Source organism: Larus michahellis, chromosome 2, assembly GCF_964199755.1.
Source record: "Larus michahellis chromosome 2, bLarMic1.1, whole genome shotgun sequence".
In the NCBI taxonomy this organism is placed as follows: domain Eukaryota; kingdom Metazoa; phylum Chordata; class Aves; order Charadriiformes; family Laridae; genus Larus; species Larus michahellis.
This window is the reverse complement of record NC_133897.1, coordinates 102,608,409-102,752,587: the sequence shown is the minus strand read 5'-3', so window position 1 is coordinate 102,752,587 and position 144,179 is coordinate 102,608,409. Positions and strand designations below refer to the sequence as shown.

Sequence of the window (144,179 nt, the reverse complement as noted above, 5' to 3'; positions counted from 1 at the left end):
TCAATCAATATGAAAGCACTGGCTAAAACTATTAAGTGAAATGCACTACATCTTACATAGAGAGAAATTATATGACTATTGTGCAGCCCCAAGAGATGCAATGAAATGTTATTTATATTTGATTATTTCCTCTCTCCCTGAAAGACATGATGTTGTGGATACCGATGTGAGTCATACTTAACTTTCAGAATATCATTAATCCCTTTGTTCTTCATCAGGTCACACAGGCTATTGATGCTTCAGATGATGAAAGGAGTTTCACTTCACGAGCCCCTGAACTTGCTACACTCCTTGCTTTGACAAAGGGAGAAATGGAATTGCATCAGAGTCACAAAAACTGCAGATTGCTCTAAAAAGACATATTTTACCAAAGCATTTTCTATGCCTAGTAGCATAATAGGTAGTGGACTTATTGTTGACACAGCTCTGGATATTTATATTCCTTCTGGAATAGCACATGATTCTGAATGTCGTGTGGAGCTTGACAATAGGATTGCTACTGAAGGAAAGAGAACTGGTTCTGAACTGTGTTCTGAATTTCAATCTGCACACAACGAACTTTAGCATGAAGGCTGAGGGGGAAAGAGAGAAATCTTGCTTTTATTAGTGGAGTTAAATTTTATGGAGCATTTTTTTAAATCATTGATCAGTGACCAGTATCACCGAGATAACTAATTTTTAAAAGAATGTATAAATGAATTTGTAGTAATGATAGTAGCATGTAATCCACTTTTAAAGCTCCATTCTTGGACTAAGAAATGTTTCTGTTTATTCAGCATAATGTTTTAAATTGAGCAAGAGGATGTATCACAGTTTTTTAATTCTATTTTTATCTCTGTCACTTGAAGTGTTTGAAATGTGCAACATCTATATTACTTACGTACGTTACTTTGAAATACATTTCAGTATGCAGGAAAGTATGTTTTCCATATAGATGTATCAGACGCATTCGTTCCAGTACGCCCAGATACGCTTGCACTGCTGTGGATAAGGAAGTGATTGCTTGAAATAGCTTCCTGTGCATAGCGTTTTTTCAAATTATACCCGCTTTTAGCAAGAATCCATCCCTGGGAACAAGCGGTGGAAGGGCTGCTAAAACCTCCGTATGCTGTACAATATCACAGTTCCTCCGGCGTAACTGCTGCTGGGATGAGCTCAGAGCCAAAGACGGTCAGTGTAACTGAGGAGAAAACGTTTAAGCTGTTCTCACACTAAGAAACACGGAGCTTTTAATTTGACCTCCGGTGTGCATATGCTCTCTTTCATAGCCTCATCATGCACGAGGCTCCCACCCCACCAGGATGTTTTCCCTTTTCTTACCCCAGTCTCCATTTCCTCTTCCAGGACCAGCCCCATGTGCGGTGGTTGTGCTGCTCACACACTCGGGAATGTGAAGAGGACAGGCTCGCTACCAAGAGAACCAAAAAGGACAAATCAATGACTTTGTCTCAGAGGTGGATTTGGTGTCCGTCTCCTTTCCATACACACCTCTAGGCAGCATCAAAATACAGCTTCTACGTGCCTTCTGGGAACCTGCAGTAGCCAGAGCTGTCAAAACCACATCCTCTGATGCCTCTCTGAAAACTCTTTCTGCAAGGCAGATGGTGGGCCAGGAAGGAAAAGGAAACCTCATCTGCCATGCAGGCCTTTGTTTTTGGAGTTGGGAAGAGCCTTAAAGCTCCTTGATGGGTAGCTTGACAGACCTCCCCGCTTGGCTGAGACGCTGGCCACAGCAAGGGTGGCACGGCAAGAAGAACCGCAGCTGGAGCTTACCAGCGCTGCCGGTTCTGGCAAATCAGGAGAGAAATGGATTTGTCACATCCCTGATTTATTTCAGTTTAAGATTGAAATGAAAGACGCTGAACTGTGAGGAACACTGTAGTCATAGTGATGATGAACAGCAGAAGTACACGTGAGCGTGTATTTTATTAGAAAACTATTGCTGTACATGTTCGTTATTTGCTGACTGACTCCTGTAGGCAATAACCGCCCTTCTAAAATATCACTGTCTTGGTGGCAGGTTTTTTCTACATTATTTTAAGATGAAAAAGTTTCAATTTTCAGAATCTCCCCCCAACCAACACTTATGTGGACTTAGCTTTCTGTTTTTCTAAAAGATGATATAACTACCCACTTGAAAAAACACCTGTTTCCCTTAAGTATTTAGGTGCTGCGTTGAAAAGCAGCTTACAAATACCTATGATACACAGCTAACAAACCCACATAATTCTATCATATGCACTTGGACTCGTAAGGAGAAAACAATGCCGCTGATTTGCTTCCATTGTTCTAAAGGCTACTGTGAGAGAAACAGAAAAAGTTTCCTGTCTTATTAACAGTCTCCTGTTAATTTACGATATCTGGGAGGAATGATGTGCAAGATCTCTTCACAAGAAAGGATTAGAGCAGAGATAAATTTTTAATAAACTAATTTTTATTTTTGGTTCAACAAATTCTTATTTTTATGGCTAGACAAATGAACATAAATTACTGATGTTGAAAAAGCATTTTTCCACTAGGGGAGAGAAATAAAATAATCCAGCACTACAATAGCATGATGTTGCTGTTTCAAATGTCTTATAATCAGTTTGAGCTATCTGGCTAATAAGATACAGCAAGAGTTTTGTTAGGGAATAGATAATCTCTTTAATGTTACAAAAAATGTAATAAGACAAGGAAATTTAATACGAAATTAAGAGAAATGTAATATGAAGATGTAAAAATTGGTACTTGTTATGCGTAGGCTCTAAGACCACATTTATAAATGTGTTGACGCATAAGATACAAAAGGCCAGCCTCATCTAGAAAAATCCTGCTGCATTGATTCGGAGATCCTGTGCTGCTCCCGTCAATGTCCTGGCAAGATCCAGACCAGGATCTACTAACTACTGCTTATGCACGCAACTGCTGTATACATTGTGCATAATAATACGCAAACTACTTCAGAAAAGCTGGTCTTAAAAGAGTAGATACAAGGAAATATAGGAATGACATCTGGAAGTTTAGTCCTCAGACTAGAATATGTTTGGCAATATTTTGCTAACACTTCCAAAAGCCCAGAAACCTAGTGGACCCTCATGCTCCAAAGAGCCCAGCATCCAGCAGTTTCCAGATCTGCACTCTCTGGAAAACCTGTCTGCCTATTTTGATGTCTAAATGTTGATAGCTTGCTGAACTTGCCGAAAAATCCAGTGCTTAAGAGTCTGCTTCATTTATTGTCCATTTAAAATAAAAGCTGTGACAAAGACGATTCTAACCAGCAGAGAAATGCAACTTCTGTTGCAGCATCTTCCCACCACCTTTCAATTGCTCCCAACTAGTGTACTAATTTATTCTGGATTGTAATGTTCCAATTATGCTTTCAGCACAGCAGCATTTTCTTTTGAAGTGAATCAACAAGCTCTGTTGTATTATTTTAAACTCTGCACGGTAAGGCAAGAAGTGGTGAGACCTTTATTTAAGAAAACAAGCATTTTTCCATTATAAAATGTCTTGCAGCAGTATTTGAGGAACTGTGTTTTCTCGATGATTTACAGTTTAGCACCAGCGTTGGCCTTGAGTCAAAAAGCCAGGATCCTTTTTGTTGGCTTTATAAAAAACAGAAAAGGGCAAGCTGCCGACTTCTAGGCCCTGGCATTTTCCACACATTATTTGTTTTGTCCTACCTGAAACACTGGCAAAACCCCATAAAATGCCATAAAACCTATTCCTAGGCTGTTCCAAAATTTCAATATATCATTGCACATGGAAGAGGAAGACATGCTGATCATCCAGCCGCTCTTCTGTCCCCTCAGTTCACCAAAATACTCCTTGGTCAACGGGACATGTGTCCTGAACTGAATGATTGACAGGACAAGAGGTAATGGGCACAAACTTGAACATAGGAAGTTCCATCTCAACATGAGGAGGAACTTCTTTACTTTGAGGGTGACAGAGCACTGGAACGGGCTGCCCAGAGAGGTGGTAGAGTCTCCATCTCTGGAGACATTTAAAACCTTTCTGGACATGTTCCTGTGCAACTTGCTCTGGGAGAACCTGCTCTGGCAGGGGGGGTTGGACTAGATGATCTCCAGAGGCCCCTTCCAACCCCTACCATTCTGTGATTCTGTGATTCTGTGATTCTGTGATTCTGTGACTGTGCATGACGTAACCTGCTCAGTTCAGAGAGCACGTGGCAGTGCCCACAATTTCTCAAAGCCACATCTGTAGTTGGACAGATGAAAACTTGGTGGTGAATTGCTGAGCTCAAGGCAGGTCACCACAAAGGCTATGTTTCCATTAGCAGGTATTGAAGACCAGCGAGAGCAGATCTGTAAAGCAGCTGGTTCTGAGGACCTTCCGTCCTTGCAGTACACATTTGAGGATGTCTTCCTTCAGCCAGGTTGAAGTTGGTCCCATGAGCTGCACACCTATTGGAACCTGGACTGGACCTTCCAGTTTAGTTTCATGCCAAAGGAATCAAATCCGTGTGTTCAGGGAGCCCTCCATAATGTGAATCAAAGCATGATCATTAAGGAGGACTGGGAAATGCACTCCGGGGCTGCACTACTGATCCAAACTCACGTAACAAGGTAGATGCACTCAAAAGAGAGCAAATGGCTGCATTTTCTTTGTCTGAAAGGTGTAATTTCTCTCCAGGGAGGTTTGCTGTGTTCTGCTCCACAGGGAGCTGAACTTCCAGGAGGAAGATGATGAAAATCCAATGCCGGATGAGGAGCTGTGTCTCTGGTGCATTGCTGTTGTTCCCCAGCTGAACTGAAGTGCCGGAGAGGTGTGGAGAAGTCAAGAGAAGAGAAGGCTAACCTGCTGATGTTTAGAAATAAACGTTACATCTTAAATGATACCAGTCTGAACATCTGCTTTACTTATTGAGTATTTATTAGTAACACAGTGTATGAACCCACAGAAATCGAATGGTGTAACTTCTGAACTTTGCTCTCTGTTTCTTAGGAAATAGCAGGAAAAGGACGGTGTACTACTATGTGTGTACAGAACCCTGTCAACTTCTGCACCCTGATTGATCGCCTTATAATGTAGAATTATGTAGCATGGTTGTATCGATTTATCTCTTAAAAAGTTATTCTATTAGGTGTAATCACCATTTCCATTTCATTTTCCATTGAAACAAAAGCCCAGCTGATGGAAGTGAGACTACGTGGCAGCTGTGGCCAAAACTTTCTTTGAATCTAAACTAACTATTCCAACCGCCCTCACCCTGAGCTCTGGCCCCAGGAAGGTCACACAGGCTCATCCCTGGCAGAAACAAATGCTGCCTAGGGAATTAGCATTTATCAGTCACCATGAAAAGTGTACCTGAAGTGGAAGTTCCCCTTCACTTGAAGCAAAAGGTTCCACAGTCCAATGCAACACCTCACTAATGACTCTGGCTAATATCGTTGAGATGCTAATTATGAAAATGCCTATAGGATGTGCTTGTAATTAGTCAGACTGCATAAAATAAGTAGATATATTCTTGAACGATCTGCTAGTACAGAGCCTGGATGACAGAAAACCAACCACACACCCATACATAAACATTTATTTTCCCACTTGCTTGTAAAGTATCTTCCTGGATCACCAGTTCCTTTCTTTAACTTTCACTCTCTCTGCCCTTAAACTTTTTCAGTTGCTGGGCTCAAACGCTGAAGTCTATTTATTATTTATCTTACCTTGGCACTTTGGAAGAGAAGCACAGCCTTTCATTTGAGAGCTTGAAAAATGACACGAAAACATTTCAAGCAGAAATTGATCCCTTGTTTTTACTGCTTTTGGGGTGTTTTGGCCTTTCAGGGTTTTAGCAGAGCACTGCGTGCAGTTGTCGCCATAGTTGAGCAATTCTTCCTTCATGGTTGTAGTACCACATCCGAGTCAGTTTTTTCCCTGTGCTTAATTTTTCAGGTAGTACGTTAACACAACAGACAAAAAAACCTTCTGATCTCGGTTTTGATAAAAATACCTATGGGATGACAAAATCCTGCAGCCGTGCAGGACGATCCATCTTTTTCCCCACAAATTAACTCTCTTCTCAGACATCTTTATTGACGATCTTGATAAGGACATGGAGTGTATCATCAGCAAGTTTGCAGATGACACCAAGTTAAGCGGGAGTGTTGATCTGCATGAGGATAGGGAGGTTCTACAGAGACACTTGGATAGGTTGGACTGATGGGCCAACGCTAATGGAATGTGCTTCAACAAGGCCAAGTGCCGGGTCCCGCACTTGGGCCACAACAACCCCATGCATCGCTACAGGCCTGGGGAAGTGTGGCTGGAGAGCTGCCTGGCAGAAAAGGGCCTGGGGGTTCTAACTGACAAGCGGCTGAACATGAGCCAGCAGCGTGCCCAGGTGGCCAAGAAAGCCAATGCCATCCTGGCTTGTATTAGAAATAGTGTGACCAGCAGAAGGAGGGAGGTGATTGTCCCCCTGTACTCAGCACTGGTGAGGCCACACCTTGAGTGTTGTGTCCAGTTCTGGGCACCTCAATATGAGAGAGATATTGAGGTGCTGGAGCGAGTGCAGAGGAGGGCAACAAAGCTGGTGAAGGGCCTGGAGAATAAATCTTATGAAGAGTGATTGAAGGAGCTGGGACTGTTTAGTTTGAGGCAGAGGAGGCTGAGGGGAGACCTCATCACACTCTACAACTACTTGAAAGGACATTGTAGAGAGGTTGGTTCTGGTTTCTTCTCACAGGTAATTAGTGATAGAACAAGAGGGAACGGGTTCAAGCTGCAGCAGGGTGGGTTTAGGCTGGACATTAGGAAAAAATTCTTCACAGAAAGAGTGGTCAGACACTGGAATAGGTTGCCCAGGGAGGTGGTGGAGTCACCACCCCTGAATGTGTTTAAGACTCATTTAGATGTGGTGTTGGGGGATATGGTGTAAGGGAGAACTTTGTAGAGTGAGGTTGATGGCTGGACTCGATGATCCCAAGGGTCTTTTCCAACTTAAATGATTCCATGATTCTATGTGCCAGGCTATTACAGAAACGGAAGCATTTCTCTGGTACCAGTTTCTGCAAAAGCTTTTTTTTTGAGGTTTGACTTTTCCAAGCAGATCCGAATTTTATTAGGATCTTATACAGGAGCTGTATCAGTCATTTAATACCTATATAAACGTAACCTGCTTATCTCGAATTTTGCTTGTCAACGTCAGGTAGTTCTGAATTTTACTCACTGATCGTAGGATACTTGGGCTATAACGCGCCAGCTAAAAATAAAGCAAGACCAGAGAACTGGAAGGAAACTGAAAATGCCGTGTGGGGTGCGGGTGCCCAGGCGCTGGCAGTGGGGGGCTGCAGGGGTGGCCCCTGTGAGGAGGGACCGGACACAGCCGGTTCCAACAGCCCCCCCCCAGGGCACAGCACGGCCCTGCAGCCAAGATGGCGGCACCTTTGGGAAACCAAAACCCTGTCCAACAGCGAGGGGTGAGGAAAAAACTGAGAGAAACAGCCCTGTGATCCCCAAAGGGCGAGTGGCAGGAGGGGAGGAGGTGCTCTGGAGAAGACCATGGGGTGGAGCAGGTGTGTCCTTGCAGCCCCTGGAGGACCCCATGCCACAGCAGGTGGATGTTTCCTGAAGGAACTGCAGCCCATGAAGAGCCCACACTGGAGCAGGTCTGTCCTGAAGGACTGCAGCCCCTGGGACAGACCCAGACTGGAGCAGGGAGCAGCGCGAGGAGGGAGGAGCGGCAGAGAGGAGCTGTTATGGACCAACCGCAGCCCCCATTCCCCACCCCCTGTGCTGCTCGGGGGAGACGGGGTAGAGGAGTTGGGGATGAAGGAGTGAAGTTGAGCCTGGGAAGAAGGGGGAATAAGGGGAAGGTGTTTTAACTTTTGTCTTTGTTTCTTACTATCAACTCTATTTTAATTGTCAATAAATTAGATTAATCCTCCCAAGCTGAGTCTGTTTTGCCCATGATGGTAACTCGTGCGTGATCTCCCTGTCCATATCTCGGCCCATGAGCTATTTCAACCAATTTCCTCCACCTGTCCTGCTTGAGGAGACGGAGTGAGAGAACAGCTGGGTGGGCATCTGGCAGCCTACCAAGGTCAACCTACCACAACAAGAAAGCATCCCTGTCTGACTAGAAGGGGGCAGTCAGAAAATTTTAGGAAGCTGAGAAGTGAATCGTATGCTATCATGAGATCTGATGACATCTGAGTTGAAATTTGAGGTTGCCTTGAGCCTATGACTGGATATACAGGTGCTTTGTATAATCCAAACTCTGGTAGCTGCAGAACACCTGATGTATTCTAAGGTGAAATAAAGAATATTTTAAAGTTTACCAACTGAATTTCAGTTGAAAGGTTCAGTGGTCGTTATACAAAACATTCTGAAAAGTCTTAGAAAACTTAGGGGGAAAAGCTTGCAAAAGCTTTTGGTGGGACCAGTCAGTTTCCAGCTGAACTGAACTTCAGGCAGGCTATTCCATTCCTCTGTGACAGAAGGGCTCAGTAGTGGTTGACGAGCTGTTTGTGACTTTACGGAAAACTGAAGAGCAATCCCTGTGCCAGGACTGCGTGGACGTGACTGGCAGCTGGGCAGAGCTAGAGCAGAGGTTGCTCAGTAAATCCTCAGCAGTATGAGGAAGCAAGACAGTAAGCTCCAGATCCCTAAAGGATCCAGCTGCACACCAAACCCACCACTATTCCTCAACAGATCATCTGGGAAGCCACCTGTTGCCTTTCGTTTGTGAACTACACCTGGAATTTCTGCATCTCACCGTCCCCAAGTAAGCAGTATATATCCTGTCATTGCTACCCTTGTTCCAAGGCCTCAGAAGATTCAGACTCAGGTTTTAATTACCGCACACACAAAATGTGTTCGCATTTGTTTGCTTATACTTGGCAGTGTTGCAGCTAAGCTGGAAACCTAACTTTTATATCAGTCGGATACTTCTGAATCCTCAGTGCTGAGTCAGAAAAATTACAGTTCTTATGTATGAGTCATCATCAATTTTACTATTTTAGATCAAAGAAAGCAAAACCATCTGGATTTTGTGGCTTCTGTGACTTACAAAATTACAATAAATTTGAAGTAATTTCATGCATATACTTTAAGAAAGTTATATAAGTTTCTGAGGGTTCTAGGTCATACAAAATGTAATTTTCTTTAGCTGTTTCTATCTTCATATTTCAGAAACTGATATTTGTGTATAATTCCACTTAGATTGGTATGCCTTTTTTCCACTTATATATGAAATGTCAATAATCTCTGCTTTCACTGGAGGTAAAGTTACGAAATTTTCTGTGGACTGACACATAGGACATTGTATGAAGGATCTCTTTCTTGGTTTGTCTAAAACAAGCCATTTATTCTGAAAATATAGGTATATATCACACTTTTTGCGAACTCTGACATAACAATACAAACATATTCTAGATTCAGGGAGATAATTAAGTACTCCTAGCCACATGCAACTTGTACACATTTTGCAGCTACTGCTTACAGACTAATACCCTACTCAACAAATGAGAATATAGTCCAAAACCAATAAAAAGTGTGAGAAGATTATTGATATCTGAGGTTAAATTTTGACTGCAACCAATTGCTCCACAATAATAGCGGCCTTTTCACATTCTTCCTAAATGAAATCCAGCTAAGCAGGGGAGAACTAGTAAAGAAAATAAAACCCCCTCATATTTCTATTCTGGATCAGAGTATTACATCTCTGGACAAAAATGGAGCAATGCAGATCTGCCCCGGTATCTGGAACACCGCCCTGGGGTCTGGGTCCTCCATGCGCTCTCCCACACAGTGTAGCTGTGCAATCTTGCTACAAACTGCTCTAGGATGGGACCTTTTTACTTCTTTTTTTTCTATCTTTCTTGCTGTTTAGAACAATGAAATACCTGCTGGGCCAAGGAGAACATTCTTTTTGTGGAAAAGATGAGTTACGTGCTGTCAGCCAGAACAGGACACTGGATGCTGGTCTTCCAGCTCTCTTGTGCAGACTATAACATTCATGATGTTCCCCCAGGTTTTGAATAACAAAGAATGCACAACGCCCTCCTTTGACAGCCCTCTGAAATAAAAGCCTGTTCTACACTTTTTTGTTTATTACAGAAAGGGCTTAGACACTTAAGGTTAAAATGTTTCAGGTCAATGAAACCCTAAGCCCCTGCAGTCCAGTGTTAGGTGGCTAACCTTAGCTGAGGATGGTGCTACTTAAGAGACTTGTGTCTCCTGCTAGCTAGATGAAGTACCTCCCAGTTAGAGTGCAGGCTTCTGAGCATCCTGATCTTAGATACCAGTATCTCCTCAAGGAAACAAAACACACTATGTGGAAGTGAGGATCTTACAAACTTTTCTAGCCAAGAATTAGGTTAGGTACCTAACGAACATCAGCAAGTAATGTTCAATGGGTGGATGTCCTTAAAATGATAGCCGATGTTGATGCCTCAACACTGAGTCCTCGCCTCCAGCATGTCGGAGTCTTCTAGGTAAGACTGGCTCTTCTGCAGTCCGTGCGCCTTTCAGTCTCTGTAACCGCTGTTGTATGAAAAATAGCACCAAATATTTCAGATTTATAGAGAATAATATTAGTACTTTAAAGAAGGAGAGCCTTTGCGATAAAAATGTCGCCATTTAGACTTTAAAAGAAAAAAATTATACACTTGAGAAAACCGAGTAGCCAGTTGTAATGGCTTTATTAAAACTCACAGCATGCTGAACTCACAGTTTAAGAAATGAGATCTCTGCTACTGTTTACAGACATTAGGTATTTTTTATGAATATAAAGAATATTTTTGTCTCCCTACTAAATCATTAAAAAGAAAACAGGGCAGCTAGAGTAATGAAACTGCTAAAACAACAAAACACTTCAAGGAACAAATGTAGCCACTCTTTTCACTGCTTCATTCTTCTAGTGATGGAAATTCGGAAATTTCAAAGATCCTTAAACAAAAGGAATACCTTTTTTTTTTTTTTACCTTAACTTATATGCAAATCCACGGCCTTATGTAGTGAAACAGACTTCAGTTTGAGATCTAACACCGAATGTCTCATTTAGGACAAGATTGAATCTATTCTCTGAAAAGATGCCAGTTAAACAGCACGCATATTTCCACATGCTTCCCATGCTTTCTTACTCACAGCCCTTTTTAAGCATCCTTTTGTCTTTAAAAGTATAGCCAGACCTTACGCATTTCCTGCTCAAGAATATCCTACACGAACATTTAAAAGTGCTGCATCTTGCATTTCATTCCATACAATATGACTATAAATGTAATAACCTTTTCTGGATGCAACGGGAAGGTGCATGTCTGTGCAGCGGCGAGAACTTTTTAACAGCATTGCTGAGCTCTCATTTGCAACTAGTTTTACACAATTCTCATTTCTCTAAGACGTATGTGCATAGCATAGCAGTAGAATAAATCTAACATAGGCAAGCAAGAAAGTACAATGTGTTTTCTCTAACTATACTATTAATCATTAGACGGTCTCTGCTACATTGGCAACTGCAGCATAAAGTTCATTTCTTGAAGAAACTCTTTGGTATACCAGGTCATTATCACCAGCTAGCATATTCTTACAGATTTTTCTTTGATAAATCTGGTATACTTACTGGCTACATGTTTTAAAACAGCGCCAAGGACCATTCATTGGCCACGTGAGGTGAAATGACACAGCACGCTTCGTCTCCAGATGGCTCTCTCTCCCCTCCCCAAAGTGGCTTTGTCTGCACCACCTTAGGAGGACTGTCCCCTTGCACCTCTACCCCTCAGTGCCCAGGCACCACCTGGTAGGGAGCTGGCTGGCAGAGGTCAAAAATGTGCAAGGAGCATGTAACAAACAGTACAGATCATCTTAGGTCAGTGCTCAAGCCCGTGCTCTGGCATTGTTTCATTAACGACTGTAGATGTGGCAGCAGTAACTTCTGGAAGGAAAGTCCTTCCAACACTTCGTCTTGAATATTTAGCATATATCTATGCAATGCTTTTTCCCCTAAGTTTTGAATGGGAACTTGGATCAGACTAGGATGAAATGGTGTATTTCCGTGTTTCTTTCAGTACTTTAGTCATCCTAAAGCAGACTTGCCTATCTAACATCGGTCTCGTGATGGTGCTGCAAGGTATTATGGGTTATATGGTAAGGAGTTTGGGTTGAACACACTCTTCCCACTTCATCTGCAGTCCATTCATACTCCAAAAATGCCAGTAACAAGAAATCATGTAGGAGATTGAACTTCACACTCTGCACATTGCCCAATGCTTGAGTCTGGGCCCAAGTGTGTTTTCTCAGAGTTAAGTATTAGCCAAGTAGGGGCGCAAATGCTGGCTTCATCTTGGGTTTTACATATGTCCTTACAATGGCATGGTCTGAGGCCAATGGTATGAGGTTCAACAAGGCCAAGTGTCCAGTCCTGCACTTGGGTCACAACCCCATGCAGCGCTATGGGCCTGGGAAAGAGTGGCTGGAGAGCTGCCCAATAGAAAAGGACCTGGGGGTGTTGGTCGACTGCCAGCTGAATGTGAGCCTGCAGTGTGCCCAGGTGGCCAAGGCGGCCAACAGCATCCTGGCCTGTATCAGGAATAGTGTGATGAATAGGACTAGGGAAGTGATGGTCCTCCTGCACTCGGCACTGGTGAGGCCCCACCTCGGGCACTGATTTGGGCCCCACACTACAGGAAAGACATTGAGATTCTGAAGCGAGTCAAGAGAAGGGCAACGGAGCTGGTGAGGGGTCTAGAGAAGAAGTCTTATGAGGAGCAGCTGAGGGAACTGGGATTGTTTACCCTGGAGAAAAGGAAGCTGAGGGGAGACCTTACTGCTGTCTACAACTACCTGAAAGGAGGTTGTAGAGAGGTGGGGGCTGGTCTCTTCTCCCAAGTAACAAGCGATAGGACCAGAAGAAATGGCCTCAAGTTGCACGAGGGGAGGTTTAGATTGGGTATTAGGAAAAGCTTCTGCATTGAAAGGGTTACCAAACATTGGAAGAGGCTGCCCAGGGAAGCGGTGGAATTGCCATCCCTGAAGGTATTTAAAAGATGGGTAGACGTGGTGCTTAGGGACATGGTTTAGTGGTGGTTTTGGCAGTGTGAGGTTGATGGTTGGACCTGATGATCTGAAAGGTCCCTTCCAACTGAGACAATTCTATGATTCAATTCTATGACATGTGAGGACATGAAGAAGAATTCATTTGAACGTGCTCAGAGATTGTGACAATTGGTTCACAGGTACTTCAGTGGTAGCTAAGAGCTAACCGCTTTTTACTCTCTCAGCAGCAACACAGCATTTTGTCAGGGTCTGCGTAAACCCAGACTGGCATTTCCACAGCATGCAGCATTTTGGTTATCGTTGGGCTGCTGCAACGACCTCTAAGAGGTCTTTGCAACCAAGCGTTAATTAGATAAGCTATTAGGGGCAGGAGTAGCATAAGCCATTCCCTTATTTCAGTACTAAGTGATCGCAAGCATATTGAAGTCACTGAAGGTCTTTTTATTGATATTCAGTGAACTTTGGATCAGACCTTGGGTATAGCTCAGTTATGGCAGACAGTAATGACATTATGCTCTTGTGATGTTGTAATATTATGCATTAAGTATTGTAGACATGGTGTATTAGTAATGGATACTGTTCTGCACTTTCCTTTCAATCTAACTACATATATAGCAAACACTGCATCTGGTTTGCCCTGCTTTTTCTCATTTCCATAATATTCCCATGTCATAATAGTAAAAATTTGCAATTCCCTTCAGAAAGCCTGCTGGACTTTCTGACTCCATGACATTTATCAGTAACAAAGTGTTTGTGTGGGCTGCAGTATATCTTTTGTCAATTTTAAATATTCTGCTTTCACTTTATGTTTTCTGCTTTGTTACTTTCTTAATATTCACAAAGTCTGCTTACTTTACAGTATTCGATATATGGATCTTCCACAATATTCCTCTTTTAAAATTCTTATTATATACAGATTTCTCTCCTCTCCCACACATACTCTCTTAATTTTCATCACTGCTGTCAAGCTTGTCAAGAAAAATAATCAAATCTGAACCAAGCATTCAGGCTGCAGATAACGCTGTAGCAATGCAGCAAGTCACACTTCACATACATTTTCTTAGGTAGAGTCATGCCTGCTGCTTACCCTCTAAAGGGATTTTGATCTGCTTAATCACTACGGGGCATGATAATACGTATTGTACTGCATAGTTATGGCAGAGCACTGCTATATGCCCCTGCCATAGTAAGGTAGATCACAGATTACTGTTGAAAAGGTAAGCATGCTATGTAACCTAAAATCTTCACACTTACTCAGATTGCTCACCAGCCCCACTAAAGGACGTGCAGGAGATGCTTTCCTTCCACTGCCTCAACTAGGAAGACCTAAAATTCTCTTACCTATGCTGCTGCTCGCAGCAGAAGAGAAAAAAAATAGCAGATTGCCCCTTCATGTTGACACTGCAGCCGCTTTCAGAGGGAGAAGGCTGTGCAAAGCAATGCAGGAAAAAGTAGGTAGGAAAGAAGGCAGAGAATGCTGTGCTGTGGAAGATGGAGGATGACTTCATCTTTGGTTTAAACCTGTAATATCTTCTGTTCTTCTTTGAACATGTTGCAGCTGACTCCACGAGTCCACTCCTGCACTGAACTTCCTCACTCTCTGCTCAGCCCCACAGTACGCCGCATCCTTGAAGAAAAGAGGGCTAGAATGGGCAGATGTAGAAGACAATCCTTCCAGAATCTAAAATGCATCTATAATCCAGCTTCTGGTAACGGAAAATATAAGGTATCACTGCCCATGCAACGCAACCGTCTCCTGACCGCATGAAGATGCTAGGGCAAGTCAAAATTGGGCACTGGTCTTTTTGCTTGCCTGTTAAGCAGAGCATGGGGAAAGGAGCAGGTTAAGTCTAAGTGCTCGTTCAGTGAAGGCACAGTTCAGGCGCTGGTCACAATCCACAGGTTTCTGCTCAGTGTTCCTTGATGATGCTGTGGCACCGAGTCTGCTCCAGGTAAAGGAGACTCTATTTCTAAAAGTTACCCCTGTTAATCTCTTCTTAGAAGAGTTCATGAAAACATGACTTTCTTTAATCTTTTAATGAACTCCTTTGGACTTTTTCAAATAGAACATGTATCTTCTTCAGGTCAGGGTCAATTAATACAACTCAGTTTTCTTTCACCCTAAAAATGTTATGCTCCACTTTCCTTACTCTCTTTATTCTGACACATTATGATTTGATTTTTGATATGTAGTTTTAAAGAACAGAAATAACAGCTATATAATGCAGACACTTTCAAACTACATTGGTTTGTTTGTCTTTTGGGGTCCCCTATAATTTTAGTAAGTTTGGGGGTAAAAAATATACTCCTCAAATTTCATTGTAAGTATTAGGTTGCAGAAAATATTAGAGAACAATAAACTCATCTCCGTAAAATGGCTTAATTCAAGTTACTTTTCAAGTTATTTTTCTTGAAACCGTGTTTTCAAGAGCTGTGTTTCGAGGGCACAATTAGATAAATACATTTCTTCTGCTGTGCTACAAAAACTTGAGATTATTCAATTTTTGTTCAACTGAAATGCAAAACCCTTTTCAGTGACAACCCAGGAATTAGATGGCACTTTTTTCTTACCCTGCCTGCATCTGCAATTCCTTTCTTCAGATAATTGATGGAACAGATGGGGTAAAATCAGCTGTTCTTCAGCAACGCTATTTTTCTTGCTTAGAAGCAGAGAATATGGGTAACTTGTAACTGTTCTTATTTTTTCCTCAGTATACTATCTTGGGGCCATGTATTTAAGCCAAATGCATACCCATTGTAACAGCAGCCCATTGGTAGATGCTAACAGGCAGCACATTAACTTACGCAGGGATAATTACGTTTAACTGATATTAATAGGTAAGGAATAATTAATATGAAGGTCAATGTAGCATGTATAAGCTTTTAGTAGAGCCAATCCTTAGCCTGTTAGGAAAAAAAAAAAAAAACCAAAACCAAACAACTATAGTGCTGGAGTGCTTCCCTGAGAAAGCCTTAAAAAAAAATACTCCAGGAGGGAAAACAAGAAGACTGGGCCTTCGAAAAGCTCAAGGAAAGAAAACAAACCACTTCACCCAGAGGTGGAAACATCATGCTCTGCAGTAATGTTCTCCCATGGAGTCAGAGGTGACAGAGATTTGTTGCAAATGATCCCTGGTCAAGTGTCCAAGTGTGCTGGGGAAACATTCTGCTTATCCATGGCCATCAGTCAATCTGTCTTCAGCTGACAGGTGTATTAACCTCATAACTAGAGAAAATAAAGGTGCTCACGTAAAGAGACAGTGAATACTTCCACTTAAGATATACGAGCTTTTTCATGAAAATGAGAAAAATTACCATATTCTCATCTGAAAAGTCACTTGTCAATTCTCAGAAGTATAATGGGCTTGTTTACTTGGATATTACAGATTATTTTACTGCTGGTTTGTTCTACATGGGTCTATTTTTTAAAAAATACAAATATATACATAAATATATGTATGTGTGTTATTAATATGGGCAGCATTCCAGGTGAAGTTAAAGATGTTTTCTACAGAACAAATGAAGGAACAAAGATCCATTTGATATATTCTGAGATTTCTTTGAAATAAAAAAAGAGAAGGAGATTCTGACACTGAGTCAGGTCAGGTTAAAGGCCTTATTTATGAAGCAACTTTCCAAACGTTTTATAAATTACATGTGCCGAGAGGTTTTTTATTATTACTATGACTAACATTTTTCAACAGCTCAGTTTTTTAACACATACCACAACTGTGATATGACTTACTTAATAACTGTTGTTATTAGTGTAATGTGATCGCTTTTCTGAGCAACGTTTGTGAAGCCATGGTTGCATTTGTGACATTGTAGCTTCTAAACTTTTTGTAATATTACTTACACTTACATACTTTAATTAAGCTTATATACTTTCAGTGGATATTTATGAACCGAATGCCCAACCTTATCCTAAATCACCAGTGGTTTGGTGGATAAACATGACCAACATACTAAAGTTCTCAAAGTGATGCTGATTTGACTGTGATTTGTGAATTTATGCTTCAATTTATCCTACTTGGTTCAGCAATCACTGACATAGGCCAAGACCAAACTTAGTCCAGTCCTTGCAAGAAAATTAATTTGTAATCTAGGGACATAAGGGATTATATTAAATAGAGCTTAGAAAAATAAATAGATGTTAAAGAAAACCTGTGACTGTTAAACTGTACCACAGCAAATAACGAAACATGTTTTAACACCAAAAATATTCAGTGGTATACTCACACAGAAAAAGAGGCAAAGAAAGAGAGTGTTTATTTGACTTAAATCCATTTTTATCTAGATATTTCCAATACCTGGCCAAATAAGTAGTCTAGCTAAGATGCCAGACACTAAAAAAAACCCAAACAAGGTACAAATGAGTAACCCTTTGGAGAGACAATGTCCACTTTCATTTCACACCTTCCTTAGCCCAGATAAATATTCAAAGCGCTCAAACACATCTTTTTAGATTGTATCTGGACATTAACCTGAAATGTACCATTTAGTTTCTATTTCATTTGGTCACACACTTCATATGTGAAAGAATAATCATTGTGACTGTTACTAAACAGGAATAGTCTAAGAATGCTTTGCTTCCTTCTCAAGTATTTCACAAAAGGCTTTACTTTTCTTGGTATGGAATTACAAATATTGAGTTTACGGCTGAATCCATTCTATTTAATGAGTTGATATGACCCATTACTACTTATTCAAGTCCTGGAAAATGTAGTGTTCTAGAACAAAGTGATCCACATTGCAATGAAAAAAAAATGCATACCTCAGAGTTGTATTATTACTGAGTAGAATCTGCTATCAGGATGCTACAATGCATTTATAAATAATGCATGAAATTGCCTCATTTGAACTACTTCCAGGCCTCTCATTGTGTCAGAGTCCAACAGTCTCTCACCGAGTTCTTTTAGATATTCCACACAAGGAGGGTTTAATGCGTTAAGATCGAGTTTACTTATCTGATACATTTGGTGTTACATGCCATTTTGATGTAGAAGCGTGAGACAGCAATATGCTGAAATCACAACACAAGCATAATATAGCAATGGCAACGAACAGCTAAACCTCAAGACAAATGGCATGCCCATCGCTGGTCCCCATGTGCTCAACGTCACAAAGCGCATCTACTCCTTTGAAGCATTCAGTGGCCTTTGCCATGGGACCTCTTGACCTTTCCTTGCAGGTCATGGTAGACTAGGACTCAGGAAGCTGCATACTGCTCTGGCTCTGCAGGGTTACATTGGTACATTGAGACTTAAAAGCATGCATTTGGGATTTTTCTAATTTTTCAGTATTTGACTTTTCAATCCAATGGTCTTTTCACATAGTTATCTCAATACAATTCAAAATTTGCATTGCAGTAGTACTCGGAGGAATCAAGTACCTTTGTAATTTCATTGTACTAGGCACTGTCTGAAAGGTTATGAATATACACTTCAGGTCTGTAATTTTGGAAAAGAAGTGACTAGGATATAGATTACATGAAGACCATATTATGCTAAATGTATGCATTCGCTTCCTAGGCACTTTCTTGTTTTCTCTTTTGTAGAACCTTATTTCTCAGCACAGCGTTTCAGTCCAGTATTTTGCAGAATTTCTATTTTTCTAGTTTGCTGGGCTATCAAGACTCATTATTTCTGGAAAATTACCCATACTTTTCAAAGGAAAAGTTAAAAACTAGGAAACCTTTTTATTTTCTAAGGACTTAGCATTTTTAAGCAATTCATACTGCAAACTCTATCCTTCAGAAAGATATATTCCTTAATATCCTTCTCGATCTGGGTCAATTTTCCTCATACTGTAATGGCTAGTCAGGACTCTATGATTTCAAGAACGAGTTCTTGGATCAAAGTTCAGTGACTCCAATCAACACTAACTGCGCTTCAACATCACCCACCACCCAGTTAAGACAAGTGATGCCACCACCTGTGACCTCCAAACCAGCCTATATTCCTCAATTTGTGGTATTCTCTAATCTAGACTTATTTTCACGTAAACAGAACAGAAAATAAACCTAACAAGCAAAGGTCCTGCTACTGCATTTGTCCAAGGGAACAGAAGTTAAACCTAGGAACTCAATTTCCTCTGCATGCGCAGTCCTCTCTAGCGCACCTTTTACTTTGTGCACCTCAATGATGACTGTTTTCAGCATCTTATCTTCTGGTTTGTGGTACACCATTCTCATCCACAGGTTTCCTTTCTTGGCCCCCATTTCAATTACACTGTCACCGATTTTTCTTCTCTAACAATAGTTTTGTCTTCTCCCAAGTTCCACATCTTTAACTTTTAAATTCAACATGAACAAAAGCTGAACTCGGCATCTTTCCCCTAAAACTCTTCTCCCCGCTTCCTACTCTGTGTATCTAATGACAGGGTCACATTTTTGCTTTGAACATCATGCTGGTGAAACTCATTCAGGGTCAAAACCAGCAAATGGAAACGCTATTGAATTGTAGAGAATTATCCGTTCCAAATGAGAAGCATAGCAGGTATGGGCTGAGGGCAAAGATTTAGGAGTCAAACTTCTGCCCATTTCACTGACTTACAGAGCCCAGGGAGGGCTGAGAAGGGAGAGCTGGGAAGCTGCCCCATAGCTACAGCTCTCTTGGGCTGCCTTCAAGACACAGGGGATGTGCTCAGCCCTGGTTTACAAACTCCTGGCCTCTGGGAGGTGACAGATGACCTCCTGATGCCTGCCAGCCCACTTCTGGTCTACTGGATTGCTACATGATAATAGAATAATTTGCATTACAAGGGGCCTCAGGAGGTCATCTAATCCAACATCCTGCTACCAGCTGAGTCAACTATGAAGTATGGCTGGCAGAGATGTGCTTCGCATCCCTTTCCTTTGCCCACCTGAAAGGCAGGGGGCACTCTGGTCTTTTTATCCAGGCCTCAGAAACTGCCCCTGCTCCACTAATCTCCTCCTGTTGCCCCAAGACCTTGCAATGATGCTTGAGAGTGTCCCTGCAGTGCTGGGAGCCAGCCCCAAAAGCAGTCTTGGAGGTCTCCCTGCCATCCTGTGCACTGGTGGTATCGTCCAAGTTGCTAAAGGCGACCTGAACTCCAGCTTTTTCATTTGTGCACATCATCATGCATCATAGTAGACCAGCATCTTAGGCGACCAGCCAAGTCAAGTATTATGAGGTCAGACCAGGCTGCTCGCGGCTTCATCCACTTGGGTTTCAAAAGCTTACAAGGATGAAGACTCTCACAGCAACATATCCCAATGCACAACTCTCTTCATGGGGAAAATGGTTCCCCTTACAACAGCTCTGAACCTCCTAGTTTCAGTTTATGCCTGTTGTCTCCCATTATCCTGCCATGCACCACTGAGTCCAGCTGAACTCCATCTTCTTCATGACCTCCTCGTACCTATGGGAACAGTGCCCCCAAAGCCCTCTCCTCCTCAGGCAGAACAAGGCCTGTTCACCCTTTCCCCTCACATGTTCCAGGTCCTGACCACCCCGGTGGCCCTCCACTGGCCCTCCCTCCTTCAGTATATCCATGCCTTTCTTGTAATAAGTGGCTCAAGACCGGACACAATACTCTGGAGAGGGTCTAATGAGTGCTAAGTCAAGACACATAATTACTTCCCTCCATCTAATGCCCATACTGCTGACAGTACAGCTGGCGATGCTGCAGGCCTTCTTTGCTGCCAGGCCACGCTGCTGCCTTACGTCCAGCCTGCTGTCCACCAGGATTTCCACGTCCTTCTCTGCAGAGCTGCTCCCCCACCATTCAGACCTCAGTCAGCATTCTCACGAAGGCTTCTCTCCTTGCAGGTGCAGCACCTGGCATTTGTCTTTGCCGAATTTCACAATGTACCTGCTGACCTATCTCTCCCATCTGCCTGGGTTGCTCCGGATAACAGCCCTGCCTGTGAGCGCAACCATTGGTCCCCGCTGTTTGGTGTCATCATTTTTGAGCAACCTGGTCTAGTGGGAGGTGCACCTGCCCATGGCAGGGGTTTGGAACTAGATGATCTTTAAAGTCCCTTCCAACCTAAACCATTCTATGATTCTTCTATGATCTCCAAACTAGAGGATAAGGCACTCCGCTGCCTTCTCCAGATGTTTCACAGCACAGCTCCCATAACCAATCTCGGGGATACTGGGCTCCAGGGGAAGTACCATCCCTTCACCACTCTCCTTGGAGCCTCATCGGCTGGGCTGGTGTCTTTCTCCTGGTGGGGAGCCCCAAGTATGGAGCCAGCCCCTCAGTTGTGGTGTCACAAATGGCTGAGGAGAGGGAAGAAGTCAATTCTCTTGCCCCGCTAGCTCCCACCTTGCTCACAGACCAGGGTCTGCTGGCCACTGCCTTTGCCGCAAGGCACCTGGGGACACCAGCTGAGCCTGATTCCATTGGGCTGCGCACCAGCCTCCCCTTCTGTGCAACATCTTGTGTTCTCAGCTAGATGTAAGTGTTAAAAATCTCTGAAAATTGAAAGAATAAACATAAGTAACATAAAATGTAGGGCAAAACCCACACTAGATAAATAGGACAGACAGCAATTATTTCAATGATGAGGCTTTAGGAGAGCACATAGTCCTGACTTACTAGCCTGAGGGCTCACATGCATCCTGCTAGGCTGAGGGAAAAATCCAACACACCAGACTGCATCAGTTTTGTACAGAGATGCAAACTGATGTCTGGTTTTCCAGGAAATTTCACTCTTTCCTTCCACGCAAGCACCTAACCACATTAGTCTAGGCTGCTGTCTCCTCTGTCTCCCCAGTGCTGGTGGGGTTTACCAATTCAGGGTCTGAACCTGGATATGGAAAAGAAATGCAGAAACAAAAATAACCAGAGTCTGACTCAGAAAAGATCAAGGACTTGAACTTTTTTCCATCGTGTCAGAAATTCCATGCAACACCTATATAATCTTGCTTAGCAAAATTTGTCCAAATCTTAAACATTTCCATGAAAAATTTTGGCTTTGATAAATAGAAATTTCTAATGAAAATAACCTATTGCTGTAAATGCAGCCCGGCCCTTCTTCACTGATTGCTGATCAGATTCTAAGGCTTGCAATGTTTTCATCTTAATGGTCAATTAAATTAATGGGTCAGTCCCCAGCTCTTTTACAGATTGAAATAGCTGGACTCCTATGGCACTAAGCAGGTCACAAAGCCAAGAACAAAACTGTATGACATCCAGAAACAAGGCAATTGCTCTTCCATAAATCCACTAAAGACATAGCTAATACTATTGATTTTACATTGAAGATGACTCCCGTACTCAGTAGCAGTAAAGAACTCTTAAATGAAAAAAAACACAACTTTTGGCTTGTATCCTTGTAGGGACAGTGCTGCAGGTGCTGTCACTGGGTTGATACCAGAAAAAAGGGGAGCTCCCAAAGGGAGTTTATTTAGGGTGCCCTGTAGGAATTTATACATATCCCTCCACTTGAGCCGACTTCTCTGGGGCAAGTTTTGGAGACTGTTTTTGTTCTGGCCGAATTCACAGTATAGCAGGTGTGGTGCAAAGACAAAGCAGCATGCAACATCTGCCTCAAAGAGTTTACACTCTGGTCTTCAGAAATTTAAATAACCCTTCATAAATTCAAAGGAAGTCTGAATCACTTAGACTGCTGTGAGAATAATGTAAGGCATCACTCCTTTTTAGTAACAGAGACAGAAACATATCACATACTTAGCCTTAAAGCAGTCTCCATGAGCGTGATCTAGTGGTTCCTACACTGATCACAGGATGTGAAGAGGACGCTGCTTACAGCCCTCTTCTCTGACCTGCGAGTTTCTTCCTTGAAATGTTTAGTTAAAGGAAACTGAAGGGCAGGTATATTCTTCAAACTAATATTATTTAAAAACTAATTGGAGATGTTAGTGCTGTTTTCCCCCTCTAATTAACAATGTATAATGCAACTTTAACTACAATTTAATTACATTATGAAGGCAGAAGGTATTTTCTGAAAGCCTTCTTTTGCTCTTAGGGAATTAATCCCATTAGTATTAATAGTTTATCTGCTTAAATTCCTCATATATTGTTATGAGAACTGAGCTCAAAGTTTAACTATTCTACAAAAAAAAAAAAAAGTAATGCTTGTAAATGAAACATGTTCTACAGACATTAAAATGGAAAGAGATGTATGGAATTTCAATGTGATTTTGGCTAAACATGTTAGAGAAACTGGACTTTCAGTCACCTTAAGAAACGCTGCATTAATGTAGATGATCAAACTTCTCGAATTCAAAATAGTTAGTATGCTACTCTCAGGAAAGATTTTGACATTGACAGAGGACACCTCTTTCCTGCTCAGAAAGGAAGGTGTGAAAGCATTCCTATTTACACTTCTCAAGAGAACAAGCTGATTCTTCTCCCCTTGGCTGCAACAGGAAAGACTCCTTTTCTCCTTAGCTCCTTGGTAGTTAGGTTTAGATGGCCACATGCACAGCATTCTTTCGAAGGGGGGCTTCAGAGAAGTGGCTTTTGGTTTTGGTAACTCCTTGACATGAATGATGCAATTCACATCTCAAAGGAGCTGTTTCAGGCTATTTGTCAGCTAAGGTAGATAAATTTCTTTGGTTATACGTAGGTCATGGTTCCAATTAGCCTGTGCACTAGAGATCCACCGGTACAGAAAAAAAGAGAAAAACGTCCGCCCCCAAAATCATGACATTCTGATGCAAATATCTAACTTTCAAAAACAGTGCAAAAGATAAGAAACAAGAGATCCTAAAATTCATTTTGACCTAACCTGCAGAGGAAACTCAGACATCCACAACAGGGTATAAGCAGGCCACAAGAAAATCCATTACATCCCCTCAGAGGAGAAATTTTAGATTAACCACCAGAGGGAAAAGACCGGCAACACGCTGACATCTTTTTAAATTTTCAATGTGCAACTGGCTGTTTTGAGTGTGAGTATATGTGCTTTCTGAGCGCAAAGTTGAAACACAAAGGTTGAGTTGTAGAAGCAGAAGAGTAAAGAAACAAATACTGGAACTCTCTCGGACAACCACTGTGAAGTAAACCTCCCTCAGATTCCCTAGTTGAGACCAGCTAATGTTAAGAGGAAACTGACTGACTGGTGGGACACACTCTTGCTTTGACTACTGGAACGAGAAGATCCTAATGCGTTTTGTTGAGGAGATTGATGCAAATGAGTGCTTCCTACCAGGGTTTCTCAAAAGCAAGTCCTACGAAAGAAGCTGAAAGAGCTCCATTCTTTCTTTGTATATGCAGAGGGAAAAGTACTATTACAGAGACATTTATCTAGATAAACAAATTTCCCCTCAATTTCTTTAGACACACTTGAAGAGTAATTGCAACAAGTATGGATTTGTATTTGATGGAACAGTAGGCTCTATCAGAGGTTCAAAAATGAGGACAGGGCTTTTTTCACGTAGTCAGGATTCCCTCCAAATTTCTGATTCTACTTCTGAGGAGCTTCTGTGATAAACAATGCTGGAAGCTGGAGCAAGAGATCTGAGTAAGCTCTGATGATGCCCTGCCTACTGAGCACCTCGGTAAAACTGACTGGCTATGGATGAGGTGGGAAGTCTCCTCCACAGGAGAGGGGAAAGGCCTGCAAAAAGACATGAAGGCAGCTACGACTTTCTACGTCTTGGTGGAGTTTCAGTCTCCCTGTAGGGTGGGAAGTTCTTACAAACCTCACCTAACGTAGTGGCATCCACTATCCCCACATTTCTGGGTGCAGAATCATCTTAGTTATTTTTAAACTTACTGACCCCTGGTGAACGCGTAACTGTGACACACAGACTATGGTTAACAGTGGGATTTCTGGCATTGTCGGACAAACAGCTCATAGGGTAGATCCTCAGGAGAATTGACCTTTCTCCCTATAATTTCTTTGAGACCTCTGGGGAGACCCCAGAAGGTAATCTGCAATTCTCCTGCTGCCAAGAAAGGCTTTGGAAATGCTGCAGTACATACACATCCAGGCAGCCCCGGTGGTTTAGAATAACTCCGGATTTGGTGATGCATTTTTGTTTAAAATTTCTTGAGCCGATTCAACTTTGTCAGCTTTGAATGTTTCTAATTTAACACCTACATCACTATCCTGTGAGTAATTAGATGGAAAATGAAAAGTAGATGGAATTTACAAATTCTCAGGTAGTATAATAGTTCCCATCAATAAATAGTGGAAAAACCTTTACTGGGTGTATTCAAAACTATATGGAAGGAAAAAGGTTAAGGATTACATGTGCAGACATACAGAGTTGATCTTTCCTATTTTCAATTTTTGTGTAATTTGATTGATACGTATTTCCTGGGTTTATCTTATATATTGTACATGATTTTTCTATACTTGTAATTCTGCCTGTGTCTATAGTAATCAAGGTCATAACTATCCACAAGGGGTCTCTAAATAATTAGGGTGGATAGTTAAAGCTTCAGTGAATCCGATACAATTGAAACCTAGAGGAAGTGATCTACAATTTGATTGCCTTAAAAACTATAGAGCATGTATACAAATGAGGTAATTTACCAAATGAATTAACTTCTTATAAATCATGGGAGCGATAAAATAAAATCTTGACTCTGTAAACTTAACGCTACCGATTTATATATAGGTGTGATGCAAAGACAAAATAAGAAGCTAAATAAAGTACCAGCTGAGTATGTTTAATACTTACAGATGACACTGCAATCATAGTAATTACACAAACATTTTCTCTGGTGGTGGCAAAGTCCAGAATAAAAGAAATTCTAGAATCGTAAGTGCAAATTAAGATTATTTTCCTTTTTTTAAATATCAGGCATATCACCTTAGATTCAAATCATAAAACATGAAAAGCAAAAGGCATAAAAAACCTATGACATGTTTAAAAACAAAAGCAGAATATCATTGAAAACCATCAAGAAGACTTTATTTTTAATTAAATACCAACAGAAAAAATAATGACGTTTCTGTTCATTTGCAAATGGCTCACATATTCATGTAATCTTTCTGGCTTCTATGAACAACCTTGTTGAGCAAAATTCAGGAAAAAAAAAGCAATTAAATAAATATGTGCTTGGACAAACTGTCAGTGGCAATGCTGGATTCAAGCGAGAAATGTAGCAAATGACTCATCTACACTGCCGAGCTGCAAGAAATAATTACTAAATCAGCACTGGTTGTTATTTGACTTTTCTGAATACAACTTCTTGGTAGTTCTATTCCGGTAGCCCATTTATCACTTGCCTTCCCCACACTGCTTATAAACTCTTACTTCTACATTTATTTCTGTTCTCCCCAAGCTAGGTTCCAATCTACTAGTAAGGTTATTTGGAGATACCACTTCTAGTCTTTAATCTCGGAGAAATTCCTTCACCGGATCATCACCATTCCACAACAGGGACTCATAATCATTGTACCTTATTGAAATGAGATAAACCCAAGGCAGACAATATTCATTTTACAGATATTTGAATACAGAAGGAAGTAGAGAACCAGACTCACAAGAGTTCTAAGGCTTTGCATTTATATTTAGAAGCTTTACTTCCTGTGAATCCCGGGAGTGGCTGGTGTTAAACTAGTGTCAGGTATGTAAACATCCACGAGCACTAAAGGCTACAAAGAATGTAGATTATATGATCTGGGCCACCTCCTCAGACCTTCTTCTACTTGTACTGATTTTGCCCATGTAATGAAATAAATTACTCTAACTTTGGTCTTAAAATTGCTTCATGTACAATTGCAGTATTATTATGTCCTGTCTCCACTGTCACTTTACAAAAGCCATGATTACTTAAATCTTTTCACCTTTGCAATCCAGGTTTAATCAAAGCAACAAGTTTTTGAATACTTAACGTTTTCTTAATGAAAGCACTACAAAACTTAAAATGTGTATTGACTAAAAGCAACATTCCTACTTCAGCCCTTGTCAGACACAGGCGCAGTTTTCTTTCCAATTTAACCTTTTGAGAATGTCAAAAGAGAGAATAATTTATACGTCTCCTTGAGTTACATTTCAGAAACCAGCTTTTGAAAACTGTTCACTGAAGCAACTAGTCCTTACGTTTCAGAGAGAAATAACACATCCTTTTCTGTTACCTGGGAAGTTCAGACTTCAATGCCCTAAGGGCTCCCTGGGTCTCTTATTTTTTTAGCCTCAGTCAAAGCTAAACAGTCAATCAAATGCCTGGTTAACTTTTACAATAAAGGCAAAAATAAAAGATGAACGGTCCTTAGTACTTCAAGCTCTGGAAGCTGAAACAACAAAAGAACTAGGAAAAAGTCAACTGGATTTTGAATTTAGTGAGTGAGATAAAGTTGGTCAAATTATGATAAACGCTGGATATCAAGAGACATTTCCAAATAATAAGATCTATTAAAATGTACATTAAAGATAATGACAATGTGTAGGAAGAAAAATGTTCACCACTGTAATTAAACCTGGACTAATATGGAGAGAATGATGTCTGTAGATGTAGAAGGATAACATCACTTCCTTATTTTCCTATGTGAACTATTTTCTATATTTTAAGAATGCTCTAAAAATACAAATACATACAGCCTGCAAACCCCTGCATAAATCAGTAAGTGTGAGGACAAACACCATGAATGCAATTAGGAGTTTATATTTGTCTGGCTGTATCTTAATTATCAAAACAGCTACAAAGTCTGTGCTGACACCCTACTGGTAAAGAGAAATTGATGGCTATTTAAGCAAATTTTCTGGAAAATAAACTTAATTATTGCAATATCTTCCATAATTCTTTGAAAAGACGAAGTGGGTGAAGAATAAGCCTTCAAAAATGTCCAAGGAAATTCTGATTTTGTTTTTAGAAAAATCCGTTACAAAATACAAAAGTATTCACAGGAAAGATCATAAAAGTTAAGAACAAACAGAGTACACACTTTTAAATGAGAATTATAAGGTTTAATTAAATGAAACTTAAATTTATTTGGTTACCTCAAATGGGATATTACGAAGAAGAAAAATGTGTTAAATATGTCAGACAATAATGCACCAGTGTAGAAGACCAGCTACATCTTTTAAAGTCTGCCTTTATAAATAACAAACTTAATTGGTAGGAGCAAGAAAGGATTTCTCAACTGGTGGGGTTTTGGCCAAGGTTAAGAATTCTTATACCAGTCAACAGCAAACTGGTTTTAGCTCATTCATTAGCTTCTAAAAACTTGTGCAGCTTTTCTAACATGATGAATCTACTTAAGTAAGGGTTTAGGCTAGTTTAAAATTGCTTTGGTTTGAAAATATTGTGTTGATTTAGATATGAACAATGTTCTAAACATTCCACACATACCATTAACAATATAATCTGTGACAAAAGGGTTTTTTATCTGCTTACATTTCACATAACTTTTTGTGAAAATTTGCTGCTCTTTAATGTACTTGTTGCTTCTGGGACTCAAAATGCTACACAAATTCATCTTACATGTTAAATGATCTTAGTTATATTTTTAATGCTCCTGTTTCCCAGAACTACATTTACTACATTTATGGTGTTCATTTCTATATTATATTATTTCATAAGTACTAGACAGGTAAGTAGCAGCTAGACATTTGATTGCCTTGCTATTGCAGTCTAAATACTAATACTTTCTTCCTAACTTTTCCAGGAATCGCTGAATTAACATACAAATTATAAAGAAATACTGCATGCATCATGTATTGTTATGTAAAACAGCCCAGTGACTCTCTAGAGGATATGTCAGGTACAAAAGTGTTTGCCTGAAGAATGTTTGCCTCCTCATGACAGTAAACTGGCTGTGGTCCTGCTGAAAACAGGCAGTGGGATCTGCCTACAAGTGATTTTATCACTTCTTACAAGCCTGGGCTGTTGTATTCACATCAGTTACGTCTGCAGAGCTCCCCTGCCTTACTTCTTGCCAGGCAGCTTCCATTACTTTATAGTGATCTGTAAACTAACAGTGTTAAACATATCAGTGTACGCCATAAGCCCCTACTGCCACAGCAGCTCTACAGTTTCTTAGAATCATAGAATGTGTTGGTTTGGAAGGGACCTTTAAAGGTCATCTAGTCCAACCCCCCTGCAGTAAGCAGGGACATCTTCAACTAGATCAGGTTGCTCAGAGCCTCATCAAGCCTGGCCTTGAACGTCTTCTTGACACCTTCACAACCATTATGAAAATCAAATCCTGTCACCCAGGAAATCCACCCTGTATTCAAGTTACTATTATTGCAAATTTATTGGCCAAAATTGTGTAATGCTACCAGATAGAAATTGTTTGCTGTGTGGCATGCACTGAGCAGCGTAGCTCAGATTTGTCTAAATGTCAGATTGATTTATAACAGCCTGCTCTCCTTCTAATCTTTTCCTATCAGTAAACTTAGCATGTTGGTATCAGAGGAATAAATATTAGCGGAATATAAACTGGGACAGCTGCAGAGGTTTCTGATGCCATTACTGTAAGGTGGGAGATTCAATTGTTAGATGTTCTGATGGAGTCCTACAATGATGAGTTATTATAATGACAAAGAGGTTTCCAAAACACGACAGATTTACTTTGTTTTTTCTTTTTAAAGGGTTCATACCTGGCAAGGCCTGCCTTAATGGGCTAAACAACAAAGAATCTCTAAGTAGTGCTTTCCATGTGTAACTTATTGGGTGGCACGTTTATCTATCCTAGATGTCTTCTCACTCAAGCTTGTGCATATTCTTTGCAAAGTAACAGACATCTTTATTAATAGCGAGAGTAAAGGGTACAGATTATAGCGAAGACAAGAAGTAAGGTACAGAATTAATTTATTACTTAATCGGTTTCTACTCCCCATAGACTTTCTAAAGAGAAGATCAATTTTGCCCATGATCCATTCAGGCTTTGAATTCTGCATGGAATGAAGATCCAGGGTATCTTCTTAATATGCCCACGGTGATATCAGATGTCAAGGGTTTTGGCAGGAAGTGAAAACCCCTGATCTGTACAATATACAGTACATGGAAAAAAATATGATTCCTGACAGTTTCTAATTCTGCCAATGCTATACAAATTTTTGTGGTGGCAGTAAAAGGCACCTCTCTAACCCAAAGACCGTCTCCTGCCAAGCTTCCAAAATGTGCAGCTAATCATGATGGAATTGGAGCTGTTCAAGTTATAACCATTTTTTTTTATTATGGAAAGCAATAGACAAACTGAGTCAGAGGCTGCTATTCCTTCTATCCCAATGCCTATATAGTAATGAAATAATTACTTCAAGCAATAACTTTTCAAATAAAAATATCCTTACAATTTTTGAATATATGGTTCTAAAAAACTATCCATATTGAAGGACTGGAAATGCAGCACTTAAATTTAGTTTGATCAGGCACCAAGGACTTAAACGCTTCTGACTTGCTTCTAAACCAAGGCAGGAATGTTTCAACAAATTCTTTTTCTGAAAAAAAGGGCACTTTCTTTGCAGCCACCCTTTAAGTACTGGAATACTGTGATGAGGCCCCTCCAAGCCCTCTCCACTCCAGGGAGAGACTAACCCCATCAGTCTTTCCTCACAGGGCAGGTTCTCCAGCCCTTCAATCATCTTTGTGGCTCTTTTAGACCGTCTCCTGTCAATCCACATCTTTCTTGAATTGTGGGGACCAGAACTGAACAGAGTACTCCAGGGGTGGCCTGACAAGCACTGCGTAATTGATCTTGTGAATTTTACAGTTTGGAATGATCTCTAATAATGAAGACCCTTTTTGCTGTGGCTTCTAATCCTATTTTTAATGACACAAAATTAAGGAAAATATAAAAAATTGCTCATTTAAATCAGTGGATTTTAGGCTTGAGAAAAGAGCTTTGGAAAGACAGGATATGCTTCAAAGGAAACACTAAACAGTGCCATTTATATGACACAAACTCCACGATTTATATAAAAACATACAAAGAGAAAATGAGAACAGAATTGAGAATTGCAGATTTGCATCAACACACACTGTATGACAGCGAAACTGTCTTGGGAGCAAAAAAGTTGAAAGGAAAAGAACACTACTTCGTCCCTTTTAGAGTATGAAGTGTTAAAACCATCAGACTTTCTACATAGCGACATCATAAATCATGTAGTGTAACAGAAGCAAAGGGAATGATGTCTTTATGAGAAAGAGTTGTTAGCTATAATTTTTCTGTGATTGTAGAGAAGAAACTTTCAGTCAAAATAACTATTGCAAATGTGGTCAAAGACACCACAGATGAACTGCTTTTAGAAGATTTATTTGTAAGAAACAAAGAAAATGGAATTTTAGACCTTTAACAATGGAAAGCTACTAAGGCTCCTGCAAGAATACAGTATCCAAAATATTAAAGATTGGCAGCAGCTTTTTTTTTTTTTCTCTTAGGTAGCTAATATGTCTTTTTCTTCCTTCTTCAGAAACATACGTTCAGGTCTGAAGAATTAATTCTCCTTTCGCCATTTTTAAAGCTTTCAAACCTAGCAACTTTTTAAAGTTGCTCTTCTGCTTTTGCTCGCTATTTATGTATTTTCAAGGAAGATGGTAGACTTGTTTAAAGTCTCTGCCTGTCAGTTCCTAATTATAAGCTTTTGCCTTATAATGTTTGCATACATGTTCTTATAAGCATTTACTTAATTCAAAAATTATTATTTTTTTCCACAAAAAGGCCCTGAATATAAAAATATTGTGTCCAGAGTTTGTTAAATTTAGTTTTTGACAATAATGTTCAAAACATCTGTGGAGAGACACAGGAATACAGAGAGTTTAAAATACTGTATTCTAAAAATTAAAAGACCTTGCCAGTAATGAATACTAACAATATACTGAATGATATGATGATTTTGCAGCTGCATTCTCAGCTGCCCATAATTAGAATGAATAGTACATATATATAGAACAATAACTATTGAGAATCTGTCCCAACATTGTGCCTCAGCTTCAAATGAACAATATCCTAGGTGGACTTAGTAGAGTATGAATTCAGGCACAAAATTATCATCAGAGAAAAGTGAAAATTAACATCTTAAAGTATGAGTTACTTCATGATTAACAATGTCATTTACAGCAAAATTTGGACAGCCAAGGTATCCCATAAATACTATATTTGCAATTTGGTTGTCATTATTCTATTAGTAACAGTTTTCTCCCTCCTCCACTTGGTAACACTGTTATATATTACTTTATTTCAGTTAAGTATGAGAAAGACTGATGTCCACAACCTGCTGTTAAGTGAATAGGCAACCAAAGACCGCAGGTAACAGAGTGGCTGCCATGGAGAAAAAGTTAAGAAAACGTACGCCTGTTTAGAAAAGGTTTGATCAAAAGCCTGCAGAACAAAGCTGTGTAGGGCCCAGGAATACTATCAGTAGTCAGGTTAATCTCAGTTTATCCTCTTATTTATTATACGCTTTCTAAGTAAATGGTCTGATCCACCTCTATGGCTACTTCGCAAGCAACAAGTTTTTGACAAGTTTTGTGACATTATCACCATCACCCTTCCCTACCCCTCAGTTTGCTTTCTGACTAAGGCACAAGATGAATTTCTGTTGCCAGGAAGCACAAAATCAAACACTAGGGCTTCCATTATTCTGGTGTTTGAACAAATTTCTGGTCATAATGACTCAGTGGTTAACCCCTTTCTCTTGCAGCTCACGTAGCTGACAGGAAGATCTTGCCTATAGTCAAGAGGATATCACCAACTTAACTCACATCTTTACATGTTCAACCAAATCATCCTACTTACATATTCCACTGTTCAAATTGCTTCAGCTTGCAAACCTACTAAGCATACTTCATAGTATGTGAAGCGGATTGCCCATAAAGAAGAATTTCTTTTTTATCTTTGTATCACTTTGTGGGCAAATACACCCTGTTTTTGTTGACAGATGTGCATTAATACGGCACCAAACCTGAACAAGTAAGTTCTTTGAGAAGACCAGGGAAGCTCCGTCTCAGTGACTTGCTAATGTGGTCTCCAGCTTTTGGACTAGAGCAGACTCACGCGCTGTTTACTCAAAATGTAGCAAGCTTGTTTGTACCTGCCATCCATACAACACTGTAGCTGTGCTTTACAAAGCTGCCTATAAACTAATTAAGCATTACTAACTTGACTCTTCTTCAGTATTACATCTTATGTTCCTGGACCTCTCCTTTATCTTTCCCTTCTCCCTTGCCCAAAGGAAAAAATGTGGCTGCATGTGCAATGGAATATTTTGGTTGTTTTCAAGTACGTAAAGCTTCATCCTTCCTTCTCTGCTCCTGAAGGGAAAAACAGCAGTTACACGTGCAAGGAAAGTTTGGTTTTGTAAAAAGACTCAGATAAAAAAATGCCTTCGTATAAGGAACAGAAGGCAGTCAGAAAAGAAAACCAGCATACACAGGTCACAAGACAAAGTCATGAGGGAAGCATTTGCAGGAAACAATATAGCAATCATTGCTCTAAATGCAGTATTAGACCTTTCTGCATTTTGCATCTTCCTACTGGAGACTGCTCTGGCTGATGACTGCAGCACTAGTAATTGTGGAGGCTTCATCACGAGTCCAGAAAGATGTGATCAAGTGTGAAATATGGTCCAGAAATACCTGGTGTTCAGCTTTTTGAGTTATTTGAGAAAGTCTGTTTTGAATTTCTGGGCTCATGGTTACAAAAAACCTGAAAACAAAGATTGCTGAACCTCTTGACATCAGAAGGTAACTTATTATTATTATTTTAATCTTAAAAGAGTAGAGAGTTTAAGTCACTCAGGCTTGCTTTCAGCATTTGGCTCACTTTTTTTTAATACTTTTGATTACTAGATTAGTGATCCACGGCCTTTTCTTTTCCTTGCCCATTTCTGAAATACTAAGGTGCATGTGGATTAAATTTTCATTTTTTTCCTGGAAAAAATAACTAGAAGTGTACTTTAAAGACATGAATAGTTATATTCCGTTCTAAAGACATGATTAAATAAGGAATACTTTAGGGCTTTAAAATAAACATTAGAAAACAAAATTCAGTATGGAATCATGAATTCACAACCAGTAAGTATGAAGTCCTCTACATCACATAGATCTCATGCAAATTCTTACATCGCTTCATTGATCCAAGCAGTACCTGCTTAGGAGACAGAGCACAGAGAATATCTGAAGGCTTTTCTGAATCCCCCAAATTTGAGTTGAGGGTATGAGACGCAAGACGATGAAAAAATACCTTTCTCCTTTTCCCACAACTACATTGTTAGTTAAAACATTCTCCCTGGAGGAGAGGACTTCTCTCACTTCAGGACCCATTTTTGCTCCATCCTTTCACCAACTTGCAATAGTTAGTCGCAGTTAATCCTTGGGCAATGGGTCAATGGCTTCAAGTAAAGCTTTTAGGATACACCTCAGTGAAAAATCAGGCTTACTATAGCTGCGCTGCACTGTATTAGCACATGTTCCCACTTCATCAAGACAAGACACCTTTCTGTGTTGGAGATGGAGCAGACAGTACAGCCAATGGTTTTCATGTATCTGTAGGTCTCTAACCCAAACCTCTGATCTCTGCCCTCGGTGAATTAAGCAGACCAGAGGCACCATCCTTCCTCAGGGCATCACTTATTATCAGGAGGCTTGGAGACTACAACTGACTTGTGTAACATCTACATTATTTTCTTTTTCCCTGTTAAAAACATTCTGGTGACACTTCGAAGGAAACAAACACTCCTCAGCTGTGGAGGTGGGGAAAGAGATACGGTCATCTGGTCAATGATGCTCATGGTAATGCTCATTTTTTGGATGCTTACTTGCAACTTGATTGCGAATAGCACCTTCCAATTATACAGCAGTAACTGGATGACTCTGGAATTTTGCAAAGGACTTTGATCTCCAGCTGAAGAAAGGAAGCCAGGTAATTGTCTTATGAGAAGAAAGTTCAAAACCGACTAGGTTGAGAAATACGGGAAAGTTAGAATCTGGAAATTCTCTGATGTCCCAAACAGAGGAAAGCATTGAACTAGTCATGGTTCACAGCAGAATGAGAAGTCAAAGACTTAAGAGAATCTGGCTGACTGAACCCAGACAAACATCTTAAGTAATTTACCAGCACTCATTTTCACAGGGTTGGAGAACAATCATTCAGGGTACTAAACGACAGGCTGCTGTTTCTTCTGGAAGGGACTCTTAAGAACTAAAACTGCAAGCAACAGCTGAAAGCAAAGGAAAAGCTACAGAATTTGACAGCTGTGACATTAAAAGTACCCATGTACTTGTATGTCTGAAGCAAATAGTACTGCATCTTAAAAGGTTAAGTTAGGAGAGCATGTTTTAGCTATAGCTCTCAAGCCATCAGATCACCTGAAACAAGTCAGAATGAAAACGCGAGTGCAGCACAGCATTTAGTGTGCTGTCAGTGCCCAGTAACAGATACACTACTTACTGAGCTGTGGTTTTGTTGTCATTGTCTGGCGGCAAGATCATTTGTTTTAATGACCTTCTGCCATCATGTGAAAGCAATAGCTCTTTTGATTGGACTTGTGGTAAAATTAAAGGCTAATTGGTATTCCACTGACAATATACAGTAGGTGCCTCATTGTGCTGCTGACAAGATCTGATGGATGCTGCCTCAAGAACATACAGGTTTAAAGGAAATTAGTTCAATAGGAAAAAAAATTGCAGCGCCGCAGTTTCAAGATATCTACTAGTGTTCTATTTCACAGGAGATATTATACCATCCAAATTTAATACATACCAGGCAGAAGAAACTAGAATGACAATAATCCTAAACATTTTGTGGCATCTGTCATGTGCTGTATAAGGTTATTTTTATATCACTGCTTTGAAACAAGTGCACCTGAAAACAGCAATAATTTAACCTGAGTGAAGACATCAGAGTACCAGTTTATCAAAACAGCCAAGTCTTTAGGCCACCAAGAGGTCTCCTACTTGCATCTCCTTTTTCCTACTAGAAATATTACAGGAAGTCCTGAACACCAGTGCATCCATAAACCCTGCATATGCTATTCTATTCTGTAGAGCGTAAATGAGCAGTTTGTGCATGCCCCAAGACCTGATGCTATATCTTTCCAGAAAGCTCCACAGAGAAATATTGCAATAATTTTAATGTGTAGAATATACAGTAAACATCTGCATCTCCGATCTAGTCCTTGTGTCAAAACAAGTTTGCTTTGGGTATTATCTTAATGGCAGTCATAACAGCTTAACTGATCAGAATTTAAGCTTACATTATTCATTAAAGACAACCTTTTAAAATGGCATGGGAACTCTAGATCCAGACTGAAGAATGTAAATATGTGGCTTTAGATTCTGAGATGCTCAGCATCCCTTAGCTTCAGTGATTTCAAAGGCATTTAGGTTTGAAAACTTTGATTTTAAACTTGAGATTAGAAAGTCAGCTTCCTGAATGCATGACTTCCAATTATCTTACGTATCCAGCAGAGAGCCTAAAATATAGCAAAACCTGCTCATATACGCTTTTTGAATCCAGCTGTTAATTCTCCTAGCTTTGCAGAGTAACATGAACAGTAAAAATTTATTCCAACAGTACACTAAGAAGCTAAGACTTCCATTATTACAATCTATTTTCAAAATACACAAACTAAGTTGGCATCATTGTTCTCTTATGACAAAGCAAAGCAGGATGCAAAAAAGGAGCAGACTATGTCAAAAGGAAAAGTGGCCAGACATAAATCCAATACTGTGTTCAGCCCAAACAACGGTGCCACAACAGAGGTCACCCTAGTGCAACATCCCTTTTACAGGACACTGCACCTAAAACTGGAGAGAATATGCTGCTACCACGAACATCATTCTTCACCGTGATTTTTCTCATTGCAAGTGAATGTTGCATTGTTACCTCAGGTAAAGAAATGAAGGCAATGTGTGTCAAAAAGCCCAGTGCTATCCCATTAAGATTTGCAGCCCACATTCACTGACTGAGCCAGGGTATTTGAGGTTTGGGCTTACGCAATCAAATGAGGAAAAAAAGAACAAAGAAGGAAGCTATCGCTGCTGCGTTTGTCAAATATAACTTTTTATGATTAAGTTTTCTGATTCCAGAAATTTGTTGATGAAAGAATTGCTACCCCTGTGTTTCAGACACACATGAAGTGTGCATGTTCTATGATGCAGAATCTCTTCGGCAACTTTTAGAAGTAAATAAAAGCTATAAGGTCCAGATGATAAACTGCACTTGGACACTTTAACTATTACATTCCTATGGCACAAAACAAACAGAATCTCCATCCTGGGATACCTTGTAATTATGTTGTAGATTCTCCTGTGAAGATACGTAATAATTTATGCTACTTAAAAGCATGCCATGCATGAATAAATGCTCTTACTCTCTTCCTTCAGCATATTCTAGTCCATAGCATTTACAATAATGTATAAAATTATTGTATATTGCATATTGTTGTATTGTGTATATTGTATATCTATAACGTTGCTATATAACAAAGTCCATTGTTCTACAATTCTGAATATGTCTCTCTGGAGTCTTTCTTTTTTTTTTTCCTTTACTCATTTTCTGCATATTCGTTTCTAGTATCCTTTGCTGCTGCTTATACTCTTTCCCTCCTGAAAACTCAGCCTTTCTGTGTCTAGATCTAACACCACCACAATAACCCAAACAACAGTAATTACCAGAGGTTACCTAATCTTGTTGCCCAGTAGAGCCAGGCTGCCGCTGCTCTGGGTCCAGCCAGTAGCAAGGCTGAGCATGTCTTCTCAACAGGTGGAGATGCACACAGCACACACAGACAAATGCAGCCAGACACACAGATACAGAGGCAGAAATTGCAGCCCTCGCACTATCACCAACAGCACCACCAGCCACATCCTGTTCCTCTGCTCGGCTAATTAGGATGAAAACCTGTTAGCAGAAACACATACATGGATACAATACAGATCCCCCCACCAACTGCTCTTAGACACTCCTCCTGTCCAGTAAGTGCCCTCTGGATCCTCTGGTGTCTCCAGTTGCTGGCATAAACCCCTGAGGCCCGTAGCCCCACACGGGTTGTTCGCACACACACGCACACTGACACATGCACTATGACTCTCTCTTGTAACCCCCTCAGACGGGCTATCTATCTAGTACTTGGCCCCTGAATCCCCTGGTCTTCCACTCGCCTCAGGCACAAAGGCACGTGCAAACGGGCTCTCTTGTAGGTGGTCCCCTGATCCCATGGGTCCTTCCAGCAGCTGGCTTAGACCTCCTGGTCCCTCCCATAGCCAACACTCAGGGTGCTCTGGTCTCTCCAGTATGCAGCGCAGGCTTATGGCTGCTTCAGTACTTGACTCCCAAGCCTCTTTTCCTATTAGCCTCCTAGTCCAGCTTAACGTTCATTAGCAATCACACACGCTGGCATACACACCCACACAATATGCATACACTCCAGTCTCTCCCTCTCCAGATACCCGGACACACTCGGTCTAGTTGCTGGCCCTCAGACCTCCACGTGCTCTGGTCTTTCTAGCTGCTGGTATCATAGAAGCATGGGTCTCTGTGACCACCGGCCCCCTCTCCAGATGCTGGCACTTAGATGTCCACACAGAATAGACAGACCCTCACCCAGGCAAACAGACAGAAATGGAGTCCAGTAACAAGACTGAACAGGCAGCAGTGACCACATATAGGGCATGGCCAGATAAGTGTACTGACCAGTTGCAGCCTTGCAACTGGCTCCTTTTGTAACCTCTTCCCCGTCTCCTCACACTTCTTCCTCCTCAAATCACCTTGATCCTCCCTTTCCCCACCTTAGACCCTCCCCTAAACATTTTATAGTAAGTCTTGCATAATCCCAAGAGCCTCTATCCCTGCCCCCCATAATGACTTCAGTGTCCCTCTCAGTCTGACAAGGGTGTCTGTAGTGACCCAGACAGCCTTGTCCATTGTCTCGTCTGGCAAATTTCCCACTTGGACATGAGGTCCAAGTCAGAGTGTCTTCCCTGACTAGATCACTGGAGTTTCACCGCCTGTACTGCTCCTCTGTGCTCATGGCAATGAGCTGCTGATCACGTCACGTACAGCTTACACTAAGATACTTTTCTGTGTTATTGTTATATTATCAAGCAAAGCTTAACAATTTACAAATTATTTTCAATATTGATTATTTTGGAATCAAATAGAACAGAACATTTCAGTTAGAAGGGACCTACAACGATCATCTCGTCCACCTGACTGACCAGTTCAGGGCTGACCAAAAGTTAAAGCATGTTATTAAGGGTGTTGTCCAAACTTTAAGACATCCTGTCCATGTCTTAAACACTGACAGGCTTGCGGAATCAACCACCTCTCTCTCTAGGAAGCCTGTTCCAGTGTTTGACCACCCTCTCAGTAAAGAAATGCTTCCTTCTACGTAGTCTGAACCTCCCCTAGTGCAGCTCTGAACCATTCCCACGAGCCCTGTCACTGGATCCCACAGAGAAGAATTCAGCACCTCCCTCTCCAACTCCCCTCCTCAGGAAGCCGTAGAGAGCAATGAGGTCACCCTCCAGCCTCCTTTTCTTCAGACTAGACAAACCCAGAGTCCTTAGCCATTTCTCATAGCACATTCCTTCTAGCCCTTTCACCAGCTTTGTTGTCCTCCTCTGGATGCCTTCAAGCACCTTCACGTCCTTCTTAAATTCTGTCTCCCAGAACTGCACACAGTACTCAAGGTGAGGCTGCACCAACATTGAATACAGCAGGATAATCACCTCTTTTGACCAGCTGGTGATGCTGTGTTTGATGCACCCCAGGATGTGGTTTGCCCTCGTGGCTGCCAGGGCACACTGTGACTCATATTGAGTCCAGTGCTGTTGACCAGCACTCTCAGATCCCTTTCTGCAGGGCTGCTCTCCAGCCACTCCTCTCCCAGTTTATACTTGTGCCTGGTGTTACTCCGTCGTAGATGCAGAATTTGGAATTGTTAAATTTCATCCCATTAATCATTACTCAATGCTCCAGTATATCTACAGCCCTCTGCAAGGCCTCTTGTTCCTCAAGAGAGTCAACATCAATGGTGTGATGATACCATATCATTCCCAGTATGGTATCATCAGCAAACGTCCTAATGGTGCATTCAGCTCCTGCATCCAGATTGTTGATAAATACACTGAACGGAACTGGCCCTAGAATTGAACCCTGAGGAACACCGCTGGTGATCAGTCACCAGCCAGATGTAGCCCCAAAATATTCCAGATACATCGTAAGCATTGAAGAACACAAAATACAATCAAAATTACTGTAAACAAGAACTGCAACAGAACCAAACTGTAAAGTTCTTGATTTATAAATACCTGGTAACCACATGCTCAAATGACTAGGAGCTTTTGCACTGACTTCTATAACTGACGGATCAGGATAAAGGTAAAAGATGTTCTGTGGGGAAAAAAATAGCATAACTTTAATATTTTATTTACATTCTTTACTATTTTAATCATTTCAGGGATTATTCTTTAGAAATTATTTGTAAACAGGTCTAAACTGAAATGCCATGACTATAACCAAGACTTGTATGAAAATCATAAAAGTCAAAGCCCTACCCTGGCAGTTAGTGCTTCCCCAGGCATTTGTGCCGCTAAGCACAGCACAAAAGGACCTAATGCTCTTGCTGTGCAGCTTCCAAATAATTGCTTCTTTTGTTAAAACCTCTCTTTCTCCGAGATGGAAAATAATTTGTTGACATGAGAATGAGCTACTAAAGAGAGAGGGGAGCACAGCAGAAAGTCCTGGAGATTCTTACATAAGGACTCGCATGCTGCTTGTTAGCATCGCTGTTGAAGGATGTACGTTTATAAATGTTTTGTTACTTAAGAAATGACTGCTCTGTACACATGCTAATAAGAAAACCCCAAAGCTCAACTTGCAGCTTGCCGAAAATCTGCAGCCATTCAGCAGAGGTAACTAGCAATACTGTTTTCCCCCCAATATAATTCTAAGTATTTTGAAAACCAATATAGAACACATTAATAAAACTAAGGACATTGCTACATTAAAATATATCTTTACGACTTAAAATATAGTACCATCAAATATGCAATTGCTAACTAGTTGTTCAGATGGTGTTGGAGAGAGGCATCTATTGGAACAGTAACAGAAAGAACTGCCGCTTTGGGGATTTCTTTACAATTGTGAAATGCTGTTAACAGAACAAAAGGATTACTGGAGATTTTTAGGAAATAACATCGGATTTTTGCATGGGTTTATACCTGTCCAGAAATTCTGTGGTAGCAGCTCTGTATTTTAAAACAAGTATTTTTGTAACTTTCAGAGTTTTTGTTTATTTTATACAACATTTAATATTTCTAATCACGTAGCTTTTCTCAATGAGAAGTTAAAAGGCAAGGGAATATAAAACTTTTCAAAGTTTAAGAAACTTTCAGAAGCAGAAGCTCGGAGAGACCACAGCAGGGGAGGTGTCAGCATCATCCTCAGGGCCACTTCCCTGCCCACTTACTCATCATCGCCTCTGTTCAGCGTGCAATGCTGGGCTCATACGACACGTTTGTGATGAAGCCTTGCAATAGCTGGCAATTGCAAACAAAGAGACTAGAACTGCATGAACAGACAGCCGGCTCCTTACTGGTCCCAAACTGGTAGGTTTTAAGGCAGTTGCCCTGACACATACCCACTAAAGCAATCAAGAAATTTCTAGGCAATACTAGTCGCAACAGTTAAAGCAGGTGGTGTAATTTCATAAACTTTTCCACTTCCATCATATTCTTCCTCATTCATCTCTTTTCCAAGCTGAAAAGGCTGTGAACTCTTGAAAGCCCTTCTGAACAGAAAAAAACCCAACAAAAAATCCCAGCAAGGATGATCTTTTCAATTCGCAACATACCCTTTTTGAACTAGAGGCCTGGAGCTACAGGCTGTAGTTAAGATGCAGTCTCATGATGGACTGAGACAGCAGTCAAACCGCTTCCCAGTTTGCTCTCTGTTGACTCTCTAAATAATGCTTCCTGTTTATCCACAGGTTGAGATTTTTATACATTCATTAAACCATGGACAAGGGATAATGAAACCCTTGTTTTACATGATCACAGCTACTCCAGAGCTCATGGCTGGACACGTATTCACACTAAGTCACTGGGTAACAGAAACAGCAAAAACAACTAGAGTGCTTTAATTTTACTATGAGATAAACTTACTGAGATCAATTCAGGTACCATAAAACAGATCTGACCTCAAGTTTTACTGCAAATAATATTTTTAGATGGATTGGTTTTACCAGCATTTTTTTTTGCCTAGCTGATGTGTGTTAACTACTAAAATTAAAATGAAAAAAGAAGATAGCATTTTAGCACTGAAGACCTGTTCTGTGTGACCTAAGTTCTGACACTTAGATCTGTAAATGACCTTGACAAGATGTGAGAGGAAACTGCAGATTTGATACAATGAAACAGCCGGAGACAGTGGGTATATTCAAGAGGCTAGAAAAACTGGCTCCATCATTTAGCAGCTGTAACTTGAAAAGATTTAAAAAAAAAATAAAGTGTTTACAACAATCAAATGCCTAACATTAGCATCTTAGGCATAAATGTTGTGTTGCTGAAATATTACAAAGGCATCTGGTAAACAGTATTCACACAAAATGAATTAGCATTAAAGAAAAAAACCCACCACCCACTCACACAATTTATAGCCTCCCTCTCTTCCTCCAGGAAAAAAAAAAAAAAGAGTAAGGCTGAGGGACACAGTATTTTTTCAATATTTCAAAAGCTATTATATCAAATAAATCCATAATTTTGTGACGTGTTGCTCTCTGTTTATGGAGTTGTTCAGAACACACACTTCCTTTCTATCCTCCAGTCAGCTGAACTCACGAACAGGTTTAAATCAGTCAGCTAGTTGGCGGTATTAAGCATAAAGAATAGATCTCTCACCTCCTGACTGGCAAGCAAGGTGGTACTGTCAAGAGCAGCAGACAGCAGGAGAAAGATGGCTGAGAATGTTCTGGGTGTTAAGTTTAAGTTGTTGGCATAACATTCAGGAGCCATGAGTAAAGCCAGACCCTAGGGCAGGATGCAGCGCTGCCCTCACACTCCAGCAAGCTGAAAAACCCTGGCAAACGATCACACAAGAGAGAGCCATTCCAAAGCCAGCTGGGACGGGCAAGCAGAACTGCACCCACTGTACTAGCAGTATTAATCGACATGATGGTAGAAAGTAAAACTCTGGAATTGGTGAAGGAAGAAAGAGGAAACACAAGAGAGCCTATGTGTGGGACACATAGCAGTCACGGGGTCATGGCCAGTTCAGAAAAGTGGCACAGCAAAGCAACACTTGAAGAATACAGAACGGCTAGTCAGAAGAAGGTAACAAGTTTTCAGCAAGTTTCAAGCCTTTCTCCAAGGTCTCAGTCCTTTCTTATTGTCTCTTTGTTCACTCATGCATGAAGTGCAGTTTTCTTCTGCCAGATCCTTAATTACAATGACAGGTTCACCCAAACAGCGCTCACTGCAATACCCTAGCAGAGGTCATCAAAAAATGACATCGCTTTCCATTTACCTGCACCTCTTATTTACAACTGGTCAGTTCACTTGCTGTCCTTGCATGCCCACACCCCACCTGCGCACTCTTTTCAAGACTGGCAGTCCTCATGCCACCTCCTTTCCAAGGCTCTAAGGGATGCCTAGAGTGTGTTCACCTCAACCACAGCTCCAAACCCAGCACGGCCTGTGTTTTGAGAAAGTATTGCTCTGACTCTCATCTACTTAAAATCAGTAACTCTCTCGGGAGCATTTAACACCTCCCACTGAAATGCCACCTTCCGAAGGACGTTAAAGCCAAATCTCAGTGTTTTCGGAAACAAGGACCCGCTCGGGATGCAGCTCTCTTCCCGGGCCACCTCCTCCCTGTCGCTGACTCTCACCCGCTTTGCCCTTCCCCGGCTGACACGGTTCCTCCTGGGCCCCTCCGGGCAAAGGCCAATCCCCGCCTGGGGCGGGCTGGGCTGGGCGGCCCCTACAGACCCCCGGAGCAGCGCCCACCGCCCCCTCCCGCGGGGCACCGGCGCTGCGAGGGGCGGCGGCAGACGGAGAGGGGAGCGGCGGGGCCTTCCCGCCGCGCCGCCTCCACAGGCGCCTGGGCCGCCGTCGAAGCCGCCACGCGCGCCGCCGTCCCCACGTGACACCCGCGCCGCCTCCCCGTTGGTCGCCGGAGAGACGCGTGGCGGCCATCGTACCCGGAAGAGGAAAGGGAAGGGGGCGGGGAGCCGTTAGACCGCGTGGGCGGCGGGAGAAGGAGAAGTGGAAGTGTCCGGCCAGTGGCGGCAGGGCCCGTCCCAGCGGCGGGCCAGGTAATCTCCTCCCGCCGCGGCGGGCGTGTGCGCCTCGCGGGTGGGCTGGGGCCGCTGGAGCCGCCGCCGAGTGAGGCGGGGCCTGGTAAGGGCTGGGGCCGCCCCTCCCTCCTGGTGCTGGCTGGTGGCCGGGCCCGGCGGCAGCCTCGGCGCTGTGGGGAGCGCGGGTCTTTGGGGAGGCCGCCTCCCGCCGATGGGGTTTGCGACGGGGGCGCCATCACTCGTGCCGCCGTGGGTGCCGGGGAGGTGCCGGGGTTTTAAGGCTGGCTTTAATCTTTTCGGAAACTATGGCGTTCTCTGCGATCTGTTCTCTGTGCCTCCCTGGAAAAAGGGCTGAGGCAGCCCTCTGGCAGAGTCCTGCATGCAGCCGAAGTATTGGTTAATTCATAGCCCTGCTAGAGTGCTTATGGAATAAAATGCAAAAACTTCACGCTTGTGAGCACTTGGCCCGCACCAGTGGTCTGCCTACCTCGTTAAAACACAGACGGAACCTAACAGCATAAAAAACATTTTTTGTGGAGCTGCACAAAGAGCTCTGGAAAATCCAGTGATGGAAGACTTGGAACTTTGATTTTTCAAGGGGAACACGTAATTTATAGTACTTACTGCTTGCTAAGAGTGAAATTATAAGGCTTCTTTTAAACACAAGAAAAGCATAACCTAGAACTCAGTTTTTGCACCCTTGAGGATGCTCTCATTGTTTAGATTGTGTTAGAAAACTGATTCAGGCCAAGCTAAACAAAGGTAAGCTTACCCCTTTACACCTGGAGGGGTGTTTACAGGCAGTGACCTCACTGTGGTATGCAGCTTCATCTCCTGGTGCATCTAGGAAAAATGCTGAATGTGTAAAGAAGCTTAAATGGCTCTTCTCTTACTGCATTGATACTTTGAGCAGGGATTTTTTTGGTCGTTGGTTTTCTTTTTTGTTTAAGCTAATTATGAATATTTACTATAGAGGAAAGGTGATGAGTTTTATGCAAACTTAAGTGTCCTTTTTTTTTTTCCCTACATCTTCTTGCTGCTAAAGAAGCCACAATGGAGAGTACAGTATCGGTCACTTTCCTTGTATCATTTTCCATACTACTGTGTGAAAGTTACCATCATGGAGTGGAGACGGCTACTGTTGCACATACGTTAGAGAGAACTTTTCCAAAAAAGGCAGCTGGCATTAATACTGACTTGGCAGGATTAATACAGAAGTTACACCTTCAAGAACTTTTTCATCGTTATGGAGAAAATAACTCTCTGTCGATGGAAGGATTTAGAAAACTGCTCCAGAACATAGGTATAGATAAAATGAAACGGATTAAAATAGACCATGATCATGACCATGATCATCACCATCATAATCATGTTTCGTTGAGTAAAAACTCTGAGAAGACTGTTTGTCCAAACCATGAATCTGACACTAACAAAGACCACAGGAACAGTCACTCAAAGGAACCTCATAAAGTAGAAAATGTAGAACGTCAGCAGAACTTTGTACGCAGCAAGAACGCTGTTAATGAAATAACGACATCTATCATCACCGCCCCTGCAGGTGGCCGCTCTGAATTACAGAATACGCAACCTGGAGAAGTCAAGCCGGTTGGTCGTTTAGGTCTGACCAGCTCTAATGCTGCTAATGTCACAGGTGGCAGCAATGCAAGCTGGCTTGCTAATAGCAAAGCAAATGAATCTCATACTTCTCCAAAGGAATCAGAAAGAGGAAGTTACCTGTATTCTAAACTGAAACACCAAAATACCCAAGAGGTGAGACTGATTCTGTTGTATTCTTGGGAGTCAGGATCCACTGGGAATGTTGTTATGGCTTATTTGTCAGATGCTTATCATATAAGTTGGTACAAGCTTTGTGGTATAACGGTACTCACAGCAAAACACACACAAACAACTTTCTTTGAAACGTAACATTTTGAAGGAATGTTGTGTTATGTTCACAAGTTCCAGAGAAAATATATATACAATCTAGTTTTAATTTTTCCTAAAAAGAAATATGTACTTTCATTAAATATAAACATACACTTGGGTTTATATAGATATTATTTATATATTGTTTTTAAATATTACTAAAAACGAAAACCACTTCAAATTAAAAACTTGCTGTTCTGCCTTAAAGCCAGAATCTGTCTTGTCTTCGTAATAATGTGGTGAAAGTGAGGGGAAAAAAAAATCTAGTTAAAATACCATCATTCTTATCAAAGCTGCCTCACAAGTGTTAGGTAATTCCGTGGCAGATAGTGTAGAACTACAGGGAAATACCTGGCTCCTTCTTCTTCAACCCTCTCCCTCCCCATCTTCTTTAAGATTGTATGTAAAGACCAACTGTAAAAAAGATTGATGCAAAATGTTATTTGTTACTTTAAACTAGTAAAAAATAGTGCTGATGAAGTCTATAGTTGTGTTGTAGACAGTTTTCTTACCCAGTCAGATCCTTCTCCATTAAAAGCTTTAAAACGCAAGTGTCCCTCTGGGGTCTTAACGTATGTAGCCATGCCAGGTAATTCAGAGTGGGTGCTGGGTAGTGTGTGAACATTGGTGCTGAATTTACAAGTTGTTACTGTGTTCTGCACAGTCAAAGCAGAAGTAGTACTGGTATTTAAACCCAGCAAGTCTGTATGTTGTACAGTGGGGAACTCTTTACTGGAGGAAGGGCATGCACAACACGTTCTGTACAAGACTTCCCATAGTAATCACTTCTATAAAAAGGTATTCAACTTTGCTACTACTTCCTTATATGGCCTTTAAAACTGAGTGCCTCTAAAACTTTGCACAGCAAAGCATCTGACCCCCTTGTGCTCAGAATGAGTGATAATTATGCATCATTCTGCCAGGACTCCCAAACTAGCTTTCTGGGCCAGAAGCACGATGGAGGTACAGTTCTTAATTGTTTTACTGACAGTTTTTGATTACCATTGATATACCTGTTTTCATGTGGCGCCACTGCAATTCAATTAAAATGGGATGTGCAGGCCTCTTGAGATATATCATGCTATTTTGGTTCTGGTTAATCTTTAACACGTGTGTCTTTCCACAGTGCTCCAGTGCGTCAAAACTGATGCAGTCGCATGGGATAAGCACTCAGGTATTGTTGACTGCTACAGAATTTAGTTACCTCTGTCCAGCTCTTATTAATCAGATCGATGGCAAATACTGCATAGTCCATGCAACTAGTGAAAAAGCTGAAACTCCTCCAAAAGGTTACTCTCTGCAAATAGGTAGGTTGGTTTTCTAACATGGAATAAAAGCTTACTGGAACCTGAGTTATGTTGGTTGCAAATTTGAGAAACATGTTAACATATTTCAAATTGAAAGAAGTTTATAATAGTCTTTTGGCACTTGACCACATCTAGAGAGAAATCTTTGTGGCATACTAATTGTTAACATCCAATTAATTTAATGATCAGGAGCGTTTGATAACAGGAATGTTAAGCAAACAAAATCTCATAGAGCTGTTATTTATTCTTGTTACTTTTTTCTTTTTTGTTTTTTTTTTTTTTCCCCCAGCTTGGATTGGTGGCTTTATATCCATCTCCGTCATTAGTTTTCTTTCCTTATTGGGTGTTATATTGGTACCACTGATGAATCGCGTATTTTTCAAATTTCTTCTAAGTTTCCTTGTGGCATTGGCTGTGGGGACTTTGAGTGGAGATGCTTTCTTACATCTCCTTCCACATGTAAGTATTAATTACTGTTTTATTCATTATCTCAAAGCAGAGAATTTGACATCTGTCTGTACTTCTTAGTGATAATTTTAATCCCTATTAATTAATATCTATTTGGTGAGTCATTTTTCAACCCTGTAAGGTAGATCATTTGATGGAAAGGTTTCCCATTTGGAACTGCTTGTATTATTCATTTTACAGTCCTTACAGTGTAAGAACTTGACACCATTATCGCTCAATCTATTTCTTGTTCTTAGTCATATATGCTGCTAAATCACTCATTGTTCCTTGCATGCAATAATTTTTTATAAATGTTTCTAGTCACTTATTGCAATGTTGCCTCTTTATTTTCTTTTTCCACTTCAATGAACTTTATAGATAGCAGAAATTGTACACTTTAAATGTGGAATAGATATTCCACTATTTTCTGTTATCGGCCACTTATGTTGATTGCTTATCCATTGTAATTTCTTGATCAGAATCAAGCATTTCTGAAGTCCTGTGAAAACATTACTTGATAGACTTTGGGGTTACATATTGCTATTATGTAACATGGACAATGAAACTGGACTATGATTACTAAATTTCTATCTTTCCTGAAGCTCTTAAACAGACATTCCCACTGCCCTGCTCCCCACACCCCCCTGCAAAGGTAACTTGTTCCAGCTTTCAGATAAGATGGATAAAAAGGACTGCAGATTCTGTGGTGGTTTCTGAGCCCTGCCTGTAATTTATCAGGTTCTTCTCTTTCCTTTCAGTTAATTTTGTATTTGCTATGTGAGGGTTATGTAAATGTAAATGTGAGAGTGAGGTGTCCCAGAAGCTTTTTTGATTCTGAACGCATCAGTAGCCAGTGAGGAGGGGAAGAATGTCAGACTTCCTTTAAAAAAGGAAATTACTGCTACGTTCCTTGTAGAAAAAGGTATTTGAAGTCTCTGAGCTGTCTTAGATGGGAAAGTAATCAATGTGCTGGCTGTGGCTACTGCTTACAATGTAGTTTCCTTGATGGTGTTAGGAGTTTTTGTGGGGGCAGTTGTACATCTTGTATTAAGCAGTATGCACGTAGCTGCAGTGGGAGGATGAATACCAGGTCTACTCTCAGTCCTTACAATGTTTCTTCCTGTCAGCAGATTTCTTCGTAATTTTTTGAGTTTGTATCCAGAGCATTTACCCTATGAAAATTGCTAAGTCTGGACTCCAGGCTTAGAATGTGAAGAATACGTTCTAAGTTTCTTACGTTGTCAGTTCTTTTGAATATAATGACTTTCCCCATTTGTTTCTCCCTCTCAGTCTCATGGAAACCATCACCATCACCACGAAAAACCTCTGCTTGAACAAAACAAAGGCTCTATGTACACACATCTTGTTTTTCAAAGTACAGAGGAGAGTGCTTACCTCGATTCTACATGGAAGGGACTTACAGCACTTGGAGGCTTGTATTTTATGTTTCTAGTGGAGCATTTGATCACTTTAATAAAGCAGTTTAAAGACAAGAAGAAAAAGGTAGAGAAACTATTATTTTGAAGCTATATGGTATTGCATGATCATTTCTGAATACACTTTTGTGATACTCAGAAAAGTTTTTTTTTTTTATATCTGTCTGGATTTAATAGTGATTTCTGAGTTCATTACTGTTATAATTTCACTTATATTAGTGACACGTATACTTTTAAACTACGTGATAACTTTTTTTCTGTGATCCTGTTATGGAGGAGCTCTGAGCTATTACCTTAACCAGACATGTAGTATAGGCTTGACACCACAGTCAATTGTTTAATAAGTAAACATCCAATTGCACCCTTTGTTTTAACAGTAATTTAAGAAGTTACTGTTCATTATTGACTTCCTGACATCTCAAGGCAATTATGTAACTGACTATCTGAACTGGTTTTATTATTATTTTAATTCTTGTACTGGATGAAATAAGCTAGCCTCATACAGTTATTGTACCCCTGTTGAGGGGGCACTTGCACAAAATGGGTAAGAGTGGAAATAAGTGCTTGCATAAATAAGCATCCAGCTACACTGTAGAAAGTGACTTCGTTAGATAGCGCTCCATTTGGAAATACAGTCTGCCAAGCCCCTCTCTTCTTTCCCTTCTCTGCCCCTAAAAAGAAGAGCAATACAGCTTTCAGATTACTGTGCTGTTTTTTATGTGGAAGGTAAATAGTAACTGAATTTGGCAGGTTGTAAATGTTGGTAACTTGCCAATTATCAGTAACTGAGTTCTTTAAAGACTTCTGTAGCCAGGAATAAACATTGATGTAGAAGTTGACTCAGTAAAAAAATATGGTAAAAGCTGGCGATATCTTAAGCTTTGCTTGAAGAAAGTTAGTAAACTACTAATTACTTAGCTTAAAAATAGTTAATTTCTAGGCAACCACAATGACTGACAATCTCTGTTTAGTTTTATGATTAAATTGGTCATTAAGGCAGCGGTCTCAGAGCAGATGCCATCTAAGCTTTTTGACTTTGGTCACAGGAGGTTGTGTTGGTGGGGTTTATACTGAAGCTATGCTAACTGTGAGCAACAGGATCGCTTTCCGTATCTCTAGTCTAGTTAAATTTATTGGCCAGGAGAGGACATGAAGAGTTCTAAGCAAAGCACGTTTCTTCTGTGTCCTTATCTCAGCCACTGGGAATAAATTTCCTGTTAGACTAATTATGCTCTTCTAGATACTGAGTCACTGATTGTAAATTGTTGTGATACAGACATTAATTAGTGAGCAACGACTGGAGATTTTACTTGGTTTTCCTTCAGTACCCTAGAAAAAAAAATAATCAGATCATACTGACACATTAAAATGGAAAAGAATTAGTGGAATAACTTCTACTCAGTATTTGATGCACCTTGCTTCTCAGAGGAAACCCCTCTGCTAATTCCTCATGCAAAAATGTGGGGTATTTATGTGTAGGGGTTTGTTTTCTTTTGGGGTTTTCTTCCTCCTATGAAGCGTGAGGGATCTTTGTTGTCATGTTGTATTTAGCTAAGTTTCTAATATTCCTCTTCTGCGCTCTTTGTATGGCTTCCATGTTGTTACCCTCTTTCTGTGCAGGCTAGATAAATGTTGTTAATATAACGTTGCTCATGTATATGCTGAAAAGTAAGTAAAATATTCATAACTACAGTATTTTCTTTTGAAATAAGAAAAAAAATGAAGATGATGGAGAAAGTAAGAAGTTTTCAGCAAATGAAGAAAAGTTAGACGCAGATGATCGTAAGTCTCAGTAATGTTGCACAGCTGTTACTTTGTGGTAACACAGTTTAAAAAAAAAAAAACCCATCTGAGTGATGGCAGCTCATAGATCTCCTTCTTACTGTAGGTTGGATCACTACCTACTTGAATTCTTTTTGAAACAAAACCTGTCTGTGCATTGATGCATAGAGGACTATCTCTATTTGCTGCTTTCCTTTAAAAAGAATCGATAGGATGGAAGTAGTGAGTTCAGTTTTGAAACCTTAAGCCTTTTAGTTCTGGACTTAGCAGGAGTTGAAGTCATTCTGTGAAGCGCTTCTGACTGTGCCTGTTGCAAATACAGCTGTACCTACTGGCTCTTCTGCTGGCACTTCTCTTTAGAATGTTAGATGTTATACGAGTGATTCATTATTTAGATTTCTGTGTATTTTAAGTCTGAATTTTGTTAGTTTGAGTATTTATTTATTTATAAGGCTGATAATCTAAAATTCTAGAGGTTAGTTGAGGTATTTGGACTGTAAATGATCATGTGGTCATTACTGTAAGCCAAAACACACCTCTCTAGATACTTATTAGCTCTTGTAGCTAAAAAGCATTCAGTTTTTCAGAATAATTTTATAACTCATGAAAGAGTTGTCAGTAATGCAGAAAAAAGAAGTATATTTGTTCATTTAATTGCAGGGGAAGAATTTATCAAGTTTTAGGACTTAAAATAACTAACCTTAGTATGTGACTAATGTTTATATGAGGACGTTTCATGGTCTGTGATGACTTTAATTTTGTGTGTTTATCTTTCAGTTCAAACTTAAGCTCCTGTATTTATATGAAATACAGGAGTTTCCAAAACTATCTGTAAAGTAATCCTCTTCTGCATTCTTAATCTTCAGCCCTAAGATGGCTAAATGGCATATGCTTTCCAGACACTTTGTCTTTCTGAAGCAATTGAACTAACAGCATTTGTGCTGTGAAATTGGGACATAGAGCCTTACGATGTTGTGTTTAAATTGTACTGGTCTTAGTTTAAAAGCTTTTTTACCTTTTAGGAGGCATTTGTGCCCATAACTTGGGGGCTGCTTCAGTTGTAAGGGACAGAAACTAAAAGCTTTTAGTATTTTGAAATATTGGGAATTACCTCAGAATCTGATTAAAGAAAAAAGTTGTGGAAACCCCTGGGAAAAAAAACTTCTGGTATAAGATGCTGGGGTATCAGTCTCAGCTTCTAGACTTACTTGTTTCTTCTTTACTGCATCACTTGTTCAACTTATTAATTCTGTTTTTGCTTCCTAGGTGATTTTAAAAATATATAATATTATACTCTGGGTTTTTGTAACAGGTCCTGAGGGCTATCTAGGGACAGACTCGCAAGATCCATCGCCCTTCATTTCTCAGCAGCCAACTGTACAAGAAGAAGAAGAAGTGATGATAGCTCATTCTCATCAAGAAGAGGTCGACAATGAATATGTATCCAGGGGCTGTAGAAACAAATGTCATTCTCACTTACACGATACTCTAGGGCAGACAGATCATCTTAGTCATCATCATCATGACTACCATCATATTCTGCATCACCACCATCATCAGAACCATCATCCCCACAGTCACAGTCAGCGCTACTCGCGTGAAGAACTGAAGGATGCAGGGATAGCAACTCTGGCATGGATGGTGATTATGGGAGATGGACTGCACAATTTTAGTGACGGCCTAGCAATCGGTAAGTGTTAGCTTGGACGCGGCAGCTTTGTTATATGTGAGGACAGCGAAGTCTTTTTGCTGTCGCTTCTCTCTTTATCTCTTATCTCACTTATCTCTTCGTTAGGAATGTAACTAATTAGTGGTGGATCATTGAAGCCTAAACTTTTATCTGATAGCAGCTCTAAATGAATGAGAAAAGTCTCCAGTTTAACAACCTGAAGATTAGTGACAAATGAACCAGAAATTATGTACTTGGAGCTATGTTTCTTTAGGAAATCTATAAACTTTGATTATTTTTCTACTTTCAACGATGTTAAAGCTAACATTTTTCAAAACTAAAGCTAGGCTTATAAAACAATATTTAGGGCTTTGATCTGACTTCGTATTTCAATGCCTGCAAGTGGTCTTTTTTTTTTTTTTTTTTATTTTTCAAGATAAGCCTGTCATTTTGGTCACATACAAAATAACTGTGCGTTTTCCACTCCAGTCAGGCCATTGGTATCATTGGCTTCTTTATTTCTTTTTCTTTCTGCCTTTGCTTGTTAATGCAGCAAGGTCAGGTTATACACTTTGCACATCCGGCTTTGCGTATACTGGGCCCTGGGCTACACATCATGTATAAGTTTCCTCAGAGCATTGGTGAGTAGGAAGATGGCACCCTGGTTTCAGTCTGCTTTAGCCTGAAGATTATACAAATGGATTGGCCAATATATACATGTGGGGTTTTTTTTTTTTTGTGCTGTGGGAGGTAGGCATGCATTCATTTTTACTGTAAAATGAATTTGGTACAAGACGTTGTGTTCCCTAAGGTGCTTTTATGCTTTTGCGTAGCAGTCACGTCACATCCAGATTCTCAGATCTTACCGTCCACTAAAGATCAGCATTCCAGTTCTTCCTAGTGCTTGCACTAACCTTCCAGAGAAGGTCTGTGCTGCTTTTTGTATCCTAGGAATGTGCAAATAGGGCATTAATTAATAGGACATAAGTTAGCTATTAACTCTCAGAAATATGAGTCACAGAGAAGATACCAATAAAGTCACTATATGTTGCCTTTATTCAGATTTTTGGATTAAGAGTGTCTACATCAATTAAAGGAGTGTAGCATAAGTAGATTCCTTCAGATACTCGGTGTGCTGTACTCAATCTCAAAACAGGCTCAGTGACTCTTCTTGGAAAAGTATTTAAAAAAACTTAGTTTCTTAAACACCAATCATACTCTACTCAAAATCTTATTCTTAAAATTGAGTATAATAGTCCATTTTTTTTTGTGGTGTAGTTGTTTGTTTTGTTTTGTTTTTTAATTTAAACCAGTATAAACAGTTATTTTACATGTAATCAGAACACTTAGCTTTTTGTTCCTTTTTTGTTCGTGTCCCTGTTTGTTACATGTTGCAGTTGTTCAGTCTTTTTGGACAATGCTTCAGTGAAAATATTTCTTTATCACAAAGATAACAGATTGAATATTATGTTTTGGACTTCTGGCTTGGAGGTCAGGTTTGGGAACTCCCCTCTTTTTTTTTCTAGAAGAGCTAGACTATGGGTGTCTTAAATTTAAAAGGTTAAAGTAAGTTACAGAAAGCGAAGTCAAATCAGTAATCCTCAGTTTTTGTGCTCGTCCTTTGTAATCTTGACTTTAAGACTAATTTTCACAGGTATTGGATTCATTTCTAGATTGTATAGCATACTGAGGTCAGTTCAGCAGTAAGTCTTTCTGTAAGTCTTATTGTAGAAACAAGTTCATTCTTGTTTGAGGAGAAAACCCAGTAATAACTATTTTTTTTTTTCTCACAGCAGTACTTAGAGTTGTTCAGATTCAGTCAATTCAAAGTATAATGTGAAAAGAGACCTTCTGATTTAATCTCATTTTTGATGAAAGTTGGAGCACAGAATGTAAATTTCCAAGCAGATCAGTAGTGAAAATGTGATAGAAGGAGGAGGATTTGCATACAAATGACATGCAGAATCAATTACCTCTTAGCATTAGGGAGATTTTGGAAGGAGCTATGACTTTATAGTTATGAAGGGAAAAGTATAAGGAAGGCTAATAAAGGCGCATTGAACAAATGAGAGCAATAGCTTTTAGAAGTCCTGCTGTGTAGCTTGTTCAGGCTAATGGAAATGTGTGGTTCCTTCAGTTCTGGATGTGCTCAAAAGTATTATGGAAAAACATCAATTTGATGATGTACTTGTATAGTAATTTACCTGTATTTAAATGAAGTTGTGAATGCTTCTGTGAAAATAGCTTTAGCCAGAGTAACCCTTCACTGAAGTTCATTTCATGTGATCTGTTATTCATAATTTTCCTCAAATCTGTTGTGCTAGTTATGTAGGAATAAGATTTAAAACTGCTTATTTTTTTTTTTATTAAAGCATGGAACAGTTGCAGCTGACTAATTTGTACAAAATGCTCTTTTGTGATTTGAACTTTTCTGTGTAGCTTCAACTAAAGTGCAGAACCCTTATTTTTACGCTTATCTTGTGTATGTATTTTTTCTTTAGCTCTTTTTTTGATAAATGATGTCTTAAAAGTATATTTTAAGATACCATGACACCATTAAATCTTCTTCTTGAGAGGGGATAATACCAGACACATTAATGTAGTCTTCAATTTGTTAATGTTTCAAGACATCTTTTTAGCAGTGAAAAGTAAAAATAGATATTCCTGTTATTTAAGCCTGTACTTTGCTTGCTGTGTATCTGTACGGTATACAGCCATATCAGCCACCCAGGTACTTTGCAAAGCAGTCAGGTTTTATGGTCGCAAAATTAGATCTACCATGTGTGATTAAGCTGAATTCTTGTATTTTTAGTTTTCCTCTAAGTGGTAAGACTGGGAAAACATTTCATAGAGACAGTAATACAGAGGAACTCGTAGATTATTGAGGCATGAGAGAAGGTAATTACCTTCTGCCTTCCTCTACTTATCTGGTCTCCTCAGAAACTGAAGCTCGATTGAATGCTGATGAATTCTCCTGCCTTAGTAGGCAATAACTGTCGCTATCCTGTCTGTCTCAAAATCTGACTTCAAAACTATAAAGCAGTGTTTGGATGTAGGGGAAGCAGACTGATGCCTAGAAAAGATTGATAGTGTTCACTGATAACCTCTTTTGCTACTCAAGTCGCAAATCACTCCTGTGATTTACCTGTTAATTACTGCCTAGGCTCCTTGACTGAATGTTTTGGAGTGCAGTGGAAAACACTCCTGCTGAGGGCTTAAGTCAAAACAGCTTTCGTCTTGTGTGCTGTGCATCTCTGAATTGGACTTCGCAAATAGAATCATAGAAACGAGGACCTCTAGAGGTCATCTAGCTGAACCCTCTGCTTGAAACAGCTCTTGGGAACGCTAGATTGGATCAGTCATGGCTTTGTATGGCCAAGCCTTGGAAATCCCCGCAGGTGGGGAAATTACCCCACATCTGTGTCTGGCCTCTTCTAGTGTTGCACTACTGTCTCTTAATAAGGAAAGTTTTATTTTATGTCCATCCCAAAGCTCCCAAGTTGTGATTTGCAGTCTCTCCCTCTGTTGTGTCATCTGTCACTACTTTGAAGAGTTAGGCTTCTTTGTATTTGTGACTGCACTAAAGGTACTTATAAGCTGCTGTTAGACCACCTCTTAGTCTGGTGGAGAGGGAGGTTAAATATACCTGGCTTCCTCAAGCTTTTGGGCCTTATGCTGTAGACCTCTGTTGGACACTATTCATATCCACCTTGAACTGGGACACCTCGAAGTTGACAGAGAATCCCAGGAACAGTCCCACCAGCGTTGCCAGGGTCATGACCACGTTCTTTAGATTAGCAGCTGCAAGTGGGGACGGAGGGTTCTTTCTGTTGCTGGGCTTCACTATTTTCAAATTTTATCCATCTGGGAGTTCACGTTTCCTGTTAAGTGCTGCTTTGGTCCTGCCTTCCTTTTTAGTTCTGAAGGGGCTTGGGCTCTTTTTTATGTAGAACCTTCCCTGAAGACCCTCTTAATCCCCTGTTCACTATCTCTCATCCAAAGATGCCTGCTGGCTGCTGCTACTTGCATCTTCTTCACGGGGTGCTGCAGCCTGTGCCCCAGAGGTAAGGTTGCTGTTGCTGTCACTTCAGGGAGGAGCATCCGTGGCTTCTTTCAGATGACCTGGACAGCCATGTCCACCCTCAAGAGTTACATCTGGGTAGGGGCTGCTGGAGTAGTGGGGCTGGTGACACCAGCAGAGAGAAGGGCTTGTCTCCTGTGGTCTCATCACCATTGTAGCTTTTCCTCTGTGACCAGTACTCCTGGGTTTCTTGCGTGCCAACTACTATGACATGGCCTCGTGCCTCTTTGGCTGCTTATTGTCAGCATCTTGTTTGCCGGCATGCTCCTGGTAGCAGCTGAAGAAGAAGCTGGATGTGGTTCTGCTGCACCCCTTGGTGAGTCTCTCCATGCAGGTGGGGACCTCCCATACTGTGTATGAGCTGTGGTTCAGCTCCTCAGCCCTGCTGCGCGCTGCTTCTTCCCGAGCTGCTGTCAAATGAGAAAAATAGCAAGCAACAGAAGCAGTGGAGAAAACAAGAAAGACGAGGACTGTTGGAGTAGTTTAAGGGGGTTTTGTGTTGGTTTTTTCTGCTCCGCTTAAAAGTATGATAGTTCTCTTACGTGCAAGCTGTCTAGAACTCAGTCTTTCACTTCTGACTTCACGTGACTAAAGCCTCTCTTACTGTTGAACTGGCTTCCCTTTTTCCAGTGCCTGACTCTCGGAGGCAGTTGAGCTGCCTTCTTCCCTTTGTATCTTAAAAAAAAAAAAAAAAAAGTCTTTTCTGACAGTGTATTTCTACTTATTGCATTTTTTTGGGACGGTTGTGTTGCTGAAAGGGATTGGGCCTAATTCAGAAATAAGATAGTGAAATCTCGTTTGCTTTAATTGGGGGATTCTGTGTTGCTTCTGATTTTGGTACTTATGAATCATAAACAAAAAATGTCCAGTTAAAGTGTAAATGTTTCCAGAAGCATAAGAAAAAATTTGAGTGAAACTAGAGTATGTCCTAATCTGGTACAAGCATGTGCAACAATGCTTCTGCACTTGATGTCTGAATATGCAGTAATGTTGGTTTTGGTTTTTTTTTCTCTTCCCCTGTCTCTTCATAGGAGCAGCCTTCACTGAAGGGTTATCTAGTGGTTTAAGCACTTCCGTGGCTGTATTTTGCCATGAATTACCTCATGAGCTAGGTAAGATCCCAATATTTCCATATGCTGCAGGTACTTACAGGTGCGCTTTGGAGAAATTATAAGTGATTTTATTCAGTGGCACAATAAAACTTGATCAGAAAACTTCATCTGTGCGAGATTGTCTACTCAAGAATACTTTTAACTTATTTAAAGACTGTTTTATTTATTAATTTAATTAATATTCCTTTAAAAAAATCCAAACATTTCAGATACTTTGTTTAAAACTTAGTGCTCTTGCAGTTACTTACAACTTGTTCTGTATAGTTCGGTTGTAGTTTTTATTCTCCTTAGGAATATAAATTGTGAATTGCAGGAGGGTGCGTGTTGGAATTTGCTCCTCTCACATCGCTGTTTAATTTTATTCTTGTGTTAGTGCTGTTAAAAGGAAGGTCACGATTAGTTGAACTCTTTTCCGCGTAACATTTGCTGCATTTTCATTAAGTCTTGCAAAGAACTGCTGTAGCTCTAAATTTAAACTTGGAACTGCTTAGAAAGCTTTCCTAGAAATAGTTTGTCTTCCAAACTCAAGGGATTTAAGTTCATGGCAATAATTTCTCATGGGAATGCACATCTTACATCGTAGTATTTTGCCCTTTTCCAGGGCAGCTTGTGAGAACAGGACGTAGCTGCTTAGTTTAACGTGGAATGGAGCTGATCTTTCCAATTGTCGCATCATTTTGAATGTGCAACTGGTATTTCTTTTTTTTGTAGCTGTCGTGACCACAGTCATACCTGGCATATAGAATAAGGAAAGAACAGTTTGCTTGCACTTTTTAAGGTTTAATTCCCTAGAAAGTAGAATGTTCAATTTCATTAAATGGAGCTTGTAAACCAGTATGTGTATGCATCAAACCATTTATTAAACAGTTTGATATATTTGTCTGTCCGTACAAATAATGTTATACGGAAATACATTACTCTGGAGAAAAGCTACCTGGTTTTATGACATGGGAGGGAACTGAGTCTTGTTCACCTTAATATTAATTCCACGGAAACCGTTGAACTTTCGTTAATTACATGTACTAAATGTTGTTAGTACAAATATACTAAATTCATGTTATGAATCTGATAATTTTAGACTCAAATATTCCATTGGTTTTGGAAGCAAGAATAACCTCTTAAGATTTAAATCATGCTTTTTTAATCAGCACAGAAAACTTGATAGAAATGCTTTCTTTAACAGAGGACATGAAGTGGCATAGAAATACTGAAATAAATGGGAGTAGCTGGAGTTATCTGGGAATAAAATTGGATCATTCTGTTGTTAATGCTCAACAATGTTTGTAACATGCCAGTTCATCTTAATTGCGGTATCTTGTGGGAAAAGCTGTTGTAACAAATTATTCCACTCAGCTTTGAAGATTGCTTTTGTTTACTTTAATTGGAGATAACCTACATTTTTATGTAGAATCCATTTTATTTCCAAATAATAAGCTTATATTATTTTACTCTGGTTTAGATCTAGTTTATCTAAACAACAAAAAATCTATTCTGAATGATGGAAAACCTGTTTCTGTGTGATAGTCTATCATTCCTTCAAGTGACAATAAGATGTTAAGGATCATTTACAGAAATTAATAAAGAAATCATTTCTAAATTTATGAAACAGCTAAAGTACAAAGAGCAGTTACAGGATAATAAATGGACTCATCGCCATTGCTTTATGCAATTAAGTGGGAATATTTTACTTGAGAAACTTGTTTAGAATGCTCATGCATGTTGGGTACTGCAGGATTTTACCATGTTGGCTTAAATGCAAACTACACTAAAAGCTGCTTCTTCCAAAAGTCCTAAGACTTTAAGCATAGAAACTTGCAATGTTTGCTGATGTGTTGTTCTTCATGTGCACTTTTTAATTTTTCTGCTCCCTGGTGATTTCTGATTTTATAAAGGAAAAAAATAAGGCAGACGACAGCATAAAAATAGCTCAGTAATCCTGTAAGTAAGAGGAGAACTCATGAATACTGCAATAGTTACCTGAGGATGAAAACTTTGTTTTGTTTTCTTCCCTGTTGTAGGAGATTTCGCTGTACTTCTAAAAGCCGGTATGACTGTCAAGCAAGCTGTGCTTTACAATGCTCTGTCCGCTATGCTGGCCTACCTTGGAATGGCGACCGGGATTCTTATCGGTCATTATGCAGACAATGTTTCCATGTGGATATTTGCACTTACTGCTGGCTTGTTCATGTACGTGGCGCTTGTGGATATGGTAAGTGGCTAGACCTACTTGAATTTATTTAACATAGTTTAACAATTAATGCTAATTTTATGTTGATCTCAAAATAAATTCTTCCATCTTTTCTGCCTCAGTTAACTTTTTCTGTGCTTGAAGGGGCTGATGAGTACGCGGTGGAAGATGGCTTTTATTTCGATTCGTGTAGGAACAGAGATTGTTTCTCCCTTAGTTGTTAAACAGAGGCAGAAGACTTTGTACAGAAGTACAAAGCAGTGAAAGCTTAACCATCTTAAGAATAAAATTCCTGGTGTGGTTTGATTAAACCAGTTGGTAAATAAGACAGCAGTTTACTCAGGATATGATTAAGACATCAGCATAATTATCATGAAAACAGTAATTAGAACATTACAGATTCCCTCTGTTTCTAAATATGGAAGTAGGCTCTGATAATGTTGTTCATGTTGAGTGATACCTAATTAGTGCAGTCACCAGGAAAGAGCAGAGGAGTAGGACTCTGCTACTTCATGCCTCCTGGTTGAAGGACTTGGTTTTGAAGTAACTGTTTATTTTGAAGGCATTTAATGCTTTCTTGTTTGTTTAGGTGCCTGAAATGCTCCACAATGATGCCAGTGATCATGGATGTAGCCGCTGGGGATACTTCCTGTTACAGAACGCTGGGATTCTGTTGGGTTTTGGGATAATGCTGCTTATCTCTGTATTTGAACATAAGATTGTATTCAGCATAAACCTGTAATCCTGGTTGCCAGAAAGACAGCTTGGTGTTAAATTATAAGTGGTAGGTTTTTTTCTATTCAATTCCCTAGTGGAGAGGTACGTTTGATATAGACTAGATATTTTTATTGGTGTGCTTTGTTGTGTCCCTCCATCCCTTCTTCCCAGTAGAACTGGACACTGTAAGGTTTTTTTGCATTTAGGATTTAGCATTGCGTATGGTACTGTGGAAAGTTGTACTTAGTTAAACATGGTGAAAGTGCCAAATCTATTAAAGGAGTATTGTCTGGGGGGTTGGGGGTTTTTTGTAGTAAATTTATGTACTGTATGTAATTATATGTAACTCTTTTTTACTTCAGTGGTTTTGTTGGTTTAAAGAAATAAAACTACAGTGTTGTTTTTTTTTATTTTAGCGCAATTAAAATCAGTGGATACAAAGCACAGTGAGCGGTGTAAAACAAGAAAAAGATGTGTGATGCGTAGCACGTGTTTATATTGGTAGGAACTACTCTTCTGCATCCATCTAGTTTACACGGAGTGGCAGATGAGTCCACTCCATCCATTTTGCGGTGGTTCTTCTCTCAGTAGCTTGTGCTTTCTTTGTGTCTTATTCCAGTTGGTTTCTACTTCAAACAAATTCTTGTGAAATTCTGTTTTAAGTGTTTGCACCAAATGTTTTTACTTGTTTCACCCTTTCTGATGTGAGTTGCTCTTCACCGATTTCTCAAAATCAGCAACAGAAGTACAGCTGTTAGATTGTAAAAGCATAGCTCGAGCTCTAATATACGTAAATTCCATCAAAAAGACTTTTAAAGTAGTCCTATATCCCACTTATGCTGCCTGAAATGGCAAAGGTATATTAAAGGCTGTTTGGTATCAAGGCGAGGCGTGTTACAGGCTGAGACAAACAGTCACTTGCTACAACAATTTCCTTAAGTAAAGTGTTGATTTAATTTGGGAAATGAGCTGAGTGGGAGAGCTGACTACTTCTAGTTCAGTCTGATTTGCACACAAACCTGTGCTTGCAAAACAGTTGCACTCTTTGCAACAACGAAAGCTGAGAAATCCGAAATAGCAAAATTTCTTTGACAGCATTCTTAGGGAAGCAGCATGTTGAGGCTAACTGTAAGTGTGTATGTAAGTATGTACTTCGAGCTTACAGTCTTAATAATTTAACCACTGTGAAAGTAACTGAAGGAAGGAGAAGGATGAAAAAGACAATGGCAAAATAAATAAATTCTGCATTTTCAGGAATGGTGAACATTAAACAACTTCTATATAATGAGTAAGTAACAGAATTATGCTACCTTAACTACCTAGCTTTAAAAAAAAATCCCAGAAATAAACTAATCAGATCTTATTTCTGACTCAACTTTACCACTGCTTCGTGTCAGCAGCTGAATAAAAAGCTTGAGCAAAGAGGGAGTGTTTGATAATACCATGTCTGACAGGTTAAAACAGTCTGTCAGAAAGGCAAAACTACTGTATCACCTCAGAAACAGAAGTTTGGAATGAATTGAGGTTTGTGGGTTTTGGGTTTTTTTTACTAGTTAAATGTAGATGGCAGGAGTTTTTGCAGCTGCTGGAATACTAGCTTTTCTTCCTCCTTCAGTCTTTCCTCAGGTTAACAAGATTGAGCTTTGATCTGCTTTCCACAGTGACGAAATCCTGTTCCTTGCCTCCTCTGAAGTCCAGTAGAGAAAGGCGTATGTCCTTCAGCTCTGCGAATGCATCCTGAGGGGAGCATAGAGCTGTGGTGGGGTCTTACCAGCTCCCCCAGATCTGCATGTGTAGGAACCTGTATCTCTCTTCGCTTGGTGAGCAGTTGTTTGGAGAGAACAGCAGCATTCTCTCTTGTGAGCACTCATTTTCCTCTCCCTGATTTACTTTCCATCACTAGAAACTACTCCAGTGCTGGGATTTCATCTCTAACAAGAACACTGACAAAATGTTGGTGGGTGCATTCCTTCCCTTCATCGAGCACTTTACACTTAGTGTTTCCTTTGTTATATGCTATTGCATTTTGATGAAGCATCTGGACTCGTGTTAGAAGCACGCCTCTGAACAAAGAGCAGATGCAGTCTGCTGGAGGAGTTCTTCAGCTTGAGGTGCAGAAGAGTCACGCCACGGTACAACAGCCATCTGCGGAATTTTCATACCATCTCCTTGATCATCCATCCTGTGCTTTTTTTTTTTTTTACTTTATTACAGCAGTTGTATTCCAGTGTTCCCAAACTTGAATTTGTAGTATCTGTGAGTATGATGATTTTCATATATATCTACCCATTGCTTCTATGTCTCTGAAGAGGTGATAACTTCTATTTATTTTTTTAATTATCTAAATTCCTATGACACTTCTGCCCTTACCTGTGTTGTGACTGTTTCCTGGTTCTTGTAGCTAAAACATGGCTAACACCCAGCTGCTGATCTTCTGGCAGGGGGGTTGGAACTAGATGATCTTTAAGGTCCCTTCCAACCCGAACCATTCTGTGATTCATCTTTCCTTTGCTTTAATACCAGAATCTTTGGCTCATCGAAAGCTATTCTGTTTCTGCTGTGTGCTTGTCACTGCTTTCTTTAGAAAAATAGGAAGTTCAGCTCCACCCCAACACAAACACATGCACTAAACCTGTCAAAACTGAATTTTTCATGCCTTGACCACTGCCTTTTCCTGTACTGACCTCCCATCTTGGCCATCCCATCTCATTCCAGATCTCTCAAAAACGTGGCTGCTTTTCCTCTGGAGATCTCTTCCTGATGTTTCTCTGTTGCAGCTGAATGTGTTGCCCTTTGGAGGGGTCTGACTTGCCCTGTCCTCTTTAAATGAGTCTTGCCTTTGCTGGGCGTAACGATGCTGGTCACCGCTGGAGCCCATGTGCCTCAGTTCGTGCTCCTGAACTGCTCCTCATGGCGAAGATGAGTTCCTGGGCAAAAAAACGTCAGTAGGGCTTTATCCCCTCCTTCCCTCCAAACCTCTCATCATAGCTCTGTCCTGCTGAAATCCAATGTCTGAGATGCGACCTCACTGAATCCTAGTGGGTTTTGTAGGGCTTGGGCACTGTGTATACCTGGGGGCTGGTAAACCACCATAAATTCCATGGGCTTTAGCCTGTGGGTCTCTTCACCTTCTGTCCTGCACCCTCAGCCCTTCCACAAGTTGGGTGTGCTCCATCTCTTTGGTCATGGGGGATTTTGGACTTGGATGGGTCCCAGCTCACTTCATTTTGAGTTTTTTACTAGTTTTTAATAGCTGCTTGTTCAGCTGGGCTTTCCTTGTCCAGGTGGCAGATGTGAAATAGGCAGCAGGCGTGTTTGCCAAAGAGGTTTTTAAGATAGGTCTACAAGTTTCAGTCAGTTCTTGGCTAGCTTTTGATGTAATCAACTGACATTAAAATAATGTGCATATCAAAACACGTTGCTAATGTAACAACCTGAAAAATAACTTGCCTTTAGAGCATGTGGGCAGAAATGGGTGGATAAGGTAGACACAAGCGTATCCCACCCATTCACTGCTCTTTAATCTTTGATGGAGAGTTGTCTGTGATGGACAGCTGCCCAAACTAGTGACTGAGAAAACCTGCTGTAGGTTTGTAGCAGCAAGATGACAACGCCTTGGGTTTTTTTGTTCGGTTTGTTTTCTTAATTTGTCAGCCTTATAAAGTAGAATCCGCATCTGTTGTGATGCGGAATACTCCTGATTTGGCAAACTGATGGGGCAGAGCCTCTGAGCAGCCCTTTCTTTTTATGTGTATGTTTTTCTGCAGCCGTTTGTAAGATGCCTGGCTATTCCAGCTGATAAATGGAAGTGTGTCTGTTTCTTGTATCCATCTGTACCTTAATTAAGGTACAGACCTTAATTTTATATGCTGTTACAGCTGCCTTATTTAATGCCTGTGCTAGATGCAGGTAAGCAGAGTAGGCAAACAATGCTGGAATCAAAGTTATTTTCTTTGTAAGGTGTTCTTCTAAAGGTTCGGGCCTGAATTTGTACGGAGAAGGTGGTGCGTGAAGTTGCTGTGTGCAGCAAGACTCAAAACAAAGGTGTGGAAGTTCTCGGGGGAGGGTTCAGGTGCCGGTACCGGGAGGGTTTCCCTGCCCTGTTGTGGCCAGGGCACCTCAGGGTGATGCCCAAGCTCTTGTGGGGTCCCAGCTGAGTTACATTTATTTTAAATACAGTCAAGGCTAATGTGGAATTTGCAGCAGCTCTCCTGCTGCCTGAACCGGAGACCGGCGTAATTAAAATTTCTGTGGAAAAAACGGGGTCATTCTGTTTGCCACAAGCAAGAGACAAAAAGATGTTTTAATGTGTGTTGAAAATACTGTTGTGGTCCATGTATGACCACTGTGGCTGTTACTGTATGGCTGTGTGCTACAGAAAATAAACCAGTGGACCAAATGCTGCGTTTGGAGTGTTTTCTTCAGTGATGTAGTTCTGGCCAAAAAAAAAATAAATATGAAAAATTATATTTATTTGCAGCTAGTAAAAATGACTGCCTGGTACTAGAATTGCTTCCCCATGCACTCGGGTGGGGGCTGAAGGAAGGATTTTGCCATAGAACAGCCCTTGCCCTCCTGTTACCCGAAATAAAAGCTCTTGAAACCAAAAGTAGTTTAGAGAGGAGATATTGCTTTATTTGATGTCGGGTGCTAGAGCGAAAACCTACAAATCTAGCACACCTTACCGGGGATGTTCACCCATTATAAATATTCTCATAATTCTAATTTACTACCTAATACATAACTCCACCTAGATTTACATATTCATTAGGATGACTGAATAGTCTTTTGGCCCGTGCATATCAAATTTTGCTGCATCGGCAAAACACTCCTGCGCAAGCGTGAGTGTCTCAGTGGTCATTTGGGTAAGGAGACCCTTCCGCACATTATCCTTTTGAGGTATTGAGTCATCTCAGGACAGTAACAGTTTGCTGTAAGTTTGCCAACTTCTTGAAGATAATAAGGATGTTCTTTGAAGTAGCCATAACTCTATCCTATATACTTGACGTATAGAAGAACCCTGAAGAGATTAACTACTTCTTGTTATCCCATCCTTGGTGATGAGCTACTTCTGGCTGTCTCCTCCTTATCACCGTCTGTAACATCAGCTCAGTGACTATTTTTACACAGTAAGAAGGTCAGTAATTAGCTGTTTTCTCGCTCAATAGGAAACAATAATTTTAGAAACAAAGCAGAGGCCTGTCTTTGGTAACACTCTGGCCTCTCTCCCTCCCTCCCGCGGCGGCCGAGGGGCGGTGTCGGCGCTGGGGACCGGGCCCGTGGGACTGCGGCCTGTCCCGGGCCGTGGGGCGGGCCGGGGCCGCCTCCCCCGGAGGCGTGAGGAGGGAGCGCCGGGCCGTCATCGCTGCGCGCGGGCGGGCGGCGATGGCGGCGGCGGGCGGCGCGGAGCGGTACTTTACACGCTGGTACAAGCCAGGTACCGCCGGGCCGGGGCCGGGGCCGGGGCCGGGGCCGGGGCCGGGGCCGGGGCCGGGGCGGCAGCGGCGCGGGCGGTCACTGGTGTTTGTGTGCCGTTGCAGACGTGAAGGGGCGGCCGTGCGAGGACTTCTGCGTGCTGCAGCACTCCAACAGGCGAGTGGCGGGGCCGGGGAGGGGGACTTGGGGGAGAGGGTGGGGAGGGCACCTCCGCCCTCTCCCGGGGACGGGTCCTGGCTCTTGGGAAGAGGACGCCCCCGGCAGCGAGGGGCTGAGCCCCGGTTGGTGGCTGCCGGGGCCCGGTGCCGTTCGGGGTGTTGGCCCAACAGGCCCCGCTCCATCAGAAGCCCCGGAGTGGGACAGGTGGACAATGCCAGGCGATCCCGGATTCTTCTGGAGGGTGGGAGAGTGACAGCAAGCTCAGGCTTCCTCTGCCCTTCTTTAATTACTGCTTCTTGTTACTACTGTCCTTGTTACTACTCCGTAAGAAGAGTAGAGCTTGAACTCTTCTCCCCAGATCGCTCAACAGGTTATTTTCATTTTTATTTAAAAGGCCCCTTCAGTGTCATCAGAGCTGCCCTCGCGTCCCAGCATCCTCGCTTTACATCATCTTCAATGGCAGAAGACCATCATTTTGCAAGGCCTTTCCCTAATGACATTTAGAAGAAGTTGTCTGTTTAATTTGGTTTCTAGGAAACCAAGTTTGGGCCCCTCACTACAAGAAAGACATTGAGATTCTGGAGCGAGTCCAGAGAAGGGCAGTGAAGCTGGTGAGGGGTCTGGAGCACAAGTCTCATGAGGAGCAGCTGCGGGAGCTGGGGTTCCTTAGCCTGGAGAAAAGGGGGCTGAGGGGAGACCTTATCGCTCTCTACAGCTACCTGAAAGGAGGTTGTAGCGAGGTGGGGGTCAGTCTCTTCTCCCAACTAACAGGCAACAGGACAAGAGGAAGCAGCCTCAAGTTGTGCCAGGGGAGGCTTAGATTGGGTATTAGGAAAAAATTTTACACTGAAAGGGTTATTAAGCATTGGAACAGGCTGCGCAGGGTAGTGGTACCATCCCTGGAGGTATTTAAAAGGTAGGCATAGTAAGACGGGTAGACATAGTGCTTAGAGATATAGTTTAGTGGTGGTTTTTGTCAGAGTTAGGTTGATGGTTGGACTCGATGACCTGAAAGGTCCCTTCCAACCTAGGCAACTCTGTGATTCTATGAAATTAATTGGCTTGATTTGAACAAGCATTTGCATTTCGCTTTTTCTATATACAACTTAATTGCTACAGACAGTGAATGCAAGATAGGAAATAAAATGTCATACATTGCTTCTACTTTGCTGTAGCTGGATATCCGGTCATTTGGATGGAATACATCAGCCCTGTACCCAGTTTGGACCCTTAATTTCCGACTTTACCTTCCCCAGCTTCTGCCCCATGGCCTGTCCTGGCTGCAGGGTGGATTGGTGGCATCAGGGCTGTTTCTGAGGTGTTTAGTGCCTGAGGGAAGAACAGAACTTAACTTCCATCTGCACAGAAATGGGCTGTGCCAGTCTCCATGCATTGAGGGAAGCCAGGGGGAGGCCAGATGGAGACTTTGGCTGTTCCCAAGGGTTGCCTGCTCCCTTGGGAATTCAGAGTGTTAGGAATTCAGAGTGACAGGAAGGGCGTGCGTGGCGCAGGGCAGAACCATGGCCTCCTGCTGCCTCCAGAGCTGTGGCTGTTTCATGCAGGTCACTTTCTCGTTCCTTGGAAACAGAAACACCAGTACCTGGGAGTTAACAGGAATGACAGCAAGGACGGACATCCTCGCATTTGCACTAAATACTAAATATGCAGTTATTAGTCTCAGTTGTCTAATATAAAAACCTTTCTATTAACAACAGTTTAAATCCTGTTGATATGGGAGAAGGGGGGAAAGGAAATAAAAACAGAAACACTTGTTCAAATGTCTATAAAGATTATTCTGCTATTTTGACTTCTGAAATATCAGGGCCCTTGGCTTCTACGGCAGCTTTGCCAAATGCTTTGTAAAGTATTTTACCATTATTATGTGTGGGGCTGTGGCTCAGTTGGATCTTTCCAAGCAGCATAAAATTCTCTGTGGATTTTTTCATTTTGCCAGGTTCTCAGCTCTAATAGAGCTAACAGCTCAAGATTCGTCATCTCCCCTTGAGGAAGGAGGCTGGGGTCGAGTGGAGGGAACTTTGCTGGTCCCTTTGAGCTGCCAGGGAGCCTGAAAGCGCTCGCCAGGATCCAGCTCCCTCTTGCGGGAACTCGCAGAGACATGTGACAGTGCAGGGAGATGGATGCAGCATCCGCACGCAGGGAAAACGCCATTTCTGTGCCGTGGTTTTCTCTATAGTTCCTGTTCTGTTAAGTCTGGTCCTTGCTGTGGGTTTTAAACTCCTCGTGGACAGAACAGTTTCACCGCTGTTCATCTACTGGCACGTTCTGGGCTCTGCGTGCGTGTGCATTAAGCGTGGTTCTAACCTAGTCTCTACAGCTGGGCTTGGCTCAAGCTCTCCAGTTGCATGACAAAAAATAATCCTCCTTTAGGAGAAAGATAAAATGCAAGCAGCAGGTTAGCTAAAGCCCAGATGACCGAAGGATTCACCTGCTGTAACTATTGCCCACTGATGGCCTTTAGCTGTTCTGGGAAACATTGCCTTTTCCTACAAGCTGTGCTTTACTTGATTGCCTTGAGTGAGTATGGGCTTCAGCCGTCACAAGAGAAGTGAACCAAGTATGCTCACAGGGGGTACAACAACAGACAGAGGAGCTCTAGCATATTGAAAGACTGTGGTTCTGCCCAATTAAGAAGTGTACTGCTTTTGCTGAGCCGGTCTAGTACCTCAAAATAAAGCACCTTCTGCGGGGGCTGCTTTAGGTCAGAATGCAGTTCAGTTTGGTACAGCGGACGTACAGTAGGATGCCCTGAAACAACCGAGTCCGATTGATCCTGTATCTGACAATTTTGTAAGTGGGAAACTAAAATTTGTCTCTGATCTAGAGCCGACAATTATCCTCTGTTGTTCTTCGTTAGCTCAGGTACGTTGTGTTCTAGGTTACCGTACTCAAGGCCCAGGCTGTCACCCAGACCCGTCTGTCCTCGCCTCCTCCCTGGGCCTGGCAGGTGCCCGTCCTGTGACTCACGCTGAACCGTCAGCCTAATGCTCCTGCTACACTAGAGGGAAGAAAACTCTGCTTACAGAATGAAAGCTCACAACGCTAAAAGTCTTGCAAGCATTTTAGACTAGGAGTCCCAAATGAAATAGTCGGCATCAGTTTTAAATCCTACCAGCACAGGGTAGAGGTGGCTGTGGAGCTTGCTTACAGCATGTAAGACCATGGCTTCTCACTAAAGCATAATAATTATATTTCTTGTTGCAGAATCTGTGTCATCACCTTGGCAGAAGCCCATCCTCTTCTTCAAAATGGGAAAACAATTACAAGCGTTAATTACCAAATCAGTGCCAGCTGTAGCAGGCTCCAGAATAAGGTCTCTGGGAAGTCAAAAAGGGTATGGCTTTTTGATTTGGTTAGTTTTCGTTTTCATCTCCCACAGTGCCCGAGACTTTCTGTCCTTTCTAGGATAGAAAACACACCAGGTTACCTTCGCATTTCATTTTAGAACAGCCTCTCCACAGTTAAAAGAATTTAGACTTCAATGTGTTTCATGGTGGGTTTTCAAAGACGTGGTTTAACCTGATTACATTAAAGTCAACTGTGCTGGTTTTCTCCTCTCTCTGCCGAGTTTAATACGATCAAACTACAAGTCTGTTATTCTACAAGAAACTTAATTATGACTAAAATTTGTAAGCTCTTACAGCTTCTAATCTATTTGTGCACATAATTAGGTTGTCATATTCCCTTCTGTATGGAAGCACGGCTACATAACTTGCAAAGACTCTTACTGTCGCACTTCCTTGCTTTGTTCTGAAGCATACAAACTGGTGTTGCTGATGGTAATACTTTTTTAAAGCCCTGTGTAATTAGAAGTGCATATATATGTGTGTGCGCGTATTTATTTATTTAATTATTTATTTATTTATTTAAAATGCAGGGAGCTCAGTTTTTAACAGAACTTGCCCCTCTGTGCAGGATATCTTCATCAGATGGAGAGGAATACACCATTTATAGGTAAGGTTTTTCCCTTTTCCTTTGTCTTACCTTGACCTAGAATGCACTTTTACTGAAACTTAACACTTTTGCAGTTGTATACGAGGGCGTCTGATAGAAGTGAATGAAAACATTCTTAACAACCCAGCTATTCTGCAAGAAAAGGTAAGAAACTTTTTTGCTTTTTATTTTCTAACTTTTATTTCACTACTAACTTTAGTCTTGCGTTTTAGCCATCAACCGAAGGATACATCGCAGTGGTTCTACCCAAATTTGAAGAAAGCAAGAGCATAACTCAAGGACTTCTGACGCGGAAGGAGTACGAGGAAGTATTGTTGAAACGTCTTAATTCTTCTTCATGAAATTAATTATACAGGTATCATCTGTATTCGATACTAAATAAGCTACTACTTTTGCACATTGTAACTTTCATGGTATTGAAAGGCCTAGTGTCTGTTTTTAAAAGTGGAATTTAATCAGTTGTTTCATACAAGAATAAACCAGTTCAGATAGTTTGTATATTAAAGTTTGCGTTCTCTTTTCCTCTCAATTCTAGCGCTACAAGTCTTAAAGAAGCACAGAATGATATACTGGAGAGTATTTATGTTCCAAATGCAGTTCCGCTTCTGCTCAGTGCAAGCATAAACATACAGAAAAATCACATGATTTAGCTATCACTTAATTTAGCTAAACTAATACAATATGGAGCTTGACAAAGGTGAATTGCAAATAAAAATGCAACAGAAGCCTATGTCCAAAGAGCAGATAAACTTGAGAATATGTATTTCACACCAGGTTATATTTTCATAGGATCCTGAAGTCAAATAATGCCCTTTGTACAGAACTTTATCATAATCAGTATCTATTTTCTTAAATTTTAAATGGTATAACGTAAAGTCTACATAATACTTCAGTGGTTCTACATGCAATTCAAATTCTGCCCAGTTAGGTTTTAATAAAAAGGAAGCAACAGCTGCCATCTACAAACACAGACAGTGAAAGAAAAAGGGGTTGAGTCAAGAGTATTAATCACTTAGAAATACACTTTTGGAAATACGAATCATGGCAGCAAGACTAGAATTCAGTGGGGCAGCTACACAAAGAGGGTTTTTTTCCCTAGAACTACTTCATTGCAGGTATAACTCGTAGATAAGGTAACATTTCAGTGCTTTAGGCTACAGCCTTTCAGACTATATTCCTGATTCTGCTTTATCAAATACATAGACTGAAACAGGCCAGAGATGAGTTTACAGACTTCAACAGTAGTGTTACATATAGCATATGCAGCACAAGGTTCTTTATATAAAATGTCTATTAGCAGCATCTTTGGGTTGAAACATCCATTAAGACATTCATAAGCATTAATTACAAACCCAGTATCAATCGTGAGCGTAGGAAAGGCATTCACATTATAAAAATACATAATGATTAGACCTGTTGGTGGTGCAATTGCCAAGTAATGGGACATCTATTAGATGTGACAAAGGTCAACAGCTTTAATTCAAATTAACCTGGTTTGACTTTCCACAAATGAAAGCAATATTGAAAATTCAGCAAGTGTTATTTTCAAATGGGAGTTCCTGCATTTCTAAGTGCTATAATTACTTGCTCTCTACAAATGTCATGTTTGTTACGTGATTTTCTAAAGTCTTGATGCCAAATGTCTCAGCTCTCCTTTCTGGAGTATGTGCATTTGTACCAGTTTGTATTCTGTCTTCTCTCCACGGTGGAGCAGGTTTCAGACAGCCATTTCCTGCTTTATTCTGTATATATATATAAAAAAGATTTATTAAAAAACAAACAAAACAACAAACCACCACCACCACCACACACCCCCCAAAAAAAACCCCTTTAAGATACTGCAGATGAACCAAATACTCACTTTCCTCAGTAATTTGCAGCAAAGTGGAAGAAGCTGGCATAACAGAGTCATCATGTTCCTTGTTTTCAGAATACATGCATCAACCTAACCAAGACAATTAGAGTAAGACCACTGACTACTTTTATTAGGCAATTGTTTAATGTATGAGATGATAATCTATTTCATGCTTGAATAGGTAATATTTTTGCTTCATAAATACCTTCTAATGAAAAGGTTTTGCATAGCGTTTTTGAATTTCTCTATATAGTACGTGTAAAGCAACAGCATCCCTTCTGTTAAGCCAACATTTCAGCTGGGAAGCAGAAGGGAACAACACATCCCAGGAGAAGGAACTAATAATAATATAATATTAATCAGTAAATGTAAGTGTCTTGGAAAGGAGCTCTTGCCATCTAAATATGATTCATCACAATTCTTCACGATTTTCCTCTTGGTTTACACCCTGCCAGCATGATTTAGAGCCATATATCCTTGTAAGGCTTACCCTGATATGAGTTACACAAAAAGTTTAACTAAATCTTAAAGCATTGGAGTTAATGCCTCAAGTCTAACACTTAGCACAGATCGCAAGTCTGGGCCCTCAAGAAACCTTAATTTGATAAGCCGTTATCACTAGGTAGCGATACATCACTCTGTATAAACAGACTGAAGTTCCCATGTAGTGTAGCTAAAGAGTGTAAACCAAACGAAGCAGTAGTCCTCAGGTGCGCAGTTTGCTTTTGGGTGGCTTGGATGGTCTAGACAGTTTGAGCCCCTGCTGGAAAACTGAAACGTCTTTCTTTTCTAGAGCTCATTGGAAACAAACATCTAGGTGCACAGAAATGGTCTTGCTCGCATTGATCATATTGCTGCTCGGGGAAGTTCTTCAAAAAGCCGGACCTCTATTCCCCACTAAAGTTTGCAGATCTACTTATTGTGGAAACAGTGCTGAAACTTTTATGGCAGCTGTGTACATATTTACTTAAACCAAATATGAATAATATCAGAATAAACACTGGGCAGTCTGGGGTAGACTCCCCCTACTGAGAAGCAACCACATATTTCGGTAGTAGTCTTTGGGGTTTGGAATTTATTACATTTATGTTAAGCATCAATCACATCAGAATAATTATTACAGTGGTGGAAATACAAATTGCCTTGATTAATATTTTGATTACTGAAGTCCTTTCTTAGTGAGGTACGCTTAATCGCAGTTCATGTGTCTCCGAATGAAGTGGTAGTGGATTACAATATTATTAGTGTAATCTAGTGGATTACAGTATTATTATATACAGTATTACTCTGTCTCATATTATTCAGCTAAGAATTCTCAGTTGCAGCATGATAAAATTCCAGTACCTCTCTTTATCTAGTGGGTAAGTTGAGGGAGATGTTGGCAGAAGTTGAAGATGCTGAAAAAAGTTCTCAGCAGTAAAAAGCAATATGAAATAGCGGAAGCCTATGGACACCTTCCCACCTTATTTTTAAGGGCAGTCCAGGAACATCATTGTCTTTGGAAACATGTCTGTAAACTCCTTCTCTAACAGTGAAATCCAAAACCCAAACGATATTTTCAGTATTTTTAGTAACAGGAAGGAAAAAAAATCCTATTACTTATTTTACTAATTCTTAGACTGTAAAGTTCGTAAGTTAGGAGTAGGGAAACTGTTCCTTAAAACATTAATATCCATGATGTATCTGTGGCCACTAGGCCAGTTATACAGAACTTGGATATCCACGCTCCCGAAATAAAACATTCATATAAGCCTGTAGAGTAACACCATCCAAGCTACCCGCTGGCAGCCTTCCATGTATGCTGGGTGCCAGTTTACCATATTTTGTCTCCTGTCAAACTCTCAGCATGAATGCGGGGGCCAGGTCAGGCTAAACTTCACCGAAGCCCTTCTCTGCTGTGTGTATGGGGTGTGAGTGGAGGGAGAAGCCTAGAAAACAGTAGTACCCGTGCTGAAGAACATCCTTTCCTGAGGCAAGATAGTGCAGTAAATGGCTTAGGTTACAGTTATCAGTGAGGGATGTCCCAATAGACAAAACATTTTCAGCAAGAGGAACAGTTCTTGCTGTTCTTCCTCTATATTTTGCACATCAGCTTCTCAAAACACGTTAAGTGCTAAGAAGTACTTCAAGTTGAAGTAGATTCCTCTTATACATAAGGAAAAGAAATGATGACATACTGCATAGCAGAAAAATGCTTGCACAACACTGTAAAATTTTGTACTTATTAATTTTTATGATCCTCTGTCAATCCAAGAAGTTCGCTGTCATGAGCTGTTTCACATTTTAACAGGAGCATAAATTAGTAAATTACTACATTTCAAAACATTAGGTCTTACTTTCAGGAATATGTAGAGTTTTTACCTTACCTTTGTAAATGTAGCGCTTTTACCCTGAACAGAGGCTTTAGCTGTTATCTGGAGCTGCTTGCACATACAGATCAGTTTCTCAGCCTCCAACAGAAGCAAAGGTTTGTCATCATCGTGTACCTGAATTGTGTTTCAGGAAGACAAAACCACTCCGTGTTAAAGACTCCAATATTAAGTTAATGGAGAAGATAACACAACCGGCTTTTAAGCAGTATCACTAGTGCCGTAAGCTGGATGGCTGTTTTAGGGGTCATACATCACCTGATCAGAAAAGGCATGAAGAGCTGAAGCAAGCTTTGTGCCCTCTGTAGCAAAAATCTGAAAGGTAGAGAAAACATGTAACAAAACGAACCACAATGAAAGATGAGGCTCTTTTTCCTTGTTGTTTTAATAAATAGCCTGCTATAAAGTAAAAAAAGTAACAGGAAGTACTTGTGATAGTTTTATACATTTATAATTAACAAGTCGGCAGTTTGTGCAGTGACTTCTGAAATAACACACTAGACTACAAATGGCCATTCTCCCAGATAAGCAACGTTTAAAGGCTTTGCCTTTATGTATAAAAAAAACCTGACTTCCAATTATTTTTTACACTGCAGCAACTCACAAGAGTTTTGTGGGTAGATGACACCTGCCGTGTTTGTTTATTGTCCTGACAAAGGTAACCAGCCTCCTGTTAAACGCAGGCACGTATCCGGGAAATATCATGCCACATTCCTTCACTTGGCCCTGTATCTTTTGTTTGTATTATTCAAGTTTCTACATCTTTCTTTCCCATGAAAATACTGCTGCTCAGGCTAGGATGGAGCATCATCTAAGCGACACAATGAATACTACTAATGCATTGAAGTCCACTATATTTGCCACAATGCCGGTTTGCCATTCCTACTCCTAACTGGAATGTGTCAGTTTAACGAATCTCGTCTTAAGGTACTACTAGCACACTGAAATGTTAGCTTTCAGAAAGTGTGCATCCGAGTTAGGCTGTTTAAAAATCTACAGTTGCTAGTCAATTCACGGTACGCTGTACTTATGTGTAAGGAATCAGAGAGTTAAGTTCCAATTTGTTCTTCACTCAGAATTCCCAAGTCTTGTTTTGTTAAAAATATATTACCTCTGCTTGGTGAAATAAATCTTGAGTAGTTTTCAGAAGTCCTTCTCCTCTGCGGGAAATAATGAGAGCAGAACATATGGCATGTATAGACTGCAGATTATTTTGCCTGCTACTTGCATAATTTACAGTATCTCTCTCTCACGCCCATTCACACCACTGAACTGTAAACTATCGCTCTTTTAGAGGATACTATGCGCACCAATAACTTACTACAGGAACTGCATTTCAAAATGTTATATAAAACAGCTCAGTGGCTACAGCACTATTGGGAAATTAGAAGTGGTTCAGTTCTCAACAGCTGGACAAAGACAGAAATCCATGTCTCTGGCATACTAAGTATTATTGGACTACAAGGTAAGAAAAATCTCAACTCTTATTAAAAAAACCCCTAAATTCTTCAAATAAGAACACTGACATGGCATGGGCGAGTTTCAGAACACCTTCCAAGCACAGCAAAGATCAGCAATTCTAATCTAAAGTTATATATCTGTGCTTTAATTCCCTTAACTTTGAAAGTATTTTATGACCATGCTTCTTAAAATGTTTTCTGTACCCAAGAGATAGTTAATTAGCTGTTCCACAACAAAACAGATGTTTAGCACTTAAAAAACCCCTAATTTTATTATGAAACAACTTAGAAATTTACAGGAACTTATAAAGCATAAGGATAGAAATCAAAGCTCCTTTCTGAACGTTTCCCAATCATTATACTCTGAAAGTTAAATTGTCTTATTTCTTATAAGCACTGTTAATGCTCTTCTCCCCACCAAAACATGCTGCTACAGTGTAATTACCTGGTAAATAAATACATGGAGTAGGCCATACTTGACATGCCTTGTCCATGTTGCACGATCTCACTCTCCTGATCCTCCCATTTCTCTGTCTCAGAATCCACATCAGATGTGAGCAGATGCAGTTCTAATCCAAGTTTTGCAATTTTCGCCTGTTCCTGTAAACAGTAACCATATTTATGGCACTTGAAAACACTTTCTTCAGACAAGAGGAAAAAGAATTTAAAAAGCTTTTTTACTAAAATGATGGCATCTTACCTCAGTATCTAGTTTGACTGGCTTTAATGCTTTCAGATTTGCATTATGCTTCTGTTTCAAACAAAAAAATAATATTTTTAAATAAAAGGAATTAGTAATCATTTTCCTAACAAATCATAAGAGGTGGCTCTAAACTCAGACGCAGACTTTGCAGGATAGTTCCAGTGGTTCAGACAAACTTCTCAGCAGAAGCTGAGAACCTGTTCTGATCTGGCTGTCCTCCTGAAATGGCATGTGCAAACCAGGTCTGTGCCTACAGACACCCTAAAGTTTCAAGGAAAAGACCTCTTCTGCGGTTCTCAGACTCCACTTCCTCATATAGTACCATCTCTTTCCCCTCCCCTCTAAACCCTCAGTAGTACTCAGGACTAAACAAACAGTCTCAATCAAGTACGGCTGCACTGATTTTTTCCCATCAAAGACGATACTGATATGAGAGAGACTTGGAGCTGATTTAAGCTGACCTGATCTAGGGTACAACCCACGTAAATGCTAGTGTGACAATGTAGCTCATTATTCTGTGTCACTCTGTTGAAGCAGCTGGAAACCAGTACTGACACTTCCATCTTTTTATGGGTTTCCTTCTTGTATTTAAGTCATGAGCTATCTGAAATACCAGGCTGGCTGCAAGCCAAATATTGGCTCAGATTAAACAATAATTAGTGGTACTGATGTCAGCACAGTATCTGGTAAGGCAGAGCTTGCCAACCACATAGCACATACACACAGGAACACGTGATTTGTTTCAAATCAATTTGCACGTAGAGAGCAGCAGTTCCTGGCTTCAACTTCAGGTGCTGGTGCTGTCACTGTGCAAAGAGAGTAAAAACTAACAGACATGGGAGCCACAGGCTGCATTCAGAAACTGCACCGGAGCGCAGAGGAATGGAAAGTACAAAGTTGGTGTCATAATTTGGAGACATGAGCCACCAGAGGAGGCTGGATGGTAACAGGGCAGGACTGAGATCCTTGTCTGAGAATCTGAGAAGAGCTGCTATGCACTAGTGGGAGTACTCGGGCAAATTAAGCTCAGTAATGCCTGCAGGGAGGAAAAAAAAAGTAGTACTATTCATTGCAAACAGCATCAGAAATAAACTCCAGGTGCAGTCTCCATCTCTCACTTCAAGAGTTTGAGCGAAAATAAAGTACTGCTATTGAAGTTCCTACTGCAGTTTGCTGCTCAGTTTAGTTTTCAGGCCATTTCCCTTTTCCCATCCCAAAATTTTTAAATATTCTAAATCTTATGTCTACTCACATTCAACACTGTCATTCTGCCTATGTATTAGAAAAGCTGATCTCGTATCAAAAGATTTAGCAAAAAGTGTAAGAACTGATACTCCTAATTGTTATTTAAGTTCGACCATACTGCATGTTAGAGATGCAATTCAAGAAATGCTGGTTTTAAGGCAGAGTCTTAAAAGAAAGGAACACAATACCAAACTAGGTTTGGATGTAAACACAAATTTTAGCTACAAGGTATGGCAAATATTTAAGCTGCTGAGTGAAGGGTATTCAAGAAAACCAGCACTCTAGCACAGGTAAGTTTTTCTATCCACAAATAACCTCAGAATGGTTGTCAGGTTTCTAGTTTTCTCCATTCCAGCGTTCATTCACACTATTCGAATAGGAGAATAGGTAAAAATCAGATAAGGAGTTACTCTGCACATAAAACATGATTTAACACCTAACACTATACAGAAAAATATACCTGTGCATTAAGCACACATAGGAATCACCACTACTGCTCTGTCCTCAACTATGGCGTGGTCTAAGATGCCACTCATTACCAGCAAACAGCACAGTCGCAATTAAACGGATGTACAAAGCAGATGTAACAAAATATGTAATCTAATTAGATGGACAGGAACAGTGTGACTTCTGTGCAGGGACAGCGTGGGCACAGCAGACCTCTGTGATGGCAGTAGGGAGAGAAGAGGCAGTAGTCAGAGTCACAGCACTGGGAAGAGAGGCAGTTCCAAAGGTTAGTGCATCAGTTAGGCAAAGAAATTACTCTGAACAAGCTCTGTTGTCTTATGGACATAATCTACAGTTCCTGTCTACTTCCAAACTGTCTATTAATTGTAAGTCCCCCAAATCTATGCATCTTGCAAAATTCAAAAGGTGACAGCAACCTTTCAAACAACAACAAAGCAGAACTGTTTAGATCTTGGTAACAAAGATTTATTGAAAGTATTTTTAAAAGGCATATGAATCAGTAGGTGGGAATCTGACTTCAAACATCTCTTCTTTAAATTTTGGCTGAAGTCCCAAAGCTACGTAGCTTAGTCAAACCAGTGAGGGACAAAAACCCCATCAAAAGTCATTGAACCAATCTATTTTCCAGTCTCATTGTTTAGTTCTGTAACAGCGAAATGCACCCGTGCTCACTCAGCCTAACATTATAGTCTATTTATATCTGCAGATTGGATTTATGATGTATGACCTTTTCGCCTTCTCTTTTCATTAAGGGTCAGAAGTAGCATATTGGGTTTGAAGTCACAGAATTGCACAACAGGAGACACGGAGACAGGGGATCATTTCACACCCAAATTCCTCAACGCTACAGGTTAAGGAAAGAAAGCAAGGAAAGAAACTAGAAAGAAGCTAGAGCTTACTGTACCTTCTGAGATCATTTTTCCCCTTTTTTCTACCCGTGAAAAGATTCAGTACGTAGCAAGTGAATCAAATGACTGATTACATGATAATAACAAGGTTTAGGGGGCTTCCTAACACACAAATGCTCTCAGAAACAATGTAATATCAATTATAATCAGCTAAGGATATTAATTACCTCCAACTAAATCTGGAAATTTGGTGTAGGTTTTTTTCCTCTGCATTAAAAACATTTAAGATCAATGAAGGAAACAAGAACCCATTATCTGAAGAGCCTACAATAGGCTCGAACACGTCCATTTGTTCCAAATTGGTCAACTCAGGCAACAAAGCAAAAAAAACCAAAACAGATTACCAAGACTTATTTTCAGCATGTTGCAGCATACTTGTACTGTTTTAATAATAAGAATGCATTTTTTTATCATATAGCGTGACAGTCGAGTACGTGGTAAAAAAAAAAAAAGTAATTTTTTTATGAAACAGAAAGCTCACATACAAAGTGATAAAAGCATATTAATGTAACTAGTTACCCTAGTTTTCAGTATGTTTGTTAGTGATTTATTAAACTGACAAAGTCTGATATTTTACTGTCAGCCACCCAGTCAGGATGCAGGTTACCAAGATATTCTTATGTCCTTGTTATGGTGTAACATGGGAAGAAGTCAATTAATTAACAGCAGATATAAAGCAAATGCAACAATCCCAAAAGCAACTTACCCCTGGTCTGGGCAGCGACAGGTAGACACGCTTCTCTCCTATGAGGAACACACACATTTACACCAAAATTTGTATGCAGATTTTAATCAATGGGGTCACATGCCTTACTTCATCCTTCCTTCAATTGCAGTACTAGAAAAGCAAATTACTTACCTGTAATTCATCCTCTTTGAATATTGCAGAGGATTGCCTCTCTGTCTCGTGCTTCCAAAGAAAGGCAAGCCAAGAACTCTGCACTGTTCAGATTTTAGCTCTCAGCAACTGGCAGTTAAGAAAGCTTCTCTGAACGGTTTCCCTCAGTAAGATTTCTAGTCCCCTGCACGCAATCCACAAGTGAGTAGAGAAAGTCTCTCTAATGACTGAGTACTTATCACTACATGCACTCATTTTGTTGCAAAGTGCAGAACAGACAATAGTAGTTCCATGTAAGGCTTTTCTTGGCATGGGTTGGATGATATAAAATTTGGAGTAGCAATGCCACCAATGAAAAATACCTAGGCAGGTTTTTCAAAGTAATGCCAATAAAACCCTCCTGTTGTACTGTACTATAAGCATCACGTGCACTGTATTTTATAAAGAAGAAAGTTCTATGGCATTTTACATACTTATCGAATTATTTCTTAGATTCCCAGGAGCCTCAGATATTCCAAGTCTGAGCAAAACAAATGGAGAAAAAAAATATCCTTTTTGTTGTTACCTAAAAGTGGGTAAGAGTTTATCAAAAAGAGGAAACAGTGCCCCTAGGCTAACAGCCTAGGATTAGAGCTCCAGTTACCAGAAGACTTAAAGGTAAGTCTTCACAGATAATTATTACAATAAATTCAGGGAATTCTGCTAAATAAAATGAAAATCGATAAATAAAAAATAAAGAGCTAGTGAAAAACAGATTTTACCTGAAGAAACAAAGGGCTACTATAATGGATATTGGTACCAGGTTTGCATACAGATGGTGCATCTCGACAAAGGACAAGCAACAAATTCCCCTACGATTGCTATTTCCTCCTCTTGTATCAGCTCCCAGAGAAATTCCATTCTGAGTCTTCAGGAGACAGTTCTCTTGTGCACTCATGGTTTTTTGAAAGTATGCTCCTTATCTCCTGACACCACAGAAAGATCATGAGCTCCACATCTAGGCAACTGACTCCTAAAACACAGATTTCAGTAAGCTGACAAGTGTCCCTTAACCCTCTTGATAAGTATGAAAAATGGTGTTCTTCCTTTCTAAGATCACTTCTTCCTTCCCCTAGCCAGTTTTGTGGAAGATGAAATGAGCTATTATCAAGGGCACCAGCTGCCTAACTGTTTTTTTCAGAATGCAGAGTTATTCAACTATTAATTGCCCAAACATGCATCCAAGCAAGATTTCTCACTAAAGATTGATCTAAATGGTGAGAAGTGATTTACAACATCCTATGAATCAAAACATCAGCTGAAGGGTATGTAAGAAAGCATGTAAGACATACCAAGAACAAAAGCTAACTTTTAAGTTTAAAATACTGTAGCGTAAAAGATCTCCTTGGTGCTATGTAAAAAACCTGTTGTACCACGTTAAAAAAAAAGTTCAAACACAGAAAGCTTTGACATAACAAATGGAATACAAATGCATGCTGGGAGGACGTACGGCTTGCACACACAAGGTGGGCATTCAGAATTATGGAAACCAAATGGAAAGGGGTCATAAACAGAAACAATAAAAAAATAATTTGTTTTTGCTCTCTAAGCAGTTCCTATTATTTGACTTTGCAAGGTTTAGGGGCTCACCATATTCAGGAAGAGGAAGGATCTCACTATTTAGTTCTTGGAACATTAAAAAACAAAACAAAACACAAAACCCCAGAAAACACACACACAAAAAACCCACCTCACTGGACCCACAGATACCAGACCTCTCAAAAGCGTAGATCAACGCAGGCCAGAGATAACCCTGCTTCATCAGAAAATACTTAATTGCATCAGTATAATCACAGAATTCATATTTGATTCCATTAACAGAATACACATACATATTTTTTCAGGTATTTAATTTCCTTAGTTTTGTAAGTCAGATCTTTGCTATAACAGCAAAAGACTTTTTGCCATATTGTGATCTTCCTTTTGTTTATTCCAGTCTGCCTTTGTTTTTCGTAATGTGTTTTCTCTAACGTGTTTTTCCTTTTATTTTTCATGTTTTAATTGAAAATTAATTTTTATTGTTTCATCCTCTTTATCTTCCAATTTTCCACTTTCTAATAGTTCCTATCAAGTTTTTTCCTCCAAAATGCGTCTATTTCAACTTCTAAATCCTGCTTTTGATCTCACTTCTTATCTGAGATTAGGGTGGCTGCATCCCTGCCTCACACTTCTTCCTAGAACTCTGATTTCTAAATTCTGATCTGTATCCCCCATTCATTAACTCTGGCCCTCTGAAATCCTCATGGTCATTTAACTCCTCTCAAATCAAGAGGGCAAAACAAAAGTGGAGGGCAGAAAAGGAAGTTATCTTCATAAATCATTCTCTCACTTCTCACCAAGTCTCAAGGGAGCAATCAGGGGATTATTCACATTCTTCTCCAGCATGTTGAAACCAAAAAATTAGGAAGAAAAAAAAAAAAGGGGGGGTTGGCTGGCATCCAACAGATTGGATCAATGCGAAGTACTTTCATTATGTCATTCATCTCAAAGTACAAAAGCCTCAAAATTCAGTAACTAATCTAAACTAGTAATTCTGAGAACAAAGCGATCCCTCCACCACCTGAACCAAATCTCTGGGCTGGCAGGAGCCACTCTCTAGAGATGCTCCAGAGATGTCTGGCACTCTCCTCAGCCCACACCAGCCATGCAACCTCGCAACCTTTCGAACACCAACATCGTGCAGAACGGGCCTCCTCATTGTTGGATTAAAAAGCGTTTTAGGATTAAGCAAAAGAAGTTCAACTCTACCTCACTGTACAGTTCTGCGTAGCACAGAGACATTTTCAAAATGCACATGAGGATAACCAGGCTATGGTGTACTCACTAGCCTCCCCCACCCCTACCCGCCTGTGCACCCCACTCCCCAAGACAAGCCCATTTCAATTTGGGCATGATCTGGTGCAATTACATTAAAATCGAGTAAAATATTGCTTCATTTCCAAGCTAAATCTGTGTCTTTATCCATATGAGTTTTGAACCTCAGTATGAGAAATACCTAATTTGCTGATATGAAATAAACACTGGATAAGGAGTTATGCAATTGCTCATAAAAATAAAGAAATAAGTATAAACAATGTGAATCTAGTGCAGTCAGAAAAATGCTTCTTTTATTTGATGTGTCCAGCACATTTAGTCACCGTTCAATTCTTGCCTCTTAAGCTGTGTTCTGAACTCTCTAACAAAGCCAAACATTTAAATTGGTAGTACAAAAATACAAGTTTTTAAACTTAGGAGAAAAAAAAAATATATTACCTTCTTACTGTAATTCTATTTTTTGTTACACACAATCACAATTCTACTAGAAATAAAGCACTTCTTACATTTTAGTCTGTAAAATAAAGACACTTTTACCAACCTCAACATTAAGACAAGTATTGTGAGTTACGAGAAGAATAAAATCAGTCATCAGTTGTGTTTTCTAGGAGAAAAAACTGTTGAAATTGGCAAGGTAACTTTAGGGTATTTTCTGGAAGCAAAAAGGTGGGGATATTTGGATGGGATTTTTTTTTGCCCTTTCTTTTTTTGACAAGAGTCACACACGAAGAAAACGTGATTAGCCCACAACACAGAGGAAAACTTTGTAGAAGACGGGTGGATATAAAGAGACTAAATTATTTTTAAGGAGAGAACTGATGGTTAAATATGAAGCAACCCAGATTCATAGAGATGTCCCTTACCAGCCTGGGCTGCAAGACAAAGAAAACGGAGACGTGATTTCTTAAGCATTGTTCTGGCAATACAAGACCTAATGGACCCAAGCCCATATAAAGAATACAAGCTACGCTTACTATCTTACCAATGGTGGTGTCAGAACCCTTTATGCTGAAGGAAAGCCTGAGGAAATGAGAGACGCTAACAAGAACAGATTCATCTGGCTATGCCAAACAGGAGAAGATAGTCTTCACTGCACCCAGGCCCACACACGCTATAGCCTCTAACACGCTCAGCAACACCTACTCATTCTCTTCTGTCTCCTTCAAGCAATGACAGCAGGTTGCCTTGTGAAATGATGCTTTAAAGAAATTGGGAAGTACCACTTGCGGAAAATGTCCATTATCTGCTGTCAACAGCCACAAGAGAAGAGAAAGTTACTAACTCCAGGAGAGGCTGGGAATCTGCTGCAACACTTCAAGAACTATTTGTTTGGAGAGCCAAGTATGTGCTTTGCTGTGACTGCATGATTCTCATCCTATTATTTTTAAATACAGTAAAACATATATATATATATGTATACGCACACATGCACACACACATAAATATATAAAAAGGTTATCATTCAACCCTGCTAGACCATTGTACGAATATGAAAAAAGTCAGATACTACACTGATCGGCTCTGCAAATTCCAAATGTATTGGAACACATTTAATATTAGAGTAATACCCTATTTTAAGTTGCATTATATAAAATTTAACGCTATGTTTGAAGAAAGTCAGTATGTCCTTGGCTCCCAAAACAAAGACCCCACGGAAAGTTAAAAGGCCCATAAATAGGATCTCTGATTGCTACACAACTTTATATGGCATGCCAGATCAAGGTGGAAGAATGAGTAGGACAACAATCATGTATTTCTCAAACGCCTCCAATTCCCAATAACCTGCGCTACACGATTATTGTAAACCCACTCAGAATTTCAATATATATTTTCCTTTTACACGTCTTCAGGCTCAGACACACATTCATCCAGCAACCAGCAGCAGCAACTTAAGATATTACTGCCTTGTGGTTGTGTGTTTACTGTCCTTACAACCAAGCTGGCAGAAAAGAACCGCTTACACAAAAACCCGATCAAGTACAGGAAGTTAAACTAACAAAATAAACTCTAAAAATGAAAAAAGGTCTCACATTAATAGCAAGATGAAGTACTGTATCATTGATAAAGTGTCATCTAACCTGAATAAGGATTTACTTTTCCTGTATCTTAGATACAAAAAAAATGAAGTCCTTGTATTTAACTAAATCTAAACTTTTAAACCTGAGTGATTTTCTTAAAAATACAAGACATTCATTATTATTATATATTACATTCTATCTGTACGCAATTATACCATAAAGACTGAAACAAACACGTAGCCGCAAGAAGTATGACAGGCTACACTAAAGACATCATCTGAAAAAGGAATTGTTAGATAAAAATGAAAAACAAAAAGGCTTCCATTTTAAAGGTAAATTACCCTACGCTAAAAGTAAACACAGATTATTTTTTTTTTCTTAAGATTCCAAGGTTTTCTTCTACATGTTGTACAAATACCAATAAACTTACCAACCAGAGAAAATATCCCAAGATTGTGCAGAGTCGTCAGAGATTCCATCCAGGAGAAAGGACAGCAGTTTAAAAATCAAATAACTACATTCACTACATTATGAAGTGAATACAAGGCAAGCTGACAGTACAGAATATATGTGTGTGTATATATATATTTTCCAGAAATACAGGAAATGAATTAAAGATGTCACACAATTCAAGCTATATCTTGATTGCCATGAACTGGTATGTCCTAGACAAACCAAAAGGTGGGACGAAAGCCCTACACCCCTAATATTTGGACACCTCTGGCAAAGAGTGGTGTTGAATACTTTTGTGTCCTTTGAACAGTTCCATTTGATTTTGATGGAAGTAATCACAGTGCAGGAAGTTAAACATACCTAATTTTACAAAAATCAGGCCTTTAAATTTTTGCCTTTTCTTTGAAAAAAAAATAAAAAAAAAAATCAGTAAGTACCCTAATTTGACATCTATACAAAAACAATGCATTTGTGTACTGCCACCTAGATTCCACATTGCCATATGGGATGTGGGACTGCTTGTTGCACTCTTCTCCTAAGAAAACAGTATTTCCTAAATTACACTTAAAATTCTTAGACTAGATGTTTTTTAAAACTATGTTTTTCTGTTTCTACATAGCATTCTTACCTCTTCTTCCTTCAAACACATCGTTGATTTCTCTTAACAACATAGACATGTCACTCAGTTGAGACTCCCAGGCCTCACAGAACACCTCCAGATTTTCTTTCGCAATCTTGCTAGATGGATGTAACGCCAGTGTTTCTGCAGCAGAAATTATCTGGACAGAGAACAAAACATTTGCTATTGGAAGTCCTAGTACATAGCGTTGCATACGAATTCACAAATGCATTCACAGGCAAAACACAAAATTAAATTGCTACTATTACATCTTTATACTATATTTATCTGACATTTGCAGGCTTGATGATCTTCTGCGTGCGGTCTTTTAGCTACCACTCATTCTTTTAGCTACCACCCAAGTGTAACTCTTTTAGAACTGTTTCGAAGAGTTCAACATTAGGTCTCCAAAAATTCATATAAGTAATTTTTACTAATTTATGACCGGTGGAAGCAGCCCGATAAAAGCTAAGCATACCTGTGGGCCAGTGACCTGAAAGGTATCTTCTGCATGTATGCAAGTAATCTCAAGGGGCTCAGTTCCAGAAACATGCCTCAATAAGCGACACATCTAAATATTTTTTATAAATATAAAGAGAAAAGAATGTAAAAAAATATGCTTTCCTTTGTATCGAGAAAAGGTACACACACACACACAAAGTTATTGATAGTCCTTTCAGAAACTTATTTGGGACTGCAGAGCTGGGTGTTTCTCAGGGAGAATTTACAATAAAAACAGGGCTAAATCCTGTCTTGGAACATGTAGAAAGTCACCAAGAGAAAGAAAAGTCTTATTAAATAAATAAAAATAAACCAACAACAATTTTGCATATTTATGACTGAATAAACCTGAAAGTAATCAGACACCTATGGAACTTGAAAAAATCGTAGCATAAATGACTTCACTAGAACAGGCTTACGCAGCCATTAGCAACCATGTGGAAAATTTAGGCTTTCATCATCCAGGGGACTGAATTATCTTTGAGCAAATCAGCATCAAATTAATTTAGGGAAGAAATACTGTTTCCTTTCACAGTAAGCAAATTGTAGTCATCCTTTTTTAATTTTTTTTTTTTTTTTTATTTTTAAATAAGATTAAGAGTGAAGTTTGGGCTGAGAAGGAACACCAGCTTTCAGACCCATAGGAGAATCTATAAGACAGAGACAGCACATAAGAAACTAACTGCACTGTCCATCATCAGAAATACTATAAGGCCTCACGTACAAACGCTATTTAATCTCACAGTTATGCCTGAAAAAAAACCCAGTGTCTTAATGGAACACTAATTAGTCACAAAAAAAGGGCACATTAAAGCAGAAATTAAAAATCCACAGGGTTGATTTGCCAGTCCTGGAAGTTCAAGGGTGTTGCTTCTGTGTATTCATACTTCTGGGATGAACCCTCAAGCCCCATATGGAGAATTTTTTAGAAAATAATGAGTATTAGATGCCATGCAAGTATAGCTTCTGGCATCACCACGTTCCAGATCAAAGTGATGTATCTGTGTGTGTCTCCTACTGGTATAATTCTGCTCATCTGTCAGACAAGAGAGCAAAAAGGTCTACATGGCAGACATCCTCTCCACACCCACTCCTAAGAGCCATGATGTCCCAATAGTCTTGGAAGTCCTATTTGTCCATGTGCGAATACCACCATATGAAACCATGAATGTATTAGTATATGAAAGATACATACTGCTTTTCACAAAGGAGAAAAGCTTTTCAGTGGCCCTCTTGACTGACAAAAACTACACAAGATCTTCCAAACAGTCAAGTTCACTGCAGTAACAAACTTAACCTTATGTTCCCAGCATTCTTAAAACGTGTCTCCAGATTCAGCTGTTGCTGGACACCCAGTGCTTGAAAGAAATAGGCTATTATCTCTACTTGGATCTAGAAACCTATTTTGTTAATGAATATTTTAGCCCAAATATATACATACAGATTGAGTTTAGATCCAGGAGGAGAACTGGGTACGACTGTACATCCCTTCTACAACAACTGTGCCACAGTGACACCTATGTCCCAGACCCTACCAAGAACAATACAAAATTCAACAGTATACTAGGAAAATAAAATAAAAGTTACAAAAACACAGACCAAAGCCTTCCTAGAGGATAGATTAAGACAAATCCAGCTACTCATTTTTTAAGTGCCTTACAAAAAGACAGCAGCCATGAACTCACCTCAACAAGTTGTTCTTTCTGCTCTGATAGCTTGCAAGTATATTCTGCTACAGCTTCAAGATTTCCTTCTACTCCTGTGATTTTTAATGCTTTCAGAACCATATGATCCGTATGGTATTTTAGTAGATCTGCTGCCAAAGATGTTGCTGCACTGTGGACCTTGAGTGGCATTAAAAGAAGAAGGAGAGATAAACCTTGGAAGGCAAAAAAATTCATCCAGTACCAAGTCAAATAAACTTAAGAGACAAATTGATTTTTCTAAGAAGAAAAAAAATTTACTGTCATGAAAGCTCATATACAGCCTGCATATTATCTGGGGCTTTAATTCTTCAGTTACTATTCAAAGTACAAAGATAAAATTCACTAATTCACAAAAGAGCAGCTGGGTAAAATCAGGACATGAAGTTATCACTGCTGCTTTCTCATAACGTTACAACTGGGAAAAAACAGGTGCATGAAATTTGTGGGGCATTGAGTTCAGCATAAGCATGGCACAATGGCCACCCTACTTCTCACGAAGAACACACATGAAACTGTGACTCAGACTGAAGCCACACAGCATCTGAGTTTATAATACATTAGAAATTAACTTCCTATGAATAAATTGAATTCTCAATGATGCAAAGAAAAGTTTGAATGTAATCAGCTTGTGACACACCCTTAGAAAAATAAAAAGCATCTTTTCTGCAAAGAGACTGAAGCCAGAGATGGGTCTTGGAGAAGTCTTAAACGCTCTCCCTACAAGCAAGAAGCTTCCCCTTGAAACACATCCCTAAATCCAGACATACTTTCAGACCCATGGATCTGCAGGAATTGTGCTGTGAAGGACTCTGCTTGACAACAACTATCAGCTGCTGCTGCTAGTTCAACTGACTAGTCTGTAGAAGGTTTACCTACACCCTATAATCAGTCCCATTTTAAAAATGTAGGTAAAAACAAAATAGCAACCTCTTTAGAAATAGCAGAGCATTGTTATGCTCATAAGACTATTACAAGTCCTGTAATATGACCCTCACTTTGCTGCACTGCACTGAATATACAAACTCGTCTGTTCAAGAACAAAGTTATTTTTCAAGTTCTTATAAATGGAATGAGCTTGAAATTGTGACACTGGTGGACCTCGACTCTGTAGAGAAGAGAACGTTTACTAGAACAATATGTTAGGTTTTTTATTCCACTGGACTCTACCTATTTTTATCCCCTTCCCCGGCAGTACTTCCTGTGCAGTCCAGAATTAAGGGGGTTTTTTAGTTGGTGGGGTTTTTTTGTTCATTTGTTGGGGTTTTTTTATGTCACGCAAGAAACCCAAATTGTTGCCTCAAAACCTGCTGCGACTATTTATTTGTATTTTTAGAGACAAAAAAAGGGTATGACAACCTGCTATAAACTGTATAGCATTGCTCGCATGCCATTAAAAATTAGCACAAACCACTAATGTCAGAAATGAAGTCAGCTCTAAGAAAGAATACCTGCAAGGCGTGTAATGTCAGACTAGGAACTGGCAATTCTCGTTTATATATAGGCTACATAGAGATTACCTTTTCATTAGAGATTCTTTTCATCCTGATCTAAAAAAGAAATTTACTTCTACTTAATGCTGTCTCTGATCATTAGCAGGAAAATCATCTCAAGGAAGGAATGTACCTTTTGTTTCTTCCATAAAGTGACAAGAGATGTGAAAGAACTACTTCTAACAAGGCTGTCTTGTGTTCTGAGCCACCCAGGCTCTCAAAAACATTTTAATTAGAGTCACCATATTTAAATTTCACCAGTAGAGATCCCGGTTGCTGACTGATACGCTGTACCACCTGACGTCAGACTGACAGGACAGTCCTCCTCAGCCACGTACAGAAACACGTCTACTTTGGGATCAATCCAATCATTACATACAGAACAAGGAAAATGACACAATAGTCTAAAATTTACTTCTACAAGTAGCATAAATCCTGTGCATTTTAAAAAAGCTCTTACTAAGCAAGCTTTTGTACGCTACAGGTCACCGAAGTAAGTCATACGGAACTTAAAATTTGTTAGTTTAGAAATCCAAACCCACTCAATTTGCTCCACAATTTCTAAACCAGTGTGCTACATTTTCACCTCCACTGCTTTTAACATGGAGCTACACCCCAGGGCACAGGTAACTCCCTATTTTGTATTTTATGCCACCTCTGTCAGCTGGTTTAGAGAAGGTAATTTTCTATTATTGTCATGTGACAAAATTCTTTAACTTAAGTGTGGTAAATGCACAGTCCTTGTTGCACGACATTTTCATTATTGAAACCTGTGGGCAGGACAATATGCTAAGATTTACATTTATGCAGCTGCAAGAAAATATGAGATAGCAGCTATTTCTTCCACATACTATTTTCCAGCCACCTTTGGCTTTATGATCTGTGCAATTACATAGGCTCATGCTATTTTGACTGGGAACTCTTCCTCCTTATTCAGCACCCAGGAGTGATGTTACTCAAAAAGGATGATCTTACAGTTACAGCAGCTGAATGTCACTCTGGAAAAGCTCTGCTTCTGACTTCCTACATAAAGGTGACCAAATACATACACATTACGGGTGGCCCAACTCATTGCCTGACAGCAGAAGCACAAAGCACTTAACTACAACTGAAATAGATTGAAATCATCATTCAAATCTTCAGGGCAGCTGCAGGAATTATGATCTGGAAGACTAAATTTCTCATTTTGCCTCTATTAAAAAATACGCAGCGTGATTTTTTGAGCGCTTGAGGTTTTCCAGCAGCTGAGAGCTCAGTCTGAGCAAGTTCACTATACATCCCCTAACATCTCTGCACTGCTCTGTAGCCTAATATTGAAACCCTCACTGTCCTTAGTCTTCATTTTTCCATCTGTTTAAAGGAACAATAATATGAAGCAGTTGAATAAGATACCTGAATGCTTTGCAAATATTTTGGAAGCTGCCAGAAACCAGTAATTCTGCATTTGGCTCAAGTCTGTGGAACAAACAAGGCACCAATGCTGTCCATTAGAAAGGGCAGGGGGGGAAGGACCCTGCAGTCCATCCCATGTACTACATTGGGCAGGTACGTCATACGCGTGTGTATGCTGACACGCAGCACACTTGCATTTAGGAAAAGAACGATTTACAAGAAGCACACAGACAGCTGCCAACTGTCTAGAAAATACCTGACTATAAGGCACCATCACAACACATTTCTGCTATAGAAATCAACAGAACAGGTTTTGTACAAACAAACAGCAAATGTAATTTATTCATTTAAGCACACACTAACAAGAAAAGGTATTTACGCAGTGACGCATGAATCCCCAAGGAAAGTTTAGCCTTTATGTTTAAAGTAATGATTATATATACAGTACTTACTTCCAAACACTTCTATTTATTGTTGTTATGCATTCGTCAGATTTCTAATCAGTTCTAAGTAAGGACACAGAAAATGACTAATGTAATTCTGATTTAGCTGCCTATAAACAGATACTAGCCTTTTTGGGTAAAAGATCCTATTTTACAACTTCACATACAACAAGTAAGAAATTCAAGCTTTTATTCAGTTTATGCTTGCTTAAACTGGACTTACCTCTCTTTTAAGTTCATTCATGCACTGGCATGTTTTTAAAATGGCTACTTCCAAGTCTTCCATGAGATCCTTTGTCTTCTGGTTTTGCTACAAGCCAAAGAAAGCAGCCGACAAAACATTACACAAAAATCCCGTCAAATCCCACCTTCACATCATGTGTCATGACTTCAAGTTGCTTTAGAAGACAGCCTTTTCTTTCTAGATGTAATGTTTTCATTTGCACATCCTGTGTATATTTTACTTGCAAAATTCTTTTATAGAAACATTTATCACCAAATCAAATCTAAAAATAATAGTGATGCAAACTAATGGACTGTTTCTGTTCAATGGGAATATATTTCTGAATCTCACTGAGCTTTTTTCAGGAAAAAAGTTCCCTTAAGCTTTACAACTTACAAAAATCTTCTGTCTAAACATCCTGAAGTAGAGCAACAGTTTAAGGCTTTTTTTTTTTTTTTTATATAAATACCCTTTTAAAATAGAGTGGTACCTAAGCATTACACCAAATGCTCTATACTGAATTACAAAAAGGCTACTGAAAGCATCCTTGTAAGACTTTAGATCATTGTGTGATTTAAATGAGTACAGTTGCTAACAATATTTTGTTGAGGTAGCTTCAAGACAGAGCTCCCACTTCTGCAAACAGCACCTATCCAAGGGATGAGCCAAATGTTCAGAGACATACACTAGGAGAAGAGTTAACATAAACACACGCAAAAAATGTGTGTAGGTATAGACATGCACACCTTCTATTTAATTTAAAGGAAAAAAAAAATCCACCCAAGCCAATATGATCATTTTCTCAGGTATTCTTTTCTGTTCCAAGTCTCAAAGCTACCTGTCCCTCAAATTTAAAGCTTTCCTTTAAGCAATTTGTGTAAAAGCGTAACATCACAAAATCACTTTTAGCACAAGGAACATAACGTTTTACACTCACTAGACTGTCCTTTGTATTTCTTTTACTTATTTAACATGCAACATTTTTGCTCCTTCTATGTGAAGGAATTGCGTATCCAAAATAAGGCTACAGGAACACCTAAAACAGGACAGTAGCTTGTGATCTTATGAGCTTGCACATACACAGGAAGGACTTCAGAAACATTAAAAATTAATACAAGAGCATTAGATTATCTGTTGTGCTCCAGCTGGTTTTCATTAACATGCAGCAATACAAACAGGAGCAGATCAGTGATGTCAGTCTAATTTAGACTTGACCTAGGTTACAAGACACTTCTGTTTGAAAATACACCCTTCACTGAAGACTCACAGTTACTCTGCTTGCTAAAAGGAAGTATGGTGAGTGGAAAGGGAAATAATTGTGCACTGTAAGAACTCTACATATCCCTTAGTTCATGTATCCCCAAGGCATGATATCTTTTTTTTCCTTAAATCAACAATCCCACTTGAATTAAATTAAGTCCCTCAGAAAACACTGAGCCTCCAATGAAGCTGCTGAGATGAAACTAAAAAGCCACCTCAGTAAGCTGATGCTATTACGTCTGCTTACTGCGTCTTCAGTCACAGCTAGGCTGGGTTATTTATTATTGAAAATACTTAATGCATAAGCACACATGTGCACACCCAAGTATTTTCACGGATCATATATATGTGTAGTCTTGTACTAGCTCTCATTTCTATCAATGAAATGCAGCATGTAAATTATCTACAGGCGATCAGTTTACACCAGTAACAGAGCTCAGAAATACCCAACTGTACTGGTTTTGGCTGGGACAGAATTAATTTTCTTTATAGTATCTGCTAGGCTACTGTTTTGGATTTGTGATAAAAAAAGTGTTGATAACACAAGGATGTGTTACCTATTGCTGAGCAGTGCTTACACAGCTGCCTACCAGGGCTAACCACCAAAATCAAGCTAAATACAATTTTAGTTTCTTATAGTTACAGGATTCTACGCAATTTATATTCTGTATGTGCCGTCTTTGTAATAACAATAGTCTGTATTATCAATAAGAGTTACATGCTCTTCAAAAGGCACTATTGCATTAAGAATACCTGACTGCAGCATCTGATTCAAAGAGGAGAAAAGAAACAAAAATGCTTTCTCGTAAGTAATATACTCATTTAATTGAGTATCCTATACTAGTACACATCTGCCGTATTTCAGAGTGTTGATAAAGACTTTGTGCTATACCCTTCCCCAGGAACAAGACTGAAAGCACATCAGCATCAGAAACAGAAACTGCATTTTCCATCTCTGCTTTTCCTCCCCCTTTTGCATGTATCTTGTATCATCTTCGATGAACAAGATAAGACAAATGACAGAGGGAGGCTTCATGTGCTGGTTCTCTAAAAAAGGAAAATTACCGTCATTTAAATCTTGTAAAAAGGACAAATAAAAATTCCCTGTAAGTCTTAGTATCTCTCTCCTCTCTCTCCACAAGATTAAAGACACAGTCCATTTTTTAGAATATTTCTCTTTTCAATAGTTTAAGCATTTTCAATATTCATTTGAAAAGAAACAGAAACTGTGGTCACTGCCATGGGATCAAGACAACTGAAGCCTCCAAACTACTCAGCCAAAAGACCTAACTGTTTAAGACTCTGTAATGATACTTCCACTCGCCTTCTTGTTTCCGCTTAGAGCTTCATTAAAATTAGGCTGCTACCACCACTAGTAGCTTAATTTAGCCATCAACGAACAATGAACCAATACCACTGGGGCAGGGGGAGGACAGAACATATTGAAGCTGCAGAAGCACAGAACGAACTCTGGCTTCCTTGATCAGCTCTCGCTGTGAGGAGTACACAAAATTCTCTCTTCCTAGACCAGAAGAAACACTGCATTAAAAATTTCTTTCCAAAGTAGAGGTGAAAAGATTTACTTTGCTAAAAAGCTCTTACAGCTTGCATCCACACTGAAACCAGCTGCTCTAGTTCCATTTTAGCCTGTTTAGACAGCTCCAAAATGTGTTCTCTGTGCTCATGACTGGTATAGGCAGAGTCTGTGAAGTCCTCCGTATGTTCCAGGATAACTTCCAGCATTGTTGAAAGGTTCTCTTTCGAGAGGAAATAAAGGTTCTCACGAAGACCCTCCACCTTATTCTGAAAAAGAAACATATCAGTTCCTTGAGAATTTATGTGGTTATACAGTTGTGATGCAAACACAGAAAGCAGATGCATCATTTTACATTTTATTTTTCTCCTCGGGGCTTTTTTTTAATTTTTCACTTCTTTTCAAAGTAATCCAACAATTTGCTTGTATCCAGACATCCAGTTTAGGCTTTAGGGTTTTGTTTTTTTTAATGTAATAATACCATCAGCAAATTACCAACCACTCATCAGAAGTAGCAGCAAATACACTACTGTTCTCCTGCTGCCAATAAAATGTTTTTAAGTTCAGTAAGTTTCCGCAATTAATTATGTATTCAGATTTTGTTTGCTCTTTACAAGTTTTTCCATATCATCTATTTTGAGTATTTCTCTAAAAATTTTCATGTAGCAAATTGAATACTTTGAGGCACTTCGCAAAAATGTCAACCAAATTCTAAAGGGGGGGTGTAAATAAATAAATAATTATTTTTTAAAAAACAACCAAACCCCCCAAAAAAGCAAATAAAAAACCCAAACAAACAAAAGCCAAAAACGAAACACAAAGTGACAGACTCCAAAGAAATGAGACATGGTTGTTCACTAACTGCTCTTAACTGACTATGAAATACAAAAGAGCCTTTATCAGGAAAAATAGACCGAGCTACACGATACAATTTAAATTCATAACATTTTCTTTTAAAAACGGTTTGCTCTTTTAAATGTTTGGATGAATATTTTTGTGTGCAGTGTTAAAAATACTACCAATTATGAAGCAAGAATTCTTCAGCCACAACTATTTTAATGAGGTATTGATTGATATCCTGATGCACTTAAGTTTATTCACGGTTCAAGGCATCACCTCAAAAAAACATTAGTGTTCTGAATACATTTTGATCCAGGAGGAGATGGCAAGTATCAGAAGGTGTATTTTAGCAATGATAATGAAATTATAATCACACCTCTCATCAGATTCTCTAACATCTTAGGACAGTTATTTAAGTTACACTACTGAAAAGATGCCGCTCCACCATTTGGAACTTGAAACTCTAGTTTTGAGGTAACTTATTAGGTTGTAGAAAACAATACTATTTCTAGTCTTACCTTGAATTCTTTGATGCCAGAATATATGCTGATGGGGGCCATTTCATTTTCTCCATTTGGTCTTGAGTCAGTTACAATTTCTATTACCTGTTCCAAAGCTAATCTCATGCGATGAAAAACTCCATTTTTGTTTATACGAGCAGATTCACAGTCTGGATGCCTCAGGCAGGTCTTTTTAAAGAAAGCAAAGTAAGTATTATGAAAGAGTACACACGCAGTATAGCGAAATGAATGCTTCCTGCTAAGGCAAGTCTAAAGAATGTGTTAGAATATAATAAATTATTTCTGTTAAACTGCTACTGTGTTAAGTAGAACTCATAGCATTGCTCAGAATGTAAAAATTGCTGTCTACTTATTCTTTAGTCTTACATCCTTTTAGCTTGAAGTTTAAAGTGGGGCTGAGAAGGAAGAGTCAGCTCTCCTGCCAGATGCCATACTCTGTGATTTATCCAAGCTGTGTAAGCGCACACACTCACTCACCTTCGAAGCAGTGAGGAGCATCATGGTGCACTTCTCAAGAACAGCCCTAGATGCTGCCATTCGAGCCTTTTTCTTCTCATCCTTCAAATCCTAAACATCAAAAGCAAAAATGGCATGAATATTACACAGTATCTAGAATGTTAACTGTGAGACTGGAAAAAGGAAAGTCTCTTGCAGATGGACAGGTTGCGAGAAAGCTTCTTTACGTCTGACAACTGCTATTTTCAGCCTAACTCATGATCTAGAACTTGATTTTCAGACAGATTTCAATTTATGCATTTATTCTTAGCTCTATTTAATTCAGATTTCAAAGAAGGAAGATCTCAGAGATACAGAGCATGTTATGTAAACTGTCACTAATTTTGCTATCTTTATCATATAGCAGTATTCATAAAACAGGAAATTGAGGGGAAAAAATATACCTGACTAAAAAAAATTGTCTGGAATGGGGGGAGTGTAGGGCAGAGACAGAGAACACCAGTTCTTCATTGTACTGTAGTGAAGGAAATGTAAAATAAATCCTTTGTCTACTTGAGTGTTATATTTAATACATACCAGTAATAAAGAAAGTTCTAACGGGCTAAAAAAGCAATTCCTCTGCAGAAATACATTGAGTACAGTAACTTTTCAAGAACTCTCCAGGGAGAGGGATATATCTGCAAAATTTAACTAGACCCCCATAAAAGTTCATCAAAAGGGAACAATTTAGAGTCCAAATTGGGATGGGGTTGGGAGGGAGGGAAGAGGGCAAGACAGGAATCCCTCAACATGTAAGAGGGTCTAACAAGAGGGAAGAACTTACAAAGCTACAACTAAGGTCTTTGCAGTGCTAGCAAAAGATAGCAGAGGGTTATTTGAGTGTTAAACAGGCAACTGAATGGGACCAGCTAAAAGGGAACAGTTTACAAAATTGAAATAATCCTAATTTACCTTAGATTAGGAAAAACACATGGATAAATCACAGCAGCAGTCTTTTGACATTTTAATATAAATCTTATTTAGCAACTACAGAAAATGTTTAAGATCAAAATCACCACATTAAAAAATACACAAACCCAATCATCTCATTTCTGAAATTCTGACATTACAGTCTGATATATCCGACCACACTCAAGAATTTCTAGCATACTTATAATTATACTAAGGAAAAATACTTTGAGGGGTGTTTCCTCCCAATAAAACTAACAATGCCACATGGCAGCCTTCAGACTGTAAAGTGAGCATATCAAGATAACTCCTGACACAATTTAAAAAGTACAAATGAAACACTCTTTCCCAAAGAGTCATGTAGGCAAAGAGGAGAGAGCCAAAGACCAGTTAACACTGAAAACTAAAAACAGTTGAAAAGAATATCACTTGCTAGTAACACACCCTTCTCTTTCCAAGGAACAACTGCTACGAATATTTCAAGGAAAAATAAAGATAGTTCCTTTTGAAGTAGGTATTTCCTTTAATTATATGTAGCTTTTCCAGACTGATTCTTCGATACTGATCCTGTACTTAGCAGACTCAGAACACATCAACGGTAAAAGGAGCGGGTTATGTTTTTTGAGCAAAGTTGTCCAACGTTTTATCTGAAGGATGCTCCACCATAACACAAAAAACTACTTCTACATGCATAAGGCTGGCCAATTGTTTATACAAATTGAATTTTGAACTTTGCTAGGTATTAGGGACTCTGTATATCTATATCAGACCCTGGTATGTTTCTGAGTGGAGGATTTGATTGCCAAGGGTAAGCAACTGGAGCTCAGAGCGGAAGCCTCAGTAAACCTTTTATTTACTTGGAAGTAGCAGCAAAAAGCTTCCTGCGTGAATGAAAGGTTTTGAAGAGTAGCTGCATGTTAGAAGTAAAAAACCACTACCCCAGCATAAGAAGGTTTTGACCTAAACCTAAAAAAATATTCCATAATAATAATAAAAAAAATACAAGCAAATGCTTTATTAGGATTTAAAGAGTTCATGTTTGGAGTTTTTGAAATAATTACTCTGCTTTCAAATCCCTCCACTATGTGCTAACATCAAATGTTTCTGTCAAGTAACAACAGACAAATTCTCTACCAGAGTAATAAGCCAGAAAAGTTAGAGCTGAAAGACAGTGATTGAAGCCAAAGGACATCTCAAATAACACGCACCCAGGCTTCTGGAAGATATGCAGATCAAACAACACATTGATATTTCTGAGGCTGAGCTTTAAAATCAAAAGATGTCTTTGGGTGGAGCAAGGAGAAGTTAGATTTCAGAGACAGGACACCAGCAATCATGTTGTTTTGTAATGGTTAATCATTCCAGCAGAACCCAAATCTTACAGTGAATCAGATGAAAATGATACCTTACATCTCTCTCAGCTTTTCATTAATACTTACATTTTGCCGATCTCCAGTTAAATGGGCAAACTCTACCATTTCATTTCCAAACTGGCTGAATATTTGTACAAACTCCTGGAAACTACTGACTTTTTCTAGTTGTTCCATGGTTGCAAGAACCTGCAAGATAAGGGAAAATACTGTAGATAATCAAGATACTAAACAGAAAATATTATTACTAAACTAGGAATATTATTATTTGCAGACACTTTAAATCATGTTGTTTAAAATGTATATATTTTTCCACTATGTAAGCATTAAGAACTCAACAGCTGGAAATCAAGTCTGAATTAATATTCATGCTTCATTCAAAATGAGTCATTTGTTGTCAACTCTCAAAAACTTTTTCCTCACTCACCCCAATATCAAGAGTAACAGCATTACAGGATTCAGTTTCTAGATTTAGGAAAAATGTTACTGTCATATTAAATTTAAAAATGTAAGTACTTGAAATTAATCTACAGATTATATCCCTATGTTGTAACTCTCAGTTTCAAAGTTCAATTTCAGATGCATAACAGCAGTTCTTTATTGTGACTGGAGATAAGATACCACATGAAGATTTGACAAACTGTACTTGAAAGGGGGCTGTATCAGGAGAAGCGTGGCCAGCAGGTCAAGGGAGGTGATTCTCCCCCTCCACTCCACTCTCGCGAGACCCCACCTGGAGTACTGCATCCAATTCTGGAGCCCCTACTACAAGAAAGATATGGACGTGCTGGATCACGTGCAGAGAAGGGCCACGAGGATGATCAGAGGGCTGGAGCACCTCTCCTGTGAGGACAGACTGAGAGAGTTGGGGTTGTTCAGTCTGGAGAAAAGAAGGCTCCAAGGAGACCTTACAGTGGCCTTCCGGTATCTTAAGGGGGCCTACAAGAAAGCTGGTGAGGGACTTTTTAGGATGTCGGGTAATGGTAGGACTGGAGGGAATGGATTAAAACTAGAGATGGGACGATTCAGACTGGACGTTAGGAAGAAGTTCTTCACCATGAGGGTGGTGAGACACTGGAACAGGTTGCCCAGAGAGGTGGTGGAAGCCCCATCCCTGGAAGTTTTTAGGGCCAGGCTGGATGGGGCTCTGAGCAACCTGATCTAGTGGGAGATGTCCCTGCCCATGGCAGGGGGGTTGGAATCTTTAAGGTCCCTTCCAACCCTAACAATTCTATGATTCTATGATCTTTCCTTTCCTATGCCAAAAGTATCTTCCCTTGAACTAATAAAGCACTCTATATACCTGATAATGACAAACTACTCCCTCTCTGCAACCCAGGTAAACCCTCCTGGAAGCACCTGTTCTTTTGGAATACAACAGCTCCTCAATCTCATAATCTACATAAAGCAAATGTTCCACTAAATCCTGTGAGCACAGTGGAACTGACTGCTTTATCATCGGCTGGATGAGGGGAGAGCCGTAGATGTCATCTACCTTGACCTTAGCAAGGCTTTTGACACTGTCTCCCATAACATCCTCATTAGGAAGCTGAGGAAGTATGGGCTAGATGAGGTGACAGCGAGGTGGATCGAGAGCTGGCTGAGTGACAGAACTCAGAGGGTTGTGATCAGCGGCACAGAGTCCAGTTGGAGGCCTGTAACCAGTGGTGTCCCTCAGGGGTCAATACTTGGTCCAATTTTGTCCAATATATTCATTAATGACCTAGATGAGAGGACAGAGTGTATCCTCAGCAAGTTTGCTGATGATACCAAGCTGGGAGGGGTGGCCGACACTCCAGAGGGCCGTGCTGCCATCCAGCGTGACCTGGACAGGCTGGAGAGCTGGGCAGAGAAGAACCTAATGAGGTTCAACAAAAACAAGTGTAGGGTCCTGCACCTGGGGAGGAAGAATGCCAAACACCAGTATAGGTTAGGGGCGGACATGCTGGGAAGCAGCTCTGAGGAGAAGGACCTGGGCGTCATAGTAGACAGCAAATTATCCATGAGCCAGCAGTGTGCCCTTGTTGCCAAGAAGGCCAATGGCATCCTGGGCTGCACAGGAAAGACTGTGGCCAGTAGGTCGAGGGAGGTCATTCTCCCCCTCTACTCTGCACTGGTGAGGCCACAACTGGAGTACTGTGTCCAGTTTTGGGCTCCCCAGTTCAAGAGGGACAGGGAACTACTGGAGCGAGTCCAGCAAAGGGCAACCAAGATGATTATGGGACTGGAGCACCTCCCTTATGAGGAAAGGCTGAAAGAGCTGGGACTCTTTAGCCTGGAGAAGAGAAGGTTGAGGGGGGACCTGATTAATGTTTACAAGTATCTAAAGGGTGGGTTTAAGGAGGACGGAGCCAGGCTCTTTTCAATGGTTCCCAGTGACAGGACAAGGGGCAATGGGCACAAGCTAGAACATAGGAAGTTCTGTTCAAATACACGGAAAAACTTCTTTACGGTGAGGGTGACAGAGCACTGGAACAGGCTGCCCAGGGAGGTTGTGGAGTCCCCTTCTCTGGAGATTTTCAAGACCCGCCTGGATGCAGCCCTGAGGGATGTGCTTTAGGTAATCCTGCTCTAGCAGGGGAGTTGGACTAGATGATCTCTAGAGGTCCCTTCCAACTCTGAAGATTCCGTGATTCCGTGATCATGCAATATTAGACTGTCCGAGTATGTCATGTTATGCAGCCAATTCCACAAAGCCTGCAGAAATAGGAACTTCTATGATTTAGGTGTTGATGCATGAGCAAGGCTGGGATATAAAGGACTTGGAAGGAAGCAGCAAAGATGAAGATGTGAAAATGGCAGTATAAGAGTGTAAGCAGCAGAAAACCACAGGACTGAGAAAGTGCGGATGTAGAAAAGTAAATGTGGTGAGAGGAGAAAACATACCAGTTAAGGTCCAACTTTCTCTTCTAAGAATGGATTAAAAATAATAGTGATTATGCTCAATCATTCTTAGTTTAAGCAAGTATAGAATTTCATGAGTACGGTCTTGGTTGCAAGCAACTCTGTTAGTTACCCTAGAGCAAGTGTTTCTGTCATGACAAATCTCTTGTCAAATAAAAATTTCAGTGAAAGCACACACATTTCCATTACAGCTAACAATTCTAGACATTCCAGACAGAGCTGACATTCCAAGAAACTACGTAACAGGGAGAAACCGTACAGACAGCTCTAAATTTGTCTAAAGCTTATTCAAGAAGCTGTTAAAATGCAAAATACCTGTGATGTCTTCATAATTTTTCATTTTAAACTTTCTTCAACATGAAACACATAGATAGTAATTAAAATGTACATTTTTAAATACAAGGTTAAAAATGTGTATCAAAAAAGGCTTTCAGTTCCTATAATACCTGAATTAGAACTTCGTATTACTGCTGTACTATGAATGTCACCTTTCAGATGGCAGTTGTAGGCTGACATCACTTCAGGGCACATCCATATTTCGATCCAATCCACAGAGTGTGTCAACACCCCCACTGTCTGTCACTTCCCTATTCATTGTTCTGGCACTCCTTGCCTGACTGAGGACAGTAAGCGGAGCAAGACATTAAGCTCACTGATCCAGTGAGTAAGTCTGATGGACAGTACAACAAATTTTGTAAGATAGGAAAGATGTGGGCAGGGACTTATGAAACGCACACAAGCTAAGAACACAGGGATAATAGATATGGTGCAGAGGAGGCAGAAGCAGGAACAGGATCATCAGCATCATCGACCAGAGGCTGGGTTCTGGAGCAGATCACCATTCCAGGAGACCTCAACACTTCATCAGTCTATGAGATTCGATGTCCAACCACTACACTGTTTTGCTGTCCTTTGCCCCTGGCTGACTTACCAACTGTTGATTCATATGAGGAAGATGATGACAATGAAAATTAAGGCATTCAGAAAGAGGCAGCAAGCAAACCAGCACTAAAAGTTTAACATTGGTCATTCAGTTTCTGAGATGAAAATGCAGCTGAGATCTTCTGGAGCAGTGACCCACTCCAAAGAGCCAGCATCTGCTCCAGTTGGCAGTACTGATAATCCTGCTCCTGCCTTTCCATCCTCTACGCCACATTATACTCCACCATCCCTGAGTATTTGTGTGCACTTCGTAAGTCCCTGCCCACATCATCCCTCTACCACAATACTTCCTACAGGAACAACTGCTTTGCTATCCATCATACCAGTGTCTGGCGCACTTTTCAGGAGTGTACTCTACAAATATCAGGGTATGGCTGTGTAAGACACCATTGTTTGTTTAATTTGGTCCTAGAGATGTGAACTGCTCTACTGGTACCATAAACAGAAGGCAACATTCTAAAACAGATGTAGACTATGCATAGAAAGAAGAATGCAGTAAAACCCAAAAAACAACAAAGACTAGGGTGACTATGGCAATCAGTCAGACACACTTACTCTGGAAAATGAGACTTCATTTGAAATACTTTCAAAATTAAAACCTGCACGTGTGCTTACTACGTTCATATCCCTGTATATATGACAATACTTTCATATATATTTAAGACTATCAAAATCCACGCCCTGCTGCTGAAAGGATGTATCACTCCTTATCCCTTCATGATACAAGCACTTGCACAGCTGCTCTGTAGCCTAAATCTGTGTTAACACCAGTCACTTTTGGAAAGCTGAATTAATTTAGATCACTGCATGGCTGCAGACAAGGGCAGGAAAAAAGCTCAGGAAAAGCAGCAAAAGGTATTAAATGCACCATTCCGGTCTCCAGTGCAAGAAAAGAGCAAAGCTACAAGTAATTTCAGCAAAAAAATAAAACTGCTGCCACCTTCACCAACCACTGGGAGAATAGGGGAGCAGTGAGACAGCAAGTGAGTGCTGCTAAGTCTAAAGCCAGGCTAAAACAGGTATTGACAGAGTTTTTGAATCCTGGACTCAGCTAAGAGTCTTTTATCTAGAAGCTATAAAATAGAGACCAGCATGTCTGGAAAGCAAATTGGGACAAAAGACGAGAGATAGTATGAGGAGTCAAAAGAGGGGCTCCACTCTGGATTATGAGTTGAAAATTAATGGAAAAACTCAGGCCCTATCAGGCTCTCATTTTTCAAACATGAGGTTTTTCTATTTTTGTTTTAGCACATCAGGGGAGAAAAAAAAAAGAAAGTATCCTACAGTCAAGACAGTGCAGTACATGAAATGGATTACATTTGAGGTTAAATGGGTCTTCATACATCATTTAAATCAGCTAAGTAGTTTCAAGACATAAGTTAAACTGCACAAAAAACTTTTAATCTGAAAGCTTCACTTCACTAGCACAGGCTTTTATCAGCATTCCTCACAGCTTTTTGCCTTAGACACATTCATAATGCTCTCTTTGTCTTGATCCTGACAGTACAAACATCCTGTCCTTAGCAAGTAGAAGCTTTTACGGCCCATTTTACTGACAGAAACACTTTCCATCTCGCAGCAAAGTTAAAGTTAAATAAGCAGTAACACATCTTCTCCAGCATACTAAGTCAACAGAGCAATACATAAAATGTAGAAAGTAACTTAAAATTGTTATTTTATTCCTCCTGACTTACAGACATCCTCTTTCAGATATCTGGTAGGTGAACCTGTGTAAGACACTCCTTTTTTACCTCTTTATTTTGCACTTTCCCTAGACATACAATGAAAATACCACTTCATTTAGCACCACTCTTTTGCATTGACTCCAGATATCAGTTAAACAAAACAAAAAAGAAGCTATAAATACCTTGTTTCTTGAAGTTATAATTTGCTTAATAACAATTCTGTCTGCTAACACCAGCACCTTTGTGACAGAAGAAAGCAACAACCTTGCAGCTTTTACTACACCCGTTTTGTCCGTAAAGATTGTTATGTGGCTATCAGACTCTGGATGATCCAAGCTCGCCACGTCTGTAAGCTGTGCGATTGTTTCACCTAGAAGGAAAAAATAAATAATTAACACTCCACACTTACAAAAAAAGATACTGGGCCATTAAGCATTCTTAACTTTTATCTTTGAGGGATAAAACAACAATTTCACAGCTACCTAGAACTCTCTTATTTCACTTCACTTCCTCCTACTGACTGTTGGTGGCACCCTCTCCATATTTAAATCTGGACTATTCAGTACTGCCTCATTCTTCCATCTGTAACATACACTAATTTTCTTACAGTAGTCTATGGATATTTGAGGTGGAGGGAGTGGAGCTGAGGAGCGTGGAGGGACAAAACATTAACGGGAGACATTTTTCCAATTTTAATAGCAAAATGCAAATCAATATCTACACTTGCAGCATCAACCCACTGAAGAAGTAGGATGCAGCAAGGAACGAAGAACTACAAATTCCCCTCCACCTTCCAAATTTCAGTTAGTATTACCATAATTTATGGATTTCCTATTCCTGTAGAAGTCTTCAGGCGTGAAGAATAAAGAGATCCCAAACAATAACTTTATAACTTATAGGACTGAAGCATTAGTCAAACTTCTGCACTTTATGTTCAAAGGAGGACCACCAGACAGTATGTCATCAGAAACAGGAGAGAGAAAAAAAAAAAAAGGCAAAGCAGCACTGATTTTCAGTTCATAAGCATCTTTTTATTCAACTAGCATTTAATATGATAATGGTTAAACAGAACTCTTTGACCACTTTTATTTTTATGCAGTTAAAAATTCTACAATCCAATGCAGTCAATGGATCTCCTTGTCTGAGAAAAATCACAGGCCCCTATTCAATTCAATCTTCTGGAGTCCCCTAGGTAATAGTGCAATAGAGGAAAGGCACAGAGCAGTTTCCTGTTCCACAACCACATAAGGACTGCTGGGAGATTGAACTCAGGCAAGCTCTTAGACATGATTTTTGTTAGCATGCAAGACAAGATGATCAACCCACAACTAACCTGCAGGTCATCCCTGAAGATAAAATCTAGGACATTTAATTGAGTCCCCTATGACTCATCTTCAAAATCTCAAGTAAGGTAATTCACCTAAGCAGACAAGATACTCACTTCAAAAGCCTGATAAAGCCAGAGGTCCCTATGAAGAACCTCAGGGTGCATTATTACTCTGGAAATACCACACAGAAACACTATGGAACAAAGACGGCCTGACAGTCCTTCAAACTACAGAGCTCCATGCTTCATAGTGGTTATGCATAGATTTCTCTCCTCCAACACCTTGATAATCCCTTCAGTTCATAAATTGTCTGAATAGGTCTTGCATTATGGCAAAGAACTTCCAGTACTTTTGCTAGGACCAAGACAGGTCATAAAAGCAACGGTACAAATAATCAGAGGGTCTCTCTATTATAGGCACGGAAATACAATAAGCAGAGTACAATCTGAAATGGTGAGTTCCATAGCTGAAGGGCCTGAAGAAGCAAGAATAATTATGGCTATTATGGCTAAGTATGGCTATTACCCAAACAGTGAGGGCAGCCAGATACACTAACAGTAAAGTTGTAGGACAAGTCTCCAGTCAGGCGAGGAGATAATTTAACAGCAAAACAGATTGGCCATTGCCTTCTCCACAGTCAAATTCATTCCAGTTCAGGCCAATTTCTAGTTGGAACTGTTCAACTTTATCAGCAGATTAACCCCAGTCTCTTCATTTGACCACAAAATATATGTGACAACATAAAACCCTGTAAAAACGCACAGAGAACAATTAAAATAGATGTAAAGTGCTTTTGGTAACCAAGGAAGGATGCACAAGATCATTACCCGATTTCTTATGCTGTGGGATTCACCTTCTTGAAGATGAATTATCAAGTCATAGGTGAAGCATCTAATCATACAAAGAGTAATCAGAGAACATAGAAAGAGCTGCAACATCTGCCTGTCAAAAGCTCCAGACAGCCCTAGAAACTTGAGACTTGTGACAACATAACAAAGGTTTCCTTCTCTGCCTACAGCTCTGCAACTACAGGAACAGGAATGGTGCCCTAGGAGTAAGCTACAAGGAACAAGACCTGGTAGGGTAAAAAGACTGAGCTACAGCATATTTAAGACAGCTGGGCACGCATGAGACCACGGGGCACATCCAAGAGTGCCAAAGGAACAATTCGGTGTCACTGTAATGCTGCTATCACATCTGAAGCTTGCGACAATTAGGACAGAGTTCCAATGATAGAAAGGCAACAGAAACACTCATTTTCAAGAAGGGTAGCAAGAAAAAAAATAAATCGGGTAATTACGGGCTGGTCTGCCTCACTTCAGTCTCCAGAATTATTATTAAAATCATCCTGGAAGTCATTACCAGACGAAGCAGAAAAAGGCTATCGGGAAGAGCCAGCACAAACCTGGAAGGGCAAATAGTCCCCTATCGACCTGAATTTCTTCTACGATGAGACGACAAAGTCTCTAGAAAAGGAAGTAATGGATGCTGTGTATCTCAGGTTCAGCCAAGGCCTCCGACATGATCTCCCATAGTGTCCTTATAACTAAAACATGAGATATGGGCTGGATAAGTGAACAAATAAGGTGGGCAGAAAATGGACCTGACTGTTGGGCTTGGGGAAGGTGATCAGTAGTACCAAGTACAACAGGTGGTCAGTTACCAGCTGCAACCCTCAGGGACTGATACAAGGCATCAAAACTATTCCCTGGATGATGGGCCAGCATGTTCAGCAAGTGCGTGAACAACACCAAACTGGGGGAGTGTCTAACACTGGAGGACAGGGCTGCTAGACAGAGGGACAGGCTGGAAAGATGATCTGACAGGAATTTTGTGAAGTCCAACAAAGGCAGTAATACCAAGTCCTGCACGTGGGCCAGGATAACACCTACAGCAGTAGAGGCTGGGGTTAGCTGCCTAAAGAGAACCTCTGCAAGGAAAGACATGATGGTCCTGGTGGACAGAGAGATGAACAGGAGTCAACAATGCTGGCCAGCTGCACACTGGGTTGTTAGTAGAAGCGTAACCAGCAGGCTGCAGAAACAGTTCTTCCCTTCTGATTGGCACCTGTGAGACAGCATCTGGAGTACCATGTCCAGTTTGGGGCTCCTTAGTACAAGGGAAAACACTGAGACAGTGGAGCATGTGACACAAGGGGAGAGGCTGAAGGAAGCGGGTTTGTTCAATCTTAAGAAGGAAAGGCCAATGGCAGAGTTTACTGCGGTCTACAACTTAATTGGCAGGTATAGAGAAGACAGAGAGGCTGATCCCAGAGGTGTATGGTGACAGGACAAAAAGTAATGGACGAGATATAAGAAAATATTTTTGACACTGTAAGGGTGGTCACACACTGTTATTCTGTTAAGTTATTCTGTGATTCTGTTTATCCATTTTAGATTGTTAGTTTTCAACCTTCTTAATTTAGTCCCTCTCTGTAATAAAAGACAAGGCAAAAATAGGAGAGCACTATTTATTGCTTCCATTTCACTCCGTGTCTTCCTTTAGGGCTATGTAGTCAACTGGCAGAGAATACCAAAAGTGTTATGACACTAACTCATTCTTGACATGTGTTTTTTCTTGTAAATTAACCAGTCTTTCCCAGTTTTGGAGGAAAAAAAAAATAAAAAAAAAAATCACAGATGGGCATCTAAAACTGTGCTGCTTTGAGTTACATTCCACTACTCTACCGTCACTGTAAACACTGACACAGTGCAAGACTAATGTTAGGCAAAATCTGCTACGTGACCCTCTGCAGTGTTTTATGATTCTATTTTGAGTCAATCGAATTACAAGGTTTATTACAAGGAAATAGTCATAACAAGTCTGAAACACTTTAGATCACTGATTATACCCTTCACAAGAGGCAGATACAACATCTGTCATCCTTCAAAGCCTCTGCAGGATATGCAATTGATTTAAAGACTCCCTACTTTTCGTAGCAACTGAGACACCTAATGTTCTAAATCCTTTAGTGTTGAAATCTTACTTGTGAAGTCCAACAAAGGCAGTAATACTAAGTCCTGCATGTGGGCCAGGATAACACCTACAGCAGCAGAGGCTGGGGTCAGCTGCCTAACGAGAACCTTTGCAAGGAAAGAAATGATGGTCCTGGCGGACAGAGGGATGAACAGGAGTCAGCAACGCTGGCTAACAAAGTGTCCTTTTATTTTTTGAAGCACTATCTAATTTACTGGCTAAAAATAAACGTGAACAACTCTACAACATCCTCTGTCCTAAACAGCAAGGCCTTTCTGCTGCCCATGCCATCAGAACATGGGATTCTTTTATACAATTCAATATTCTTGGCTATAATTGGCCAGGAGATTTTATTGGCTTCCTTGGGAACACTGATGTTGTTCAAAATGGCACTTGAGCAACTGCGTTCAGAGACTGAATTCAGAGGACAGTTATCCTTAAGAACTTCTCTGCACAAAGGACTCTCTTACCTTGTCCAACAATTAACAGTCCACAGAGATAATACTGGCACAAAAAACCCCACCACCAAAAAAACCCAGCAGCAAACATGTTTGATATACTGAATTTCACATGTAAGCCTTCAATTAGATCTCAAATAGATAGCTCGAAGAAAAACTGACCCATGCGAAGATAAATGTGAGGCTTGACCAAAAAGTAAACAGTGTGTATCTTCACTCCTCTAGACTGAGGCATATTACTGCATAACAGGAAACAAAACTTCCAAGTGTAACAACTTGGTAAGGGAAAATACTGCAGACTATTTTTAGATTCTGAGCTCCTCCTGGATACATTGATAAGGAGAAAAAGCACTTGGGTATATGTATTGGGTTTGCATGGCAAGGTTTTGGTAGCAGGGGTGCTACAGGGGTGGCTTCTGTGAGAAGTTGCTAGAAGCTTCCCCCATGTCCGACAGAGACAATGCCAGCTGGCTCCAAGATGGACCTGCCACTGGCCAAGGCCGAGCCCATCTGCAGTGGTGGTAGCACCTCTGGATTAACGTATTTAAGAAGGGGGAAAAACTGCTGTGCAACAACAGCAGCAGAGAGAGGAGTGAGAATGTGTGAGAGAAACAACTCTGCAGACACCAAGGTCAGTGAAGGAGGGGGAGGAGGTGCGCCAGGCACCTCCTGCAGCCTGTGGTGAAGACCATGGTGAGGCAGGCTGTCCCCCTGCAGCCCAGGGAGGTCCATGGTGGAGCAGGTATCCACCTACAGTCCATGAAGGACCTCACACAGGAGCAAGTGGATGCACCCAAAGGAGTCTGCAACCCCGTGGGAAGCCCATGCTGGAGCAGGTGCCTGGCAGGACCTGTGGCCCTGTGGAGAGAGAGGCCCATGCTGGAGCAGGTTTGCTGGCAGGACTTGTGATCCGAGGGGGGACCCATGCTGCAGCAGTCTGTTCCTGAAGGACTGCGCCCTGTGGAACCATGCTGGAGCAGTTCCTGACAAACTGCACCCTGTGGGAAGGACTCACATTGGAGAAGTTCGTGAAGGACTGTCTCCCATGGGAGGGACCCCATGCTGGAGCAGGGGAAGAGTGTGAGGAGTCCTCTCCCTGAGGAAGAGGGAGTGGCAGAGACAACCCCCATTCCCTGTCCCCCTGCTCCGTTCAGTGGAAGGAGGTGGAGAAAATTTGGAGTGAAATTGAGCCCAGGAAAATGGGAAGTGGGGGGGGGAGGTGTTTTAAGATTTGGGTTTATTTCTCATTACCCTACTCTGATTTGATTGGTAATAAATTAAATTAATTTCCCCAAGTCAAGCCTGGTTTTGCACGTGAGTAACTGCTGAGTGATCTTGACCCATGAGCCTTTCGTTACATTCTCTGTCCCCTGTCCAGCTAAGGAGGGGGAGTGGTAGAGCACCTTTGGTGGGCATCTGGAGTCCAGCCAGGGTCAATCCACCACACCACAGCATAACTGGCAAGTCAAAAAATAAGAGATCTAGACTGCACTGGTCTTCTAGCAGCTGAGATTATTGACGTAAACTTTGGCAATTTTGGCTTGTCAGCATTTTTACTTGGATCTCTGAAGAGAAAACACATGCTTCATATAACAAATGGAATGTTTTCAAATTAGGACATTTCTGTTTGCAGCCAAGTTTACTGGAGCGACCATGAATTTTCAGTCTGAAGTTTATCTAGAGTAGTCCTTCAAATCACAAAAACAATCATTCATCACAAGCATGCCTCCAGACATTGCGACTCATCACTGAGGGATTTTCAGAGGATTTCTTACAGTACCATGCCCAACTTCCAAGTTTCTTTTTAAAAGGGAAAAAAAAAAAAAAAAAAAAAAAAAAAAATCACAAAAATGGTCTGACCTCCATCCCCAAAGTTTGAGGCCAGCACAGTGATTCAGCAAGGAATATACTGTCTAGGACACCAAAAGGCAAGTTTCTCAGTCTTCTGAGGTTATTTGAAAGATAAAACCCAAGCACTTACCCACAAGTCCGCTGTTTATCTTAAAGATAAACTGTTAAGACAAATAATAAACTTAATAATAAAGCTATGTCCTGATAAACTTCAAACTTATTAGGCTTAATAAGGCTTAATAAACTTTAATAATAAAGTTAAGATAAATAATAAAGTTCTTAAATTATTCCTGACACTAAAAATAGTGTGCCAAAAACGGCACAAGCACAATAGGTTACAAATTTCATGAGTAACTACTTACCTGCCCTCCTTGCCTCGATGCAAGCAACACTCATTTCCTCTTTCAATTCATGATTTTCGTTGGCTATAGCTTCCCCTACTGTAACAAATCTTCCAACTGCCAGGTTAACTGCTTGGCCCACTCGCTGAATTGCTTGCAGAGTCTTGTCTGAACGCTTTGGTTTATCCTTATGGTTAATAAGAGTAGTTATCTGTGAACAAGAAGAGTCAGTTATTAGAACTGTATGCAAGAAGACAATTTAACTTCAGTATTAAAGGCAAGTTTTGAACTGAACTCAGTAATGGATTTTTAGCATACTTCTCTAATAAAATTTAGTGTTGAGTCATGAAGTATCATTTAACTTCTCACAGAATGAAAAAAAATTTGGAGTATAATTAAGTTTGCTCATCCACTGTGATCTCAGCTTATCTTGCATCTCAAATGAATTGAGGCATATTTCCCCCCCACACACATTTGCAGTATTAAAATAAGCTGCCCCAGATCTCTCAACAGGCTTCCACACTACAGACACAGTAAGAGTTGAGGAGTCCAATAGTAGAAATATCAACATCATTTTGGGTTTGCCAGCATTGGAAATGTTACCAAGTTTTCATGCTGCCAGGTAACTAAACACACTCATCAATTACAATTTGGAGACTTTGGCTGCTTTTACTAAAACAAGCCTTTCTAAAGGATGTTTTATCCAACTGATTAAGGCAGACTTTAAGAACAAGCAGTAGCAGTCTTTGCCCAAAAAAAAAAAAAACCAAACAAAAAGAATTTTTCTTTTAGAAATAATCTGAAATATTCCAGACCTCCCTCCATTAAAATATCCACTGTACTCATAACTTAAATATCTTCAATTACATGTGTTTTCTAGAATTTAGAACAAGTTTGCCATTTAGATGCAAGCTATCACTAAAACAATGAGAGAACGTTCTTATTCTGAACTCCACATCCTGTATTAGCTTTTCTGCCCCTGCGCTATACTGCACTATATATTTCTTCTTGGATCACCAGAGATCACCTTCTGATTCATGCAGGCTGCAGGAGACTAAAGATCTGCCTAGAACACCAAACACAAGGAAACAAAGAAAGAGATCCCTCTCCCACACAAAGAGAAAGGCAATGCAGAAGTAGATGCTTGACCAAAGCAAAAAAAAAAAAAAAAAAGATGAGAAGAATGGGGAATCCTGCCACTCGGAATTAACTAACTACAAACTGCATTACGAACAGTATAGGAGTTTTATGCTTTTGGTACGATAACAATTTTTAGTGAGATGCAGGACAGAACTCTGTAGTTTTGAACATCCTAAATCAGCATAAAAGCCATCGCTGTTGCCAAAGACAGTCCTGCCTGTCCTTGCCTCCCTCTCTCATTTTTGCAATCTGATGTGGGTTAAACCTGAGTTGTAAAGAAGGTGGTGTTTGTTAGTTTAGTCTTTCTCATAATCAGTTGCCCAGTCCAGTTCACTGCACAGCTGTATGAATACTTTTGGTGGTAAAAGGGAAAAGGTACAGACTGGAGAGGGAAGGATGGGCAGAAGTGCTGCTTTCAGCAGCTGTGTGGTTTAAAACGGCCACAGAACTTCACTGTAAGCCACATCCCCAGGGGCTCAAAGGTGTCTTCTGAGAGAATCTCAGAACTACATGAATTACTTAAGTGTCTGAACACCTCAGCTGCATCAGCTTAATCACAGATGTCTTTGTCCAAACCTAAAAAAAAAAACCCACAAATCACCATTCACTCATACATTCTCCTACCAGTTAAGCCTATGGTAGGACAAAAGCATAGAAGCTGTACCTGTAATGCTCATGCTAGATTCAAGGACGGAGCATGAAACAGTGTAGGAACCGTTCTGCTTCATAATTTGATCAATGCCCAAGGCTTACCCTTCAGATATCACTGAGCTGTATTTCGGGGGTGGGGGGTGGGAAGTGGTGTTTTTAACACCTTACTGGGCTGGTTTTGAATGCCCAGAGCTGGTTTAGTCAAGTTTGCAGTATTAAACTCTTTGCAATGGAAAATGTCAGTACTTCATAGAGCACTGGGGGAAGGCATGGCGGGGAGGAAGTAGCCAGAAGAAGCTAAGAACTATCTCAATAAACAGTGCTGCCCTATCAAAGAACTGCTAAAGAAATGGAAGAATATTTTGTCCTGGTACAGAACATCACTATACAAAGGCATCATCTGCCCACTGCCTTCTTATACATGCCCTACTTCTCCAACTTGTACCTAAGCCACAAGCTCTAAAGGCAGGCCACTTTCTACAATTCATGCAAGAAAACTGTCCGTGTAGGAGTCCGCCGGTTCACCAAATTTCAGCCCCAACGCCTGTGAATCCCTGATGCCCATCCAATGAAAATACCATCTTAGGAGGAAAACAGAGTCCCATTAAAGAATAAACTAAGCAAACATCTCTACACCTTCAGGTTCATTTTAGAGAATTACCATCACTTCAGTGGAAATTCAGATTAATATCAAATGGATATTAAAACCAGCTGCAATATGCAGCTTTCCTGAATTCTTGCATTGTAGATGCTTCAAGTATACCAAACTGTCCAATACCTAACAGCAGCTAATGTTAACAATCCCAACTGGTGAATTCTTCACTAGTTATGGGCAGGCAGCAAGCCTACAGAGAGCATTAGACCAAACGCTGAAGAAAACCAGTTTGATAGAAGGTCAGAACTTTGTTTCCTCAAATGATTTTTAAGCAAACAGCAACCTAATGCTATACAAACAAAGGGCTAATATTACATTCATACAGTTACTGACTTCTCAAAAACATACAGAATAACACCGGCCTAAGACAAATTGAATACAAGTTGTATGAACGTCCTGGCTGCAAGTTTACCTCCCACAGCATTTTACACCAGTAGAAGTTTAAACATGTTCTGCATAATCCTGAAAAAAATGCACGTACGCTTAACACTGCAGAGTGAAAGGAATCCCATGGTCTCTTACAAATCATCAATGGCATTTTAATCCTGTAGAGGTATGCAAATGATAAAAATCACAAAGACGTCACAGTTTAGGTTGCTTTATTAAAGTCTTACAAAACATTTTCAGAAACACTTTCAGTTGAGATATGTGTGAAGTTTACAATTCTATCGCTTCTTTAGCACTCTGTTCAGAGAGGATCATCAGTTTTGCAGAAAAAGACACCCCCTAAACTCCCCCACATAACATGAAGCAAGAATCAGCAGCTGTTTTGGCAGGTCCATCACCAGTGTCATCTAACCTTATAACCTCACCAGTGTCATCTTAACTTCATGAAGTTCAGCAAGGCCAAATGCAAGGTCCTGGACCTGGGCCAGGGCAATTCCCGGTATCAGTGCAGACTGGGGGATGAATGGATCAAGAACAGCCCTGCAAAAAAGGACTTGGGGACACTGGTGCATGAAAAACTGGACAGGAGCGAGCAACGTGTGCTTGCAGCCCAGAAAGCCAACTGTATCCTGGGCTGCATTAAAAAAAGGGTGACCAGCAGGTCAAGCGAAGTGATTCTGCCCCTCTACTCCACCCTCATGAGACCCCACCTGGAATGCTGCGTCCAGCTCTGGGGCCCTCTGCACAGGAAAGACACAGACCTGTTGGAGCAGGTCCAGAGGAGGGCCATGAAGATGACGAGAGGGCTGGAGCATCTCTCCGATGAGGACAGGCTGAGAGTGTGGGGTTTGTTCAGCCTGGAAAAGAGAAGGCCCTGGGGAGACCTTACTGTGGCCTTTCAGTACTTAAAGGGGACCTACAAGAAAGCTGGAGAGGGACTTTTTACAAGGCTACAGTGACAGGACGAGGGGTAATGGCATCAAACTGGAAGAGGGCAGATTTAGATTAGATACCAGGAAGAAATTTTTTGCTATGAGGGCAGTGAGGCATTGGCACAGGTTGCCCAGAGAAGCTGTGGATGCTCCATCCCTGGAAGTGTTCAAGGTCAGGTTGGATGGAGCTTTGAGCAACCTGTGCTAGTGGGAGGTGTCCCTGCCCATGGCAGGGGTGGTTGGACTAGATGGTCTTTAAAGGTCTCTTCCAACCTAAACTATTCTATGATCCTATGATCTACTCTAGACACCCACTGGAGTAGCTTGTATATGCAAATTAAACTCAGTCTGAAAACCTACGGTTATACAGAGCAGCTGAGGCTTTCCAAACACCTCCTGAAATAATGAACTCTCAGCTGGGTAATACAATTTCTTCTCAGATTGGCTAACTTAGGGCCACTAAAGTAATTATCTTAACATTAGAATGGAGGGAAGTTTGTTGAACTCCACCATTTTTTTTGTAGAGAAGTCAAAACCTATATGGATTGCCAGTTGAAAACAAACATTGTGAAGAACTAAAACAGAAGTTGGTCAAGAAGTTGGAAATATATCAAGACAAACAGCTTCATATAATACCTATTTCAGGTGTGATTAACGTTATGACATTAGATGTAGCACATACAGCCTGTACTAATATAGTAAAGTTCGCATAGGATGTTTGCTGTAAAAAGGAACATAATGAAGAGCCCTGAAATGGGAGTAGGTAAGTCATAATAAAAGAGAGGGAGGAAGATGTGAAATAGGTATCAGCTAATGGAAAAAACGGCTGTGTCTGGTTCTAGAAACATGCATAAGGCATATACCAAAAGTAAAATGCTTAAGAATGTCAAAAGCATGAGGAAAGTTCTTCAGATACAGATGGGCTTCTCATAACCTGCCACCTGCAGAAAACATTGCTGTGCAAACAAGGAGAATGTATAATTCTGAGAAATATCTTTCCCTTTCCTTCATGAAGTCTTAAGAGTGACAAATATATACTCAGCTATATCATCCATTTAAAATGAAGTTATGAAAAAGCAGAGGTAATAGCAACTGCAGTTTCAGATTCTTTTCAAGACTTAATCAAACTTTAAATTAACAACCAGGGTTAAAAATGTAACAAACAAGATCTTAACACAGCAAGGAGAGGAATTTCACTTGTACGTTAAGTGACAAACTGAAGGAAACTGTGATGCTAATAAGCAGCACAAAGATTATTTAACCAGTTCAGACCATAGTAAAAAAAAATAAAATAAACCCCTAAGGGATACAATTGGAGCGGTGTTGGGGAGAGGCACACAATACTATTTGCTTAAGGATACAAATAAAGCAATGAGCATTAAAAGGCCAATAAGCTAGGCTTCTTAAATAAAGAATAAGCAAACTTCTTGATCCTGACTTCTTAACAACATTTAAAACAAAAATATACAATTGGAAAAGTTAAATGGAGAAAAGCAAAGATCCACAAGAAACATAACAAGGAACTTTCTCCCCTATCAAAAACTGAGTTAGTGAAAACTTGCAGCGTTTAAGGGTATTTCAGAGGACAAAGAATCGCTTTTTCCCTGCAGCCCATCCAGTTGCAACCAGACTAGAACTATTACTGCTGTGTTTCTTTCAGTTTGTTGTTTGTTGATTTTATTTTTTTTTTTAGAAAGCGGGAAACCCCTGCGATTCCAAGAACATTACCTAAGCTGTCCTTTAAGCTTAACACCTCCCAGATATTTAATCTGTTCTATTTGGACCATGTATCACCCAGTCACTAACATTTGCGATGTTTGGGCAGGAGTTAACAGCTGAAAAGATTACCTGCAAGTCTCTTTGAACAAGAGAAATATGCTACATGCTGTTTACTTAAGGATTTACTGATCAGGTCCTAGAAAGGAAAGAGCCCTTTTGATGGTACTCATGCTCTATTTAATGCAGGCTCTTACACTATTTCCATGGAATGCTTATCTGAGGTCAGAGACAATCAGTTTAAGGAGTGTTCAGTCTCAAGAAATTGTCAGTTACAACCTTTCGCCACTTGTTATGACCAGCCCCAGAAAAACAGCCTTTTCCCAAGTACTTTACTGAAACTAACATACATAGCCATAACGTACCAAGTTGTACTTCATATTTAAGGAAAGAAGCCCAGTTGTGACACTTTTCAAGCATCTGTTTTCAGAGCTTTTTGATGGCCTTCAGATACTGACATTTCAGTCGTTTTATGCATCATGCACAGGAAGCATCATGACAGCATGCTTAGCTAAAAATATTCTAATGTCTATTTATTATCAGTGTAATTAAGTCTTGCATGACACAATTAAGTGATACTTAAAGAGATTGGGTTTCAGGAAGTATTTATAGACAACTATAAATAAAACCAGGGGAAATGTAGCTATTTCACAGCCACTCCTACAAACATGAGTTAAACTGAGAAGTCATGCTGGAAGATACCTAGGGGATAGGTAGGGTAAATACCCACATTGTACGTAGGATGATTTAGACTCTTAACAATAGTATTTGTTACTGCCTCACACTAATCAGTTTTCCTGCTAGAAAAAAAAATATTCAAGATGTTTTCTCTATGCAATGAGAATTAGCTATGGTCCTGTAGCGTCCTTGGAATAACAGCTCCTCTTCCATTTTGCATATTTCCTGCTTTCTACCTTCTGTTAATTTCATAAGGGTAGAAAATTCCTTTCTGAAAAAATGTAATATCAGGAATGGAAAGCCTTTGCTAAGAAAATGCAATAGTGCTACATACTAGGGAATAAGCTAAACCCCTACAATAGAAGTGTGCTGTACAGTAAATTTAGTTGTGTTTGCTAGGACGTGTAGAAAACTTGGTCAAAAAGGTCTTTCCTACACTGCTCATACTTTTATTAGTTCATCTTGAGTTTGGGGGCGGAGGGCAACTTCTAATACTGCATTTTAGGTACTGTCTCTCATTAGGTTTTGTGTACTAGTAAAGGACCAACAGGTCTTCAGATGCATTCAGCCAGACAGCAGCACACGTTGTTCCAACGCCCACATCTGCCACGGAATACAAGCACACATGTGAGACAGCACCGAAGCTGCAGCTGCCATGTGACACCCAGTCCAAAAGGACTACAAGCAGAACTGTCATATAGACTTCTCATCACAAAAGACTGGAGCCTCAGAGATCTTGAGAAGTGAACAAGGACTACCTGCTTCCCTGTCCTAGAAATCAAAAATCTGTTAAGATTAGACGCCTGTCCAGGCATTAATGAAAGTCTTAATAAGCATCTTCTACAATTTCAAGCACTAAAATATTTTTTAGGAGTCTGACTAATGTGCAGATTTTTAGAATTGAAAAGCCTTATCTTTCTATTTAGTTTTCATGTTGTAGGGAAATACCAGAAAAAAACGTTGTAGAAACTCAACTTTGAAAGTTTTCAGAGGCTGGAAAAAATTAACCAAAATGAAATGAAACTGCATTAACTACTAATGTGCCAGTTAACTATAAGAATCCATATTCTGCTTATCCTGAAACGTTATTTCAGACAGCTGCCTCTGCTTTATGGGCACTTGAACCAGAACAATTTCCTTACATGTTATTATTAAAAACGGGCAACAAACCCCTTCTTGCAGAAATTGCAGACCTCAACGCATCACTCAGGACCTTGAGTCACTACTGTAAAAGAACAGCTTCCAAGAAGTGGTATGATCCTGCTATCCCGTATTTGTGTATTTTCCTCATGCTGCCTGTGCACTGGTGTCTAGAAGAACAGTACAAATACGCTGCATGTCCAAGAGAGTTGAGTTCTGTTATGCTTGTGGTATTGAGACTGTTGTAGTTGTATCTTTACCTGAAGGCTTTTTAAAAGCATCTTCTCATTGTTTTTGTACACATCTTTCACAAAAGCCTTTAGGGAAGCAAACGAAATAAACTACTTCAACAACCTGTACGCCGGTTCACTTATCTGCTGGCAAATGCTAACATGCTTAGAGTAGCTTCAGACAATCTTTCACGTGTAGTGTCTAACAAGCTGATAAGCCACCTCTGAAAAGGAAAAAGGTACAATTCAGGACCTGCAGGGACAAGTAGAAGCTGACAAGAATAGCCCTACCAAATCAGATCAGTGGTAGACCTAACTTCATCTCTTATCTCCTATAGTACACAAACATGGTTGCCTAGAATAGATCATGCAAATAAAATAAGCAAATGAGACACTAGCTATACTGCACTTATAACCAGATTTTTGGTTAACTGCAAATCGTACATTTCATTTTAAAACACCACATTTGATTGTGCACTTCTTATAAGCACAACAGCTTCAACAGGTAGAAAACAGTATTTGGAAGAGGCGAAAACAGTCCTCTTCACCTCCTTCAGATCTCGGCTTCAAAACCTACTTCAGACCTCTTTATAAAGTTTGCCAGGAAAGACAAGAGTACACAACTTCAAATTCAAATACACACCTCAGATTAACAGCACCATTGCTATGTACTTGTTACAGATTCTTGGAATTGTTAAGAGATCAAAAGAAAGGATTCAACTCACAGCAAGACTGTACTATAGTAGTGAATACCCTTTCTTTGTGCTGAAGGCGTTCCTAGAAAACCAAGGGCCCTTTAAATTTCAAGATCTAAACCAAACACCATCGAGAAAATGATTATCCTAAATGTGATGCAGATGAACTTGTTCAATTGAGATATAATACTCTGATGACACCAATTTATTTCCTCCAGTGTGGGTGTTTTGGGGTTTAGGGATTTGTGGGTTTTTTCAAAGTAATGAAAACTGTGGAAACTTCAGAAATTTTTTTCCAGTGAGATTAAATTATTCCCAACTTCTTTTTTTTGCAAGTTGCTCTGAAAAGGAACTCCAGAAAAACAAACAAACCAAAAAAAAAAAAAAAGAATGAACACAGCTGGCTAGTTCTTGCAACCTGTGGACTTTTAGACATTATGTGGAGGTTTGAGTTACTTTAATAATGTTACTAAAGCAGCACTATTATAGAGGAGAAATAGGCTTGCTTTTTGATGTTCACTTTTCACAGACTCCTTAAAATCAGGGACCCCCAGTGATTTGCAGACATGAAGCAGAAAAGTACATGAAAACTGACCTGTACTCCTGCCATCCTCCCTTTTTTCCACACAGGAAAGAGAGGAGGAGAAGGATCACTGGAGAATGCTCAGCGAGGCTTAACCACCAATCAAACACAGCTAACTTGTTTACTCTGACTGTTACATGTCTTACAAGTCAAAGGAGCACCTTATCTTCCCCCCACACAAGGTGCCTTCAGAATTCCTACAGAAATGAATGAAGACAATAAAGACCTTTATTTCCAGACAATTCAAATTCTACCATCTTCCTCTTTTTGAAAAGATATATGGAAGTTTACAGACTGAAATTCACACCTTTGAGCAACTTGACACAAGTTGGCAAAAACAGTTTCTCAAATTGAAAGTCCAATTTAACCTCTTATACATGCATCAACATGTATACTGAACATCAGAAAATACGTGTTTACCTATCATAAAATGCATCCAAAAATAAAATGGCCTTTACTGCATTTTTCATTGTGAATTGGCTTGCTAACTTAACTGCTGTCTTGAAGTTTGCTGAGATGTACAACTACCTTACCAGAAAAAGTGAACATAAGCTAATAAACCAAATAACTGGTTTTAGGGGTGTACATGCCAGTACATTTTCCTCCTCTCCTGTTGCCCTCTAGTTCAGTATCTTCTTACCCAAATGGGCAGATTTCATAAACAAAGCTATTACCCTGTTTCATTCTGCACCTAGAAATCCTGGGCACGAGGAAGCCTAAGTAAACAAAACCAACTCAGAGGGAAGTTCATTGTTAAAAGTGTACTTTCAGATGTGGTCAAAACAAATGCAGACATGTTTTCAGCACCAGAGAGATGCAAGTCTCAGAAATAACTCAATTTACCAACATGCTGAGATAACCCCAAAACCAGAGACTGAGTGGCAAATAATCATTGTGGCTTTCCTCCCTAACTTGCCTTTGTTTGCACAAGCAGCAGGTCAGGTACATTAACAATGCCTGAGCCAGCTCTGAGCTGCTTATTGAATAACAAGCCACTGTTGTGTAACTAAAAATTCAGACATTGTAATAAAGGATGTAACAGGGACAACACTTTCTTCTATTCAAATCGGGACTGGCTCCGATGCAGAAAAAGTTGCTTGTTAGTCCCATAAATGGGCAGCTTCACTGGCACAAATACCAGCCATTCAATCCGTCTTGCACTGCATGTTGCAGACAAGAGGGTTCCTCCAGCCTTTTTTAGAGAAGGCTTCCTCAGCAGCATTTTGACATACCACTTCAATTCAGAGCAACACCTGGTATTTCATCTTGAAAAGCACATACTTGCCCTAGGGATTAGTAGAGAAGTACAATGTGCTCTGGAAAAGGCTATGCAAATGCAACTACTACCCACCTAGAGGAATGTAAAACAAAAAACACCAAAAAACTTCATATAATCCAGGAACCATTATCTTATTTAAGGCAAAGAGCCTGTATATTCTTCTGATTGCTTCCTTGAAAAGCTCAAGGGCAACAAAAACTCATTCAGTTGGAAAATTCAAGAACATTTAAATGTAACATTGAGATACAATACAGAATCTTTGATAATTAAATGGGAACATTTTATACATGGGTCTAACTACTACATGTTAAGCACTTGCAACTTTGGACAACATTATCCTTCCAAACAATTTTGAAACCTGTGAATAAAAAAGAAAAAAAAACAAGAAAAAAAAAACCCAACACCCCAAACCCAAATGTTTACAACGTTACATCACTACAGCACAACTTTTCTTTATTGTTATTTGAAAATATATGATTTGTGTGGTTATAAGTGGTTATATTCATTCTGCTCTATAAAAAAAAGTCAATGTTTCTCTAAGACAAAAAGCAACTTCATAACTTTATATTTTTCCATATACATCTGAAAGAACCTTAGCATTTGCTCATACTTGATTTTTGTAACTTGTGTTTAGGAGTTATCTTACCATTTGAGAATTCCTTTTATGTATAGAACCAAGAAATCATCCCATTCAGTACCTAGAGTAGATTAACAGCTACAAGTCAGCACTGGAGTCTGTATCACCACTCATTTATACCCAATAGTTTTAAACAAGGCTACTGATGGAATGCAATACAACACAATGAGTAAAAATTATTATTTAAGGCTCTATCTAGCAAGGGTTATGCTTTGTCAATGAATTAATAAACACAAAATAAATCCATGCAGAAAGCCATAGGCTCATAGCACCATACAGCAGCTATCATCATAGTTGTTTGCAATCATTAATTCATAATTCATCCTTTGGGGATTTCCTTACCTAATCTGTCTAAAACCATCTGTTAACAATGCTGAATAGCAAGAAAGCTGCTCTAATTCTTTTTGTGCAGGATCACTGTGAGGCAGGTTTGATTTAATACTCATTCTGCTGGAGAACTACAAAAATTTGTTTAATCTATAGAAAAGCCATTAATCAGATCTCATAAATTTCAAAGATAAGATTCCATTGAAAAAGAGAAATTGATTTTCAGCTATGTCAGTAAGAGGCATCTTACTTCAGCTACTTGAAATGCTACTCTGACTCATTTATCACATCAAAGACTAAGGTACTGAACATTATCAAGCAGAGGAGTCAAGCTTAACTCAAAGCCAATTTCACCATCCGAGGGTTCACAAAAAAAAACCCCAAACTGAAATCACAGCTGTTTCATGGTAGTGCTGTTGCTCATGTGATAAAATGTTCAAGTTTTTCAAGTAATTTTTCTTGTAAGGCAGAATGTCATTAGTGATGTTAACATCATTAATTTTTAATATAACAAAATCATGTAATTTACCTATTTAGAATATTCTAAGGTACTCCCGTGCTCCCCAGCATACCTTAAAAATCACAACTGTAAATCATTAGTTATTTCCCTTTCACTGTTTCATAACAACCTAGCTTCAATGACTAAACAGCTGTCAATTAAAAACTAGCCTCAGTAAAGGGAAACCTGCAACCACATCAGCCCAGAGATATAACTGATACTGTGACGGAAGTAATCACATTATCTACAGCCAGATGACAATCTCCTAAGATTAACTCTCCCACGTAAATCGAAGAGTAAGAATCAGGCTCCTTTAGGGGCAGAGTACCTACTGTATGTCAAGTAACAGTTGAGCTGCTGCAAGTTTCATTTTCCAGAAAAAGAATTTGTATCGAGTAGAAGATTTGTAATACAAAACACAAGCTCACAACTTAACCCACAATACCTGTGGAACCAAAGGGAGAAGAAGAGTCAGTGAGTTAGTGACTAACTGAAACTAATGAGGTGCAACTCTGTACACAGGCAGCATACCATATGCTTCCAGACTTGACAGCAGAGTTAATGCGTATGACTTTGCATCCATGGCACAGTTTCTTTGCGGTACAGGATGTAAACTAAAAAGAGTTTAGCAGGAGGTTTGCCTCCTAAGTACAAGTTACAACGCAAGCCTCTACACTGTAATTCGTAATTTTATTACTCAACAGTAGTGCCAAGTCTCAAGTCTAAAGCAAGTACCAAATTAATTCACAAAGAAGAAAATGCTGGTAAAGGGGAGAAACAGCTTCTCAAAGCTTGCAAGCTGCAAGTTATCAGAATTTTTAAAGTACTGAAGGATAAAGACTAGTACCCAAGAAGCATTTTAAAAGGGGTGCACTCAGATTATTTTTTTTTCCCTCAGATGCACTGAAGAAGAAATGAGTTTAAGATAAATATGGATTACCCTACTTTTTCCAAAAAGGAATTTTCCCATCCTCCAAATACAGACATAAGGGGCAAAGCACAATCCCTGGCATTATACTGGAGTAAGAACAGCCAACAACATAAGAACCTTTTGGCACCTTGGAGGTGTGAAAGGTAAAGACCTAGAGGTACCAAAAAACACCTACTGAAACAAGGCAGCCAAGGGACTTGCTGGAACAAATCTCTCAGGGCATCTGCTGCATGGAAATGCAAATAAGTTGAAATGGATGAGAGCTTGGACTGAATGCTGAAGTTCAGGAGGGGAATGAGAGATTATATGAGACACTTCTATTTAATAACTAAGGGAGAAAGAGAGAACACATTTGATTTGCAAAAAGTTCAAAAGTAGGTATGTAACGAACCTGTACTGGAATACAATACTATGGCTACAGACTTTCAAACATCAGCTTATATACAAGACTGATGCATGATGTGGATGAAAAACACATACGGATAAGGTTTGGGGGCTTTGCCCCCCCACCCAGTTTTTGTAGACTTCCAAGAGTAAAAAGCTAGCGATATCAAGTTAGAAGTCTAACAGTGCTCTTAATAGAGGACACTCTGCTTTAAAGCTGTTAGCAAAAACAAACAAACAAAAAAAACCCCATTAAGCCAAATCCATGGCTGAATAATTCCCAAGAATACTAGTTTTGCAACTATTAAGTTTAGAAGAAATTAATGTTCATTGAAAGGTATGTGTATGTATGTCACTTACCATATATAAATCTCTTACATAGGTTTTGGCCAGTGTTGGTGCCACACATGCATACATGCCCCCCCCCCCGAAAAAGTCTTACGATGCTGCTTTACTACATCCAGAGGAAATATCCTTCAGTAAGCAGACATAGCAAGGTCCATGTCTACGAGTATATTGAAGAACTGAACGCGAGTTGCTGTTTGGAGCTCTGCTGCTACTGGGTACAACATGAGCAACCCACCGGATTCCAAGTCAATGAGACCACAAAACAGCTTCCCCAAAGACACTGCTAGCCTACAGACAAAATCCAAAGACCAGTGTCACAGAACAGTAGCATACTGAACTCCACGTCCGCAGTTTTACACTTCTCTCTCGATAGAACATGCTTGTTCAGTTCCATGGAGAATAACATCAGTTCCACTAAATATACAGTAACTTACCAGCTATTACAGTCCATTTCTTCAGGAGTTACAACCCTCATATACTCAGTGACTTCCCTGACACAGCTTTGCCCCATTCCTTTGACAGAATATAAAAACAGAGGAGAGCAGCTGTTCTTTTGTAGTCGAGCACAAATATGAAAGAGAAGCGATCCCTATTCCCAAATGTATCTATGTGATGTACTCGGAGAATCTGTGTGGAATGAAAGTGACTGCAGAAGAGGCTATGGAAAACATTAGATAAAATGAACCAGAAAAGCTTGCCAACATTAGATGTTATTCACTAGGATTTCAAGGGACTCAAAGACGCAACAGATATCAACCTTCTCATGCAATCTCCTGCTTAAAACTAGATTGACAGTTGAGGTATGGAGGTTGCCTGACATTTATACATGGCAAATCAATACAAAAAACTAGTAAGAACAGAAGTAGCAGACACCCAGATAAATATGCCGTACTGGCAAAGACTCCAGCTGTTTAACTGTTTGTTAAAGGAATTCCTGCCTCATAAAACAACCACATTTCTCTGTAGAGATGATCTGGATAAGGAGGCAGTCTGCTAAAAGAAAACTAGGAAGAGAAGTCCATACCAAAGATTTCAAAGGATGCCAAGCAAGTCTCTGAAAAAAGTGAAAGAAGGCCCTTTGTATGAATAATTAACTAAGAGAGAGAATGATGAGAAGGAAGATGAGGGAAGGCACGAAGTAAATGATTGCTTACTTTAATAGAGGGAGATGACTAATGGAGTTTCACAGAAACCTGCGCTGCGACATGGATTATTACACATAATCATAAAGAGAGAAGAGATAAGCAGGTAATAAAATGATCAAAATTTGCTGGTGATCCTAAGTCATTCAGGAGAGTAAAGATAAGATATGATTACAGAACTGCAGAAACATCTTGCAATGCTGACCAGGCAACAAAGTGTCAGACAAAAAAAAAATCACTGCAGATTAAAGTGATACAGATGGCCAAGTACCATTCTAGCTTCCTGTATGAAATCTAGGTCCTAGATAACCATTACTCCTCAGCAGCAAGATCTTTTCATTACAATACATACCTCCACGGAGAAAATCAGACTTCTTTATGATGAAAGGGACTTCCAGGGTTATCTGTCCAGCTCCCTGTTCAAACCAGGTCCAGTTAGAGCGTGTTACTCAGGGCCTCATCCAGTTAGTTCTGAACATCTCCAAAACTGCAGAATCTGTAGGTACTCTGCACGCCTCATCCAGCATTTGACCACCCTTACATTAGAAAAGGCCTTTTCTTATTTCTCAACAGACCTTCCCAGGTTCCAACTTCTGTCCATTGCTTCTTGTCCTATCACCACACACATCCAGGATCAGTGTATCTCCATCTTCTCCATACCTGCCCATTAGGTGGGTAGCTGTAGACCGCACTAAACTCTGCCATCAACCAGATGAAAAATCACTGCAGATTAAAGTGATAGAGATCCTAGCTTTCTATATGGAAACTAGGTCCTAGTTGACCATTATGTCCCTCTTCCCATGGTGGAACAAACCCGCTTCCTTCAGCCTCTCCCCTTATGTCACATGCTCCACTATCTCAGTGTTTTCCCTTATACTAAGGAGCCCCAAACTGGACATGGTACTCCAGATGCTGTCTCACAAGTGACAACCAGAAGGGAAGAACTGTTTCTGCAGCCTGCTGGTTACGCTTCTGCTAACAACCCGGCGTGCAGCTGGCCAGCATTGCTGACTCCTGTTCCACTCTGTCCACCAGGACCACCACAGAATCACAGAATCGTAGGGTTGGAAGGGGCCTCTGGAGATCATCTAGTCCAACCCCCCCCGCCAGAGCAGGGTCACCTAGAGCAGGTTGCACAGGAAGGCGTCCAGGTGGGTTTTGAATGTCTCCAGAGACGGAGACTCCACCACCTCTCTGGGCAGCCTGTTCTAGTGCCCTGCCAGCCTCAAAGTAAAGAAGTTCCTCCTCATGTTTAGGTGGAACTTCCTATGCTCAAGTTTGTGCCCATTACCTCTTGTCCTGTTGCTGGGCACCACTAAAAAGAGCCTGGCCCCATCCTCCTGACACTCACCCTTTAAGTATTTATTGATAAGATTGATAAGATCCCCCTCAGTCTTCTTTTTTCCACACTGAAAAGACCCAAATCCTTCAGCCTTTCTTCATAGGAGAGGTGTTCCAATCCCCTAATCATCTTCGTAGTCCTTTGCTGCACCCTCTCCAGCAGTTCCCTGGCCTTCTTGAACTGGGGAGCCCACAACCGGACACAGTACTCTAGACGTGGCCTCACCAGGGCAGAGTAGAGGGGGAGGATGACCTCCCTCAACCTGCCTGTCACACTCTTCTTGATGCACCCCAGGATGCCATTGGCCTTCTTGGCCACAAGGGCACATTGTTGGCTCATAGTCATCCTGTTGTCCACCAGGACTCCCAGGTCTGGTGGACATCGTGTCTGGCAAAGGTTCTCTCTAGGCAGCTGACCCCAGCCTCTACTGCTGTAGGTGTTATCGTGGCCCACATGCAGGACTTGGTATCACTGCCTTCATTGGACTTCACAAACTTCCTGTCAGATCATCTTTCTGGCTTGTCCCTCTGTCCTCCAGTGTATCAGATGCTCCCCAGCTTGCTGTAGGGGAGTTCACATGTCTGTTGAACGTGCTGGCCCATCTTCCTAACTTTCAGATCATTAATACAGATGTTAAACAATATTGGTCCCTGTATCAGTCCCTGAGGTACGCCACTGGGTATTGATCAAAAAAAAAAAGAGGAAAGGTCACTGATTATATACAGACCTCTAGCTTGATCCAGTTATGGCTATTCTAAAGTCATACCTTAGTCTGAAAGCTACATCAGAAATGTTTCTCAGAAATGGGAAAACAGCTGTTGGTTGCTCTTTGGAGTCTAATTCCTAACTCCAGAAACTTCTGGAAAAACAGAATATTGGCAGAATGTTATATCATGTTCTATAACTATATGACATTTACTTAAGCGGGAACTATTTTCGCTAGCTTCAGAGACAGCAAGGAAACAATACCATAGTAAAGAATAGGTTTGTTTTATCCACTTCAAGGCCTGTACCATTGTTAACTTATTCAGAATCTAAGACTGACGATAACAAAATTCAGAAATACTGGTATCATGGGCTTTTTGTTGTTGTTTAAGCTTTTATTTTGACAACATAGGTCAGCGACATGGACAGTGGCATAGAGTGCACCCTCAGCAAGTTTAACGATGACACCAAGCTGTGCGGGGCAGCTGACATGCTGGAGGGAAGGGATGCTATCCAGAGGGACCTTGACAGGCTGGAGAGGTGGGCCCATGCCAACCTCATGAAGTTCAACAAGACCAAGTGCAAGGTCCTCCATCTGTGTTGGGGCAATCCCAAGCACCGATGTAGGCTGGGCAGTGACTGGCTTGAGAGCAGCCCTGAAGAAAAGGACTTGGGGGTGCTGGTGGACGAGAGGCTCAACATGAGCCGTCAGTGTGCACTTGCAGCCCAGAAAGCCAATCGTATCCTGGGCTACATCAGGAGAAGCATGGCCAGCAGGTCAAGGGAGGTGATTCTCCCCCTCTACTCCACTCTCGCGAGACCCCACCTGGAGTACTGCATCCAATTCTGGAGCCCCTACTACAAGAAAGATATGGACGTGCTGGAACGTGTCCAGAGAAGGGCCACGAGGATGATCAGAGGGCTGGAGCACCTCTCCTGTGAGGACAGACTGAGAGAGTTGGGGTTGTTCAGTCTGGAGAAAAGAAGGCTCCAAGGAGACCTTACAGTGGCCTTCCAGTACCTTACGGGGGCCTACAAGAAAGCTGGTGAGGGACTTTTTAGGATGTCGGGTAATGGTAGGACCAGAGGGAATGGATTAAAACTAGAGATGGGACGATTCAGACTGGACGTTAGGAAGAAGCTCTTCACCGTGAGGGTGGTGAGACACTGGAACAGGTTGCCCAGAGAGGTGGTGGAAGCCCCATCCCTGGAAGTTTTTAAGGCCAGGCTGGATGGGGCTTTGAGCAACCTGATCTAGTGGGAAATGTCCCTGCCCATGGCAGGGAGGTTGGAACTAGATGATCTTTAAGGTCCCTTCCAACCCTAACAATTCTATGATTCTATAAAGCCAATTCCAAGACCTCTGACAGGATCTCTTGCAACAAGAAAGTTGGAAAAACATGTCCAGTAACACGCAGGCACACAATCATTCTCCAAAGTGCCTATGAAAAAGTGGGGTTTCTGAAAGGGGAGCAGCAAGCTGTAATCTCACAGATCTACACTTACGATGTTGGAGGATAGGTCACCTTCAACTACGAAAACTGTCTTTGTTCTTTCGGGAACATACACAGGCAGAGCTCAAAGTTCCCTCTTGGTGAACTTTTCCCAAGTAGCTGACTGTGAAGGTTGACAAAAAACTATTCTGCAGTTTCTCAGAGTGCTTCCTTAGAACAGATCCAGACAGACTCCTACAGCTGTGAAGATACCCAACTGCTGCTGGACTAGCAAACAGGTACATAATGGGCAGCTGAGGAAGTCACTGGTGGAGCCACATCCTGGAAAGTGCTTTTTCCCCATCTTTGCCTTTCCTCAACTGTTTAAATGACTTGTTATTAAATGAGTCAGCACTGGCCACTTTAAACACCCTTCCTGACTTGTGTTGCCAAAAACTTTCCATAAAAAAATAAAGCCCAACATAATTAGACTGGAAATGGGTAGCAGCAGTGAAGGAGATGTCTAGGTTTTAAAGAATGCTGTACTATTTACACGTGGAATACTGAACTAAAGATATCTATGCAAGAAAAAAGAATTCTACTTGCTCTGAAGAAAATTGTGGGGTTTGACCCCAAAAGTCGTATTTTCTGAACTGCATGCCACACGTTTTGCACAATACTGTAGAACGACTCTTTTAGCAGTACAGATATGTAGACAGTGAAAAAGAAGTGTTAGCAAATATGCTTAATACTGCAGGTTATATGTCTTCTTTTGTCATTTGTGGCACTATTAGAAAAGGGCCACATCAGAGTCTGAATAGATCTAGAGAAAATGAAGACCTAGTTCAACTCTGTAAATAGTAAGTTTTAAAAACAAATTTATTAATAAACATATCTAGTAATGATTCTAAGGGTAATTTCTCCTGCCAGGAAAATGGGAATCTTATACCACTGCTGTCAGCAAATATACTCTGATATTATATAGTCTATAAGAAAAATCAATCTGCAAAGTGAAATTAAGAAAATCAAACAAAAACCCCCCTCACGTTTGTCAAGTAAGAGCAAGTGGTCAAACACACATTTACAGTATTACACGTCAGTTAAGATGCTGCAGTATACAGTACATGAATTTAAATAAGAACTACACAGCAAGTTTGTTTTGTTGGTGTTTTTTTTTTTTCTTAAAGAAAATAGGTTTAGCTCCACAAGAGAGACTGAAAGTGAGTTTGTCAGACAGGGCACCTTTTGTTTCTTCTTTTCTTAAAATAAGTTGTGAAAAGCAGTAGCAACATTCTGACTACTTTTTTTCAGTAGTATGTAAGTATCACATGGCGCTTCTTAGCTTTTAACAAAAGCGTAAACTGTGAAGTTAACTTCACAGCAAGATCAAATCCCTTTGCAAGTGTACTTCATACTTGCAGAAAAATAAAGTCCTGAGCATTACTGCTGATACATAGTCTAAGCAGAATATAAAAACCAGATTCTGATTAAGTACTCTATAAACACCCTTTCTGCAGAAATATCCAAACAAAGCAAGCCAGTGAGACCTCTACTGAACAGTCTAGATGAAACAGTACAGACAGAACTGATAAGCCAGTACAGTAAGTGGGGCATTTTATCAGGCAAGTGTAGGGAGCAACTTCAGCCTGAATCTGAACAGAGCTCAGCGCTCACGCTTCAGGGGAACAAGCTCACCTGGAGCGCCTTAACATACCAGGAAAACAGTAAGCTCTGTGTGTTCAGAAATGCTCAGACACCTTACGCTGCATGCAGGGGAAGTGAAAGATGCTTAGCACTTCTGGAAGATGCAGTCATATGTTTTGCGGTCAATGAAAAAAATCACACATGACATATTACACATGCAACAAACCCAGAGAGAAATAGGACCACTGTTCTTAAAGGGTACTCCAGAGGAATAAGAACATGCGCATCTTCTCAGAAATCTGTTAAAAGTAAGAATTTGACATATGCAATTAAATTCAGCCTTTGCAATTGGAGGGGTTTCTGTTTGTTGTTAAGCTTCCTAAAAGCAGTCTCCATATTTTACCTCTCTCGATTGTTTCAGGAGTAGAAAATTCATAGAACTTTAATTTTACTTTGCCCTGGAACAAGTGGTTTAATCCCTTTGATAGGCTTCTTCGAACTGACTGGGATTTCTTCAAACAGAGAAAAACAAATTACCGTGAGAGGTACAGAACCACAATTACCCATCACAAACCCTTCCTGCAGCCCAGCTGTACAAATGCAAAACAAAGCTTACAACAGTTTGTTTCCAGATGGGCTATGATGATACAAACATAACTTGACCTCACCAGGACTAGTTATTTTTGTATGGTTGTGAAACACTGTTGAAAGATTTTGTACAGATAGGTTTTGACTTGCTAACTTTAATAACCATCATTCAAAGTATAAAAATACTATAGAGCAAACACTGTACTGTTTTCATACATTATTTTTCAAAAAATAAAAAAGTTTTATTGTGTGTATCAAACCGCAGTTTCGTAAGTAAAGATTAAAAAAAAAAAAAAAGACGAAAACATCAACACCGAAGCGGCTGGCATATAATTACTTAGAAGATCACTTGAAAGCTCTATTTTTATTTTTTCTAAGCTCATTTAGCACTGTATGGGACACGTTAAGAGATCACCAAGACACAGTTTGCATCTTATTTAACTTCTTAAAATTCGGGTTCTCTCCTCGCGTGCGAGGAGGGCTCCAACTAAGGCAACGCTCAGGCCAGACCGCGAAAACACAAAAGCTTCGCCAAACCCCCTGGAATCCCACCGCTCTCCCCAGCGCCCAACTGCGAGACAAGGAGAACTCTCTCATGCGGAAAACCCTCCGGGGGAGGCCGGGCTCTGGGGGGAACCGGGGGGCGGCCGGTGCACTTCACGCTTCCCCCCTCCCAGCGCCCACCGGCCCCCTCGCCGCCCCCGACGGGCGGCATCCCGGGGCTCAACCCGCCGCCGGCACCGCAGCGCCCCGGCGCCGCGGGCCTTATGCAACGGCACCGCGACCTTGCGGGGAACTTCGGAGCCTTTCTCAGGGAGGGGGAGGAAGGCAGCATCCCACACACACACACACACACACACACACACACACGGAGAACCCCGGCTCCGGCAGCGGGATACCGCCCTCGCACCGCGCCGGCTGGCGGGACCCCGGGCGCGGGACAGGAGAGAAGGAGGCTGAGAGAAGCCGCCCCCGCCCGAGAGGCTGGAGAAGGGGGATGGGGGGGAAAGTGGGGGAGGATGCGAAGCGCCGCGACCCGACCTCGCAAACTTCGGCGGCGGCCGCCGAGCTCCGGTCCCGGGCGGGAAGGGTGAGGCGGGCCGGAGCCGCCGCTGCCGCCCTACCCCCGGCCCGCGAGGGGTTTGAGGGGAGGGAGAACCGGGGGACGGCGGGCAGAGTTTAGGGAAGGGGAAGATGGAGGGGGGGGGGGGCGCGGCGGCATTTCTACCTGCGACACCAACGGCACCAACGTCTGCTCCACCGAGCGCGTGCGGATCTCCAGCCCGGCGTCCGCCCCCAGCCCGGAGGAGGACGACGAGGAGACGCCGCTGCTGCTGCACGGGGACGTGGCCATGGCGGGAGGAGGGGGGGAACCCCGCTGCCGCTGCCGCCAACTCCGCTCCCGCCGACCGCCGCTGGCGGGGAGGGGGCGGGGCGGAGCGGAGCGGCGGAGGCCGCTCCGCCCCGCCCCGCCCCGCCCCCTCCCCGCCGCTCGCCTTCCCCCCCCCCTCAGGCGCGCGCAGCCTCCCCTCATCCTCCCTCACACCGGAGCCGCCGGAGGAGCAGAAGCGGGATGGGTGGCTGCCGCTCCCACCGAGAGTTTTTCCGTCGCTCTCGCCCGAAGTTAGGCAGGGGCGGCTGGAGGGTCTCTGCCCCGGTGGGGGAAGTCAGAACAAGGTGGTGGATGGGGGGTTCGGGTGTCGCCCCCCCACACACACCTTTCCTGCCAAGGGAATGGGAGTCAGGGCCGGTAGCGGGGACTTGGGCTTCCTCGGGACTTGGGCTTCCTCGGGACTTGGGCTTCCCGCCGGCTGGCGGGAAGGTGGTCCCCGTCATAGAATCGTTTTGGTTGGAAAACACCTTTAAGATCTTGGAGTCCAACCGTTAACCGAGCACTGCCAAGTCCGCCACTAAAGCATGTCCCTCTGGGCCACATCCACGCGTCTTTTGAATACCTCCGGGGGTGGCGGCTCCACCGCTTCCCTCGGCAGCCTGTTCCAGTGTTTCACAGCCCTTTCAGTGAAGAAATTTTTCCTAATACCCGGTGCGGGGGCAAGGGACAGTCAGCCAGGGAGCCGCTCTCTCTTTGAGGAGTGTTGAAATCACGATTTGTGTACTTCATAGCATGTGGAAGGACTGATGAGCTAAACTAAACTCTTATCAGCTTTTTTCTTAGCAGCCTCTCAGCAAAGGGTGTAGGGGGGAAACCCCACCTCCTGCCTCTGAATGATTTGTATTCTATACCTGCCACGCTGGCTGCTTTTGGAGAACAGTTATCGGGGTTACTGTGAGGCTGGTGAGGTCCTGAACAGGTTGCCCAGAGAAATTGTGGAAGTGTTCAAGGCCAGGCTGGATGGGGCTTTAAGCAACCTGGTCTACTGGGAGGTGTCCCTGCGGGTGGCAGGGGGGTTGGAACTAGATGATCTTTAAGGTCCCTTCCAACCCAAACCATTGTCTGATTCTCTTTTGTCTACCTGTTTTTTCCTAGTCTTGGTGCCAAAGCAGACCATCTGCGTTTGATCTAGCAAGAGGGAGACAAAAGTAGTTTGAAAGGAAAAGTGTTTTGTTTAGTTTGGGTTGGTGGGCAGGTTTTTTTGTTGTTTTTGGTTTTTTTATTGGTTGGTTGTTTGTTTGGGTTTGCTTGGTCGTTGGGGTTTTTTTTTATGGTTTGCAATGGGCTAAACTCACTTCCTCACATTAGTTTGTAACCTGCATTCAAAAAGGATCGACACATGAATGCCTGCTCGTCTGATTTGGCCGTATGTATTTGATATGGCCAATTCTTATACAGGCTTGTCTACAGGAAAGTATGGAAACAGAGCTCTTCTGGCTGTGATCCAAACCACCAAGGTGCAAAGCACCTCTCATCCAGAACTGGGGTAACTCAGTGCAGCACTGTGCATGAGCCAACGAGCCCTATGTGCAGTCTGGGCTGGTAAACCGCTCTAACGTAATTACTTATTTTCTTGGTCAGAACTGATGATTGTCTTTGACTGCTCATCCCTCAGACAGCACAACTCTGTAAATGTGTCTTTGGCTCATTTTACGTTGTTAGATCAAGGACTTTGCATCACTTTCTGTCTTCGGGAAGATTTCTGACCTCCTTTGCACGATTTTGAAACCTAAATATAAGATAAAGGATGGCATTTATTGTCCTTTGGGACCTCGATGTAAGATAAAGGACAATATTTGTTGTCCTTTGGAGTCATATGGAGTTATCCATATTTATTAAAAAAGAAAATTGCCAGTACTGCAAGTATAACCCTAGATAACGATATGACTCTATTCCTAGCTCTTCAGGAAATTGGTTTCCAACATGGTCTCATATTTTCTAAAATGACATCTTATATAACATCAAGTGTTACAGGAGAGAACTGAAGGCTTAAATCTGCCATCATACGAAAACATCTAAATGATGGTGTAGACTTGAAATAAATGCTAGTCATGCTTGATCAAAGTGGTTTAGAGCACACTTGAGATTTCTTGGGGTTTTTTCCTCCTAAAATTTTCATTTTCTTACAACCTCTTTCATTCTTTTTCAGGTCATTTGTTTTCCCTTTACTTCTTAATACCCAGATTCTAAGCCTTTGGCAACAATTGTTGTTTCCTGTTACGTTTTGGTAGAGTACCAAGGTCAGGTGTGGTTGCAGCCTCCCCAGGACTGTACGCTGGTAGAGGAGACTTCTGGATCATATGAGCTGAAGCATACACCAGACAAAGTGTCAGTAATACCAGAGAGAGAGAGAAGTGCATTGCTTTGCCCTCCTCCCCCTACCCCCTTCTACTTGAAGCTCTTTCCTCCTTCAGGGTTGTTAATTCCCACTCGTTGACTATTTTATGAACATTACCATAACACAAACTATCTACACCATCACCGTCTAGAGATAGGAATCTACAATTCACATCAGAAATTAGCTAGAAGCACAAGCACGCTTGGGTGCACTCGTGGTTTATAACTTGGTGTGGTCAGCCAAGTCTGCGTCACTTAATTTCAAAGACAGCTGTCCGTCTTCATCAATGCAATAACGGGTCAGACTTCCCAGGGATGACATTTTCTGATTCAAAGCAGGGTTAGTAGCAGAGGTTAATGATGAATTTTAAAGATTTTAACTTCACATTGAAAAAGAAAACAAGTTTGGTATAAAAGATGGTGGCAAAAATAGCAGTTTAAAAATAATTTTCTACACAGATTGGACAAATGGTGTGAGCTTTGAGAAGTCCTATTCCCAATCTAGTACTCTCTTTTCCTGCTTTCATTTTGTTTTCACTAGAGAGGCAGCGTTAGTGGGTAGTGCTAGTGACAACCCCGTCTGGTTCTCCCACTTCTCCTCTTCAGGTGCTTCCAGTTGAAACACGGAAACTACATGCTCTGCTTTTGGGCCCTGTTCTGGGCAAACAGAATGTGTGTTGTGATGGTTTTAATTTAACACAATTGAAAAGCTGTAGCATGCTGCAGACTAACATCTTTGAAGACATCTTGAGGAGATCTTCAAAAATGATAGCCCGGAGCTTAATTGTGCTTTTTAATTATGTTAAGACAATTTGAATGAGCCGGCGTGATAGATTGCAACCACACCTTTGGCATGCCAACACATACTTCTGAGGGAGCGCTCTAAATGTGCAATGCGCAGCACTAGAATATTTTGCATACTATCATCTTCAGCCTGTGTGATGGATTCAGGAAAGCAATAACTCATCACCCCAAAATGAATGTCCCTCACGCCTGTAACGCAGCAGCAGGACAGCTGGCCGTGGCAGTTTCTAGACAGCTAGCACTGTTTAGCTCTACTTTGCACCTGAAAGTATAAGGACAGAGGATGAGAGTAATGCCTAATGGACTATATTTCTAACTTCATAACTTTGTCAGTGAACAAGGGGAAGTGATTCATATCCCTGTAGCATTATGAACATGTCAGTCTGTTCTTGCTCATATTGCTTCCAGACTTCACTCAAGGATGTGGCACCTTCTGCTCCTCCGTCCATGACCTCCCACAAGCTTGGGTTCCATGACTGGTGACAGGTTCCCACACAGAAGGTAAGCCCGTTTTCCCTCGCCTAGCTTGTCACCTTTGTCTTTCCTATCTGAAGAACTTTTTGTAGGAGAAAACATTACTATCCAGCACAGGGCTGTGCCAAAACTCTCAGTCTTTTCTCGAAGCTAATGTCCACACCCTGACAGTGACAACACTCCTGAGAAGGATGGCTGTTTTGAGCCTCTGTGCATAGCTAGGCCTCTGACCATGGATGCTGGCCTCTTAGCTTTGATGACAATGATATGAAATGTATTAATGAGTAGGCGCATCTTATTCTGCCTGCACCATGGCTTGTCTGAAGAGGATGTCAGTCAGCCTCAGTTTGACGGACTAGCTGGCACCAGCTCTTACCTTCCAGCTAAGACATGTGTGTTCCCTGGTCTGTTTAAAACAAAACGAGATGGGTAACCCATAAACAGTTTAAATAATGTTTTTGCTAATCTGGTCTTTTTGACTGGCATAAGGTCAGTGATAAGGACAGAAACCTTTTCCACTGGAAGAAACCTCGTGTCTAACGGGGAAACGGGTTGTTATGGTTGTTGGGTATGTGCTGTTGAGGCAAATGCAGCAAAGCAGATGCCACTTAACAAGTCAAGACGGGTTTGAACTCATGTGCTGTGAAGAGGAGCCTAACTGTTTCTGGTCACAAAGAGCAGTTGGTCTAGGAAACACAAACTGCAGGAAGAACAAGGAAATACTGGTAAAGGTCAGCTGGTGGAATCAGAGGGCTTTTCAGTGAGTTTTGACAATGAGCATTTTTCCATGCATGCATAATGAGCCAGATAAGACATAGGAATTATCTAAATTAATAACACTTTGAGGATGAATTCCAAGAGACAGTAATTGCTCTTTATCCTCCCATAGAGAACATCCCAAATATCCAGGGATGAGAGGAAGCAGTGCCTCGTTGCTTCCTTATCTCCCAGCTGCAGTCTGGAAAGCAGAGCTCAGTGGGGTAAATGTCGGATTGCTCCCATTCTCTTTCCTCCAGGTGAGATTAAAGTCAGAGCAGTGTGGGAGGGGAAAGCCCATCAATCATCTTTCCAGATGAAATTTAGAAATACACTCTAAGATTAAATTTTTCCCTTGATTACCTCCAGTTTTCTCTAAAACTTGACGAAGTCATATTTCTTTTTGTTTCAGTGGGCAGACAACTTGCGAAATTGGTAATTTTAAAGACAACTAAAAATTTTAGGCTTTGGAGAAATGTCAAAAGATGGGAGGCAAGCATTGCTTGAAATGCTTAATCCTGAGTATTAGTGGTTATTAACTCCAAAGTACATTACACTTCCTCATAAAACCAAAAAATCTTTTATGTTTACGTTGTACCTCATAGTAAAATACTTCACTTTACAAAGATAACATCACTTTACAAAGATAACATTACATTTTTTACATAGAGAGCATTTTACGTGACTATACAGTGACTATGTATTTTTGTCATTTTGTGAATTACTAGTTTCACAATGGGATTGCAACAGTTTTTACGGGAACTATGAAGAAGTGGGTGTGTAAAAATAATGTATAGACATATCCAAAGGACTATAGCTAGTGTCTGTTTTTATTCTGAATGTTTATCCAGAATGCCTGTGTGCCTGTACAGCCAAGGAGTGATTTCAAGCAGTGGCTCCCTTTGAGTTTAGAAGCGTTAGCTGTCAAGATCTTTAGCAAGTAACAGGTATTTGGCCACGCTGCCAAATGTGGTACCCCTCCAAAACACTTCTGTTTCCTATAGCTGTCACAAAGAAAGTGAGGAACCTTTTTTGGATGGTCAGATATTGATAACCCATCGTGGCTTGACTGCACATAAGAATACAGTTACCCATGCAAGTTCTCCAAGAAGTTTAAGGACCCAGTATGCTTCATAAATCCTAGCACCATCAAGAGAATTCTGTGATGAGTAGCTTATTCTTGAGAATACATCTAGGCATAAAGCATATGTTTCCTGTGACGTGCTGAAAGCAAAGAGCACGGAAGCTTTAGTCAACCAATAAGAATTAAAGCAAGATCATTAAAATCAGGGTCTGAAGAATATATCCTACCTCTTCACTGATGTTTCCTACCCAAGCCACCTACAGTTGTAGCAGATGTGTGGATGAAGTAGGGAAGAGCGAGGGAACAATTTTCAGTCCTGTAAGTTTTTACTTTTTTAATGACAATATGAGACCTTATTGGCAAGGAAAGATCTATGCCAATGGATATTGCGAGACTTGCCCAAGACTTTCCATTTTAAGACCTGGTTGTATATGAATATGCTGAACTTCAAAACTTTGGTGTGGTTCTCCAACAGGTGGTTATCTCAGAATGACTTGTTCTTTTAATTTTCAGAAGAAATGACATAGCTTTGTTTAAAAAAAGTGAGATTAGAGAAAAAAAGGCATTTGTCAGAATAATTCTTACTGTTGTTTTGCTGAGAAGATCCTGGCTGGCTCTCAAAGGTGAAATTTAATGACATTTACGTAAATGGGATAGGACAGTCCGAGAAACGCCTTTTGTAGTCCCTGTAACAGTTTGCCTAAATTTATCTGAAGAATAAATGTCTGAAAACTTGGGGGGGAGGGGGGTTTGGTTACATTTTGTAGAATTTATTTGGAGACTAACAACTAAATTTTCAGAAACCTCCACATACATTGAGCGGGACTGGTTTTTGAGAGCCTAGTATAGGGGCCAAATGTAAGGAGCAGGAATAAGTGAGGACACGGCAAGTGATGTGAGAATAAGGGCCAGGCTGTGAGTGAGACAGGTAGGAGGAAGCAACTACTGTGCTAGTCAGAGATTTTGGTGTTCTCCAGCTGCAGGAGCTACCTTCACAAGGTCTTGTCTGTATGACAGGCAGGGACTTGTGACCTTTGCGCAGGTATGAGGTACTCCAGGAGAAGCTGAAGCTGTTCTGTAATCAAGCCAGGTATTATTTCCTTTATTCAGAGCTTCCTTGTGCTGTCCTTTAATAAATATTACTGGTGTGTGGACATGAGTCTAACACTTACTGACATTGGTGTGACGGCTTTTGGAGGTGAAAAGTCTCATCAGTTTAGCTTCAGCTGTGAATTTGGCCTTTTTTCAAAAGGGGCATCTGAAAAATAATTTCATCTTGAACTGTTAGTAGGAATTAACATGCGGTTTTATAAAATCATACCCTAGGAATGGTAGAGTACAGGACCCTTTTCAGATTAACACCATATAGATTTTTCAATGAGTTAATATACTCTTCAAAAGTCTCAGTGCTGCTGTAACATATCAGGCAAAATCAACTCCTAGATGATCGCTTCCTAGATGCTAAGGAGTAATTTGGGCTTTTTTCCTCCACTCTGTAAAGTTCTTTTTTCATACATGTATGTTTTTCAAAGGACTATGTCTGAGGCTTATTAATTACATCTAGGACCCCGTTCTAAACAGGAGCTAGCACACTAGTTTTAGAAGAAGGTGTGAGCAGCTTCACAATACGCAGATACACAATAATCATCCCTCATGAAATCTTAAACTGACCTGTAGTTAGAGATGGAATTAAGCTGTGATGCCAAATGTTTTCTCTCTTTCAAATCTTCTATCATCCTAGTACTGTGTGGTTTTTTTGTTGTTGTTTTTTAAATTTTTTTTTAACCATTCTTGTGGGTTATAAAATAAATATGGGGGATTAAAGGTTTGACGAAATCTCTAGCCTGAAAAATCTTTAAGAGCATTTGCCACCTAGCAACAGCAGGAACGTGTGTCTCCTTTGAACAATCTGCAATTGTATGATTCAGAAGAAACCTCCACAGTGTTTATAACTGCAATTGTAACTTATGTAGGAAGGGAAAATGCAGCAAAAGGCTCCGGTTACATCACTGACAAAAGGATTTCATTACCATAAGAAGTCCCTAACAGGGTGACAAATAGTCAAGATTAAAAAGAATGTGTGAGACCAGCAGAAAGGGAAACAATGACGTTCCTATTATAGCTGTGGCCTTTACAATAAATGATATGTCAGCTTTTTCATTTTGAATTGTGCTGAATAACTTGGTGATTCTAATTCATCAGCAAATGAATACTTAGATTAGAAGCTATGTTCTTTTCAAATTTGCATTTGCTAGCTTAGTCATGCAATAAATACCACATTCCTTGAAAAGCTGAATTATCCGTGTATTATCTTTAAATATATCATTTAGAGATGTTAACGATTTAAAAATACTCACAGATACTCTGTTAGTTTCCACAGATATGTGAGGAAAGTATGGGGATCATATGAGAGGAAGGGTAATGGCAACATGCATGAGCTGGCTGAGTGTCAAAATCCCGTTGGTCTGCACTTTGTGATGCTAATGAGATAGTAGGAAAAAGTTACACAGATGCTAATGCACATGGGTTCTATTTAGATTGCCATCATGCATAAGTCTTTGCAACATTTAAGAATATGTTTCGCTGGATATCAATTATCCTGGTTGCTCTATTTTCCTTCTTTTTTTTTTTTTTTTTTAACCTCCTTAGAGGAAAGAAACTGAGAATATCCAAGGTGGCTGTGTCTTTCGTACCTCCCCGACCCCTGAACTGTTGACACTTGTTAGGGAATTTTACTCATGTGACATTGTTAAATTAACCTGGATCTGTTCTAAAAAAAAAAAAAATGGACAGCTTCTGGACTAGTGGTCATAGCATTACTTAAAATTCCTTATTAAGGGGGTCCTAAAAAATACTTTTGTTTCAATACATATTCTTTTTAAAACACGGGTTGTAGTTTCTCAGTTAACAAACCAACTTAAACTCAGTGCATTACTAATATGCATTACTAACAAAATACTTTTAATGCTAAAATATAGATGGTATATTGTTGCTAAATTAGACCACTGTACTATTTGGAGAAATCATTAGCCTAACCCCTTACAGGCAGCTGGTAGGATTCAATTCTGTTTCTGGCAGCAGGAGAGCACATGGTGGAGTATCAGAATTGGAGCAGAAAATTGTAAGTGCAGCTGAAATGGAAAGGGAAGCAGCAAGCTATTGCCAAGGGAACACAAGGATTTTTGTAATAAGTACATTCAGTGAGTTTATACGAAATTTAAAAAGTTCCAGAAAACATAACGTAAATAACTGAAAATGTAGAAGCCTCTCTTTTTCAGTCATGTTCATGTTAGAACTTGACATTTGTACTGAATTGCCAGTGCAATATCAACCATTTTTTGGAAATATCATAACGGAGACAGGCCCTAATAGGCAAAAGTTTTGAAAGCAAAATGAGGTGTTGGAGTGTAAGGAGCCTGTTGACAGACTATTTTTTTTTTGCTGTACTCACTAAGGGTAGCCCTGACTTGGCAACAGTTCCATTGATGTAAATTGGTGTGGTGCCAAACGAGGACTGCATGTTTCGGTGTGCTCAGGACACTGGACATCTTCCTCTAACAGGAACAAGTTTGCAAATCACAGCTGGAAGTCCAAGCTTTCTTGTTTCACAGTTAGTCTCTTCTAGCAATTAATCAGAATGTGAAATCTAATTGTGTGCTTTGGATAAGGAGAAAATAATTTCCTAATCAAATGTTTCTTTGATCCTGTGTATTTAGTCATTAAGAATGGCAAAAGTCCTGCTTCTCTCAAGACAGGAGAAACCAATTGATAGGAGACAATTTGTGTTTTCAGTGTTACGTGCTTCTTGTCAGCTATTTAGCTCACAAGTGGCTTCAGGATTTTCAGGACCTGATTTAGTCTACGCATTTTGATTTCTTACAATAATATGTATCTTAGCAGAGCAGTGTAGTAAGAAAAATATCACTCCGTATTAAAACAGTATGTTTTTTGAAATTTAAAATAATATGTATCAATGATTACATCTTGATGGAATTGCTCCCTACTCTACCTGTCGTGCTCAAATACTGATACTCATCAGGTTGGGAATCTCAGCCCTTTCAGGAGGAACTCTGCAACAGCCGTATTTTACCTGCTTCTCTGTCCTTTTCTAAAGTGATGATCAAGGTCCTGAGGGAATGCAGCAAACGATAATATTCTTTTACCTCGAGCACAGCTTGTCCTTGGCTTTGAAAGACAGCTGATTAGGATTCATATTTTTTTTAAAAAAATGGGCATGTCAGAGACAAGATGGAAAGTGAAAATCCACATAGATCAGTGCAGCCTGGTGTCCAGGTCACACATGTAGTGTACAGAACCTGATTACAATCCCTGCTCAGCCAGCTTTAGACTGTGGTCTTGAAACTAGATGTTTCAGTGTGGTGTGGTTTTTTTTGAAGAAATCTCAGACAGGATTTGTTTTCATCCTGATACAGACCAGAAACTGCCGTGTTCCCCACAATTAATTTTTACCTAAATCTAGGAAAAATTAATAGATGATATAGGAAATTTTCCATCTTAACAGTTTACTCATGTACTTATGATTTACTGCCCTTTTTATTTCAAAATGGAATTGGGACCAAAAAAAGTGTGATCTGGAACAGGTCATATTATGTTTAGCAATGTTCCTGCAGGCTTACCTTCCATCCCAAACAAACGGTGGTAGAGTCCACTTAAGGATTTAAGCATAAATATTTTTTTCTTCACTCCTAATGTTATTTCAATATCTGAAGATGCTTTAAAAGACTTCCCCCCAACACCTTCCTAATGGAAACTGAACGAATACTTTTGACTTCAGTCACACATCATTTTGGTTCTTCTTAGAACTTTCTTTGAAAAAAAAAGGTTATATATGAGGAAGTTTGCTATTCCAAGGACACCTTATAAAAGGCATGAGCACCTGTCTTCAGACAGGGATTTTATGTATATAGGCTGATCCCAACAGACTTAATGTTCGTGATGAAATTGTACTATAGCCATGCAGTTTGTATCTCTGTATTTTATATCTCTTATCACTACTCCTTTCCGGTTAACATTCTCCTCATTTACATCTTGAGTTTGTTATCCCTTAGGGGATTTTTTTCCCCAGCTTTTACAGAGCAAGATGTTAATCTGATTAGAATTAGATTAGTTTTTCATATACCTCATTTTAATATAGCAAACCTGCTTATAGTTGCTTCTGCTATACTTCGTTGCAAAGGAATAAAACCCAACAGACTGTTTTGGTACCTTACATTTCTCCCATTACAATTCCACTGAAGGAAATTCTTTGATGAGAGTCAAACCTCTTCAGTTACTAGCCTAAACCCGTTCCCATGGAAGTCAGCGGTCACGTCCTGAGTCCTCTGGGTCAGGCACAGTCCAATAAAAAGCACTTTTGTGAATCCCTGCTTCCTATAGACCATCTCCTGGTAATCTCAGAGCCTGCTCTACTCTGGCTTCCTACCACCTGATAACTTGTCTTACTTATCAAGGTATCCTCTGTTCAGCACTATGGATGCTCATTTTTTGGCAGGCTAATGTGGAAACATTGCTAGGAGTTAGGCACAGGGAACATGCACCTACTGAACCTTACAATATTTATAGTCATCATGACTCTACTTTTGTCCTGTGCTTCTAGGATTGATAATGAGACATTTGATCCCTATTTACTAAGCTCTTCCTACATTTATTTCCTTTCTAATGAGACGGATGCAAATTGGGGGTGGAGGGGGCTGGCGAGGAAACCCTTCCCTGTTCTCTGCTGATTACGTGATGCAGCTGCTCACCCTGAACACTGCTGAACACCAAGTACCCCAGTAGCTGTAGGCACTGACTTCACCTTCTAATGATGAATACCAGTTATGCCTTTGCTCTTCAGAGATACAGGCTCTTCTAATC

At 40.5% G+C, this 144,179-nt stretch overlaps 3 protein-coding genes across 5 annotated transcripts; 2 read left to right on the top strand and 1 right to left on the bottom strand.

The window, feature by feature from the left end:
- The first annotated feature begins 44,046 nt into the window (after window positions 1-44,046).
- Window positions 44,047-61,213, top strand: SLC39A6 (solute carrier family 39 member 6). Of its 2 annotated transcripts, none has more exons than XM_074576428.1 (10): window positions 44,047-44,156; window positions 45,184-45,908; window positions 47,191-47,371; window positions 47,661-47,830; window positions 49,109-49,321; window positions 50,967-51,036; window positions 52,349-52,726; window positions 57,818-57,898; window positions 59,917-60,107; window positions 60,676-61,213. In XM_074576428.1, the coding sequence occupies exons 2-10, from the start codon at window positions 45,192-45,194 to the stop codon at window positions 60,826-60,828; spliced, it is 2,154 nt and encodes a 717-aa protein (XP_074432529.1). In that variant the 5' UTR covers window positions 44,047-44,156; window positions 45,184-45,191; the 3' UTR covers window positions 60,829-61,213. The 2 variants fall into 2 exon arrangements, with proteins under 2 accessions (XP_074432529.1, XP_074432530.1); XM_074576429.1 differs by having other exon boundaries at window positions 44,070-44,241.
- Window positions 61,214-66,122: 4,909 nt separating this feature from the next.
- ABITRAM (actin binding transcription modulator) lies at window positions 66,123-70,871 on the top strand. Of its 2 annotated transcripts, none has more exons than XM_074576426.1 (6): window positions 66,123-66,240; window positions 66,344-66,395; window positions 69,621-69,750; window positions 70,294-70,370; window positions 70,445-70,514; window positions 70,570-70,871. In XM_074576426.1, exons 1-6 carry the CDS (start codon window positions 66,189-66,191, stop codon window positions 70,624-70,626), a joined length of 438 nt encoding a protein of 145 aa, XP_074432527.1. In that variant the 5' UTR covers window positions 66,123-66,188; the 3' UTR covers window positions 70,627-70,871. The 2 variants fall into 2 exon arrangements, with proteins under 2 accessions (XP_074432527.1, XP_074432526.1); XM_074576425.1 differs by having other exon boundaries at window positions 70,583-70,723.
- Window positions 70,524-132,875, bottom strand: CTNNAL1 (catenin alpha like 1). The gene is made up of 19 exons (XM_074576424.1): window positions 132,683-132,875; window positions 111,350-111,539; window positions 104,557-104,744; window positions 98,913-99,032; window positions 96,547-96,636; window positions 96,067-96,237; window positions 94,777-94,977; window positions 91,915-92,001; window positions 88,346-88,504; window positions 86,638-86,730; window positions 86,169-86,319; window positions 80,085-80,122; window positions 76,755-76,805; window positions 76,500-76,654; window positions 75,706-75,754; window positions 74,853-74,909; window positions 74,592-74,711; window positions 72,232-72,315; window positions 70,524-72,112 (listed from the first exon to the last, which is right to left on the bottom strand). The coding sequence occupies exons 1-19, from the start codon at window positions 132,806-132,808 to the stop codon at window positions 71,951-71,953; spliced, it is 2,292 nt and encodes a 763-aa protein (XP_074432525.1). The 5' UTR covers window positions 132,809-132,875; the 3' UTR covers window positions 70,524-71,950.
- Window positions 132,876-144,179: the final 11,304 nt, after the last annotated feature.

Bases quoted from the DNA above. Each gene is read 5' to 3' on its own strand.
- SLC39A6 (XM_074576428.1), top strand. From the start codon at position 45,192: ATGGAGAGTACAGTATCGGTCACTTTCCTTGTATCATTTTCCATACTA. The intron at 47,831-49,108 runs GTAAGTATTAAT...TCTCCCTCTCAG, and splicing joins TCTTACATCTCCTTCCACAT to TCTCATGGAAACCATCACCA. The intron at 57,899-59,916 runs GTAAGATCCCAA...TCCCTGTTGTAG, and splicing joins TGAATTACCTCATGAGCTAG to GAGATTTCGCTGTACTTCTA.
- CTNNAL1 (XM_074576424.1), bottom strand. From the start codon at position 132,808: ATGGCCACGTCCCCGTGCAGCAGCAGCGGCGTCTCCTCGTCGTCCTCC. The intron at 94,978-96,066 runs GTAAGACTAGAA...TTTCTTTTTCAG, and splicing joins CTGGCATCAAAGAATTCAAG to AATAAGGTGGAGGGTCTTCG. The intron at 74,910-75,705 runs GTAATATATTTT...TCTACCTTTCAG, and splicing joins ATTTATTTCACCAAGCAGAG to ATTTTTGCTACAGAGGGCAC.
- ABITRAM (XM_074576425.1), top strand. From the start codon at position 66,189: ATGGCGGCGGCGGGCGGCGCGGAGCGGTACTTTACACGCTGGTACAAG. The intron at 66,241-66,343 runs GTACCGCCGGGC...GTGCCGTTGCAG, and splicing joins TACACGCTGGTACAAGCCAG to ACGTGAAGGGGCGGCCGTGC. The intron at 69,751-70,293 runs GTATGGCTTTTT...TTTAAAATGCAG, and splicing joins TCTCTGGGAAGTCAAAAAGG to GGAGCTCAGTTTTTAACAGA.